The 140,801-nt window shown below is 40.2% G+C and overlaps 11 protein-coding genes across 18 annotated transcripts in view; 6 read left to right on the top strand and 5 right to left on the bottom strand.

The window, feature by feature from the left end:
- Positions 1-33, top strand: part of plekhg7 (pleckstrin homology domain containing, family G (with RhoGef domain) member 7) — a 14,119-nt gene extending 14,086 nt beyond the window's left edge. For all 3 annotated transcript variants that reach the window (XM_080867199.1, XM_080867200.1, XM_080867201.1), the window contains exon 17: positions 1-33. This exon is cut by the window's left edge and continues 389 nt beyond it. The gene's annotated coding sequence lies outside the window, so the exon portion shown is untranslated.
- A 1,196-nt stretch (positions 34-1,229) lies between these two features.
- eea1 (early endosome antigen 1) lies at positions 1,230-19,035 on the bottom strand. Its single transcript, XM_080876650.1, has 29 exons — positions 18,893-19,035; positions 15,854-15,931; positions 15,617-15,729; positions 15,449-15,503; positions 15,297-15,362; positions 15,159-15,189; positions 14,980-15,084; positions 14,655-14,776; positions 13,058-13,213; positions 12,024-12,140; positions 10,532-10,870; positions 9,962-10,111; positions 9,482-9,601; positions 9,000-9,203; positions 8,622-8,822; positions 8,367-8,480; positions 7,994-8,149; positions 7,740-7,879; positions 7,316-7,646; positions 7,141-7,242; positions 6,859-7,053; positions 6,515-6,697; positions 6,189-6,374; positions 5,983-6,114; positions 5,568-5,753; positions 5,243-5,481; positions 4,065-4,185; positions 3,850-3,948; positions 1,230-3,760 (listed from the first exon to the last, which is right to left on the bottom strand). The coding sequence occupies exons 1-29, from the start codon at positions 18,914-18,916 to the stop codon at positions 3,638-3,640; spliced, it is 4,188 nt and encodes a 1,395-aa protein (XP_080732776.1). The 5' UTR covers positions 18,917-19,035; the 3' UTR covers positions 1,230-3,637.
- A 132-nt stretch (positions 19,036-19,167) lies between these two features.
- Positions 19,168-32,434, bottom strand: nudt4a (nudix (nucleoside diphosphate linked moiety X)-type motif 4a). Its single transcript, XM_080874931.1, has 5 exons — positions 32,065-32,434; positions 28,379-28,489; positions 26,444-26,488; positions 26,101-26,188; positions 19,168-20,837 (listed from the first exon to the last, which is right to left on the bottom strand). The coding sequence occupies exons 1-5, from the start codon at positions 32,161-32,163 to the stop codon at positions 20,611-20,613; spliced, it is 570 nt and encodes a 189-aa protein (XP_080731057.1). The 5' UTR covers positions 32,164-32,434; the 3' UTR covers positions 19,168-20,610.
- Positions 32,435-35,210: 2,776 nt separating this feature from the next.
- Positions 35,211-42,039, bottom strand: ube2na (ubiquitin-conjugating enzyme E2Na). Its single transcript, XM_080875234.1, has 4 exons — positions 41,919-42,039; positions 37,410-37,656; positions 37,069-37,209; positions 35,211-36,508 (listed from the first exon to the last, which is right to left on the bottom strand). Exons 1-4 carry the CDS (start codon positions 41,946-41,948, stop codon positions 36,462-36,464), a joined length of 465 nt encoding a protein of 154 aa, XP_080731360.1. The 5' UTR covers positions 41,949-42,039; the 3' UTR covers positions 35,211-36,461.
- A 3,059-nt stretch (positions 42,040-45,098) lies between these two features.
- On the top strand, positions 45,099-47,535 carry c1qtnf13 (C1q and TNF related 13; the record flags this gene model as incomplete). Its single annotated transcript, XM_080869511.1, has 2 exons — positions 45,099-45,129; positions 46,308-47,535. 2 exons carry the CDS (start codon positions 45,099-45,101, stop codon positions 47,360-47,362), a joined length of 1,086 nt encoding a protein of 361 aa, XP_080725637.1. The 3' UTR covers positions 47,363-47,535.
- Positions 47,536-48,451: 916 nt separating this feature from the next.
- nr1h4 (nuclear receptor subfamily 1, group H, member 4) lies at positions 48,452-60,973 on the bottom strand. Of its 2 annotated transcripts, XM_080874896.1 has the most exons (10): positions 60,858-60,973; positions 59,979-60,159; positions 57,095-57,472; positions 53,817-53,957; positions 52,071-52,213; positions 51,869-51,967; positions 51,519-51,618; positions 51,221-51,367; positions 49,452-49,565; positions 48,452-49,332 (listed from the first exon to the last, which is right to left on the bottom strand). In XM_080874896.1, the coding sequence occupies exons 2-10, from the start codon at positions 60,073-60,075 to the stop codon at positions 49,094-49,096; spliced, it is 1,458 nt and encodes a 485-aa protein (XP_080731022.1). In that variant the 5' UTR covers positions 60,076-60,159; positions 60,858-60,973; the 3' UTR covers positions 48,452-49,093. The 2 variants fall into 2 exon arrangements, with proteins under 2 accessions (XP_080731022.1, XP_080731023.1); XM_080874897.1 differs by lacking the exons at positions 59,979-60,159; positions 60,858-60,973 and adding an exon at positions 58,555-58,771.
- A 2,714-nt stretch (positions 60,974-63,687) lies between these two features.
- Positions 63,688-74,810, bottom strand: slc17a8 (solute carrier family 17 member 8). The gene is made up of 12 exons (XM_080874889.1): positions 74,358-74,810; positions 72,298-72,553; positions 71,824-71,942; positions 70,255-70,369; positions 69,215-69,302; positions 68,471-68,557; positions 67,285-67,427; positions 66,910-67,059; positions 66,679-66,811; positions 65,771-65,881; positions 65,206-65,333; positions 63,688-64,851 (listed from the first exon to the last, which is right to left on the bottom strand). The coding sequence occupies exons 1-12, from the start codon at positions 74,453-74,455 to the stop codon at positions 64,522-64,524; spliced, it is 1,758 nt and encodes a 585-aa protein (XP_080731015.1). The 5' UTR covers positions 74,456-74,810; the 3' UTR covers positions 63,688-64,521.
- A 5,039-nt stretch (positions 74,811-79,849) lies between these two features.
- bmal2 (basic helix-loop-helix ARNT like 2) lies at positions 79,850-98,086 on the top strand. 2 transcript variants are annotated; one of them, XM_080876550.1, is made up of 17 exons: positions 79,850-80,158; positions 88,499-88,628; positions 88,723-88,776; positions 89,895-89,936; positions 90,099-90,256; positions 90,575-90,654; positions 91,072-91,164; positions 92,410-92,527; positions 92,599-92,748; positions 92,857-93,100; positions 93,518-93,624; positions 94,667-94,817; positions 94,925-94,995; positions 95,111-95,222; positions 95,351-95,441; positions 95,935-96,034; positions 96,157-98,086. In XM_080876550.1, exons 1-17 carry the CDS (start codon positions 80,101-80,103, stop codon positions 96,312-96,314), a joined length of 1,917 nt encoding a protein of 638 aa, XP_080732676.1. In that variant the 5' UTR covers positions 79,850-80,100; the 3' UTR covers positions 96,315-98,086. The 2 variants fall into 2 exon arrangements, with proteins under 2 accessions (XP_080732676.1, XP_080732677.1); XM_080876551.1 differs by lacking the exons at positions 88,499-88,628; positions 88,723-88,776.
- Positions 98,087-98,231: 145 nt separating this feature from the next.
- LOC308393077 (guanylyl cyclase inhibitory protein) lies at positions 98,232-105,077 on the top strand. 3 transcript variants are annotated; one of them, XM_080876553.1, is made up of 5 exons: positions 98,232-99,763; positions 100,935-101,067; positions 102,832-102,981; positions 103,069-103,174; positions 103,697-105,077. In XM_080876553.1, exons 1-5 carry the CDS (start codon positions 99,693-99,695, stop codon positions 103,837-103,839), a joined length of 603 nt encoding a protein of 200 aa, XP_080732679.1. In that variant the 5' UTR covers positions 98,232-99,692; the 3' UTR covers positions 103,840-105,077. The 3 variants fall into 3 exon arrangements, with proteins under 3 accessions (XP_080732679.1, XP_080732678.1, XP_080732680.1); XM_080876552.1 differs by having other exon boundaries at positions 102,832-103,174; XM_080876554.1 differs by lacking the exon at positions 100,935-101,067 and having other exon boundaries at positions 99,657-99,763; positions 102,832-103,174.
- Positions 105,078-105,245: 168 nt separating this feature from the next.
- ppfibp1b (PPFIA binding protein 1b) lies at positions 105,246-130,446 on the top strand. 2 transcript variants are annotated; one of them, XM_080876548.1, is made up of 27 exons: positions 105,246-105,396; positions 111,249-111,330; positions 112,711-112,916; positions 113,782-113,871; positions 114,780-114,893; positions 115,234-115,365; positions 116,093-116,185; positions 120,135-120,252; positions 120,351-120,395; positions 121,800-121,861; positions 122,282-122,366; positions 122,643-122,782; positions 123,219-123,316; positions 124,141-124,201; positions 124,420-124,594; positions 125,008-125,040; positions 125,599-125,740; positions 125,819-125,950; positions 126,146-126,296; positions 126,425-126,536; positions 126,657-126,745; positions 127,894-128,016; positions 128,123-128,248; positions 128,335-128,523; positions 129,094-129,258; positions 129,352-129,417; positions 129,501-130,446. In XM_080876548.1, the coding sequence occupies exons 2-27, from the start codon at positions 111,267-111,269 to the stop codon at positions 129,582-129,584; spliced, it is 2,895 nt and encodes a 964-aa protein (XP_080732674.1). In that variant the 5' UTR covers positions 105,246-105,396; positions 111,249-111,266; the 3' UTR covers positions 129,585-130,446. The 2 variants fall into 2 exon arrangements, with proteins under 2 accessions (XP_080732674.1, XP_080732675.1); XM_080876549.1 differs by lacking the exon at positions 125,008-125,040.
- Positions 130,447-131,752: 1,306 nt separating this feature from the next.
- Positions 131,753-135,298, top strand: endouc (endonuclease, polyU-specific C). The gene is given in 9 exon segments (XM_080876555.1): positions 131,753-131,888; positions 132,015-132,071; positions 132,168-132,267; positions 133,646-133,757; positions 133,848-134,011; positions 134,015-134,049; positions 134,680-134,815; positions 134,818-134,832; positions 134,910-135,298. Coding segments are annotated over 9 exon segments (894 nt in total). The 5' UTR covers positions 131,753-131,877; the 3' UTR covers positions 135,174-135,298.
- Positions 135,299-140,801: the final 5,503 nt, after the last annotated feature.

Here is a 140,801-nt window from a genome sequence, read left to right as displayed (position 1 = left end):
AAAGTCTTCAGCCACCCCTAATTATTTAATATTTTAAAAATAGGATATAGGTGCATTCTAAAGAGCTTGAAAGTTTAGTATGACCACTGCAGCTTGATCTCTTAGGCACGCTTTTTGTAACTTCTTACAGTCCTTCAGGAACAGTTCTCCAGGCTTCTTGAAAGACATTCAAGGCTCTTCTTTTGATGTTTCTCACTTTTGTTTCATTTTCTGTGCAGACGATCCCACACTGCTTTAGTAATGTTGAGGTCCAGGTTTGTTTTTATATCCAGGTATGGTTTTACTGCACTGACAGTATGTATCATTGTCATGCTGAAAAATGAAGCCGTTGCCAATTAGATGCTTTCCAGGTGTTATTGCATAGCAGATGGTGGTGATGGTATTTTCCTGCATTTATAATACATGTACGATTAATTCTGACAAGATCTCAGACACCACTGGCTGAAATGCAGCCTCCACCGTGGTTTACAGATGGCTGTGGACCTTCACTGCCGCTCCTCTCTCCTGAGCTCCTTTCAAATTGTCATCAATACGTATAAACTAAAAGAAAATTTGGATTCAAGACCCATTACCACTCATTTTCTATCTGTTTGCCTTCCTTAATAATGGCTTCTTGACAGCCACCCTTCACCAGTGCCAGATCCAGTATTTGCTGGATTTTCCATCTGTTCTTCTTTTGTCATCCACTCATCTTTTTAAGGACATACTGCACAGCATCCAAGATATGCCAAGTTCCAAGTAGTCTGCTAGCTGTAGATACTACACTGGTTCAGCCCTTTTTATGGTTGAATGATTCATAGCACACTCTTAAGTTCCTTAACAAAAAAAAAATTGTCTGAATTGTCAGGTTCAAGGATAGGACTGAAAATTAGGAAAACTTTGAAAGACCTCCAGAAAGCCTGGAAGAGGAAGAATATTAATTATATTAGCAAAATATAAAGAAATGAGGGGTGGTTTCAGACTTTCTGTATTTTATCACAGCATGGATTCGATATTTGAGACAGCATGGAAGAACATCCAGAATTCATTTAAAAAACTACTTGATTAATCAGTGTAGTGGGAAATGTTCACTGAATGAACATCGGGTTCAGATGTGATTTGCTCTTTCAGTCATTTGCTGTTTGTTGGTGCTGTGTGCATTTCTCAAACTTCAGCGCTTTTAGAGGCTTCGAGAATCATTCCTGCAAAGCGACAAAAACATGACACGGTAAGATACAAACATACTGCAGGTTTTATTTTACGTTTGCCATGACAATTAGAAAAATCATCTGGTGCATGTGAACATAAATCACTTCCCTCATCCAGCTTCAGTGAGCCAAAGTCACGTCGACGCTGCTAAAGGCGAGCGGTGACGTGCAGGATGTTTGCGTGAAAACACACTTTCACAACCGCCAAATATGATGACTAAACAATGGAGAAACGTGTGAGCCACAGGCCAGTAAAGTCATCATGCATGATAAGTGAGAGCAACACAAAGCAAGCCACAATTCAGTGTCTTCACGTTTGTGGTGCCGTTTGGTAAAAATGAGTAAGACGCCGATGAATCCACACAGTTTCACCGTTATCATGTTTCTACACCCACGAGTGTTATATAGATTTTATTTTTCTCTTTCATTACAAACATTTACAAAGATGACAGCCTTAGTATTAATGAGCAGTTGAGTACAGCGGTGCTAGAAATGCCGAAGCCTGTATAAAGTCGGTGGTCCTATGTTTGTAGCTGAGCTCTCATACGAACAAGCCCAGAATACGATAAGGTGCAAATCATCTCTGTAGAGTTTCGGGTCTGTACACTATAATAGATCAGTCACAAAATCCCTCATCGAATGCAGGCAGAGATACAACATTTGTGATGTCTATCATTTAGAAATAGTGCTTTTCCTGGGCCAATCTGAGGTAGACATAACAAAACCACTGAAGCAAAAAGACTGGTGTTTTTGAAAGATGGCAACTGAGACAGACATTCTTTTGTAATGAGCATACAAGCATAAGAGCTAACGTAGTAAGTCTGAAGCAAGCTGCTTGTTACATCGTGACCTTCTCCAGTCTACTGACAACTGCACAAAAGATCTTACCAGGAGCGATCAACAATTATAAATTAAACAAAGCAGGAATCAACTTTGACATTGTCCTCAGCAGCAGACACGTTGGACAGAGAGCCGTCAGCAACCGCTGCTCCTGAAAGCAGCACCGAAGCCCCCAAGAGCAACATGCCGGAGAGAAGCTGAGATTCTGAGCAGCCGACATTCATACAGTGCATTTCAGCATACACAGCAGGCCTAACACTAAAATACACACTCTGTTACAGCAACTTCACACACACACACGCGCCTCCACAGTTATTGCTTGAAAGCAGAACACGCATACAAAAACACACAACTCCAGCCAGTAGGTCAGTGCTGCTGAGTGGAGACAAGCAGCAAGGAACAAAAAAAAGTTAACATGCAGGCACCTTTAAGTCTGCAGAAAGCACCACGATTTGAAGAAAATAACACGTTAAGAGTAATGTGGCACAGGACACAACAAAACAAAAACACGACTTCACGTAAAAAAAAAAGCCTCTCAGATTGCCACATATGCCGTTTTCAAGATAAAAATATGCAACCCCGTGACTTAAAAATGACGACACGTCGAAAAATACTGATAAATGAAACAAAGTCAGGGCTTAGACCTCGGCTGTATTCCTGCTGCACACATTCTTTGGTCATGAATACATTAAATCCAACAGACTCACAAACGCTCTGCCGCACAAAGGAAACGCGCAGTAACTGATCCGAAGGTCTGTACAGAAACACGCTGGTGCACGAGTCTTTTGACGGAGGGTTTTTCAGATTTTTAAGATTAAAAATCCCTAGAAGGATGTTTAATCATTTCCACTGCGCAGTGTTGCAGACAACTTTTTTTTTATAGATTGCTGAAATCCTGAACCCAACAGGGTTTCACAGCCTCGTTTTGCCAGCAACTAAGTGTGTGCGTGTTTTTTTTTACACTTTGAGAGGTGACGTATAAAAAAATGCAAGATCGCTTAAGTTTTTAAGAGTTTTCTTGCAACAAAATTAGAACTCACATATCTTTGTGATGGGCCTGCTGCAGAGCTTTGTAGCGATAAAAAGCAAATACTCGTTAACTGCATTTACCTTTGCAGGGCAGATTACAACATCACTTTTACAATACTCACTTTTGCAGTGTCTTAACAAATATGATGCCAAACATTTCACAACGTATGCCTTATAACTTACTAGTGGGATACGAACTTAAAAGAAATGGTAGGTGTTTTGATTTTCACTGTCTCCGCTCTCTGGCAGTCCACAGGAGTAGCAAAGGCACAAAAACAGATACAGACAATCCCAACCAGTCCTACCCCGACCCATCGCACGGCTCCGGTGTTTCCTCAGCAAAAATCCTTTCCTCGTTACCCTCCACACCAGAGTCAGAGGTCACATTCAGGTGGGAGTCTTTGCACAGCGTCTGTCCTTTATAGTGCACATTAAAAATGACAAAGACATGCCTTCTTCTGCCCATTGGAATAGAAAGGGTAGGGTAGGGATGAAGGGAAGGGTAGGGTAGGGATGGGGGGAGGTAGGAGTGGGCGGGTAAGTAGGGTTAAAGAAATGAGAGGGGGGAAAACAAAAGAAAATCAGCCTTGGAGCTCCTCGAAGCATGTCTCACACACGCGTACTGGCTTTTTAGAGGATGGAGTGAGGGCGTTCCTTGACGAACACTCGGCACAGAAGATGTTTCCACAATGTCTGCAGTGGTGCTGGACATTCAGAGAGAAGAAGAGAGGCTCAGGGTAAGGAACGACTCAAACGTGCTCTCTTATGGGTTAAAAACAAAAATAATACCCACCTTCCTGACTGTGACGGTGAAGCCTTTCCCACAGGCCATGCAGTTCTGCACTTCATGATCCTCAGCCCACTTTCTGGTCAGACTCTGTGACTGTTTGATCTAAAAGGATCAACAGAAGCTGGCACAATCAGACGTCGTCTAACTTTATCGCTATGATAAAGAGCCTCCTTTTTCATCATCTCATTATTTTAGAATTTCTGAGTTTTGGTGCTGACCTGAAGCGACTGGTTCTCTCTGCCGAGCTCCTGCATGGCAGCCGTCGTGTCATCCAGTTTCCTCCTTAGCTCCACCACTTTGGCCTGGAGCTTCTCGATCTCACCTTCACCCTTCACGCACCTGAAACACAACCGTAGAGTGACGTCATCTTATTTAATGGTTTAAGCTTCAAAATGCATTTCCTAAATGGGTAAGATGATTTCATTTGTTAGGAGGTGTGACAGTTTTTTATAACTACATCATCACATGAATATAAAACGCTTTTAAACATCATTTAAAGTTTTCTACTATAAGCTAAGTTTAGCATTCAGTTCCTGATGGGCCCAATTACATGTTTTCATTTGTAAGGCATGACTGAAGCTCGTGATGGTCACATCCACAGCCACGCAGCTGATCTGCTACCTGTCTGCTGCTCCAGCCTGTGGGTGGCTTGGGAGTGGAAATGGTTTAAGTGCAGAGACCAACCAAATCGAATTAACCATCTGCTGTGACGCCATGAGAAGGATTGTTTTTTTATTTACACTTTTTCTTAAAATAGCCTATTTTCATGGTTATGTTTCTTGGATATTATCTGCATCTTTTTGGGGGCATAATAAAACCTGCATTTTAGAAAGTGTGCCTGTGCCTGTACATCCTTGGTTGTTTGGCTCCTGACAGCTACTGAATTTTACTTGGAAATGAGGCGTATCAGCTTTTCATAGTGTGGAGTTTTATTCAGTCCAGCTCAACAATCTTTCTGTTGTTATAACTGCATTTTCACCCTGAAACTGATCTGTAGGCAATTTAACAAAGACAAGCTCTCGGTGTATTAAAAAAAAAAACATTATAGAAAGTGGATATATTTCGACTTGCACCTGCTGGCTGATATTTATTTTGTTCATTATTTTTTTCCTTTTAGAGAATTTCCCACTTATTTTTGATTTGCTGTGCATAAAAAAAACATTGAGCCAATTTAAACTTATGGAGTTTAAAGAGTTTATAAAGCACTGAGGATGGTAACATATACAGTATTATTTCTTTTTTCTTGGAACTGAATATATGACCAATAAAATACTGTGAATGGTTCTAAAAGCAGTGAATTTTCAAGGCGGTCAAGGATATTTCATACCTTTTCAGGGTTTATAGCATCTCTGCTAAGCAAAGTGTCAAAGGTCAAAGAGAAGTAATATCAATTCACCTTTCCAAAAGAGCCCGTCGCTCGTCCTGGTTGTTCTGCACGGTGGCCTCCAGCACAGCGATTTCTCCTCTCAGCTCATCCGTCTGTTTCTCGAGTTCGCCGACTCTCCGCTGGCTGCCCTGCCATTCCCTCTTCAACGTGGCCACGTTTTCATTCAGGGCTGTCACCTGCAAACCCATCTTAGCTTCTGCCTCCTCCCCACGTTTCACCTGCTCTTGCCATCTCTTCTTCTCTGCTGCCTTTTGATGGAAGAATTGACCGTGTCAGAGAAAGGAATAAGAAGGGAAGCGCCTAATACTGTATTTCTTGGGATTTGGGAGCCTACCAGCTGATCCTGAGCGTCCCTGATTTGAGCTAGGAGCTGCTCCTCCCTCTCACTCCTGCCGTCCTTGGTGGTCTGGTGCTCCTTCTGCTCCTGCTTGAGAGCACCCTGTGCTGCCTCCACCTGAGCCTGCAGCTCAAGTTTCTGCTGGATCAACAGCTGTTTGGCTTCCTGCAATTCGCCGAGCTCCTGAGAAGACACAGTTATGGGCATCGAATTGGTCAAGTTTCAGTGACAAAAGAAGCAATAACTCATCTGTGATCTCTTCACAGCTATGATGTCAAATTGCTGGCTAGAATGCTGCCTTGCGGCATATCCCTGACACACCAACATGAGAAATATCAGTATGAGATATATCAATATCTAATATCTTAAATCTTAAGACAAACACTGCTGCTTGTTAAGCAGCGTGACTGACCTTCTCGCTCTTCTCTGTTAGCGTTTTTAACTCTGAAGTCAGCCTGCTGTTGTTCTTCTCCAGGACACTCTTTGCTTTGTTCAGCTCCTCCACATTGCTCTTCTCCTTGTCCAGCTCCTCCTTAACTTGACCCTGAATCAGTTGGCACGGTTTAGATTAAATGAATTGATAACTGTGAACATTTAGGTGTTAATAGTTTCCCAGACCTTTTGCTTCTGCAACTCCTTCAGGGTTTGCTCCTTCTGTTGGAGCTTCTCGTCCCGTTTGGCAAGCTCCTGCTCCAGCGAGCTACGGGCTGATTTCAAGTCCTGGATCTGGGACTCTAAGCCTGACTGATGGGTTTGATTAGCAGCCAGCTCCTCCTGAGCCACGCTCAGTTTCTGCTCAGACGCCTGCACACAGAAGAAGTTTGAAAGTCACTTAGAATCACTCACTGCAAAATCCGTGAGTATAATTTAATACATTTCAATCTGAGACTGAGAATCACCTGAAGCTGCACTATAACAGCCTCGTCTCGCTTGCATTAATGTACCTTGAGATCCTGACGGAGGGCAGAAACCTCAGAGTCTTTTCCGTACACGTCAGACTGAAGCTTACTGATGTTTTCCTTGCTTTGCTCCAAGGCCTTCTGCAGCTCTGCTGTCCGGCTCTTCTCGGAGGTCAGCTCCTGGCCGAGCCCTGACACCTGTGCCCTCAGCTTATTTTCTTCTTGTGCCTGGAGATAACAGTTAAAGTAACAGACTGTGATGGATTGTCCACTGTTACAAAGCTCAACTCATTGAGAATGACTTGTTTCAGTATAGAAACACTGACCACAATGTTAATGAGGAGATGTACAACGCTTGTCTCTTTTCTTAGTTTAAAGACAGTACTTACTTTCTTGACACCAGCTTCCTTTAGCTCTGTCACTTGGCCATTCAGTTTCTTAATCTCTTCTTCCAAAGATCCCTGGGTCATCTTCAGTTGCGTCCGCAGTTTTTCCAGCTCGTTCTCCTTTTCCCTCAGTGTCTCCCGAGTCTTTGTGTGCTGCTGTTCTAATGAGGTCAGCTGCACTTTCAGCTGCTTCTCTGACTGACAGTTTCAGAAACAACAGATGTTTATGTGTTGGATTTTAAAGTCTATAACATTTGATATTGCATTTTCTTTTTAGACGCTTACCTCTCTCATCTGCTCCAGCTGTTCTTTGGATTCCTTCATTGCCTTTGTGATGGACTCATTATTTTTCAGAAGCTCCTGTCTTGCTTTTTCATTAGACTTATCCTGGGGAGAGATGGAATCATGTGAGTAATTGTTTCCTAGAATTTCTCACAGGCTGCAGATTAACCAAACCTACCTTCTCCTCTATAGCTGATTTATGGTTCTTCCTCTCAGTGTCCAGTTGACTCTGACTCTCTTTCAGTGCCTTGTTAGCCTTTCCGAGACTCTCCTGAGTAGCTGCAAGCTCCTTTTGTTGAGCCTTTTTTCCCTCTTGGGCCTTTTGTAACTCTGCTGCCAGACTCTGAGCTTTTTTATCCAGCTCTGCATGCTGAGACTTTCCCTCCTGGGTCACCTTTTCCAGGTTTGCCTTCAAAGTAGCAATCCCCTGCTCGGATTGTGCTAGCTTCTGTTGGACATCACTCAAGGTACCTGCCTTTTTCTTTAATTCCTCCTGCAGACTTGTAGCACTTGGCAGAGGAAAGACAGGAGGTTATTCAATAAAACACAGAAAAATCAGTAAAATACAGTTACTCTGAAAACTAAAAAGCACAATCTCTCACCCTGCTTTCTCAGTCTCCAGCGAGCGTTGTAGCTCCTTGGCTTTCTTTTTAACTTCCGAACTTTCCTTCTGCAGCTGCTGCAGTTCCTGCTGCGCCTGATCCCGTGCAGCCTGCATCTCCCCTACCTGTGACTCCAATTTCTATTAGAATAAAAAACCACGTTAACTTATAAAAGCAATACATGGATGCACTTTCTAGGTGTTACATCATTCAGATCAAAAATAAATCTCTTAAACCGAGAACTCAACGCAGACCTTGCCGAGTCCCTCCAGCTGCTCTATCCGCTGCTCTGAGGCCAGTAGCTTGTCTTTGCATTCCTTCAGACTGCTTTCTAGTTGTGTGCACTGCTCTTGTCTCTCTTTGAGCCTTTGGCCATGATCCTCCAGGTTCTTCTGAACCTTATTCAGCTCCTAAAAGGGACAGCAAGGCAGAGTGAAGGACAGCAGCAATAAAAAGTTGAGCAGAGGTGGAACAGACAAAAAAAAAGAAGCACAAAGTCAAATGAAACTGTGAAAACTGTGTTTCACTGTTTCGGTCTTCAAAGGAAAGAAATATGACACATTACAAAGGAAGCAGTGGGGCGCTTTAGCCAAATTTTAACACCAGTGGTACAGAGAGGAAGCTAACCTGCTGCTTGTCCTGTAGTGCATGTTGGGCAGACTCCAGGCTGTTCTCGAGGTTTGCTTTCTGTGCAGCCTTAGCTGCCTCTGCAGAGAGCAACAACTCTGTCTTTGCCTTCAGCTGCAGAAAAACAATCTGTTATTCTCACTATTTAAACTAAAGACACAACGTAGTGTGCTTGGATCAGTTAAGCAGCACGTGTGCAACACACCTATATCAATATCAACACATTACAGTCAGACACGTTTATCAGAGGCTTACCTGAGTATCCAACTGGGCCACTTTCTCCTTGCTCTCCGTGAGCTGGGTGGTGAGTTCAGTGACTGAAGTCTCCAGGGTATGAGCTCGGTCCTGGGCCGAGCGGAGCAGAGTCTTCTGCTCCTGGACCTGCTTGTGTAGATTATCTTGTGCTTGCTTGTTGCTCTCTGATTGGTTCTTGAGCTTGTCTGTCAACTGCGTTACCTTTAAATCCCACACATGAAAAAAAGTTATAAACTCGGGGAATGACTAAGAGCTCAATGCTGGTCTTTCTATATGATGCAATGTTTTTTTTCCTTCTATACAACAGTAAAGGACATGAGGTGAGGCAATCTAGAAGAGTGTGTGTGTGTGTGTGTGTGTGTGTGTGTGTGTGCCCACTTGTTCTTGTAGTGCATGGTTTTTCTCTTTAAGCTGGTTAAGGACAGCTGTCTCTCCTTCCCCGGCCTGGATTTTGGCACACAGGTCCTCTCTCTCAGCTTCCAGCTGGCTCACTGTGTCTTTACTCTTCTGAAGCAGAGCTTCCAGGTTCTGTATCTTCTGGTCTTTATCTCCGATTTGACGCAACACCTGCTCCAGGTCATTCTAAATGACAAGACAAACAAGACTTTTGATATTTCGTTCATTTTTTTAAAACTGTAAATCCTTTATTTCATTGGGGTTGTGATGTGATACACATGGAAAAATGTTGACTTGAGCTGAATCTTTCCGTAAATAAAATCTTATTCCATCATGATGAAATTAAATGTGATTTCAGTTAAATACTCAAATTAATAAATCTTAAACACAGCTGTCTTTTTATGCTTTGTGCTTACTGACGATATAATAAATGTCTGAGGTGAGAGGTTACAGAGGAGCCTTACCTGCGCCTCGCGGAGTTTGCCGTTGGTGTTTTGCTGCAGTGCCTGCAGCTCCTGGTGCTGCTGCTTGGCTTTCTCCAGCTGGTGCTGCAGGTCTGTGCTCTTACTGGCACTCTCCTTCAACTGAGGCAAAAACAAATGAGCATCATTACTAACTTTATTGCTTTCACACTGTTTTTTGCCTATACACCTAACATCAGGTAAATTTGTTAACCATTTGTTAACCAATCCTCTAAATTATACACCACCTTTCTAACTCTTTCATCAAGATTTGTGTGTGGGCTTTTTTCTTTTGTTTTTTGGGGGGGTATTTTGTCCTGTCCATCACTGATTCCTTCCTGAATTTTAGTCAAATAAACAAATCAAAAGTATATTTGACTTATTTTTCAGTGCACAAAACTCTATCTGCAGATATTCTGATGTTCGCTCTTTCCAATTCCCAATTTCCCTACAAGAATCATTAAAGCTCCAGCAGATGCCCACCTGTTCCTCTGCACGGGAGAGTTTGAGCTGCAGGTCGGCTGCTTGTTGCTCGCGGTCCTTGAGTTTCTCCCCCGACAGCTGCCTCTGTTCTTTCAATCGACCTTGCACCTCACCCAGCTGCCTCTCTGCCTCCAACAGTTTGGCATGCAGCTAGAAAAGCGCAGAGACGATAGTAAAGAGTAAAGTAGATAACAAAGGATGACAAAGTCCAAGAGCAAGAAATACCAGATATTTAGATGTGGAAAATCAACTCTACTGTGTTCGTTTTTTTATTCATGTTTTTTGCTGCACTTTAAACCAATATTATGGTTTAAGTCTGTTTTTTTCACCCTCCCAGCCAAAATATTTGACACGATATTATGTGTGTAACTGAAATGTAAGTAGCAAATTATATTCAGTGTATTTTTTTATACTAATTTGCAACAACGTTCATCTAAAAGCACTTCATGTTTTGAAGAGACGTTTTAGACAATGTATGCAAAAGCACATTTTCAAGAGCCTCTGATGTTTTCTTCTCCAACTCTTTCTAACAACAGAAGCATTTGTGACTTCTTTGCCTGCCTGACTCACCTGACTGATCTCAGTCTGCTGCTGAGCACCTTGGCTTTCCTTTTCTTCCCGCTGCTGTTCCAGCTGTTTCCTCTCAACCTTTAACTCTGCATGCTTCACCTCTAGCTCTGTAATCTCACTCTTCAACTTTGCCACCTCCTCAGCCCTCTCTGAGACCTCCATCTGGGCTTTGTGCAGGGACGCCTCAGCCCCTGTGGCCCGAGCCTGCAGCTCTTGCACTTCTAATTCCCTTTCCCTCAGGCTTTCTTGGACTTCCTTCTTGGAAGCTTTCTCAGCCCCTAGATGCTCCTCCAGATCTTGATACTCCTTCTCCTTGCGTGCAAGCTTTTCAGACAGGCTCTGCAAGTATAACAGAAGACAACATCAGTCAGTTATGCGATCTATGCCAAGACATTTGGCCTTTATGGTGGTGAAGTTTTTCCATAAATTGAACAAAACTTGTGAATGACAAAACAAGAGCAAGCAAAAATGACTGCCTTGTGTTACTTCTTGGCAGTGAGCAGGGTCTTATTGAAAAAGACTGATAATGTTACAGCCGCTAATTAAGTCACAGCGGAACATGAACCATTTGTCTTTTCTAAATTAAAACCGTTAGCGTGATAGGAGTTGCACCACGTCATGAACACACCCCGCCCCGCACGACCTCATGTGCTACGAGCAATGGAAAAGAACAGTGGCCTGTTATAATAAAGTGAGGTATGCCATTTCTAGAGGATGGTTTACAACACAGAGCTGCACAGCACTTGCTCCGGCTGCAAACTTGGCAACAGGGCGACAAAGAAAAATAATGTTGTTAATAGTGAAGCATGCTGCTAACTAGGAAGAGTGACAGGGGATCTGGATTTCACAGACATCCAAGAACCCTCGTTAGATTTTTGACCCCCACTCTGCATTTATGCATTTCCTTCCTTCTCCGTGTTTTTGCTTTTCTCCTCTTGCTCCCCACTTCCTGTCTCTCACCATCTGCTCAACCTTTTTTTTGCCCCTTTTTATTCTCATGAGACAAATATCTGTATCAGGTCTCGGGTGTCCTGTTGTTAGGAGAAGCACAGGGCAGTGGCAACGTGCTGGAGATCCACTTCTCTAATCCCCTTCTTACCAGAAGGCTGGAGGACTGCTGTTGAGAATTTAATCTCTGGCTACGTTTCCCCAGTTCCCGTTGCAGCAGTGCTGTTACCTGTGACTGCATTTCACCCCTGCAGTGCAGCGCTGGTTTAATTATAGTGCCGCGTGTAAGTTTTGCCAACATATCTGGGTTGTCAAAGACAGTTGGTGACAGCAGGGTATTGTGATGAGACCTGATGCTGAGCAACAGAGGAAGGTTTACAGCAGCTGCTGAGACTCAGTAATGTTACTGTGGGAAAAAGTAAATCCTACACATTCTTGCAGTGCAACAGATGTAAAAGTAGACACGTTTGCACCTGTGCTTATTCGTCCAGAATAGCTACAACAGCTGTAGCTGTTTGGTTCTGGTGTGGTGAGCGTGTGTTACCTGACTTTGCTGCTGCAAGTTATTCAAATTGCTCTGCAACTCATGAATCTGTTGCGTGTAGACGGCTGCTTCCTGAGGACCCTTCTCCAGCTCTGCCTTCAGTTGGGATATGGTCATCTGCAGTCCAGTAAAAAGGACACGTTAGACTCTTTTTCAAAGACAAATGTATATTGACGAAACAGACGCAGCACTGTAAAGGACTGGCATAAAATAAAACACAGACTAGTAATGAACAGGCTTCACTTCCACAAAAGCTAATAAGTAAATAAAATAAATTCACAGACTAATAAAAGTAAAGAAACCTCAGACAAAAACGAAACAAAGCTCCAAAGAAATGAAACTAAATTTGGGGGCCAACTTGTTTACCTCCAGTTTACGAATCTTGAGTATTGTGAGTGTTGCGGAGGGGTGCAGTGTGTGAGAAGCAGAAGGAAGAAAGGGAAAAAGACAGAGGGACAAAAGTGAGTCACGAAACAACAGCAAGCAGCAGCACAGAGCTGCTGAGCTGAGAGAATAAAAATCTGAATATTTCACACAAACATGTGTTTAATATACTAAAACGACAGCGAGTTGGAGACAGCTGGCAAATTCCTAACAGCGCTCCTCGTCAACTATATCTGACAGCTATTATATAATTAAAACCCAGACCTCTAAATATTCTCAAAATCTGCTTTTTTCAGTGTGTAAAAAAATATGAGTAGGTCTTTAAGATCATTTGCAGAAGGAGAGGTTCAGGGCCCGCGGCTGCCTGATAGAGCTCTAAAGATAGTCCTCTCCTTCTGGGAGAAAAATGCAGGAAATAGGGCTGAATTATTCACCATGCATTAATTAAAGGCTGAATTAGGCACAAAGCCCAAAGAACATCTGAACTTTTTCAGAACTTATTACAAAACTGTTTCTTGTCTTTGGTGAACTGTGAAAAGTAAGTCAAATTAAACTTTTTCAAATATTTACACAGACAATGAAAACAATCGTTTTTATGTGACTGTGACAGTCAAGAGCGTCAAACACAACAGGTGTTTCGGCGTTCTAACCTCTGAGGTAGTGTAATTAGCCTGCAGTTGCTCATAATGGTTTTTGAGGCGCTCTGACTCTTCCTCCCTCTCACGGGTCATGTTGTCCATCAGTGTTTGCACCTGGACCAGCTCCTTCTGCAGGACCTCGACATCCTCAACGCCCGGTCGCTGCAGCTAGGGGGCAGAGAAAAAAAACACTATGTTTTAAAAAAAAGAAAAAAGGACCGGGTCACAACAAGTCCAGCAAGAGACAAAAGCTATGTGAAATTCACCAGGCGTGCACACTTTAAAATGCTTTTGAACAGCACCAGTACGATGTTCTGACTTCAGTAAATCCAAGAGTCTACAGCTCAGTGGTTTTAGGATTAAATTTACTGTTAGTTCCATTAGTGGATAGCTGATTTTAAATTGTCAATATGTGACTGAAGTGCAGCCATACATGCACATGCCATACCACTGTGCCCACCATGTTTGAGAGCAATTGTTTGCTTCACATCGTGACCTGTATCGCCCATCTCCAAACTTTTCTCTTCCCATCATTCAGTTTTCATCAGGCCGAAGATTTGTTTGGATTTTTTTAAGAGCAGTCTACTCCGGTCTTCCTGGTCCTGAGCGTAACCAGTGGTTTGCACCTTGTTGTAAACATTCTGCGTTTATACTCCTGAAGGCATCACTTGATTGTAGACTCTGACAATGATACTCCTACCTCCTCGAGAATGTTTTGACTTGGTTAGATGTTGCCAAGTTTTGGTTTTTTTTAAACTAAGAATGAATTTGCGATCATCAGCTTTAGCTATCTTCTGTGGTCTTTCAGGCACTTTGAGCTGGCTAGTGTGTTTCTTCTTTTCTTCTTAAGAATGTACCAGATTGTTGATTTGGTCACTTTTAAAAGTTTTACTCTCGCTCTAATGTTTTTATCTGGGTTTTTAAACCTAATTATAGCCTCCCTCACTTGCGCCAAAATCTCTATGGACCTGATATTGAGAGTTCGAATGAAAAGCTATCAAAGCTAAGATCAATGCCTGAAATCAACTCGAGATTCTTTACTTGCTTAGTTTGTCGTGGAATAATCAGAGAACCATGAAGCTGGTTATCAATTTTCCAATTGTTCTGATCTTATGAAAATGGGGGAATATGAATAAAAATGGCCGTCATTGCTAAACAGGTAATGCAAATTTTTCATTAAGCCCTTTAAATTAAAGCTGTAAGTCTCACTTATATCACATATTGATAGTTTGATTTAAAATCCAACGAGATGATGTAGAGACGCAAAAAAAAGGACCTAGCTGCATTTTTGGGTGAAGCTTCCATAAACCAGTTGGAACAGTTAACACCTGTTCAGGCCGGACGGCACAGGAATATGAGCATAATTGTACGTTTGAACCACACGACTCTATTGCTGAGGCCAGTTCACTTTTTTTGGTGATAAAAGTTTTTTAAGATTCCATTTTTCTCAACATGTCTTTGACAAATGTGTGGACAGGGCCTGTGTTGATCCTTCAGGAACACAGCTCAGAGTCAAACTGAAATCACTGTGGAGGTCAAACTCTAAAGAAAACATTTACTCGAGAGAACAGAATAAATAACAAAAGACACTTGGAGCGTGTTCTTGTACCAGCTCTGTTTGGAGTCGCTCGTTCTCCTCCTTCGCTTCCTGCAGTTGTTCGTTCAACTTGGCTAATCTCTGGTCAGCAGCCTCCCTGAGGCTTTTCTCCTCATCGTAACGGGACTTCAAATCTGTTGGATTCAGTGATGGAAAAAATGGGAAAAAAAAGAAAAAATTTAATCAGATTTATCCCAGAAAATACTCATTCCTTGAGGCTGGGTTGAAAAACGAAAAAATTCTGAATAAGGTCAAATGGATTTGTAAAAGGAAAATAAATAAATGATGATGCAGACCCACAGACACAGGCCTCCCAGTTGTCCGGCCGAACACTAACCTACTATCTCTGTGGCCAGCTGGGCAGCCTTCTGCTCAAACAGGTCTTTCATCTGTTTGATGTTGAACTTCTCTGTCTCAGCTTCATTCAGCTTCCTTTCAAGTACTGAAAAACAGCATGACATATTAGCGACTGATGATCTGCTGTGTAGTTACACGTGCACTTTAAGGGTCCCCTACCTGAATCATCCGCGCTCATCTGCCCATCGTTCTGCGGATGTGAGCGAATGAGAGAAACACTGCATTAGCATCATGTTTTATATTCACAAAGTCACCTCTTCATTAAAACATGTTTTTTTTTTATCTTGAAGCATTTACCTGCTTCAGGTGTCCTTGGACTTTGTCTAACTCCTTTTTTAGCTCACCAGAGAACCATCTTTCCTCCTAACCATGAAAAACACACTCATAAATCAAGTTTGCAGAATCATTTACACCGCTCGCTAACAGGTACAGTTTAAACGCAGCGATACCTTGAGAGAAGTGTGCAGGTCCTGGACCTCCTGCCGCAGCATTGTGAGGTCTTCCCTAAAAGAGAAAAAAAATACCATGTTGATTAAAAAAAACAAACACTAAATTAAACACTGCCACAAACGTACTGAGGTCAGTCTCTATGCTTTGATCAGAAACGCTAATCTCACCTAGTGGGGGCCACGTGAGCAGGGAGGTCTCCGGTATCATGGAACAGCTCATAGTGCTTGAACAGCTCCTCTGCAGAGTTGTGAGACTTCATGCACTGAGGACAGATGAAGCCCTGCACACAGAAGTATGCCATTAATGAAAACTGCTTCAGTTAAAAAAAACATAAAAACAGCAAAAACTAAAAGAAAAAACAAAAGTAGAAGTTCTCAGTTAAAAGCAAAGTGCATCCACATTACCTCAGATGTCTGATCGTGGTTAAGGTCGGTGCTGGGCTGCTCTGACTCTGCATTCTGAGACCCTCCCTTCCCGGGAGTCTGGTGAACAGAAAATAAGACTTTTATGTTGAAGCTCAATACCTCAACGCGACAAAATTAAAAGTCCATAACTTATAACATTGTGATCTATTGAAATCACATTGTTATAAGCATTAACAACACCATTTGTTTTAAGATTTAAAATATAACTGAGATGACTCGTGTTTCTCTTCATCTGTAATATTTATAGTAGTTAATAATCTCTGGCAAAGGCACATATCTGTCTATGTAAAGTCTGACATATTAAAGAACCTAAAGTCACATTTACCCATACATTCATTCAGTAAGTTCTTCTATGCACTTCTAAGCGAATTATCTTCATCAGTTCCACAGCCAAGCTAACATTCATGTCTTCTGAGTGTAGGAGGAACATGCAAACTCCACATAGGAAGGTCCCAGCCAACCAGGAGATTCAAACCCTGAATTTTCTTACTGTGTAACAGTGCTTACCAGTGCATAACCTGACCATGTGGAACTAAAACACCCTACAGAGCCTGGATCTAGGATTGTGTTAAGGCACAGATCTGGAGCTTCGACACTTCTTCAAGGGAAGATTTTTAGAACGCCAAGAGTCATTCTAGCCCTAACTGCTAAGGCCAAACTAAGCTATCGGGCACCTGGGCTTCATGATAAAGAGGCAAGGCAGAGGCCTTTCTAGCAAGAGACACATGAAAGCTGCCTGGAGTTACGAAAAGAAAGGACCTCGACTGTGAGAAACAACATCCACTAACCAAGCAGGAACTATTTGATCTCAATGCTAAGTGTCATGTCAGGAGCACACTTTGTAATCTGGCTAGGAAATATTTTTAAAATTTCCCCAAGACTGACTTTCCTTGTACAGTTCCTATCAGTGCTTCCAGCATTTCACATATATGACGCTGTGGTGCTAGTGTGGCTATGCTTCGGTCACAGATTCAGTTTTAAAAGCAGCAATGATTTACCTAGACTATCTGCCTTTCCTGTGTTATTGCATATCAATAACTATTTAACATATGTGTTTACAAATTTTCTGTGACTTCATGAAATGTGCAAGGCTTTAGCCCACTGGCCTGAAAAACAAACACATTAGCTAGATGTTCCGCAGGTTTTCCATTCACAAAAAGGATTTATTGGTGCAGGTGACATGAATGAAAGAGGTCAAAATTAGTGTTTGTGCAAGTTGGGCATTCAGCAAAGACTGACCTAAGTTTGTTTAAAGGCTGACTTAAGGGTTGGGTTGCATTACGGAGCAACCTTTAACCCTAGTTCAACAAATAGTGTGTGTGTGTGTGTGTGTGTGTGTGTGTGTGTGTGTGTGTGTGTGTGTGTGTGTGTGTGTGTGTGTGTGTGTTATGTAATATTACTAGCCTCAAAAATAAATATACATACATTAAAAATATACAAAACTGTATTATACTACAGGCCTTCTTCAATAATAGCAACTGCATTACCAGTGGGATTATTATTGTACATTGTTTTGAAATGGACTGGAAATGCAATATTTGTCATCTTTTAAACTGCTGTTAAAACCTGTTGAAATCCCTTTAAGGTCAAGGGTGGTGTTGCAACTGTGATATGGCAAAGGTATAAAATGAACTGCAATCAGTATCTTGTGGCCTGATAAGTATTTGAACCTATCAAATTACCTGAGTGTCTAATCACTCTGTAAATAAGGTGGTTCAAAAGCAACTTCTCTTATATAAAAAGGGGTGAGATGTGAGCTGTCTTCTCTAAACAGAGCATGTCTCCCTTTAGTCCTATTAACCCATAATAATAGCCAAAAGGTGGTGACGGTTACAAAGCTGCTACTTCTTATTTTGGCTGCTCCCTTTAGGACTTGCCATAGGGGATCATCTACCTTCATCTTACCCTATCCATACTATCCCCTCTGTTGCACCAACCCCCTGCATGTATTCAACATATCCAAACTATATCAGCCTTTCCTCTCTAACTTTGTCTCCAAACCACTCAACCTGGCCTTTTTGTCAGTCCCACTGTCTCTTATTACCATCTTATAATAGGACTTTTCAGTCTTCCTGCCATGCTTCTGTCTCAAATCAGCCCTGACACTTATCTAGACCTCTCTGTTCACGATCTCCAGGTATGTTTAACCTCTTCTGCCTTCACAATTTCCCGTCCTTGCAGCTTCGCTGTTAATAATTACAAGGCTACAGATAATGTGTAAAAACACAGAACAAAACAGTACTAAGCGCTTTAAAAATGTACCGACCTAAATAAAAACGGAATGGGTATTGTGATCTAACTAATGTATACAAACTAACGCGAGGAGCGATGCCTTGTGGTAAATGTAGTCTTCTAAGAAGCTAGCCAAGTAGCTGACCTCTGCTCTTTACTCTCACAATTAACTTTAAAGACAAGCAGCCAGTTTAATTAACCCTGCCAGCATGAACAGTTTTGTGTTTACTTGGTTAAAACGCGTGTTTCTACGTTGTGGTGAGCCAGATGACAACACTTCCCAACACTAGTAGGTAGCTAACGTCACTGTTAGCATGTGACGAGAAGACGATGAATTAACCTACCTACTCCTGTAACATAGCTAGCTAACGGAAAGTACGAATAGAAACTGTGTCAATGACTAAATATATCAGATTTTAAAGCTCTCCCATAATGGAATAACCCTTAAGAGGTATAAAATTTAAGTATATTATAATCCACAGACTAGTTTCATTCCTGTCCACTTTAGCATGCTCGTTTTATCCAAGTTAGCATTTAATGGTTAGCTGTGTCAGCCCAACGCAAGGAGCGCTCGATGTATTCACTCCGACCTGCAGGAACTTTTTCAGCCTACCAGTTCTCACTAGCTAAACGTAAACCCGCCCATCAGCGATACGTTTTGTATCAAAACATTCGTCTCCACCACGAAACCAGACATAGACAGGCCTGTGTCTTCTGAGGAAAACATCTCCAGTTGCCTAAACAAAAATCGATCCCGATGATTGCTTTGTCCCCCGGATAGCTTACCATTTGCAGTATCCGTCTGAGCATAGCCTCGATTGTGTTTTGTCCCGTCAAGAAATCCTGACAGTTTTCAAAATGCCAAGTTTACGTCTGTGAACGGCGAACACCTGACCGGACTCAGGGAACAGCAGCGACGGATGGGCGGGTCATGGAGAGGATGGCTCAGCACCAGGAGGATACACAACCTGGTGATATTCAGGATTACATACAAGAGCCGTCGTGCTCTGCAGCACTCAATAAAAATCTGTCACAATAGTAATTATCTTTAAACGGTGTTTATTTAAATATTTTGCACACAATAGAATATCCCAGTCACACATGGACAATGAGGAAAGATGTTAGATGGGCTTTCCTGCCAATGGTAGCCTAGGAAGTTGAATTATGACCATATTTGAGCTTTTTTCCCCTAGGTGTTAAAGGACTTCCATGCACAATACAACGCTTTGAAGCAAGCACCATCAAAAAATAATCACATAAAGAAACGGATTTCCACGATCCACAGTTTATTTCTCCAAAAATAAACGACTCTCAGTTTGATTTTTAACTGTGCACGTTTGGGGGTTTGCTTCAGTTTTTTTCCTTCTTTGCATACTTAATTTTCCATTTCTATGCTTTGTGCTTGTGGTTGGACTGTACCATTGCCACCAGGGGGAGTAGTCTACAGCCTGGTATTAATGGTATAGTCCAAACACTAAGACTAACAATAAATAAAAACAATAATATTAACTTGTGAAGAAACTGGATTAAAGTTTAAAGCAAAGCATCAAATAGAATCAGGCGACCATAATTCCTGTCATACTTTTCGGTCCATGTTTCCCAGCGGAACATAAATTCAGTCACTGTGCACCCTCTGTCGTAAAAGCAAACCCACATTTTTCTTAATGTCCTATGGAGCCCAGCTTCCAAAAACTGGGTTGTTTTGACAGCATGTATAAGGCTTGATTTGTTCTGTTCATTTACTTTGTGTTTATGAAGGCACTTAATGGGAGACTTTGTGCAGCATTTGTCAGACTCTTCTAAGGCATCTCTGCAGATACACTATATAAAACATTTGCTATAATGCACTAGATTATAGTTTTTCTGAGGATGTGTGCCATTTCATGTTTGATTCAGTTCACTATATAGAAGTTTTTCTCTAATTTACTCAGTTTTCACTCACATTGACAGCATTCAAATATATACACACATGATTTAAGGCTTGTTCAGTGTCACTAGTGCTTAGAGATGATACTGTGTGCACTGAGGAAGTAATAACAATGCTGTCCACGCTTGCTGCAGACTTTACCTCATCTCTTTTAGCAGAATTCCTTACAAACTTCCCAAGGTAGCAGTTTGTAAAGTCCATCCATAGACTTGCAGCTACTCTTTTTCAAACATCTTGCACATTGTTTGGCACTGAGTCACTGTGGGAATAAGGCTTCCTCCAGGAGCCAACACTTCCCCATACCGCCTCCAGGAAATCACCAGCACACAGTGTGTGCCGCCAGTCAAATATACAACATCTAAGACTAAACAGGCCTTTATATTGCATAATCAGTGCACTGCAGTCTGCCTAAAGTTGAAAAGGAAATGCTTTACAGGAATTAAAAAAAAAATAATACATTAAAAAAAGTCTTAAATACATTTGAAAAACTTTTTCAGTGTCTCTTCAAATCAGTCTCAAGAAGTTCAGCTGAAAATTCATTTCCTCTCAGAAGACCTGCTCCCTGCCATTATGGCTCCTATCTGCTGACTAGGTCTGAGCAGTGTGTGGAGCAAACAACATAGTGGGGTGCGTCATCATCTGTCATGTGGGAGCTCAGGCCATTGCCGTTAGCTGGGCCACACATGGGAGTGCAGGTGGGATTACAGGTGCCCTTAAGTCTGTGTAGGTACTCTGCATGGACAGGCTTGTGGCTCTGCAGCACCCTTATGGCTTCATCGACCTTGAACCACTTCCTCTTCCTTCCTGTGAAGAGATTCAAGTAAAGTTGAATTGTTTGCATGTGGCTCACACAATCAGTGTTGTGCTTAATGACACTTCAATACAATGTGTGGGAAATTGTTTTAAGTCCGTAACACGTCCATCCTGATAGATGCATAACTGCTAATATGATATTGATAAATATTCGTAAAAGATCACAATAAGGTCTTGATTAAGGTAATCTAAACAAGGAACAAGAAACAAAACATTTCTCAGCATATGATTACAACATTTCAGATATTAGGTCACAGGAAACCATAAGCTCGTCCATCCCTTCTGCTCATTTCTCAGTTGGCACATCCTCGATTCCTTTCCTCATCTCCTTGCATCTTGGTCCCTCCCATCAGAAATGTGATCACAGGAGGAGAGGAAGAAAGATGAGGAGAGAGATGAGGCAACAGGCTGTTAGCAAAATGACACATCTTTGTTTCACAACTGTCATTTTAAGGCAGTTGATATCATGTTATGATCTTGGTGAGCTATATACTTTTAAAAAATATTAAAGAACACTCTGAAAACACATCAGAGAAAAAAAAAAAATCATTATCAACGTACAGAGGGCTCAATTCAAGACACCCCCACATCAAAGTGAAAAGATTCTACAGCATGCTAGTCTATTTTCCCGAAATGTCACTGCAGCACCTCAAAATAGAACTCCGTAATTTGTATGGCCCCCACATGCTTGTATGCATGCCTGATAATGTGTGCACAACAGATGGTGTCCAGGGGGATCTTCTCACAAGTTGGACCAGCACATCACTGAGCTCCTGCACAGTCTGAGATGCAACCTGGCAGCATCGGATGGACCGAAACATAATGTCCCACAAGTGTTCGAGTGGATTTAGGTCAGACAAGCATGGGGCCCAGTAACATGTATCAGTTCCTTCGTCCACCAGGAACTGCCTGCATACTCTTACTATTACACCATGAGGAACCCTGACCCGCTGCACCAGCATTGGGTTTGACAATGAATATAATCCCGATATCTAATGGTCAGGGTGCTGTTGCCTATCCCATAGAGCTCTGTGTGTCCCTCCATGGATAAGCCTCTCCACACTTTCACTAACCCACCACTAAATCAATCATGTTAAACAATGTTAAAGGTAGCATAACGCTCTCCACAGCTTCTGCAGACCTGGTGGACCAGCCAATTCTTGTAAATGCCAGTTGGGCTCCACAATGGCAGGCAGTGAGCGCAGGGTCCACTAGACAATGTTGAAGTCTGTTTCTGATTGTTTAGTCAAAGGTATTTACACCAGTCACCTGCTGGAAGTCAGGTAAAGCTCCATCCTGTTCATAAAGGAACAGATACTGGTCCTGCTGATGGGATCTCCCTCTAGGAGATTTGGACTACATGGGAAACTTCTGTAGAGTCCGAGTCCAGGCATCACCGCATGCTGCCGGTAGTGATACTGACCCTAGCCAATGGAGGGAAAGAATGTGGATCATTCCTGTTTTGTTAGTTGTCTCATTGTTGCCCCTCTAGTTTACCTCTAGTTATTAATTTCAATAACACCAAAGCAGCAGAGTGGCTGTAGCTCAGGAGGTAGAGCACCTACTGATCGGAAGGTTGGTGGTTCGATCCCTGGCTCCTCCAAGTCTGCATGCCAAGTATCCTTGGGCAAGATACTAACCTCAAGTTGCTCTCCGATGCATCCATCGAAGTGTGAATGTAGTTAGAAAGCACTAAGTATAGAGAAAGTGCTTGTGAGAATGGATGTGTATGGGTGAATGTGGCATGTTGTATAGAGCGCTTTGAAGAATCCATTTACTTAACTGACCAGATCAATACCCCAGAAGTTTAACTGGTAGCAGGTAAAAACTCTTCAGAGAAAGATACACAATGATACACCGGTGAATCCTAGATAATTGCTCCTCAGACAAACCTCCTCTCTTCCGTGTCCTTCAAATGCATTTAAGCAACTAAAACATTTCTTAGGGCAATACAGTGAAAATAACTTGCACAGTGGAGAAGATGAGGTGCAAATCAGAAAGAAAAAAAAAAGATAAAAGGCCCATAATGAAGCTCTTGATTTGAGCACTATGGGTCGTACACAGGAAATAAGCGTAACAAACAAATCCAAAAAAGGCACAAGGCAGAAAACAGGAAAGGGCAAAGTATCCAACATACAAACAAGGCAGAGTTAGCAGGAACTAGCTGTGGCAAAGATTAAGGAAAGGAGTGTGCGTACTGCAAAGACTCAGTGTTTAGATGATTAGGGTCAGGTAGTGCTCAAAATGCATGAGATTGAAAATGAAGGAGACTCAGACTGGACCCAGTCCATAGGTGCAAACATAGAAATATAATAGTATTTTTAAACTTAGCAAAGACTTCTTGAACAAATTTTGGATACTAATATCCACAAAGCAAACCACACTGTGTGTTAATTGTATTTAAAATGCTCCAAAGGGCATGCCACCATTAAGCAAACATTGTATAATTTGTCACAGAGAGCCTGAATAAGCGCTGAGTGAGACTGCTGAATGAAAGGATGACAAAAGGATCATTTTATTCACCACACACAAAAATAAACTGTGCATGTCATGGCACCAGTGGGTGTCGGTGTGGACATGGGCATACTTCAGACAGCCCTAAACCCTAAAAAAAGTATCTTCCATAAAAATGATCTGTCCAGCAAAGCGACAGCTGGAAGTTATTTATACTTTATTCAAACTCATCTCCTCCCATTCAATTCCAGCACTTTGCTAAAGGGATTTGCCATGCTCTGTGATAACTGGAGCCTGGTGTGATAATGAGGAGGAGGATGCCTTCACTTCATGTTGGCACCCTGAAGAGTGCCACCACTACCAGCATTTAAGGAGGCGAGGGAGTCAATTCAACCTGTAGTAGTAAACCCTGTCTGTTCAGTCGCAACCCTCGTGTAGGGCAAAAGAGGACAAGTAAGGGGGGCTGCTGTGGTCAGTGATGATAACTGGAAAACAGCTGGGCACAGCAAACACTCCTCCCCCTTATGAACAGGCTGAACTCTTACTTCTGTGGGTGAAGGGAGTAAACGGCCACAACCACATTTTCCAGTCCAGTTAGAAATAGTTTACAAGTTACTCAATCCCGGGAAAGGGTATTCCATTTAAAATATCAGACAGTGAAAACATCCATGAAAACATATCTAAACATGTACATCCACCTTATATGCGTTACAGTTTAGAAAAACATTCTATGTTAACTTAAAGTCAACATAGATATTGGCGACGTGTAACGAACCGCTTGCTATATTAGAGATCTCCATTCGAGCATACTTAATGTCTGACCTACATGTAATCACAACATACACCCACCAGCAACTTTATCAGTCACACCAGGCTAGTACCAGGCTGGACCCCCTTTGTCTTCAGAACTGCCTAAACCCTTTGTGGCATTGATTCAAACGATGCTCAGTTGGTATCAAGGGGTAAACGTGATGAGGAAATAGCTCCCACACATTTACACCACCAGCAGCAGCTTGAACTGCTGACACAAGGTAGAATGGATCAGTGCTTTCAAGGCGTTCATGTCAAATTTTGACCCTGCTGCCCGCAGAAATTAAGACTCATCAGACCAGATGTTTTTCCAATCTCATGTTGTCTACTTTTGGTGAACCTGAGTGAATTGTAGCCTTTTCTGTTCTTAGCTGACTGGCTGAGTGCCACTTTTTAGCTGTAAAGTCTAGAGATGGCTGTGTGGAACAATCCCAGCAGATCAGCAGCTTCTGAAATACTCAGATCCACCTGACACCAACAACCACGATACATTCAAAAAAAAAAATCACGTTAGCTCCCTATTCTGATGCTCGGTTTGAACTTCAGCAGGTCATCCTGACCATGCCCACGTGCCTAAATGCACTTGGTTGCTGCCATCTGATTGGTTGATTAGATGAGCATTAATGAGCAGTTGAACAGGTATGCTAATATAAATCAATTTAAACCAGTTTATTTACAATTCAGGCTGAATTTGTGAAAAAATAAAAATAAAATCTACAGCTAAATGAAGTGTTGAACTGCACTGCGGAAAGTTATGAGCACAGTTGCATGTCATTTTATTTTGACAATCAGCCAACACAGGATGAAGGAAGAGGCAAAAAGACAATACAGCCATTGTGAAAGACATAATCTGGGAAACTGCTACTCAGTTCATGAATCTGTTATTCATGTTTTCCATAAAACAGACACATGGGCAGACATGTTCAATTGTCCAATTGTTCTGTTAAGAATTTTAGATCAGGGGTGTCAAACCTACTGCCCGGGAGCCAGAATCGGCCGGGTAAGGATTTCAATCCAGCCCACTTGATGGTTTTGGAAAATGTGAAGGATGGCTTCAACTGTGGACTATTATCTGCTTTACTTTATTTCCTACTGAAAAAGACCTGCTCCCATGCCATTCATATTACACCAAAGTAAAAGATAATTAATCGAAAAGTACCTGTTTTTATCTACAATAGAAATTTCTGTTTTGTTTTTTTACAATGGGTCCACAGTAACAGAAACATTTCTTCATCTCAGTTCTTTCTAAACGACAAACTTTTGAAATTGCACTTCTTTTTTAGTATTAAGACATCTGAGGGATTTAATGTGTAGTTAAACTTCCTTAAGTGGATTGGAAGTAGGGGTTTCAGTCTTCCGCCCCATTCCAGATCAAAGCTGTATGTGGCCCTCGGTGTAAAATGAGTTTGCCATCCCTGATTTAGATCAAATGAATCAGTGGAGCTGTTACACATTCCTCGTTGTGTTTTGTTCCTCTTCATTCTGCTTATGGAGTCATCTTATGTGTGCCACCTTCAAAGGCAGTAGATTATCTGAAGACTAATGCTATGTATGAGTTTATAATCCCTTTCACATTTATGCGAATCAAAATGTGTAACCTAAGCACTTAGTTGAGGCATGTTTAATGTGAGCAAGTGATTCTGGTAAAAAAAAAAAAAAAAAAAAAAAAAAAAAAAAAAAAAAAAACCTTGCCAATGCATGATCTTAAGCCAAGATCTTGAACTAAGAGACTGAAAGCCCTGAAACTCAACCCTGAAACAGAACATGTAATGCAAAAAGTTGCTAAAACCTTTTGCTTGCTTTTGTTTTTTTGTTTTTTTTAATAAACCACAGGATCTCAAAAAACATGCATATGAGGGATGCCCGTAAAAAGGAGAACACAAAAAAACCCCTCAAAAATCTTGTTACCACAGGAATATTTTTCACTCTTTTCCCCTTGGCTGCTAGAATAAGATACTATAATAAGACAAAGAGGGACACAGAGGCATACCAATGTTCACAGAGTCTTCCCAGTCTTCCAGCATCTCCGTCACCACGAGGGTGTAGACATAAGTCCTGTGCTTTCTGTCTTGATTGTGCTGCAAAGGTTTACATGAAGAGAAAATGAATTTATGTTTTTCTGACAAACCACCAACGCAGTGCGTGCAAAGCCTTCATTAAAAAAGGCAAAAACTGTGATTAGCCGTACCATTTCTTTTATAGAAACTCCATGAACTAAACAAGTTGATTGTCTGACCACAGACATACAAAAACGCTAGGTGCGGCAGTAGGATGATTTTATACAGCACTATGTATCGCGACATGATTACAAATTACAATTTTTCATAACATACCTCGAATATCCCAAGCAGTCTGCCGAGCTTTCCCTTTACACCAGCCTGCACACATAAATCAGAGTCATTATTAAAAGTGATTGTCCACAAGTCATAATCTAAAATATTCAGGTGAAACTGTCCTTTCAACACACTGTGCAGCGAGATCACTTGGATTCGCGTCATATATGATCCCAGGTAGACATAAACATAGTCTAAATGACAGAAACACGAGACAGGGGGCTTAGCTCAAGTATAGTACACAGTTAGGACACAGCTATCATTTACAGTATCAAACCATAACAGACATCCCGGTCATTGCTGTAATGTCTTCCAGACTTATTTAAAAAAGCACACTAAAATGCACACAACGGCCTACAAGGCTTTACAAATTTATGCACAAATAAAAATTAACAAATGAGGCTCAATCCGCTTTGAATCGCCTTTATCCTGATCTGCGTCAGCTCCGTGAGGCGCAGGATGTGGGCAACTGGAACCCCTTCCTAAATGTCACTGCCATACTTCAAAGCTGTCAGCACACTGCTATCCATGTCAGAAGCTCACAGCTCACTTTGCTGTGAACAATCTGGCCAGCCAACAGCAGCCTCCTTTCTTAAACCACAGCATGATAAGCTGGCTATCCATGCATCCTTGCCACATATTTCTACTTCTGTTCTGGATTTTTGGCTGGTAGAACAACAGGAGCGACTTGTACTGTGAACAGCGATGACACTTCTGACAAAGATTTACTGATTTCACTTTCAGTTTAATGTGTCTGTCCTTTGAGCCCATGATGCATACATTGCAATCAGAATATATGATACTGAGATGGAAATTAGCCCCCCAGTGTTCAAAGTCATGAAATGTCATGATTTTTTTTATTTATCTTCCACTTAAATAATGAGATAATTCCTTGGAAAACCAATAAACATTATCAGCTGACAACTGATAAAATTCCCTATACTTATTACTTTTTAACACTATGGTAACTTTGTGTCACTTCCAGTATTAATGGAGCCAAAAATGGTTACTAATCTCAAGGAAACTTCAGAATGCTGCTTTTTATATTGTGCTCTGCATGAAAAATAACACTGTCTCCGTGAGAGGTGATTATGGAAAAGTCTGGAGCCACCTCTCATTTCTTTACATTTTGATTCCCAAGTACTAAAAAGTGGTTTTGACCAATAGTTCTCCAGGCTTTATTCAAAGGATTCTTTGTTTGTTTGTTTGGACATTAGTTGCTTTTTTAATCATTTTAAGTCAGCTTCTTGTACCTCATAATTTTCATATGAAAGTTTTTGGTTTGTTAAGGCAAACCTGTGAATAATTCAAGCATAGAAAAGGCAAATAGCAGGCAACTTAGCAAAGATCCCATTTTTAATTGTATCTTTAGCCACTTCGTGTCCTTTTGCAAAAACAAAATCATTTGTATGCATTTCTTTAGTTTATGAAAAATGATAGCACAGCTTGAAAAATACAAAACAGCCTTTTTTACACCTAAAAAATGTATCTACAGCAGTTAGTGGCAATCTGTTTAACATGGTAGATTCACCATGTAATACATGACATGAAAATGAACCCAAACATACTGCCAGTGCAGTAAAATCATACCTGGATATGAAAACAAACAATGAAATTCCATCAGTCATGGATTTGCCCCCTCAGAGCCCGGACTTCAACATTATTAAAGCAGTGTAAGATCATCTTGACAGAGAACGGTATGAACGGCAGTCAACATCCAAGATGAGCTTTAAATGTCCTTCAACAAAAACACGTATTCCCACATACGTTTCAATAAGTCACTGCACCTATTTCCTATTTTCATTGCAAAATATAAAGAAATGGGGTGTCGTTCATCACTTTGCGCAGTACTGTATAGATCCTAGGCTTTAACCAACAATGCATGCAAACAATAGAAACGTCTTTATGGGTTTAATTAATGAACAATCAATTCACCTCTTCATACACCTCCCTGACAGCAGCTCCACAGGGCTCCTCATCAGGCTCCATTCCCCCTCCTGGCACGATCCACTGGTCTGGATGGCGACTGCTGCTCACCAACAGCACCTGCCAAGGAGAGAGAGCCCTCCGTCAGGCCTCTGCTACTGAGGTTGGGGTGCAAAAAGCACAGCAACAGCATGCCCGAGTTCAGCGTCCGTCAGCACGGACGCGGTGGCCAAACGAACTGCTCGTCATTCAGCAGACGCATGTCGAACATCTCGCATATCATTCCAGTCATTCACTTCATTTACTTAATGCAACATGAGCGCTGTGCGAATGATGCTGCTCTGCGTGTCACAGTCTTTGGCACATAATTTAAATAGACGAATGAGAACAACTAATGTAATGATTCATGTATCGGCCTGTTTTTAGATGTCAGTGGATTTAATGAAAAATAATTCATAATCTGGAATCTATTAACAGTACGGCCAGCTTTAGCGTTTTGAGTAGTACCAACATCAAATGTTATATTTAATCCCACTGCGTTTGAAGAAGTACAAATCAACGTTCTAACCCAAAGAAATATCCTAAAGCTGCACACTATTTTTAACTGCCGTCCAGCCAATGCAGTTTGATGTTTTGATGACGAAGTTACTTGACCTTAAACCCAATCCGGCATCACTGACCCACATTGAGTTCATGTAGGACTGCCTTCTGAAACCTTAACACTGGGCAACCAACTCACTCTCCAGTCAGGCTAACACTCACCTGTGTTAAAAACGCCAGTCGAATAAACCCTTTCCACATTAAACACAGCTGTCACAGCAGAGGTTTCCCTTCTGTAAGATCTTTCTGCTCACTCTCCAAAATGGAAGCAACTTTGTGAAGCGCCTAATGGTAACATCTTCATATCATCAAAGCTGATCTCTTTGGGTAATAAATGCTTAATGTCATTTATCACCCAATATATATGGGTGATATATACCCAGTGTATATGAGTGTAACACTTTCTCACTCTGCTCCTTTATTTACAAACTCTCTAGAAACCATGTGATTTATTTTTAACAGTGCAACTCTGTCCATATCTATGAGTGAATAAAATACTAAGTTATTAAGGTAAAAGTCACTTCAATGTCCAAGTTCATACTCTTCCACAGCAGACACATCTCTCTACGCATTTACTCTGCTCAGTGAGCTAATTTATTTAGCCATGGCATTGCCAAAATCTTAGTTAAAATCAAATGTATGTGTTTACTCCACATCATGGCTTCTACTTTCTATGGCTACTCACATTAAGCCACAAAGAGGAAGGCCAATTATTTTAGCTGGTTTTGTATTCCAGGTGACACATCTCATCTTAAACGAATCCGCGCAGGGTCCAGGGGACTGTAGAAACACCGCAAGTTGCCTCAGTGACACAAATCCACACAACGTACACATGCATGCGCAATTTCACACAAACGGCATGTGAAGCACGTAGGCACTTGTACAGACACAGCTACTTGCACACAGACAACAGGCTTTCCAAAAACCACCAGATCAGCAGTTACCTCTCTGTATCAAAACAAAGAGCTTAGGAGAGGAGGTTAATGACCCCGACAGGCACCAAACACGATCGGGGGAAAGTGAGGAAGCATTTGAAGTGGGCAGAACCCCGACATCTTTACAGTCTGATCCCAGTCCGGCCAAACTCTACGGGCTGAACGATGTGTTAATGCCTTTCAAAAGAAGCTAAATTTAAAAGGCAACCTTTGTCTCAGTAAATGCCTTAATTAAGGATTCACTGCTTGTAAAATACTTACATTGGTGTCTAAAAATAACAATTTATCAGCAAATAATAATAAGAATACATTTTATCTATAGGCACCTTTTCAAGTAGGAAGCAGAAACTTAAAATTAATGTGATTAAAGGGAAACCAGTGAAACTGTTGAAAGACAGGAGTGATATGTTCTGTGGAAAGGGTTCAGGTAATGACAAGAGGAGCAGTATTTTGGACCAGCTGAACTCTAGAGGGAAGCCTGTGTGGATACGATTACAATAATCAATACCAGATGCAACCGGTCAAAATAAAAACTTTGACAGACCTTCAGAAAGCCTGGAGAACTTTTTCTCAAGACAAGGCAGGCTTTGTGGAATATAATATAAGGAAATCAGTTACGGATCAAGACTTTTCCACAGAAATGTGTGGTTACATAGCTGTGGACATGTAAAAATAAGTAAATGAATAAATATATGACGTATCAATATGTTGTGAAACCATACATCAGGTGCCACTGAGTGGGGGTGGGGGGATGTCCCCGGACAGATAACTGGTGCATCTCCCCACTGTACCTCTATCCAATAAAAATGTATATACAAATTTCAATTTAAAAGTCAACTCCATTCTGATAAGTGATAAGCTGCTTCTGCTCAGCTCTGCTGTTTCACTAAAGCGATGGTTGGGGCTTTAAGTCAGTCACTTAAAACAGATTATTATGGATTTCCAACTCTTGTTTGGTTTTTATATGTACCCATTTTCAGTTATCTCAACTATAAAAGCAGGAAACTAACTAGGCATATAATTCTTTTCTTTCTCTCTTTGCCAGCCATATTTTTCAAGTAACCTATATTTGAAAACAGCAAAATAAAACTGGAAATTCTGTAGTGTGCCACCCCAATATTTTTGGTGACCTCCATACGGCTACCCCTATGAAAAAATTCTGGAGGCGCCCCTGGTAGGGGCCCAGGCACAAGGAGCAGGAAAGGAAATCTGTCAGGGAGTAGCAAGTGGCTGTACCTTGTTTCTATAAATTGCAACTCATGGGTCACTTGGAGTTTAGCACACTGTAACAGCCACTCAGCCCCCTACTCATCATATCACATGTGGCCCAGAGTTAGTCTGCGTCACTAGGCAGACACATTTAGACCCAGCACAAAACAACGGTAATATTAACAAACTTAAAAGTTTCTTATCCAAACTGGCGCATCACTGAATAATAATTTGTGTTTCAGTCAATGTCTGTGCTTGTTATATGACATACATCACTACGTACACGTGCTGTATACTTACACATTTCCACGAATGACAAAATAATAGGCGACTGATTACACGTAACACGTTAAAACCTCATATTCAGCTCTCTAATTTAAAGACAAACATTTCTTTCACGTGAGTAAAATGGCTGAGAACATTTGCTTTATGGTTGCGTCATCATTTGAATCAAAAAGTAGAACCAACTGGCCTCAGGAGTAGCAGGTATCTCAGCAAAATTAGATTTAGTAAAACCGCATCAGCTGATGTGTTGGAAAACAAACTCTGCACTACTTTATTTATGACAGGAGGTGTTTATGGGCCCATAGCTGTGAAATATATGCAGAGACTGCTCTGCGTTAGAGATAACTGGGACGATTTTATGAGTAATCTGGATGTCCTTCTTGGCAAGAACGTGAAAAACGATGATCTCCTGTTGAGTGCCAGCTGCAGCCACACACCCTGTAACAGGTCAAATATTTGCCCCCCTCCAACCTTCACCTCTGCCCAGCACCTCAATTAAAGACGAGCCACGTGAACGCGCTCCCCACACACTGAAAGTCAGCCAGACGCGCGATAAAGCAGGCTGCTGTACTGTCAGGCACAGCGGTTAATTTGGGACTGTGTCAAAAATAGAGCGTGTTAATAAAAGCCCTCTCCTCCTACAAATGGTTTAACTTCACAGCTTACCTCGTCCTCTGTTTCGTTTTTGAAACACAGACACGCCGCTCTCCTCTTGAACCCTTCGACGTCGTACGTCCTGGTCTGGTTGGGCTTAAACTTCATCATATAGAGGCCTTTTTTTCCGGAGGCAGGGAAGTGTTGGGAAATCGGGCTTCAACCAGTCGCTGATTAAAGTGCTTTCAGTAATATCCAACAATATCGCAGCTTGGCTTCTTCAGACACTTCCAGACAAACCATGCAGCTGGTCCATTCATTCCTGCGCTCCGAGCGCGCGTCAGGCTGCATCTGGTGTTGTGCTCTGCTGCTTTAGTGCCGCTGTCAACACGCAGACTGGCTCACATCAAGCTGTGGTGGCTGAGCTGCGACCAGCTGACCTGAGAGCTGCGCAGCCCGTCAGTCCCCACCTTACATCCGTGTTTATCACTGCGACGCACAGGCCGAACAGAAACGAGTCTCCTTTATGGAAGAGAAAAGGTGACTGAGCTGCGAGATGGAGTTGCTGTTAAAACTCTCCAAATCCAGCCAGGATGGACTTGAAGAGCGTGTTAATGCCCACGATAATAAGTGCACTGACTCATTTTTAATGCAGAAAACCGAACAGATCCAAACATTTCATGTCACAAATAACACAGAAAAGGTCAATTATTTTTTAAAGGCTTAATGGCACACAGATGATTTTATTCATTGTGATTTATTTATTTATTGCACGAGCACGTGAGTAAAACGCTTACCTGTTGCGTCTTGATTCTTGAGATAGTCAAATTTTCCCTTTAAACGAACAAAACTAAAAAATGCAGGCTTGCGTAAAACTTTCAAAGCTTGGGGTGCCCTCTAGTGGAAGTAGGCAGTCCTTATTTACCTGTATTCACTTGAGGAAGCAATGTGTTTAAAAAAAAAAGAGGAAAAAAAAAGGTTGGGGTGTTTGTATTATTAGTGACTGTCCAAATCAGAACCAATGATAACTGGCAGCCGTTTCTGTTTGAAAGCGCTTAAGCTAAACAAATAGTCTTGATTATTATGAATGAGCCTAACATACATCCAAAGTTGCACTGACTCACACAAGGATTAAAAGGGTTTGTGAAAAGTTAAGAACTGAACCATGTTTTGCAAACACAGGTATTAAAAATCAGGAGTACAGTGTGGCAGCTGAAGTTTTCCAGGTCAGATGAAACAACTCGCAATACAGAGATCCAAGCCACATCCATGTGGCAAGTGGCAATCACTGAAGATTTTAGGCACCATGATTTTCTGTAGTTTGAAATTACTGCTTTTAACCCTGACTGGAATTCTGAATAATGCCAGTAACAGCTATAAGAACGTCATGAATTTGATTTTGTGTGGACTAAACTAGCAAATAAATGTTAATATTAAGATCTTCTTGTAGTGAACTTGAGTAGCAGGGTTTCTGCATGGTTTTAAAAATCAATAATAATGCATTTTAAGGTCTTATTGTGCAATATATTTTGCCACAACTGCAAGATGAGCATACAATTCCTTCTGATTTTCTTTGGACATTGGCTGCTATGTAACTCCTTTTCAGTCCAGTTCTTGTACCTGGCCACTTTCAGAAGAATGTTTTTGTTTCTTGAGCCACATAACACTAAGCGATCATTATTCAAGCATTTTAAGATTTAGGGAAAAAAAATCCAGCAAAGACCTGAAATAGAACTGGACAGATCCAATTTGACTTTTCGTTGATCCATTAATGTTCACTGAAATGGTCTTAGTGGAGAGGTGGCTGTCAACAAATCTTTAAGGAAGAGAAAGAGGGAGAAAAGGCTGAGGCATCCCAAATTACACAGGACCGTAAAGCAGTGGCAACAGGTTTGACGGAGGGATGAATCCTAATGTGAAATTTTGGGTTCAAACTGTCTTCAGAGGTGGTGATGAGAGAGGTACAACAGTGCTTACAGCTTTCTGCAAAACACGACAGAGGTTCTGTCATGGTTTGGGGCTCCATTTCAGTTTAGTGGTGTTCAGGATCTTGTCAAAATGATGGAATCGTGAATGCAGATTTTTATCCATGCAATACCATCTGGAAAGATCTGCCATGATTGTCAGGAGCTTCATTTTTGCCATGACAATGATCCAAAACATACTGCCAATACATTAAAAGCATACATGACAAAAAAAACCTACATTGAACATCTTCAGTCACGGTTTGGTTTGCCAGACTTCAACATTACTGCGTGGAATCATCTTAACAGAGACAAGAACAAAAAACAACCAGCATTCAAAGCAAAGCTCTGCGTGTCCTTTAAGAAGCCTGGAGAACTATTCCTGAAGACTACTTAAAGAAAATACAAGAAAGGTTCCTGAGAGAGTTCAGGCTGTGTTGAAGAATAAAGGTGGTCAGATCAAATATTCAGTCGAGCTTTTTAGAATTGTACAAACTCAGTTTTTGCCTTATGTACTGTATTTACATGTACGTTTGCATTATCCAATAAATTTCCCACTTTCCTAGCAAACTAAAAAGAAATGAGAGAAGGCCCAAGACATTTGCCCAGTACTGTAGAGTACTGAAAAAAAGATTGCCATCATGCATTGAAAGCAGTTCCAATACTAAGTATTATCTGGTAAGTATGAATGCCATTCTAGTGACAAATATCTAATACCAGCTCAAAAAAAAACAAAAAAGTGGTGGCTGATAAAACTCGCTCTTAAGTTTGCAATTTTTCATTTCACTTGGATTCCAGTTACCTTTTTTGTCGTATAAATATTTAACATCCCAAAGTGTTACTATGGTTCCAGTCCTTTTATTACAGATTGGAAGAAGTATAAAAACACCCTGGATTGTTTTTGTTGACCTAAGAAGTACGCAACATGCCGCTAAAGATAATGAAAGGCTGCATTTTGCAGATATATAAAGCAGTTACTGTCTTTGTGTTAGTCAGCACATTGCTGGTATGCCTGCCTCCATTTGTGTTTGCACATTTCTATAAATCACTGCATTGTTTTTCCATTTTCCTAAAATGTAAAGAGGAAGTTGGGTCTATAATCTGTCTCTCCCCGTTTGCCCTGTAATGGCTTTTCGCCTTATGATAGATATATAGGGTTAGACTCCACCCCCGTCCCCCTTGAACGGTGAACTGTCCGTAACTGTGTGTGTACAAATTACAAACCAACTTGGACACAATGTACCACATGTCCTATTAAGAATCACAGTCAGGTATTTATTAATCAACAGAATTTATTTACAGAACATAAAAGTTTGTAGTTGGACTGTTTCATATCATTCTGAGAGCAGGAAAACATTTCACCTTCAGATTAACAAAGAATGAATTTACACAAAGTGAAATGAATACAGACTTTACAGCCAAAGCCCAGTCACAACAGTCAAGAGTCAAAGCCTTCATTGTACTTTTGGTGTGATCTCCTCCACAATGCAGCATCTCTTCTCACACACCAATCACAACACCCCAGTTCCCGCTTTCATCAACTGACTGTTCAAATGTAACCGCACTGCTTTTTGAAATAAATGCCAGTGAGAGCAGGTAAACCACAGAGTTTTGCAGAATTAAACTGATGACGTAAGGGGCCGAAAAGCAAGAGCAGTTAGTATGCTAACAGCAAGAAAAGATTCACATGTAAAAGACAAGATATGGTAACAACACATACTGTATGTGCTAAAACTAAAGAAAGGTCCACAATGTCCACTGAACCCACCACACACACTCTCATGCCATCCACAAAAGTACTGTACATCCAAGTCCACACTGAGAGTGGCTGGAAAAGTTAATGTGACAGTGGCAGGCTCAGTTTGGTTCTCAGTCATCTCAGTTTATATTTAACAAATCCAGATTGACTCGAAGAAGCAGCACAGCGATGATTGTTTATGCGTCCTACTGGGCAAACCTACACAGGACTAAACCTTCTCCAGGCGAGCGCCTACAAAAACAGTGGGCTAGTAGAGTTAGCTGCTTTTAATGAACAGCAACACGATAAAACAAAGTTAAAAGAAACATAAAAAGCATATCATGTTATCCACATCTAAGCCAGTCTCTAACTCAGCTTATTCCCCTGCTCCAAAATTGTGCCCCCTCCCCCCTGAAAAAAAAAAAAAAAAAAAAAAAAACGTGTGATGCAAGACACCTTTTCCCCTCAGTGGACAAAGAAAGCTAGATGAGTAGATCTAAAACCTCTGCCCATGCATTTGAATAGTAGTGAGTCAGGACAAAGACAGCTCGTAATTTCTAGTGTGCATTTAAATCACCAAATGTCAGCAGTATATATATATATTTTGTGTGTGTACTTTTAGTGTGTATACATATATAAGAAAATCTGACATGTATATACACTAAAAGATGGTGTCCTTTAAATGCAAATAAAGCAGGAGGTGGTCTTGGCAGCACATGAGTTGTGTTCATACAATTTGCTTCCACTTCTGTCTCCAAGAGGCTGCTTTACACTTCATTTTTGTTTCCAGCATAAAGCCTGGTCCATGTCTTGGCTGCAAAGTAAAATAAAAAATACATCAATTTTAAAGGAAAACATAACTTAAAAGAAAAATATTCCATATTAATTGTGTGTGATATAAGTGACTTGTTTATATACAGAGATGAAGTGGCACGATTATGGGTAATGCTCCTGCATTATCATCATCATGCCATAATTTTAGTCAAGGATCAACATCACAACTGCCCAATCACATTGTTGTGATGTCATAACATTGCAATGTGGGGAGGGGGGAAAGAAAAAAAAAAGGTCACAGCTTATATAAAACTCTTTGATAACGAATGGTAAGCATTTCAAGTGTTCTCTTTAATAATCTTTAATTTCGAGACTATAATAACTTTATTATCAAATCAGGATTGCTGTTACCTAAATTTGGTTAGTCATGGTGGTTTGCCTGTGATAGTTTTTAAAAAGCATTTGCTAACTTCTTCATAACTGCAATGTTGATTGTGGACCAAGATTATCATAACAACGTAGGAGCATCAAACTGGCTAACAACATCATGAATAATGAGGTAAATCTTATCTTTACACCACGCCAGATCATGGCTCTCACCGGTTTCTATGGCTTCAGCTTCACTGCTCTTCCACTTCTCTGCAACATCATTTGCTAGGGGATCGTCAGGGTTGGGTGCACTTAGTAAAGCCTGGATTGAGAGCAGCACTGTACGAATCTGCAGAGCTGGTGACCATTTATCTATTAAAAAATAAAAATAAAAACAAAGACAAGTGTAGTCAAATAAAAAAATGCATACAGGCAAAACACATGAAAAGTGACCAATGATCCTGTTTAGGAAGAGACTTTTAATAAGAGACAATATATTCTTTGTCTCTGATATGATGGTGAAAGGCATGATTAATATTCTCATAGATTTTTAAGCTACAATACTGGCTTACCTTTCAAAATGTCAAGACATATTCTTCCCAACTTGTCAACGTTTGGATGATAAATTTTGGTCATAAAACGTACTTTAGGAGCTGCCATGGGATATTCCTCTGGTAAAAAGAGTTCAAGTCTAAATGTGCCTCCTTCGAAAGGTGAGTCCTGAGGTCCAGCGATGACCACGTGAAAGTAGCGGGCATTGGCTTCATCTGGCTCTGCCTTGATGCCTGGGACAGGCTCTGCAAGCAAGCGCTGAGTTTCCTGGAAAAATAAAGAAAGCGGAAACAAAGGAAGGAGAAGGAATTAGATAAATTAGAATACCAAGTCCATAAAGGTCATTTTGGGGAACTGCTTTTGAATGTTGTATTAAAGACATCTGATAATACCGGGCAATCACAGGTATGATGGTTTCAGATAATATGGTTCCAGATTTGTGCCAACAGGAAATTTTCTAAAAACCTAAATATAACATAAAATAAGACGTTACACATTCCTTACATGGTCTGGCCAGTAGAGTGACTGGAAGTCCATTTATTGTGCTTCTACAGTCTGCAGCATTTGTAGCTGAATAAAGGCAATGTGCAGTCTTCATATACAGGTGCAAAGTAGTTTATAAAATACATCACTGGAAGTCGATAATAGTAATATATATTTCAATATTCTTAAGAATAAGTGACACTAATAATTTATCTTTTCATATCAGCTGATATATTGATTCTGGGTCATTAACGGCGTTTCCGGTGATATCTCGTAGAGCTACACCAATAAATGCATCTAATTAGCAAAAGAATAGTAAACTTTAAAAAGTTTTGCTGATATTCATAGATCATAAATCAGGATGTGTTTAGTTGTTGCAGTGAGAAATAAATCCCCCTGTCCTCTCCTGTTATCCACTGTGGGTGCAGAGCTGCACCATACGCAGCCCTGCAGTTTCTAAACACATCCAAAAGAAGGTTGAAGGCAACAGATATCCTTAAAGCATGAAATCTTTCCAAAGATCTTCACAAAAAACCCAGACATGTGAGAAACAGTGCAATAATGGGCGCTGTGTGTTTTATGCACTTGAGTTAAAGTGTTTCATGGTGATCACAATCAGGGTCCTTAAACATCAGAGAGCCTAAATCTCCATCAGAGATAATGACTATCACAGCAGTGGTGTTCAACTTTCTGTGTTAGGTCAGACTGCTTTAGTCTATGCATACTTGCATAAAAGATGTTGTCTGGCACATTATTTCATTTTTCTTCCATATAAAACTGAACAATCAAGTCCTGCTCAAATTTCTAATCTGTGTTCTATTTACAGCAGTGTAAAACAAACTTGGCCACAGGTTAGAAATAAGTATCAAAACATTCACGCATTTTCTGCTTCACCAAGTGAAAACAAATTCTTGTGACAATGAAACGCACAGTTTACAATGGGTTTTCCTTGGTTGGCACATGGCCATTCATCAGTGGAATTTGATCAGTGGTCAGTGGTTGTTGATCAATGGCCATGAGAATTTGCATAATTAAGATTAAGGAACTGACCTCCCAGCCCATTGTTCCTTCAGTGGGCTGGTTTCAGTCATTATGCAAATGTACTGTTTATAAGATTGGCGAAACCTGCAGTCAGCTGAGACTGAAGAAGTCACTTGGATGAGTGACGAAACGTTTCTCCCACAAAACGCTACGTCCAGATGAACAGAATCAACTTTTTGGAGGGGGACCCTTTAGCTATTACTTAAAGTAATTTAATGTTCTTTTCTGTATGACTTCATTCATCAGTCTCTCACATTATTTTAGAGGAATTCTGGCCCACTCTTCTTTAATACATTGCTTCAGTTCATTGGGGTTTCCAGACTTTCACTTATCCACAGCTCTCTTAAAATCCCACCACAGCATTTCAGTCAGGCTAAGGTCTGGACTTTGACTTTATGTTTTTTCCTCAAACATTCTGCTGTAGATTTGCTGCTGTGATCATTGGCCTGTTGCATGACCTAATTTTCACCAAGCTTTTACTTTTGAACAGATGGCCTCATATTTGACTCTAGAATACATTGATATACAGAGGAGTGCATGGTACACTCAATGACAGCAAGGTACCCAAGTCCTGTGGCTTCAAAACAAGGCAAAATCATCACCCTACCACCACTGTGCTTGACATTTGGCATGAGGTGTTTGTGCTGATATGTTGTGTTCACTTAGGTCTCCTCTGTCCAAAGGATCCCCCAACCCACAAGTCTTAGTCAAAAAAAAAGGGGAGGGGGGGGGGGCAATTTAACAGCTCCTAACAAAGCACTCTGCAAAATGTGCAAGAAAACTGTTCTTACAGAAGGTGTAAACAGGCTCCAAAAGATAAGATACCAGCAGCTCGTGATGTGTGACCCCTACTTAAATGACACAACCAAACACAGCTGAAGCACTCAATATGACAGGAAGCGCAAATGCAAATTTGCGATCTGATTGCATAATACGAAGGCACGTTTTTAAGCAGCTGGTTAGCAAGCTCAACACAAAATACATCTCAATTTCCTTGAGTTATCATGATTTATCTTTAAAGGTTTGGCTTACATGCAACTTTGCAAACCTAAGTGGCGCTGCCTTGTTCTTTTTAGGAGGAGACTTTCTCCTGGAAACACTTTCAAACAACACATACTAGTTCAATCTCTTTCTAACTGTGTTTTAAAGAACTTTAAAATTCCAACAGCGGCCTGCAGAGTTGGAGATTTAGCTCTTGGGTTTTTTTTGCAGTTTCTTTGAGCATTGCACAATCCGAACTTGAGGGAAATTTGCTGGGATGCCCACTCCTGTGAGATTGTGCCTAAATGCCCCAAAGTGGCAAAACCTGCCAATCAATTAATCATGTGCATTTGATTAGCAGCACCTGGCTGCTATCTGCATTCTTGATTCCCAATGAAGCAGTAAGGATAAACTTGGTTTTCACAGGACTCAAGTATTTACTGTTGAATAAGTTGAACAAAACTGTTTCGTTATTTTCTCAGTTTTAAAAATGATAGTCTCTTCTTTTGCTGTTTGAAATGCACAACTGACTCCAACAAAACAAACTTTACAGTATTCAAAATATAATTGAATAAATGTTCCAACAACCACCACACTCGTCTTTTACACTCGTTTCCTCCATGCAACTGCGAGTGAGATTCCTGAAATGTTTCAGATAACCCACAGACAAAACCATGCAGTGAAAACACAGACAGTAGAGGGGCTCCCAGTCCCAGTCACACGCTCTCAGGGCTCAAGGGCTCGTCCCATCAAGTACTGTTCCCAGCCCTTCCACCTTTTCCCACCAAGTCTGTGCTGTGGCCTGCTTCCTCACACACCTGGACACTACATGTGTCCAGGTGTAGTGTCCAGCATAGATAAAGGCTGGAACCCACCAAATCAATTGTACTGTATTGGTTTTAACATTCACTCAATTATTTTTGCACACATTTCTGTATAATAAGGTAACGAACGTGGATAGTCAACCACAAAAAGTCCCCTTTTTATTGATGTGTGTGCTAATAAAAAGCTTGTGTCTGCAACAACAGATCTAGAAGGAAACAAAAGTGAGGAATCAACTACATTTGGAAAGCTTGGTTGAGAAAATGCACACTCAGGAAAACACAGAAAAATGGGAAAATGACACATTACCCTGCTAAGAAGGCAAACGAGTGAAAATGTATTTTAATCATTGAACGGTGACCCTAAACGTAACATAACAAATACAACAAGCAGTCACACTCGTTCTAAAAACATGGACCCCTCGCCCAAAAAAAAAATCGTCAGGTTGAGTGTAACGCAGGTGTGGATTTTTGATTTGGGGTGGCGTACAGAAAAGGAAACTCTAAAGGCCTTAAATATGTCAACTTAACAACAGTTTTACAAATCATTAAGCTCGTTAAGTAAATTAGCAAGTCATAATGTTATCATTAACAGAAAGTCATTCGCCTTGTTGAAGTAACCACAGTGGGAGCGATTTCATTCATCCAATTTGTGCAGTTTTTAAAACACGTTTTAATTACCTTACTAACCTTTAACTCCCAATGGTTGCCAAAAATAAAAATAAATAACGAAAAAAATAAATAAAACGGGTGTGTGATTTTAAGTTATTGCAGTATACAGTAAAGGCACGAGGCTTGCAGTGTCGGGCTTTATTAAAATACAAGCAATGCTAAACAACTAGCCGGCGTTAGCATTTTTAGCTAGCCAGCCTTTCTGACAGCACTACAAGCAACTTGAGAACACCAGAAAAATATATTTAGACAAGTATATTTAGAAAAGGTAAGGACTTTTATCCGCCATCGTTACAGCACGGTGGTGTATTTTTAACCCGCCGTGTCTCGGCGTATGTGGGTGCAGAAACGAAGCGGAAGTTACTTTAACAAACAACCCGTTAGCCAGCGAGATGCTAATGTTAGCACACAAAACTGCTCGCCGGGCGCACCACCAGAGCGTTTAGGAGTTTGTGGCTGTGATTGTGGCATTTTTGCCGTTACTACGAAAGGCATGCTGTTGCTTGAGGCCTGATTTTTTTTTCTTTTTACCTTAATGATCCTGCGGGGCAGTCCTGCCATCTTGTCTTAAATGCGGGCTTTTTAGCTCTCAGTGCCTTCTTTCTGTCGTTGGCATTGACAGCAAACACACGTCTTCCGGGTTCTCTGCGTCACGGTGATAGTGAATGGAGGGACGTGAACGTGACTTACACAGCAGCTGCTTGTCTAACACACTCACGATGCAAACATGTTTCTCGAATGGTTAAAAAATATTATTCCAAGTAAAGGTAACGTCTTCTTAAGGTAAGCCCTAATGGAAAACAATAAATATGGGTAACGTGGACTGGCCTGTACGTTTAATTTTTAATAGCATAACATGAAAAAAAAAGAAGAAGCGAACAGTTACTGGCAAGTTTAAAAAAAATTCAACTAAGAAAAAACAGATTTATGAGATTTATGTGACATGAGTGATATTTATAGTGATATATATTTATGCATCCAAAATTGAGCTTGACCAATATCTGCAGTGGCTCATATGGACAAGCCAAATGGCTTCCAGAGAAAAGTTTTATGTTCAGACAAAATAAACAATTAGCTATTTGGCCACAATGACACAAGGTAATGCCTTTAAGCTGAAGGAGACTGTACTAACTATCTAGCATGGTGGTAGCACCATTTCCTAAGGCTGTTCCGCTGTCATTAGTTCTGGTACATTGCACAAAATAGATGTGATAATAAAAAGGGGGGATTAACTTCAAATTCTTCAGTGATTCTTGACAGTGATCTGATATCCACATCAAAAGCGGTTTTGGAATGGATAACGCATACTAACATTAAACTTCTCAAATGGCCATCCCAAATCCCCAAACTTAATCCTACTTAAAAATTTGTGGGCTGCATTTAAAAGCTGTGTCCATTCAAGGAAACCAACCAATTTAAACGAACTCTACCAATTCTGCCAAGAAGAGTGTTCAGATATTCATCCAGTTCCATCCAGTAAATGTTGCACCAACATTTATCAGAATCAGAATCAGAATACTTTATTAATCCCGAAGGAAATTAGGGTTACAGCAGGCAGCACGCTAATAGCGCATGCGCACTTACAAAGGAACCTTCTGACCAACTTTACACAAACATCACATTGGGGAGACATGTCAGAAAGGTAGGCTGATAGGAAAAAAACAACGAAAATACATAACATGAGGTAAGAGGAGGAGAAAAAAAACTCCACTCAGACTGAGCTCCTAGTGGGAGAACAGTTTGATAACAGAAAAAACACCTCAGCACAAAAAGCACATGACTATCAATACACCATAGAAACACAAGACAAGCAACAGGGGCGGGTAAAGGGTAAGAGAGAGCCGGTGTAGACAGCGCATCCGGTCCTGCAGCATGTCTGCACTGGTTCAGTCGACTGCCATCTTCCCTGGTAGGGCACAAGCATCGAAGCCGTTTGGAAAGGGAGGGGGGATCAGTGTGTGCATATCAGTGTATGTGTGTGTGTGTGTGTGTGTGTCCAGAGTTCAGCTGAGACGGTGTCCTTCGCCCCGCCAGGCTAAGTAAACAGTCTTCCAGCCAACCCAGGTGGCCTTGCATGGAATGGGGGGAACAGTCTAAACACAGTCGTTATCAGGGTGTTTTGTTCAGCTCCAGCCTTGAGACCGCAGCTGGCGCCGAAGGGGTCTCCGCATGAAGTGATGGTGGTTTTTACTTTAGTGCAAACAACTCATATGAATTTCAGAGCTGTTCTAACAGTCCAACACTGGTCTCTCAATCTCCCGTTGGAGAGCCGCGAGCTTTCTATGATGTTATCCAAACTTACGTTCCGTGATGTTGTCGTTCTTTTTGCTTAAAGAGCAGGTTCTGAGAACTCACGACCGCAGTGCACTTCCCAAGATGTGATCCAATTTGCGCTCAAAGGTGTTATTCAAGATAGCCCCTCCAGATGTAATCCAGTTTTTCACTCAGAGGTCTTGTTCTGAGTATTCACGGCAGCCGTGCATTCTCCAAGATCTTATCCGTGCTGCACTCAATGAGCCCATTTTGAGAAACTCACGCCTCGTCCCATCATTTCAATCCCAGCGGGCAGCCTTGTGGGGGTTTGAACAGCCGGTTCCGCTTCCTTAATTCTTCGATAAGCCAGGGCCAAGCCAGCTCCGATCAGCAAGAACCCTGTTATCATGGCATTTAACCCAGTATCACTGCGCTTGTATGCATATGTTTTCTACTTTGTACACCTAACATACAGTGCAATAGTATAGCATCAACTTAATTTCATAAGAGGAGTAGAGATTAAAGCTGTTAATATATATAAAAGTATATCCATCCATCCATTCACTTCCGCTTATCCTTTTCAGGGTCGCAGGGGGCGCTGGAGCCTATCCCAGCTGTCATAGGGCGAGAGGCGGGGTACACCCTGGACAGGTCGCCAGTCTGTCGCAGGGCCAACACACAGGGACAGACAACCATTCGCACTCACATTCACTCGCACCTTCACACCAATTTGGATTATCCAATTAACCTATCTCCACAAGCTGCATGTCTTTGGACGGTTGACATCTTACTTTGACCCAGAAATCAGTTCGGGCTAATAAAAATGAGAAATAAAAATTACTTTATCAAACTCATAAACAATAATCATCATGTAATAAAGTGAGCAGTGACCAACTGCCTTGTTATCAGCACCACAGTTCAAAAGTCAGCATGCATGTTCATATTGGAGGGGACAGAAGCAGATTAGTGCGTGTGTCTCAAGAAGGAAGTCACCTGGATTTTCAAATGTATACCATGTGCATCTACTAGGAGGCTGAGGGGTAGCACTGGCAGCATCAGTATTTTTTGCACTGCAGAAGCTGTAGTAGAATAGTTACTATTAAAATCAACATGGCTGTTTTTTTGTCATTTGGCAACACCTTTTTTTCTACATGTGCTTCCCAGCTGTGCTTGTTCCTGAAGCAGAAGTTGTTCAGAGGTTACCACAGTGCCTGATGTTGTCTTTCCCAGTGTTAGACAACTCAGCGCATTTCTTAGACTGAACATCTCCAAGGTCCAATAAACCTGCAGAGTCCTGTTGAATTTTGGGATATTTTTTGTCTCATGGATGAATAAGAAGAATATATTGGAGGGGGTTTGGAGCTCCTCCTCCTCCTCTCATATCCGAATGGACAAAAGCTTTTCCCCTTTGGGTGTCAGGCCTATAATGTGGACATTAGCAGTGCAACAACTTTCACCATGCGGTTTCTGCCCCATTGTAGCTCCACAGGTGCGTTTTTATGTCTCTTATGGATAGATTACGTTTTAATGCAAGCACTGTGTTTGAATGAGTGTGAGTTCTTTTTTTTATTATGCCGTTTGTCATAAATGTATTTCTGTGACTTAGTTTATGTATTTTGTATGTATTTACACTCTGTGTTACTGCTATATAAATGTAAGTACTTACTTTAAATAATGCAACAAATGCAAGATTGTTTTAAATGGTTAAAATTAGGTTTTGAAAACTTAATTTCAACTAGATAGCAAGAGTTTTTGGATTTGGTTAAGACAGCTCGTGCTCAGAGTTACATATTTAACTATCATCAGACAGATCTGACCTTGTAGTATTTAAAATGTATTTTTTATGCATGTACGTACACAGTATTAGATTTTGTGAAGGATTAGAAATTTTAGGATCATAAATTTCTGTCTGTGTAGGTTTGTGCTCACAAATGTGTGTGACGGTAAAATTTAATAAGTTATGCTTGTAAAAAACATTTTTTTTATATTCATGATAATATGGTAATAATAATAGCTGATTTATGTCAACCTGTGCACTTATAAAATGACGTTTCCTAAATTGTTTTGCTCTCATATCTTTTAGCATTTTGTTCTGCTTCACCTCCACAGCCATTTGAAATTTTCCATTGTTCAAGACACAGAGGAACAGATGAACCAGCACCTAATGCAGCCCTTCCGTCAGTGCACAGAGAGAACAGACAATACCAGCCATATTACAGGGGCTGCTGCTCACACCGAGGGCTTAATTCAAGTAGAAAGATTTATGTTAACAGAGAGCAGCCATACTTCCCAGGCCTAAATGAAGTGTACTTCACTTTGCTGCCAGCCTTTTGGTTTTAAGTGACCTTTAAAGCTTTACCTGATGGATATAGATATGTGCTGTGAGCAGTTCAGTTAAACACTAATTTTTAGTCTAGGTATCTTAGAGAAGCACTCATAGAGCCCTTAGAAAACTTAAAGAAAGTGATTTGGATTTAAAATGTAACCAAAATTTATAATAATATGTAATATGAAGCTATAACTTGGTTAGCATGATATCTTAAAGGTGAAATTTGTTGGTTCCCTCCAACAGAAACAATATATACACCACAGGTATATACGTACCTGTGCTTTGAGTGACTGATATCTCATTATGTAATTTCACAGGTATTTCTGTCTTGTTTTCAGATCAGTGGAGCACACACTGCTACGTGCTATGTTTGTTCCTCCTCATCAACTGCTTTGGAGCAGCTTCTCCCCTTTATGCTCCTCCCGCGCCAACAGGTCTCCTCTCTGCTTTCTCTGCCACGCAAACCAGTAGCGTGGTGGGAGGCAAGCAGAAGGCAGTGACCTTCAACAGGCTCGTGGTCAACATCGGACGGGATTTCAATCCAGACACTGGCCACTTCCGCTGTCGCATCCCCGGGGCTTACTATTTCTCCTTCTCTGTGGGGAAATTTCCCAAAAAAATGCTTTCTGTCATCCTGGTGAAGAACGGAGAGGAGGTGCAGGCTATAGCTTATGACGACTTCCGCAAGAAAGGGAGAAAAGTTCAGAGCCAAAGTCTTATGATCGGTTTGAAGAAAATGGACATAGTGTGGTTGCGCTTGCAGCCTAGCCCCCAGTATGCTTTGTACAGCAACGCTGGGCCTTACATCACCTTCTCAGGTTACCTGGTCTATCCTGATGCCATGGCAACCAGCTACATCAGCAACCACTTGTCTACACCTGCTCTACCCTACCCAAACTGTCCACCTCAGGTCAGAGGCCAGAGAGAGCAGCCGCGGTCTGCCTTCTCAGTAGCACGGACATCAACCCTCATGGGTCACAGCAGCTGGACACAAGAAAAGCCACCAATCACCTTTGATGTAGAATATGTCAACATAGGGGGCCATTTCAACAAAACCTCTGGCCGCTTCACCTGCCACTTCCCAGGGGTCTACTTCTTCGCCTTCACTGTGGGGAAACACCCTCGTAGGGCTGTTTCAGTGAAGCTGATGACCGGGAAGGGTGAGGTGCAGGCGATGGTGTTTGATGATGACACATCAAAGAGAAGGGAAATGCAGAGTCAGAGTTTGTTGCTGTCTCTCAGCAGGGGCGACAGCGTGTGGCTGTACAGTCAACAGGATGAGCGCTTTGCTGTTTACAGCAACCAGGGCAGGTACACCACGTTCTCAGGCTTCATGGTTTATCCAGATACAGAAACACCTGCCACCAGCCAGGAGGACAGAGGTCACCTATAAATGTCTTAAGGTTGTAGCTGTTTTTTGTTCCCAGCCTGCAGTTTATCTCCACGTCAATGAGTCAGGTAGAATATTTAAACTGTGGTCAGCATAGTTTAACAGATTCCTCTCTCTCTTTCTTTTTGTAACATTTTGTTTGTTTTTATTAAACAGTGTTATTCCAAAAGGTAACATTTGTTGCCACCAGATGGTGCTATGATACAGCTAAGTGCAATGTTCTCTTAGAAAATCTGTGATACAGTTTGGGTTTAGGTGCACAGATACAACTATCTGAGAATTTTCATTTTAAAAAAGTGAACATTGCATGACAAAAAAAAACGTTGTAAATGATGTAAAGTTTATTCGAATTTATGTACTACAAAATGTAGACTTAGAGTTGCACCATGTTAAAGTTATTTAACTTTTATTTGTAGAAAGATCTGATTAAATGATTTGTGTGCATTTTGGGAAAATGATAAATAAATTTCCTTAAATGAGTTTTACATATGTTCTTTTTTTTTCTTCTAAATCAAACAAATGCTGGTTTGTGGATGAAAATAAACCTAAGATAAACCTAGAGATTAGACACGGGGCGATATTGGCTCAAGAGTTGGCATTTCGTCTTGTAATCGGAAGGTTGCCGGTTCGAGACCCGGCTCCGACAGTTTCCATCGTCGTGTCCTTCACCAAGACACTTGTGGTGGTGGTCAGAGGGCCCAGTGGCACCAGTGTCCGGCAGCCTCGCCTCTGTCATTGTGCCCCAGGGCAGCTGTGGCTACAATGTAGCTTGCCATCACCAGTGTGTGGATGACTGAATGTAGTGTATAGTGCTTTTGGGTCCTTAGGGATTAAGCCCTATACAAATACAGGCCATTTACCATTTAATTAAGGATTTTTATAACATATTATAACACGGGACTCAACATCTGATAAATCTCTTTCCAAACATGAATCCCTAAATGTTGCCATTTCTACTTAAGCTCTTAAAGCTTCTAATTCACAGCACCATTACCACCAGAAAGAGAAAAAGAGCCAAACATTTATCTTAAATAATCTTTATTGGCAATTAGAAAATTGGTTAAAACATGCAAAAAAAAAAAAAATCCCTCAGTCACGGCCCTCTAATTGAGACGCCTTTGTTTGGCCAGATGGCTACCTACAGGCATAAATAAGGAATAAAAAGTCAATGTTTCTGGAAGATGTAAAAGTGAAAGATTATACAAATATGATCAAGCAGAAAAGGTGACAATGTTTTGTTTTTTTTTGGTTTTGCTTACTCTTTATTGAATAACTGCATCCCAGATGTTGTGACTAACTATTATAAAAACTATTTCCAGGTAAACCCTTTTTTTCTTGAAAATATTTATTCAGGCAGATCGTAGGATTCACCCATTATCACACTTAATCTAAGCCTTCCACTTCTTAGGAGCACACCGTGGCTTTCCAGTGTTTGTACTTGTTTGACTAATCAAAGTTTTGCATGATATACACAGTAAAAAAAAAAAAAGGTTGGCCAAATCACAATATTTGAACAGGAGCCTCTTTGTCTGTGAATGGTTAAAAATAATAGAGTAATCCATGAGAAAGGCACAAGCAGCACTCTAAACCAATCACTACATGACTAATGCCAATGTCATGGCTTCACAACAGAGGCTGGGAAAGGACTGTATGTTTGAGCTATGATGTTGTCTTGTAAGTTAATGTCCACATTATCACCCCTGTGTTACTCCCTTCTTCTCTCGTCCTGGCCCGTCACTGCACATCCCAGATCTCACAGAGCAGCGGGGTAAATTTGTGGTCATCCGTTCTCCAGGATGTGAGCATCTCCGCGTGGAAGTGGTTGAGCGTTCTCAGCTCTGTCAGACGGCCCAGGAGACGAGCGAAGTACTGCGGCTCCTGCGGATGCTGCAGGGCGCACAGCTTCCTCAGCACATCCAGCATGGGCTCCTGAAGTCTCTCAACAGCCTGCTGATCTTTGACATAAGGCCGATCTGGAGAGGAATAGAGTGGATAGTGATCATCATCTTCACAGAAATCAAAATTTGAATCAAATATTACTTTAGGAAACAATGCCGTCAATGCCGTTAACACTATTTTTGGGGGGGCTCACCTGGTGTCAGGATGGTTACGGCAGTAAGGAGAGCTTGTTCCTCCTGTGCCATGTGGAGGTCGCTGATGCTTTTGTAAAAGTTGAACATGGGTGTAATGAAGTCTTGTGATATACCTGCAGAAAAAGAAAGCAACATATTTTTTTCTAATAAAATAGAAAGTTTTATATATAAAGTCAGTGAATAGTAAATAAACAAGTCCTCAAAGTAAGAAGCCATCTCTTAAGCTTTGGTTTAATTACTTAGAGTAATTCAATTTCTGTTGTTGTTGTTCATGTTGTGGAAGAGCCAATAAACATGTTTATACTGACTGGAAGTGCTCTAAACACAGTAAACTGACCTTCCCAAATTAATAATAAAAAGTCTTTGATCTGCAGCTCTATGCAGACAATGTTAGTCTGTGCACTAACTTGATGGATAATAAAGGATTGTCGATGCTGCTGAAAGCTGGCGAGGTTTTATAGTTTTAAGATGCACAGAGACGGCCTGTTTTATGTAACAGCCTGTACTTTGACCAGGATAATCTATAACGTTGTATTATACTATTCATTTTATTTATTTAAAAGATGCTGTAAAGTTTTTCATGTAAAATACATTCAGTTTTAAGCTTTTACAGCTAATATGATCAAAGACTGGAGTCTCTCAAAGTTAAATCAAAATCACATATACAGGGTCTGAGGTGGATGTGCTCTGCTGCATTGTGGTGAGAAGAGTGGGGAGGAGGTGGATGAAGGTGTGAGAGAAGCGAGGCAAAGGAGAGAGCGAAGAAAGAGTTTTTTATGAGTGAATTGTATTCAGTATGTGAAGCCATCAGAAATTACGACACAATTATTTGCAGTTAATCATAGATCTTATCCTTATCCTAGCCCTGTGTCAGATTGGTGACCTGTCCACAGTGTGCCCCGCCTCTTGCCCTATGGTAGCTGGGATAGGCTCCAGCCTATATGAATAAACATATTTCATATACATATTTCAAACTACTCTCTATATTATTTAAAAGTTTTTGTTTAGTATGCTCTTGCACGTTGGCAGCATTTCCTGATATTAAAGCTCTTCAGCTAGCAGAGGGTGCCTGTCTGCTCGGGCACATTATCGAGCTTTCAGAAATGCCAGCGGGGCTCAGAGGGAGAGAAGTGGACAATAGCACTTCTGATGTTTTGATAAGAAACAATGGCCTCCTCAGACAGCTTTGACCACTTATTCTCCCAGACTGGCCTTTACTGTGAATATCTCTTATAGGCACTATTCACACCACAGCAGCACTGAGGGACCCAGTGATGCACACACACGCCTGCCATCACCGCTGCTGTCTGTCTAACTGTCCAACCTGGTTGACATAATGACACCCCACATTAATATAAATGATTTTTTCTTTTAAAGGAGACAACACAGGGGACGTGAGCAAAAATCTATAGGTTTGGATTAAAACAGCAGAAGAAACTCATGCGCTGTAATAAATCAATCCCAGAAAAGCCCCTCTCCTTTAATCTGCAAGCATGGATGCACATGTAGCGCCGAACGGAGTGAAACAATAGCCAGTGAAGGTGTGTGCTCATGCGTAATCTATACCCAGCCAGAGATCAACAGGTCAGCATACGTAACCGACACAGATCAAATATTAATCAAGGACCTGAAAGACTTAGCTGCTTGGCTGCAGAAGACCAAGACTGCTGAAGGTCATGAAGCAAGAGCTGCACACATAAAAACCTGCATCTGCTATAACTGCTGAATATCTGCACCGACACATTTATAGGTGCTGCTGTAGACTCACCACTCTTCCGTATCCTCTCCTCTAAAAGTTGTGCGTATCCAGTGGGCATCTTTTTGCTGAAAACCTGAGCTGAGCGCAGATATGTGGCTTCCACAGCTGAACCCTTCAGCAGAGCAATCTGATCTTCGTGATCCAGAGACAGAAACCCTATGACAGTCATAACACTTGTCATTACAACAGGCAAAATACTGTGTTTTTACTTTACGTACTCTCCCAGCATCTGTCATGCCTCTGTCCATGACCTTAAGATAACACTGCAGTGTGCTCCACAGGATTGGTAAAAAGAAAAAAGAATTACCTGGAATACTTTTTGTAAACTCCACCAAAACTTGAACTTGACTTGTTGCCACTTCTGTCAGTAGAAGAAAGTTTTCATCTGCGCTGTACTGTTCTTGTAGCTTGAGGAAAAAACAGCGGGAAAAACAGATCAGAGGGAAGAGGGAGCAAACAGCAAAAACTCCACAAAGCAAACGAATAAAACAGTCTCGGCGGCATGTAGTCATGCAAACATTATTTCACCCAACAAGCTGGTGCTGCTTGTCTGATGTCTGTGCATACAGGTTTTATTTTCTTAGCTGCATTCCCAGCAGCCAGTTTTTATCAGCACTGTTCGCCTGGTTATTTAATATCAATATTTCTGTTTCGTACCAGCTTTTTAGCAAAATCTTGAGGAATCTGATGTTTGTTATAAGCATCCACGATGAGTTTCATGAGTGCCTGCTGCTCTTTGGTGAGTTCAACTTTTTCCTGGATTTAAAGAGAAAATCAAAAACAGCCCATCATTGACGTCTTCTGTGCCTGTTTGAGAGCATCAGCGAGCTCTGAGGACATCTGCAGATGTTGAGGTTACCTTTGACAGTCTGGTGGTGGAGGTGACCTGCTTGTTGTCGACATTCTCTGGCCCCTCCGTCTCATCCCCAGTCGACTGTCCTGGGGAGGCCTTGGTGTTCTTCCGCAGCCTTTTAGATTTACACTGGATCTCTGTCAGCAGGCCTGTCAGTAGCGACGAAGGATTCACTTTGCGTGTTAAATACCTTGCAGGTTTTTAATGCAGCGGCAGTGCTGAATGTTTATTTTCATCTATGATGGCTTTGGTCAAACTAATTACTATCTATGTGCAACAAGCAGGCAGATTACTGCAACTCTTGCTGTTTACTATTTTAACATCACATCATAATGTGAACTGCACTCTACTAAATGTGATTCCTTTTCTACCTTATTCCTTCCCCAAAACACTGCAACTGCCTCTACTTTAGATTTCTCTGATCAATTGCATAATAAGTTTACACTTAAGATAGTGCTGAGAAGAGAAGCGTTCTCAGTAACCATCTGTCTTCTCACATTTTGATCAAAAATCTAACTCACTAGTCTCTTGTTGAGGCAGCAGATAGAGAGTCGTGAATGACTTTCACCCTGCATTATTCATCACATCTTCTCTGTACTATTTATGAGCAACAGGAGTCCAGCCTCTCATTCTTCTCTTTTCAGCTGACAGCTCTATAATAGACCCCAATAATCCTCCAATACCCAGTTTCAGAAAAGTGGGTGCTCCTATTTACAGATTTTGCCTTCAGTTTGAGGTAAGCTCAGCATTTGAAACTATAGAGACAACTGAGAAACATCAACTTAAGGCAAAAATCACTTTAGCAAATGTGTCATGTTCTTATTTTTTTAATGCAGCTTAAACAGATAAACAGATGTTTGTACTGTGTGATATGTACTGACATGTAATCCCCCATTAAAATCCAACAGCCCATGTCAGAATGGAAAATGTACACTTATATTTAGCAGTCTCTCTTAATCATAATAAGTAGATGTTACTGTGGGAACACGTTAACGCTCTTTAACCCTCCTGCCATCCTTTAAAAAACTCACACCCATCACCCTAGGGACCATTCTCAGCCACGCCATAAAAAGACCATATATCCATATTTTATTCCACTTTAAATTAGCCAACCTTGTAAAACTACTTCTCCCTGAAATATTCATGTAAAGTTTTAATTATATTTTCGTTGTTTTAACCCTTCAAATCCCAGTGTTATTACATGAGCTCCCTGTGTTATAAGCCCCAAAAACCAAAAAACGAAACTAAATATTTCCACAAAAAACCAGTTGAAGTAATATGTGATTGTCATTATAAGTAGGCCTTTAGATGGACCAAAGATTGGCACCAACATACATTTTGACCTGCCATTATTTTTTTTGCATTTTTTTTGCAATTTAAAAATTAAAACTTCAAGGCCCTGAGTCTTCATTGACATCCAAGAAAAGAAGAAAAAATAAAATCATATGATGATAATTTGGGGTTGAAAAATAGCGTTTATAATGGAAGTCAATGGGCAGAAAATGGTCCCCAGGGTGATGGGTGTGGGGATTTCTGCTGCTCAGCCATTTTAGGCTGATTTAAGGAATTCACACTGGAATATTAACATTGACAGGTAAAAACTATCCTGTGGCAAGTTTGGTTATATTCCACTGAACACAGTGGAAATGGCAGCCATTTAACACATAGCAGTGGCACAAAAAGGTCCCAAGAAGGCAGGAGGGTTAAAAAAATAATCCCTGTTTCAGCATCCTCGAATGCAGCGATACTCACATTCTGCCAGCATGCCCATCTCCTTGCACTTTCTCAGCCGGCACTCCTGGCATTTCCGGCGCATGTACATGTCCATCTCACAGTTTCCGCCACTCTTGCATTTGTACACAGCGTTTTTGGTGATGCTCCGTCTGAAGAATCCTGAACGTGGTAAAAATAAAAATGTATTAACAACAAGGGACGCCGATATGTTATGATCTTTAATGCGCACATGAGTGTTTGCCAGTTAATCACTGGATTTTTAGGGAATTTGACACAACGTTCCTAAACCCCCAACCTCACCCTGAAAGGTCGTGGTGGATCAATGCACCTGTCTAAGCCTGGTTGTGCTGGAGAGCTTTTTTTTTCCTGTTAAAAAGGAAGTTTTTCCTTCCTACTGTCACCAAGTGCTTGCTCATAGGGCGTCATGTAATTGTTGGGGTTTTTTTTTAATATCGTTATCATCATTGTAATATAAAGCTCCTTGAGGTGATGGATGTTGTAAATTTGCACTATATCAGTTGAACTGAATGTTCAGAATCTACCTTTATACTACATAAGCCTAAAAAAGAGCTGATTAAACAATTATCATTCCTTAAAGTTATTTTTGTGTTATCTTAATCCTTTACAGTGTCATTTAGACTGTGAACATTTAGCAACTCACGGAAAGAAAGGAAAGGCTAGATAAAGGCAACTAAGAGCTATTAGAAATCTTGGAAGCTCGTTTAAATTACAGGAGAAAAAAATCATCCATGACTGAAAATTTCAGGTAATTATCTCATAACTTAGAGTTTGTTCAGAATTTTGACATACCTAACTCAGATTCTTGATTAACCCAACAAGTTCTGACTGGCATTTTTTTTCCACTGGCAGAAACAAAGCTTCCATAATCTGCATCGATAAATTGTGTGAGTTATTAATCTCTGGCTCTCTTCCACAGTGCGTCTTTTGTCCTGTCTCCCTCCCCTTATCCCCAACCAGTCTTGTCAGATGGCTGTCCCTCGCTGAGCTTGGTTCTCCCGGAAGTTTCTTACTGTTAAAAGGAAAATTTTCCTTCCCACTGTCACCAAGCTCTTGCTCAGAGGAGGTCTTCTGATTGTCAGAGTTTTCTCTGTATTGCAATTTAAAGCACTTTGTTGTTGTAGTGATTTGGCGCTATACAAGTAGAACGCAACTGAACTGAGATGAACTGAAGTGAATGGAGAGACGAATGCTGTGGCGTTTGTTACTCTGACTGGCAAAAATGAAAAAAATAAAAGTTATGTTACAGCTTCTGTATCAGGTCGTGACATAAGTTATGTTATTTTAAACATAAATGTCAATGTCATAATGTGTGTGTCATTACTTTTGCTTATGCTGAATACTTTTGTTTTGTTTTTTTGTGGTATTGGTACTTAGAAAGTAAATAAAGGATCAGCTCCAGATTCCAGCTTTCTATAAATGATAGTGTTACTATACTCGGAAAAAACTCGAGTTACTGCTTCACTAACTGTTCTAATTTAGTTGTATATTGAACCCAACTGGGTTTAATCCAAACACCACACTAATAAGTTATACCCGGAGTACTGACATGCACTCACACACACTCACACACACGCTCAGAATAACCGTGGAACAGTTAGCAGACATTCTGACATCATTAAGCACAATGGCATGCAGTAGAGTAACTGAGCTCAGGTTGCTCGTGCATTGTACAGCCGAAAGCTGAGAAGGAACCCAATCTGGTGGCAGTACCAGGTAGACCTGAGCCTATTCTCAGTCAAATGGCAGGACAGGTCAGCAGCCACACTCCTGGCATTGTCCCACTTCACAGTGTGGAATTACACTTATATCGTTTCACCCTGTTGTTTGGCAGGATCCACACCAAATCAACAGCGTCATAAAGACATGGTGACAGCAGAGTGGTGGCCTTCAGCAGTTCATCCCCAAGTTAATGATTTGTAAAAGGGACAAAAAGAGTTGTAAAGTCCTTGCTCTTACTGTAAGATTGCCTAATTTGATTGTTTTTTGTTACCTTAAAATCAGCTTCAAACCCTTCAGTGTATGATTGCGTAGTTAACCTCCTGTCCCTATGGATGTACGAAATAAATGGTATTTTGTTCTCAGTGTACAGCAGCTGTAAAGGATAACAGATTTAAAAAACAGTTTTTACAGGAACTGAGTAAGGTATCAGGTCCAGCATTGGAGCCGCTTACACAGGCATTTCAAACTGTTGAAGACATCTGGAATTAACAAGATTGTAAAAGCATGTTTTCTCTTCTCCATTTGTTTGAACTGTAGATTTAAACACATCGTCATCATGGTTAGACCCCTTAAAGTCAACAGCTAAACACAATAACATGATGTTGGAATTTGGGGCAAATGTCATTCAGCTCGTTATTATGCAGTTGCATCCTAGACACAGTCAGTCTTAGATGAAAACATTGTAAAAGATTTTTTTAAAGTGGAGATATTCTTGTTCGTGTTGCTGTTCTTATGTTTGACACCCCTGCACTAAAGCATTGTGAAGCCACTGCAGAAGTACCTTTACTTCTTTCTAATGGCTAGCAGGGGCAACTCCTCCAGGTACAATAAGAAACATGACTGTATTGAAAAGCTGGTAATTTTATCATTAGTTTATGGTCTCAATTTCAATAGAAGATTAATCAACCACAATATGCTTTAGGATAAGCCAACCTTTTCATTACCAGGTCGCTCCCATATGAGTATGCAGATTCCATCAGTTCCCACCCCTTACTCATGACATCCAGTTTGAGTCACCGAGGCCATGACATTGAAATTGCTCTGCTTGGGCCTTTGTAACAGGACATCGCGGACCAACGCCTCTGTCAGTGCGACCCAGGGTGGCTGTGGCTACAATGTAGCTTGCCATCACCAGTGTGTGAATGTGTGATTGGATGGGTGGATGACTGGATGTGTAAAGCGCTTTGGGGTCCTTGGGGACTAGTAAAGCCCTATACAAATACAGGCCATTTACCATTTTACCATTTACCAACTGATGATGTCACCCTGGTTACGTATTATTTTTTAGGATGTCTGTGCTTTCACTAAAGTAAAGGATTTTATTGCTTTATTCTCCACTGTATTCAACCCTGTTTTTATTCTATCAAAGTTTTTCATTTCCCACGAGGCCCACCCATGTCATCCTTGATAAGTCACCACATTTAGAAAATCCCTAAATTGCTAGTGTCTTTCAGCTCCACCAATTGCTCTTATCATTACACTGTAAAGAAGACAGGCTATTTAGAGTAACAGTTACAGTTAAGGATCACACTGCTGTTTCCTGTTCTACGTCTCACCTTTACATCCCTCACAAGTGAGAGCATTATAGTGGTATCCAGAGGCCTTGTCTCCACATACAACACACAGTTCCTCCCCTTTAACCCTTCCAGCTTGTGACAGGTGCCGGCTTCTCTTGCACACAGCCGGCACAACAGAGGAGCCCTCCTCCATCTCCGCCTCATAGCTGCCCTCGAGGGGTCCTTTCCTCAGTTCATATATCCCTGTGTGTGAATACCATTCGTCTCCATTATACTGTGGGTAGTAGTTCTGAGTGGAATAGTATGGAGTGGAAGACACTGTTGGCTCCATGAATTGATACTGCATGCTGGGATAGCTGGTGAAGGGTAAGATGTCAGGATCCTGCAGGAGAGGGCTGCCTTGATCTGTGAGGATATCTAAGAGAAGAAGAGAAATGACATGTGGCTTCATCTTAGTCAAATGTAATCAGAGACGCAGTACAGTTGTTGCAGTTTTAATATGAACAAGTTACTTGAATAATAAAGTTCCTTGAAAAGCTAAAGTGTCAAAGTGTTAAAATATTAAAAGAAAAGCTTTGCAACGGTTGACTCCTGCCTTTAAACTAGCTTTACTAAAGGCATGGTAAAAAAAAATTCCAACCATAGAGAATTAGTAGACTCTTACATGACAGTAACACCGGGACGACCAACAGATTACATGACAAAAGATAAGCACAGACACGGAGGACAATCAGGGGACGTGAACAGATTGAGATAATCAGCCAGGAGAGGGAAGTAGAAGCAGACACATGATACAAGAGGCAACTATTGTAAAAAAAAAAAAATACAATACAATAAAACAGGAAGTAGGAACAACACCTAAGGAGAGAAACACAGACACATAAGGCCATTTACCATAAATAAATTTGACACAGAGGAACTGGCACGGGAGAGTAAACAGAAAATACTGAGGCAACAACGTAACTAAATAAGTTAGGGAGCGGATGAAGAACTGAAGGCTCAAAATACAAAAGTATATACATCAAGATAAAGCTACAAGCTAAAATCCAAGAAAAGAATATCAAATAAACCGTCGTATAGAAATCCAAAAATCAAAACTCTGCTTCCAAGAATTGTAAACCGTGACGGTTAAACAAAGTTGAAGGTTTAACTACTTTCTTATAACTATAAACTATAAACCCATAAATGATTAACAACCTGCTTACACGGAGGACATTGTGGCCTTTAGAATTAGATTTAACAGCACAACAAACAAAATTACACATTTGCAAGTGATATCCAGTCGAAGAATGTTAACAGGATCGTACTTTTGGTTCATTATTACATACTGATGAATTTTATAACCTTCATATGCAACTTATCAGGGATGACTATTGACAAGACAACACAATGCAATCATCTCTTGACTAAAGTGACTGTGAAATGTTAAATTTTGCTTTTAAAGCCATCAGACCACCTAATACTAGCAGAATATCAGTATAGTATAATGTAACACTGACCTCTTGAAGACTTAGTCTGGACCATGGCCATTTCCGTGAGCCCAAACACACAGATTATTTGAAACTTTGCTCTCTGATCCACACTGTCCAGCTGTGCTCTGTTCAAGTCTATCTTTCCTTTTATTAACCAAAACAGTCATCTTCAATTTCTTCCTTTCGATCGGCGTGCTTTTCCCAAAAGATCTGAGTACAGTACCTACTGTAGCAACTTGGCACTTGCTTGAGTAATCCCAGAAAGAGCAAAGGTTGTCACAGCTACTTATTAACCACATAGTCACATTTCTTCACACTGCAAGTAGCCAGCTGATATCAGAAGTCATTTCCAGATGTGGACACAGGTACAAGCTGATTGCTACTGTTCAGTGAGCTTGAATTTGTGGACAGGTCAGATGGTCATGCAATTGTTCGGAGGAATTTGAGCATCCATAAATGCTTTACAGGTGCTGGATGAGAGTCACCTATTGTTAGTTGATATTTTCATTCAAAATTAAGATCTGATTTCTAAAGTAGGCGATAGCAGATGTGCAGAGTGTACTTTTTACTTTAAAAAATAATTTCGTTCAGCTTGTTAGTGGAAGATTGGCGTTCTGCTGCCACTCACTCAGAGTTGTTACAGACCCTTAGTCACTGGCAGATAACTGACTATTGTGACAGAAAAATGCCACAAAGTAGCCTCAAACTATTAAACGTATCTGTTTGTTTACAGGTCACTGTGAATTAGTAATAAATCATCAATAAATTATATCTTTGCAAATGGTCTAATATTCAGTTCTTGCTGAAACCCTGACTAGTGGCTGAGAGCTTCGCTTTGGTTAAATCAGTTCACTGATACTCATGGTTGTGTTTGTACTGTCTGCGCTCATGGCTCCTTCATCTGTACATAAAAACCTGTACAGAAACTTCTGTTCTAAAAATGTGCTAAAGAGTAGGGTGAAGGTTAAGGCTAAGACTGGGTTTTTATGGTGAATGCATGACTCATCTATTAATGTGTATTTATTCCAACGTTGTCTTTACTAGAACTTAGCTTGAGTGATATCCTACTATTTCTCTTGTTACTTAGCACTAATTAGCAGGGATCCCCGTCTTTGAACTGCACTCAATGATTCTGTCAATGCAGCCTGCCAATTAATCTTTCTACTGTTAGAACTGGAATTCAGCACTGCCCTCCTCTCATACAAACTTGATCACTTGTAGCTCCTAAAATCAAACCTGCAACAATTTCAAGCTTCAAAATAGTTCACAGACCCATGCATGGGTGATGCCAGGGTGGCTACAACCATCTTTTATATATGGTTTCTTGTTTTATTGTTCTAAACACTAGTACAAGTTAAATGCAGCGATGATTTCCCCATGCTTGTACTGATTATAATTGCAAAGAATGTTGTCACTTGCTCAGTTTTGATTTTGTCTTTCTGTAAACTTACCATAAAAGTGGGAACTCTCTAAGATGGAGAATTCATCGTTGGGTGGGAGCTGCAGTGGTCCCACCACATTGATGTCGGGGCCCATCCACTCATTCATTCAGGAGCGTTGTCTGTCACCGCCTCAGAAAACACAGGTTGGACTGGGCTGGAAAGCAGTCACACGCTTTGAATTTGGGGAGCTCTGTAACAAGCATGAAAAAGTGATTTGTCAACCGAGATGAAGCAACGCAAGTCCCTTAGACGTCTGCGCCCCGCTGGAATTAAAAATCATCTTGGGAGTCTCCACATCATTGCACCTGACAGGTCTCTCCCACGCTGGGAAGAGATGTTCGGTACTTCCCTACAGAGAGGTGGAGGATGAAGGTCAGATGACCAGACTGCCGCAGGAAGACCAAGTCATGGAAAGAGGTCTGTTCTTTCTTTCTGTTATTGCCTGTCCCGTTACAGATTCATGTAAGACTGTGTCATTAGTATGACAAGATCATTGTCTCTGTTAATTTGATTTCACTGAACATATATGGAGGCCTCACCTGTTAGCAAACAGCACTGCTTATTAAATCTTATATTAAAATCTGGACAGCTGAGGAGATTGAAAGCATCGCGTACAATATCTTAATACCAGTTCTCAAATGTGTCAGAGGGCTTTCTGCTGCTAGGGACAAAATATGTTCCCATGTGAGACATGACTTTTATAGACCTCACCAGCCACATTTTTAATTAACTAGGTGTAATTTCCCTTGAGTCTAAAGCTACCCACAAGAATTCAGAAACCTGCTGCCCACACTTCAACCAAATCTTCAAACAATGCCACACCACAGCCTTAATAATAAGTCACCAGTAAATTAGAAATATGTTCGTTCTCAATCTCACAATTCTTACCTTCTCTTTGGCAGCTGAGGTTGAGTTCCTTCTTGCTGAATTTTTCCTTCCTGTGACTTTTTCTTTTCTTTTTCTTTTTTTGGTTTGGGAGGGGGGAATATCCACGCTGTGAGCTACAACTCCATCAATACTTTCTAATGAACATTAAGCTGCTGGTGCCTGGACATCATTGAGACCATGTGTGACTAAGTTGGGGTCAGGGAGAAATGGAGGGTGGTTATTAATTAACCCTCCTCCCTATCCAAGCCAAATCCCTCTTTATCTGAATAAGACAACAGGCTACCGCATGAATTCCCACCCACATACACAAACATCACACACATGGAGCCATATCCAGTCATTAGCATGACACAAAAACTGGTATGAGTGGGAGCCCGCCGAGTATAAGCCATGTCTGTTAAAATCATCTAACAGTTCACTTGTAATAATGAAAGCCGGGGAGAGCTGTGGATTTTGAGCGATATGTTTGTTTTCCTTTACAATATTTTCATGAGTGCAAAAAAAATTGAGGTATAATGGAAAGCTTCTGAAAGCAAATGTGTGGCAATAGCTCCTATCTGTCCTTGAACTGATTCTACCCATTTTATCATGTCATTGGAGTATGCAGTACCAGTCTACACCAGATTTGTTTGTTCTGGCACTCCGCAGACCCCAGGGTACCTGCCCTATTGTCTGTGTACATTCTAAGACGAGCATGCACACTGGAAAATGTTCTTCTCTTTATAATTCTTAGTTTTCGCCAAAACAAGTTTAATCATTGATGGGTTGTTGCTCCATCCAAAGAGGCCCTTCTGAGTCAACAGACAGTCTCTTTGAAATAAACAGAACCTTTGCCATTGGCTGCTGACTGTTTGTGGACTATCTGCTCTGTGTTTAAGAGCATGTGAAGAATGAGCCAGCAGCTATGACTGTAAATGGCTGGAAACAACTCCACTAAACATAAGTTGCATATGTCTGTAATATTCAGAGCTCTCATAAGTATGGGCAATGTTACTTTAAAATGATTAAAGTTTATAATATGCCAACAGATATTAGGCTTTGTCATTCCTTATGGTGTTTTGTTCTTTATTCCAGATGGACTGTGTCATTATGGCTGGCATGCAATAATGTAACAGAGGCACACCTTGGTGTCATACGTGACATAACAGGCCGCATATTCACCAGCGCTTTGGATTCCTGTACAGCTGACCAGCAACAAAGTCCACAGTCCTTGAAATGTCTTATCACCATGTGAAAGGTAATAATCATTGGACTTTTTGAAGGCAAATCACACATAGCATTAATTAAGTCTTATAAAAGAGGGAATAGCTCGTACAAGAGAGGCTAACATGCTGGCAATGAACATCCTGTCCAGCAATTATGTTTGGGGGTGTAAATAAAGCAAGCGGAGAGATAAGACAAAGGATGTTTACAGTGAGATGGAACGCAGACCCATCTTAGGGATACTCAAAAATGTCTCATTTGAGCAAGCTGACATAAACGAGCACCATAAGGAACAGCATATTCTGTCAAAAAATGAGAATCAAAATACAGAGACAGCACACTTTGCTAATGATAATAATTAAAGAATAATTAGTCAAGGAGCTGGGTAGACACAAATTGAACTAAACCTAACGATATAGAGTTAACATGAAGTTAAAAGAGGCGAAAATATGTTTGGGTATTATCTACTATCAGCACTTCCAAGTAGTCTGTTGACTTTGGTGATTACATCACTTTCCCTCGAGTGCCACTACCAGTTGTGTTGTGATTAAAATGTAAAATATTTTTAGTTTCAAGTCCCTCTCTGGTTAATTTGTGATTCATTACATTTTTAAAGTGTTTTAGGTTTTAGTAAAAAGAAAAAACAAACAAACAAACAATGTTAAAATGCCTAGATTTATTAAAAACAAACATACTGACAGTATGCTTTGTTTTGTTTTAATTTAATCTGAAATTAAACTTCAGCAAATTCAAGTAGCTAAATTTGATTCCTTGTCTGTGTTTGCAGTGTTATTGTGTTTTAATGCAATTATCTGAGAAAGGGAAAGACTTTCCATGACATCAAGTGACTAAGGGTAGAAAAACAGCTGGCATTTCCAGGCAAGCAATTGAAACTGCCTTCATTCTTATAACTATCTTATCATAATGATGAATATTGTTGATTTACCTACTATATTTAGCACCTTGGAATGTCTGTTGTTGTGAGTTGACACTATATAAATTGGACTAAATTTAACTGAATTAAATTGACCTGATAGTAAATAAATTAGAGAGTTACCTAGGGAACCTGGAATGACTGCCAGCTTCCAGCGTGTACGAAAGGTTAGCTTGTAGTAATTAGCAGGTACCACTACAGCTAGGTAGCATTAACTGTTAACTTAGCTCTCCACCCTTTTGTGTAAACACATACTTCTGGTTTTGTCACAGCCAAGCTAAAGGTTTGAAAAGTTGTCTACAGGCCAATGGGTGATCTCATATTAGCTATGCCCATTTCTTTTTATATATACAATGCACTGTCAACATTTAGCTAGCTTGGCTAATCATCCTTATAGACTGTATTACCAGTATGTTGGCTAGGTTGTTCAACATTTTTATGTTTAGCATGAATGCATGCAAGTATCATGAAATGTTAAAGAAATTCATGCTATTTTTGCATATACAGTAATCTCAACACTGAATAGAAATGTAGTTTATTGCATGTCAGGTCTGTTTGTGTGTGAATGACGTGTATTCTCTCAAACAATAAGATAATCATTTACTATACAAAACAGGGTTTTTCGTTCTCTTTTAGGAGTAATAATGACGAACAGCAAGTGCAAATTTTCCATATAGTTTTAGGATTAAAGTGAATTCTTACTGCACATTGTTAGAAACAAACTTGGGTCTCCATTTATCAAACACTGAGAAACTGCAAAATGCCAAAACATCAGAAGAACAAAGTCACGAAACTGAACTCACCACCTATTTTGTCCCATTATGAGCTCAGAGCTTCATAAATAATGAAGCTGATATATTAGTGCATCACAAACAGATGGTGAACTAAGACTGTTTCAGACAAAGAGAGCGAGTAAAGCGGTGACACGGTGCAGTCATTCAGCAACAGCAAATACATACAAGCAACAAAAACAGTGAGACTCGGTACATTAACTATGATCTTCTGTCAAACCCATCGATACATTCTGGCAGTGCACCTCTTTTCGCATTGCATAGCTGACACAAAACCCTTCACATATCAAAGTAAACTACATAAGCTGAGTCATGGTTTGCACAGATGGATTTGCAAGGAAAGGATCGGGACAGGGTGCAGGAGGGATAGAAGCTGATATGTGTATTTAATGTTCCTTTAACACAGCACTAGTTGAGCCATTGGTTTTGATCTGTGGTTTCTATGGTTTACTAAGCTTATTACTTTATAATACATGTCATGACAGAGTCACTTTATCAGCAGATATTTATTGATGGTTCATTTTGTGTCAGCTGGTTTGAGATTTAAAAATCTAAAAAGTTTTAGTTTAGCAGTTTGCAAATTTCTTTTTAAATGAATCTTCATATATCACAGTTGAATGGATGTGCTGACCAAGGATGAAAAAAAAGAGGATGGTGTCTTGAGGTACATATGATGCTGCTGCTTCTGACACAGATCAGTTTTGTAAAATTTAAGTCCTTTGTCCCTCGTGCCGTCTCACTGGTACCGCTCCTGGTAGTCCCCGTTCTCATAATGCTCCTCCTCCTCTTGCATGGTAACTCCTCTCTTCTTTTTCCAGCCCTGTTTTCGACCGGACGAATTGTCTGTTGTTCCGTAAGTCTTTTTGGGAGCCACCATGTTCTCGCAAGTGAGCTCTGACTCCTCAGCCAGCTCGTCCTCATCAATAATGCCACATTTATCCTCACTTGTGCTCTCAGGGTTGGCCCATTCCTGCTGCTCTCCTGAAGCGAAGATAGCGTAAAAGATGACCCCTGAGTAATGCACCATGGCTGCAATAATAAAGACATTCTGCCACTCCAGACGAGTCTGTAGGGAGATGAAGAGAGTCAATGAATTTTCTGTCAGAGGAAGAATTACTGATATTTCACTGATGTACCACTGAGGTAATGCTGTAAATCAGCTCCCTTACTCATGGCACTGAAAGTCCTACAGTTGCAATGTGTATAATAAATTTAACATTGCCATAAATTTTTAACATCCTTTGATAGGTGCAAGATTACATACAGCAATTCAATGAGCCACAAAACACTCATTCCTCATATCATTTATATACGAAATGGGAAGAAACATGTCAGTGCGTCTTGTAATGTTCTGTGTATATATTTTAGAATAGGGGACAAAGAAAAACAAAAACTATATTGTTATAGGAGGGAAAAATACCTTGTGTTTAGTCATAGCGCCAACAATTAGCGGGCACACCATTCCAGACAGCGTTCCCACCCCATTGGAAATACCCATCAGGATGCTGGCGTAGCGAGGAGCAATATCCAGATGATTGACATTGAAACCTGACAAGACAGTGCACACAGTGTAAACATACTTATAACACAAATTTTCATTTTTACGGCATTTGAATACTTTGTGTGCCTAAACCTCCTTCAGACTCACATTATTGGTCAAAAAACACAAATCTTTAGAGCTTTATTTTGACCCCAGCCATAAATCTCTAAGGTTTATCGTGCATGCTTGTTTTGTTTTACTGCTATGAAATTGACCATATCTGTTAACAGATATGATCACAAGGTAAAAACAATACCAGCTTTCCTGCTGTGGCTGGTAAAGATGTAATAACTTTTTGAAAGGTCTTTCAGAATCTAGAAAAAGCAATATAAAACACAAGACAAATAAAGATCTGCAACATCCTGCACACCTTTGTGCACCTTTATCATTTATGCAGTCAAGCTCAAAGTCTTAAATTAAAAGCAAAACACTAAACGTCAAATACCTGAGATGGCAAATCCACTAAAGCCTACAGCCAACACAAGGAAGGAGATGGCGACACCTCGAGTGTGAGAAAACCCGACCACCAACAGTAGCGTAGCCTCCATACCGAACCCTGTGAGAAAAAGTTCTTTATTAATTAATCACATTATGTACTAGACAACACCAGGTCTTTGTAAGAAATGTATCCCCAGCTTCCCAACCTACTGACCTAATGGAAAAAATGGGAATGCTAGAGGGAATGCCAGTGACACCATTCAAGTAGATATACTGGAAAACATAGAAACATGTTCGGCATACGGTGGTCTAAAGGGTATGTTAGTTGCTTTCCTAAATCAAAATGAAAGGAACTAGTAATTAAATGATTTTTCATACTATTTTTTTTCCAGTAATTTACTCACATTGTTGCAGTGTTATAGGCTAACAATTTTAAAAGTTGGATCAGTCCTGGATCTAGCGTGCACAATGTTTTATTTGTAATATAAATATTTTATATTAATATTATTCACAGTGCTTAACAAGACCACCATACGTGTTTTATACGTGTTGGCTTTTTTGCCCCTGAAAAAAACCTAAACAATAATACATTTTTAAGCAATGTTTTGTTTTGTTTTTAAATGCCAGCAAATATGGTGCAAATTAAAAGTCATGTATGAAAATTTATTTTTAAACAAATATGTTTAAATATTTGTTTAAATTCACTTTTTTTCTTTTTCTTTTTCTTTAAAGTGAATTTTCTGGCATTTTCAAAAAAATATTTCAGGCTTTACAAGGTTCAAAAATGTAGGAATGACCAAACAGTAAATCATTACAGAAAATGACTTTCTTCTATGTTATTTTTGTGTTTAGTACAAAATGCCAAAATCTGATCGTTGGGATTAACAGAAAAACGATGTGTTTACACTGATGTACCTCCACAGTTCATGAGTTTCCTCACGTTAGTGGTAGACATGATTTTGTTGCTGCGTAAGAAGTCAGCCAGCTGTCCTCCAATAGGAACAACAATTGTCATCACCATGTGGGGGACAGCAGACAGGATCCCCACCTGTACGTAATTAAGGTTAGAATATTTTGAACCTAAGAAATATTGAATGGATCTTTGTGGACATTTTCTGTAACTGTGGTTGTTATTGTAAGGCCAACCTTGCTGATGGGGAATCCAAATACTTCCTCAAAATACGCTGGCTGGCTGATGAGAAGCAGGTAGAAGGTCCAGCTCCGGCAGAAGTTGGCCACAATGATCGCATAGACAGGCATGGAGGTGAAAAAGCGACGCCACGGAGTTTTGAATTTCTATAACCGGAGATAAGGAGTCAGTGTGTACTGCATATAGACGGTCAGCTCACTAAATTTTTGGACACTGATACAGCTTTTGTAGTTTCTCCTCTGTGCACCACCACGTTGGATTTTAAATCAAACAAGATGTGATCAAAATTCAGAGTTTCAGCTTTAATTAATAGGGTTCAGCCATTCTGTTGTGTGTGGATGTGTGTGTCAGTATAGATGCAGTAGACACACCTCGGTTACACTCAGTTTGTGCATTGTTTCACCGATGGTGGACTCTATGTACGTCCTCTCTTCGTCTGTGATTGTAGGATGGTCAGCAGGACTTCCATAAGCTAGCAGGAGCCACACCGTGTACCATAATATCCCAAAAACACCTTTTCACAAAACAACAGTGGCAACAGGTGAATTCACGCATTCGTACACATGTACCCTTAGAGAAGCTTATCTTGGCAGTCAAAGACTTTGTAAAGTATGAAAGAGTAGCTTGAGGGCAGGACAGATTAATTACTCCAAGTCCAGACCTCATTTGGACCACAAGAATTTCTCATTATTAAAAAATGAAACAAGTGTGAGACATACAGCCCAGACAGGAAAATGTTAATTTACATCAATAAATCATGAGATGGTATCACATCAGAACCAGAGTAGCTCTTTTATTAAAACACGTTTGCCAAAGTGTGAATTTAATGTGAGTGCTAATCATTCCAATCAAACTCAAAAGCAGAGCAGATAAGGCTTATTGTGCAATGCATAAAAACGCCAGAGAACAGCGTGACAGTCGAGGATGTTTAAAGCCACTTTTCGTGACATTAAGTTGTGCTTTCAACATTTCATTTACAGTCTATCCAGCCATTCATTTAATTCATATAGACCTAATAATGTCTAACTAACAGCATATTACTATTGTCACACCTTTCATCTGCTCTAATAATCTACCTATGAATATTGGTAACCATTTAATAATGAAGACTTTCTCATTTTCATTTGAGTTTGCAGTGAATCATGTTCATACATTAACATTAATTAATAGATTTTTAGATTTTAGATTCTGTTCGATATAAAGTAACAATCTGGCAGCTCCAAAGTCTGATTTTTACAACTTTTAGAAAGGGTGAGCAGTTCTTTCAGATCACTGCTGATTGCTTTCCTCCTTGGCGTTGTGTGAAAACACACACCTGAATGCTCCAGACCAGCACAGTGCCAAAGCATCAGTTAATCGAGCGCTGGCAGCTACTTACCCACTGATTAGTTTTTTGTTTTTCACACACCGTTTCTGTAGTGCTACATGATGGGGTTTTTATGTGTAAAAACCTTAAACCTTAGAACTGACAGAGGAGGTACTTTCTTTTTCTTCAAGCATTTCTGAAGCATTTCTTATTTTTTACTTACTCTTACATTGATCAAACATCAGCCTTACCATAAACATAGAAGACCGAAGACCAGCCGACGTACTGAACGAGCACTCCGGCTAAAGGCATGGCAATCACTGCTCCTGCATAGGATCCTGGGAACAATGGATGTCAGATGTCATTGCCAGTGTATTATCATTCCAGCTGTGATATTCAAATATGATGTTTGATGTTGATTCTTGCACATTTTTTCCCTTACGCAATCTTAAACAAGGCCTAACCTAAATCGTTATGTTGCTGCAATGACTCTAACACAACAAAACTACCCTGCACAGTGAAGATGTGTCAACAAAAACATCAAAGAAACACATTAGTTTCATTGAATAAATGCTGTCAAAATCAGTCATTAACACTGCCATTACAGAGAGGGTGTTTTAGTGCATTTTCTATTATCTGACAGATTCATGAACGCTGTTGTTTTGAATAGAGCCAGGAGCGTGAGAGTGCTTTTGGACAGTGAGCAAGGTGACACTTCATTTAGGTGAATAGAGGGAGAAGCTCCTTCAGATTACGCAGATGAGCTGTGCTCATTTGCAGACAATGTCAAGAGTGTTTTGATGCATGGGTTGTCATGGTACCAATTTAAAGTGCAACATGGTGATTTAATTTCAGCAGACACAACAAGGGGACCGGATCTGCGAAACAAAAAAATGAGCTCTCTCACGTCCATTTGCTGGCCGATTGTGTGACACGTGTAGCACAAATAGAATCCGCAGACAATTTTCACAAGAAGAATCACAGGCATCACCCACCACAGAATGAAGTTGTTGCCAGTCGACTTCGTTCAAGAGGAGGCGCCCATTTGGACCACATCCCATGACATGCTGGGTAGGTAACACCCTAGCAGGGACATGGTGTGGGAGTTGGGAAAGATCAAAGACTGATAAGGTGGAAATGCTTCAGAGCAATAGTTTGACATTTTGGGTAACATTCTCTGTTTTCTTGCAGTGAGTTTGATCATTTCATTGATAATCTTCTTTAAATATGTACGGTAAATAAAAAGCCAGAAACTGGTTAAATGCTTAGTGTAATTCCTCTAAAGATGACAGATGATAGATTTTAACTTGGGTTAGTGCAAAAACCAAGAGTATTAGGGTCGTTGAAGTAATACTTTGGGGTTATTTTTTCTCAGAATTTTTACTTTTGTCCGATAACTGTGATAAAAGTCAGATTTCTGACGTTTTTTGCAAAAAAAAGGTCATAAGTTATTTTCTTTTTTTACCCCATTGGCTCAAATCTTCTTCTGTATACAACAGAAAGCTCCACAGTTGAAAATAAACCCAAGGTAGAAAACTCTACCCACACACTCACATATGAAAAGCTCACAGTTGTCATTTAGTCGTTTAACTGGACCTCTCAATTCTATTTTTGTGTTGGTGCCAGTTGGAGCATTTCTAACTGAGTCATTTGGAGTGCATTTTGCTAACATAGCCAAAAAGTCCAGATGTTAAATTACAGCATTTAATGTAATTTTACTGAGCACCGTATATCTATGTGATATACCCATTAGAGCCTATGGCTAGACCAATGCTCCCCTATTTTGCTAGTGGTTGCTTATGGTTGCACCCCCCCAATTTAAACATGCCTACTTCTAGTGCCAGCAACGCGAGATAGTTCAGCCTCAATGCTGACGAATAAAAATGCAAAGAGTCTGCACCTCACATAAGCATCTGGTACATTTTGTTTTCCCCATACCAAAACAGGCAAGCTGCGACAAAACAAATATTCAGATTTTTACAAATGTCAAACTACTCATTGTTTTCCCTCACATTTGGTCCCCCCCTCTTCTTACCTCCACTAAGCCCTGAAGGATGCGAACAAACATGACGCAGCCGTAGTGCGTTCTGGCTGCAGATGGGATGAACATATTGAGCAGTGATGTCAGGAAAATGGCAGCTCCGAACACCCTGCAGAAAAACTGGAATGTCATCATTTTGTACCATTGGTGAAAAGGAGTAAGTCTGGATAACTTAATCTTCATAATAATCAAACACACTTTCCAGGAATTGTACTTTTTCGATACAACCAGCAAAGCTTTGGATAAGTTTAAAATAAAGATGTGAAGCAGAGAATGAGCCAGGTTGCTTGGAAAATCAGTTTAAAATGAGAAATACATTTCACAGACAAGTTTCCAAACTTTAACCCTGTATTTTCATACAGTCTGTTTTTAATATATAAGAGAAAACCGTGGATCCAATTAAGGTCCACAAGGTCTGTGAAGCATAAAAACAAAACAAAGACTTGCAACCCAGTGTTTGCAAAGCTGCTGCAGATGCCTGATATTGGCAGGCAGTATGTCTCCACACTAACTGGCGGTCAAAGCATCTCAGTCGGCTTTATAATGAGACATATCTCGCACCTCTGTCTTTCACTGCCTCAGATAAAGACATCCCATTCAATCCACAAGTTTCTGCTTTATCGCCACAGTGCCGCTTATAGCTCCCCCTCTCTTTTCTCCTTCGCCCCCCCTTCTCTGTTTCCAAAACAGTGTGTAAGTGACACTTGTAATATTCCAGCGGCTGGTGTTTCAGAAAGAAATCAGAGGCAGGATCTTTCATTATTAACTCTGTCAGTGGCGTGTCCTCTTTTCCTGTGAAGCTTTTATTACAGGACTGCTATCTGCTCCATCAACACCGCTCACCACACCGTACAGCGTTAACCCTTTATCCACACGGACTGAGGAGGATCCTGAATAAAAATACTGGATTTTTGGGATTTTTTCTTTGTGATCCTGTCTTAAAGGGGACCTGTTATGCTCACTTGGAATTCTATATTTTTATTCTTGGACTCTTCTAGCATAATTTTGTATGATTTGTGATTGTTTACAATAATACGTATTTACTTTATCGGCCTGGGGCAGTTCCTAAGTGCATCCAGTCTATTAAATAAGCTGTTTTATTTCGCTTACTCGTCACTTAAAGCCACATTTCTTCTGATTGGCTGTCCTTCATAAACAGCAGTGCACCTGAGAGGACTGTATTAGGCACATCCTCTGTCCCTGACATCATAGAGTGCCAAACAATAGAAAAACAACCTAAAAAGGAGCATTTAGAGCAGTCTAAGTAGTTTTTCATTCAAAAGGATTTCTTCTATACACAATAAAGGTATAATAAATACCTTTAACAATTAGGGCTGCAGCAAGTTCATCTTCATTATAAACAGCATAGTTTTTCCCCATAATGCACTGTGGTCAACAACCCAAAGTTATTTTTGGTACTCTTTAATTCACAAGTGCTCCAAAGTAGTATAATGAAACTGCTTGTTCTCTAAAATGACCAAAAGTGTAAAATCGAGTAATGATGTGAAGCAGGGACTGCAATGTTGCTGTGAAACTAGAGACTAGTCATGAAGTGTATTCGACCTGTTGGCGGACAGCTTGTTGGAGATGAAACCACCGGGGATTTGAGTGACGATGTAGCCCCAGAAGAAGGAGCCGTGGATCAGCCCCACCGTCTCTGGGTCCCAGTTAAACTGAGCTTTCTGCAAAGAGGGGAAAATGCAACAGGGAGGTTTTATAAATTAATCTTTTTATGAAAGACACATCACTATCATTTTCTTAAAATTCAGTGGTGAACTCATAAACAATAATGCACCCGTACTCCATTCAAGAGATAAAGGGTTTTTCTGCGGTCTTGATCAATTTTCAGATATGTTTCAGTTTGGTGCTTTGAATTTTTTTCAATTATTATTGCTTCAGTTCTGAAGCAAGATCTAACAGTGTCTCAAGACACTGGCAATATCACAGACAAGCCCATAAAGGCGTGAATCAAACTGGTAAACAGCAGTTTTGTCAATGTTGTCAGGGGTGGAATGGAGAGATACGGAGATCTTCTACCTGAAGCACCGGGGTCCCATTTATATAGACGGTGTTGTTGTTAACCATCTCCACGATGGCCACACCAAGATTGCATCGAATGCCGAAGGAGATGCAGAAGCCCAGGCCGCTGAGGATGGCGATGATATAACGCTTAGGCAGGCCGCCACAGCTGCAGTCCAGCAGCGGCGCAGGGCGTGGCGTTGATGCCACCGGTCTCCCATCCTCTGTCAGCTCAATATTCCCCTCTTCTTCCACATTAATGCCATCTATTTTCCTGCAGAGCAAAAATCAGTCAGAAGTTGTGTGTTCAAAATATCATCTTCAAAAATATATTTCTTTATCTCCACAGTCTTCTTATAATTTTAGTGTCTCGTGGACTCGACACGATGGGAATCTTTTAAAGTTTAATTTGTTTGAGACGAGATTACACAGAATGCGGCTTTGTGTGTGGACTTTCTTGGTAACTCGTGTGATGACAAAAGTAGATCAGTAACAAAGCCACATCCTGCAGAGGAAAAAGGAGAAGAAAGCCAGCAAACTGCTTTTTTCAAATGCATCCCCTCTGCTTGTTCCGCCACCCAGGATCCACCGTTTCAGTGCCCCCTCCTCTCATCTGCCTGCAGAAGATTTATTATTTAGTGCAGTTCTCCTCCAGCGAGAAACAACCAAGACTGTACGAATGTATGAGGCTGGAGATCTACATGTACTCACAAACTATAGGCCTATTTCACCACTCGCGCAATGCTCTAAGATACATTAAAAAAAATCTTAAAGGATTATATAAATTTATCACAAATAACAATGACAATATTAATTTAGACCTAACAGAACTACAACATGCACTAATAGAGACTGCTGAGTAACTGAATATAAGGAATATGCCATTTGGGTATTTAGAGATTTAGAGAAGTCCGTTGAGATCATTGATAATAAATGACTATTATTTATTAATAAATTTAAATAGATCTATCCTCACTGCTGTCTGTGTTTGTGATTGAGGAGCTACAGTGATGACAGCTGGTGTGTACAGTCACTGAGGAATATCTCAAGGAATAACATTTTTTAAAGTGTTCTAAGTTTTGCCATATTGAAATATAATGAATTAGATGTGTTGTTTGCGACACTGCAAAATTGCATTTGAAGTCCTGAAATGAAAATGTTGCAAAAGCAAAAGGAAGTCATTGTCAGGAAAACATGAAAGTACTCAAAAAATGTCCCCCTGACTCATTCTACTTATAAATATTATATGAGCACGTTATTGTAACCATGCATTTATTTCACAACTGAATTTTGGTGTTGCAGGTGGTTTTGGGTAGAGCTCAATTATATGACCAACTAAAACTAATTCTTATTATCTGTTTTATAATATGGATTAATATGTTCTATATTATTCACCAAACATTACTGCCATATATGGACTTCCACTTTTTAAAATTGTGTGGAGCCTGTCATGTATATCTTTTGTGGTTTTTTGCTTGTTTTGTTTTTTTTAAATTAAGACATTACTGAAACTAATTCAGATGTTTATCTCATTGTCACAGACTTAGATAATTCTGTGTATTGTTGTGTGTATTGTCTAGAAATTTAGAATCTTTTTTTTAAAAAGTGAAGAATGTCCCTTTTCCACAAGTTCATAATATCTGTCACTTTGACACAAGAAAAAAAAGACTTTAAAGGAAATGTATTTAAATTTTCCTAAAATGCCTTTAATCTTCCTTATTCATGAAGATTCCTTCATCATACACAGACACACAGAGTCCTCTGTGAAATATGTATCAGATATGAAATATGCATTAATATCTTAAAATAAAATCTGTGATTACATCATCAACATTGCTTGGGAAGCAAAAGAATAAAATATTTATTTATCGTCAGAATCTGGGGAGAACACGCCGGGCTTAATGTGCTCGCTCACAGTGTTGCATCCCTTTTACTGCAGATGCTTTATTCTTCTTATTTGAGCATTTTCACAAAGTCTCCACAGTTTCTTTATGCATGCAGTGCAGATTGCAGCTTATAAAGCATGCACAGACACTTCATGCCTTCTTCCCACCACTCGCCATTCAAACTCCACTCACCTTTGCAGTTTTCCCAGAGAGTCTCCCACTGTGTTTTTCACCTCTTCCTTCCCTGGTTTAAACACCTGCTCCTTCAACCCTGCTAAACCAAAAGGCATTGTTGTTCTCCGGGGGGTTTTCTCCTCACCTTTTATCCCAAAATAGAGTCTTGATACCTCAAGAGGTACCCTTTGTTCTGAGCAGGGACACAAAAATCCACTAAAAGCTGTTCCTCATTCCTTGAGTTTGTGGCACTGAGGATTGGCTCCACCTTTTAGTGGTACCAGGAGTCCCTCAGAGGTAAGAAGGAGTTTTGGTATGGGATACTAAAGTATTCATCAGTTACCAAAGCACCGTTTGGTCAGAGCATCTGGAACTTGTTTCATCTCTGAGAGATCCATCCAGGACTGACCAGAGAGGCAGGAAGCAAATGAAAGGGTAGAATCCAGTTTTTAGTTTCTAGGCATTGTGGTCTCTTTTTTGTCTGCAGCTGAACTGAATGAGCTGCTTAGATCTCCTCTCCATCTCATAACCTATCCATTCCTGATGAGGAGGGGCAGGTGCAGCTGGTTTTCAAAACCCAGCCCCTCGCTTTTACACATCATCATCTTCAACATCACCTCCCTGTGCCACCCCTTGAAGCTACTTGGGTTCATCTGATAGTAGGCCAGTGGACAAACTATTAAATATGAATGAGCTTGACATGTTGCACTGAGGAGAGACAGGAGTAACTGGACGTGTGTGGTGTAAAGTGGGAGCAGCTGAAACCTAAGACAGAGCCATCGAGGATCAGGTTTTATATCCTGTTCTCTGCCGGTTTTGTGCCTAAATTTAGTAGGAAAGGAAAGGAAATAAGAACTGCTGCAACAAGGCTGGTGCCAGCAACAGTACCATATTTCTAACCCATTGGACACTAATGGGCATTTCTGTGAAATACTTACTGTGTGAGAGTGAATTTTCTTCTTTGCCCGTCATTAAATATGCAGCATTTTAAAAACAAATACATTGAGATTTTAAAATTTAAACAGCAGACTGGTGGGTGTTGGCCTGAACCCAGAGAGTCTGTCATAACTCTTGAAAAGTGACTGAACAGGGTAATTCTGGCACTCGTGCCATTTATTTACTGCATACACAGAGTAAGAGCTCAGCCCCCAGTGAAATTCTTTCAACAAATAATGTTCCTTTTACTAGAAATGTCGCAGCTCCTAGTTTCAGATTTCTTATGTTTTTATTAACATTTTATGATGCAATTTTAGGTTGATTGATGATATAATAATCTTTATTAGTCTCACTACATTTTTTTTGTTACAACTCAATCTAAAGAAATAATAATAATAAAGAAATAAGATATGCATAATAGATGGGGTGACTACAACAGAATATTCCAAACATAATATCTGTAAAAATATCTAAACTCTCAGATTAAACTGGATACTGTAGATTCATCTTGGATGTAAGAAAGAAATTTCTGAATATGAAGGCTTCTCTTCATTTCTAAACAAGTAATTCCTGCCACCTAGTGGCCAGAATGGGGAACTGACGTGAGACAAAAGTAACGTATATGTTTACACCGATGAGTTGAATGTGAGATCAATGTTATACGTAATTTTCTTCAGGGATTGCTGAATTTGCATCCCAATATGCTTATGTTCACATAAAAGGGAAAAAATCTTTTTAGTCCTGCCCCTGCAACACTGAAAAACATCGCAGATTCCCGGAAGCTTGCAACTGATTTTAGTCCAAAGTTGTAAATCTGACAAGTCCATTACTTGTCAGAAACAAACTACTAGTCAGTGGCTGATGATTAAATTCCATTTGTCACATCTGACCTCTTGCAGGCATGCAGCTGGACCTCCTGCAGTTCACTTACTGTCCTGAAATTAGGAAGGATGATGCATTCATTTACCTCCTGTACGGATTCCAGAATCCTGGAAGCACTGTAAAGGTGGTATTTTTTGACTTTTTCAATTTCTTCAGCAAAATTCAGCTGGCACTGCTGAGGGACAAGCTGGAAGGAGCTGGAGTTGATGTTGATGTTACTGCATGAGCAATTGACTACATCATCAAGAGACCACAGTATGTGAGGCTTCCGAATTGTGTGTCTGAAGTGGTGGTATGTAGCACGGGGGATCCTCAGGTGATGGTGCTCTCTTCCTTCCTCTTTACACTCTTTACACTGGACCATGTATGTATAAGTCCACCTAAAGTTCGATGATACAGCCATTGTTGGATTTGTATCTCAGGGTAACAATGTGGAGAACAGGAGGGTCATCACTGAATGACCAAGTACAGTGTTTTGGCAGTAAACTAGTTTTTTTGTTTTTTTGTTTTTTAATTTCCAATATATCTCTAATTGACTTTTCTCCCTGTCCCTTGTGCTGCTCCAACAAGTGAATTCCCACTGAGGGAGTAATAAAGTTTATGTCTACAGCCAGCACAGTGCCAATAAGTAACAAGAAGAACAAGAAGATTGACAATGGAGTGTCATAATTGTATTACTTCACCACTATCTAATCCAAGTCTTTAATCTCAAATTTTATTTCAGTTGTGGATTGTTTTTTGCCATGAACCAACATAAAGCCAATGGACAGGATGTGGTTCAGGATGGTTTACAGTTAAGTGAGAGAAACACCTGAGCCTAGAAGTGACATCTCATTTACTGATGACTCCTCCACACCTGGATCACCTGTCAATATGCTTGGAAATCTTTTGCCATGTCATCATCATTTCAAAGAATAATAAGCAAGCTTCTACCTCAATCTTGTTTTTATGGATTTTAAATGTTTTGACAAATGTGAAGCTAGAGACACCAGCAACCATATTGAAATGTCTTCAGAGGCCAGTGCAGGTGACACAGAGGGAAATGTAAAACTGCTGGCTAAGGATAAACATAATTTCTGTAAAATAATAATTCACATTGGCAGCAATGATACCCAGAGGTCACTAAAATTAATTGAATCGGTGTGTAACTTTGCCAAAAACAATGTCATACTCTGTAGTTTTCTCTGGTCCCCTCCCCAAAACTGACCAGGGGTGACATGTTTAGGCCCATATTCTCCTTAAATTGCTGTCTGAGTGGTGTCCAATAAAATGATGTGGGCTTTATAGATAATTGGGAAACTTTCTGGAGGAAACCTGGTCTTGTTAAGAGACACAGCATCCATCCCACTTTAGATGACGCAGCAGTCATTTCTTAAAATCATGACCAGAGATAAAGGCCCAGGAACTGGACTAATGTCCTCCAGCATGTCCACGTTGCCGCAACAGCAGCGGGCGAGCACCCCCAGATATCCAGACTACCCGGAAGCAGAGTTGTAGACTTACACGCCAGACATGTTTATGTAAATGGAGAGTCCTCCTCAAACATTAAGTCTCATTATGCAGTTCCATAGGGTTCTGTGCTAGGACCAATTCTGCTTGCTTCCCTTAGACAGTATCATTAGAAGGTATAGCATACATTTTCACTGCTAAGTAGATGACACCCAACTGTATCTATGCAGTGGCTGCGCAGGACATGCAGGAGCGACAACCTCCAGCTCGTGCTAAGCAGGTCCTGATGGTGCGCAGACCTGTGGCTGAGATGTGACTAGCTGGGGCTGCAGAGGTCTCACAGCAGGCTCAGAGAATGGATGTCCTTCAGGGGAAACGGGACCCACTGGCTTGGTCTCAGAAGCTGGTGTGGAGGTCGCAGGTGGCTGAATTGGCTCTCCCAAGCCCCTAGCCCCCCTGTATTTATTTGGTATCGGATTGATACCAAAATGAGCAGTGACTGTTTACCTCCTGTTCTTCTCCAAAATCGACCACAATGCAGCCCCAGGCATCGTGTGAACAGTTCTTTGATTGCTTTGCTAATCCAACCAGAGGTAGACCTTTGTCCAAACACCTGCTGTCTCACTGGATTATAGAAGCTTACTCACTGGCATATAGCACCAAGGGTCTTCAGCCAAGACACATAGGGTGTAATATACCATGCTATACGTGTTGTACCTTGTTTCTTTTCTTCAGGGAACCTAAGTTACAGACATATAACTGACATAATAGCTGGCTGTTTCTGATAACGATTGAAGCAAAATTCTCTGGTATTTCATAATCTGCTCCAATCTATATTAATGTAAATTGTGGAGGAAAATGGTTTTTTTGTATATTTAATTGGGGGTGCGGAAACTGTCTCTGCTTGCCTTTCTGTAAAACCACTGGTTTATGCATCATCGCTCCCACTGCAATTTATGGACACATAAAAAAAAAAAATCTATGTAATCATTTGTACACAGTATAGTATTTTGGACGATTTATACACTATTTTTCCCCTTTTTTCCCAATGTTTATCTCTAATTCACTTTCTTTTCCTGTCCCATGTGCTGATGTAACAAGTGAATTTCCCTGATGTGGGAGTAATAATCAAATCAAATCAAATCACTTTTATTGTCACATCACATGTGCAGGTACATTGGTACAGCACATGTGAGTGAAATTCTTGTGTGCGAGCTTCACAAGCAACAGAGTTGTGCAAATACAATAATGTAAACAAGCAAAATACAAGAATGGCTACATCTAAAACTAATAAATATATGTACAATATATAATAGTATATGCATTTCTATTATACATATTATACATAGACCTAATAAAGTCTTAGGTCTATGTTTACAGCCAGAATGGGTCCAATAAATAACAAGAGTATTGATCAATTGATCCAAGTATGTTATATTTTATTTTATTTGTTAATTGTTTTCTGAACTAATGTAAAGACAAAGGAAAGGATGTGGTGGATGTAGCGCAGGAGGTAGAGCAGGTCACTCACTAATCAGAAGGTTGGTCCCTGGCTATCCCAGTCTGCATGCCAGGTATCCTTGTGCAAGATACTAACCCCACATTTATCTCTGATGCACCCATATGAGTGTGAATGCCTAGATAGAAAGATAGAAAGCACTTAAAGCATAGAAGAAAGTGCTTGTGTGAATGGGTAAATGTGGCATGTTGTTTAAAGCACTTTGAATGCAATAATAATAATTATTGTAATAATAAATATGAAGTATTATTAATAAGAGGAACTATCGGGGTAATGGCTAAATCTCATTATCTCATTAAATTAGGTAACTAAACATACTTTAAAACCAACTTTGAGAAAAGTTTGAGATTTTGATATTGTTAGGATCCTCGAGTATTGTCTCAAAAACTTGTTCCTTTTGTTTTTCTGTGTCACTCTGACAGGCATGCACGGCTGCTTTGAGACTTTTGATCTCTTTTGGGGGCTCTATCAGACACTTTATTAATAAGCTTTTCTTTATGCTCATTTTCTATTAAGATTTCTTTTCCGAACCCCCTCCCTTAAACTTGGAATTTTAACTAATTAACTGTCCCAGGATTTGTCAGGATAAATAAGTGCTTTTAATTATTATTTTTATTATTATTTTATTATTATATGGTTATTGGGATAACCAATCAGCCATTTTGACGGGAGGTCGGTGAAGCTACAGCGGTGATTCTGGTTGTGAACCGGTAGGAGGAGACTGTGCTCTGTCTTCCGTGTTTCCCTACTATGTCCTAATTGCACTTCGCTCTAGTACCTTTGTGCACGTTTCGATGCCCTCCCTCTGCTTTTAAATCTTCATTAGCGATAAACAAGCGGGTTTTAGAATATTTTTGCTCGTTTTGTGCCCCCCTCTCGCAGCGTCTTCACTAACAAACACTATCTGGTAGGAGTCGACTGCTTCATCCATGCATTGGAGTCCCGGGCCCCAGCGTACCGGCTCCGGCTCCAGCCATGTCGGCCAGGAATGCAACGGCTACCGGCGGTGACAGAGCGGTAGGCGAACCGGCAGGTAATTCAAACATGTTAAAGCTATTATCACTTTGAATAATAGGGGTGAAATTCAAATGTCTCCGCGGCACTGACATTTAGGAGAAATAGAAAAGAGAAGCGATATTTTTCCGGCAGTTCTTTTGTTGCTCGTTGACTGTAACTTTGCGCTATTCCAAAAACTAGGTCAGTAGATCAGTAGACCAAGCTCGCCCTCTAACGCTATGCCATTTATGTAAGACAACACGACGCTGTTAAGCGATACCACTCTGCGAATTGCGCTAAATATCCGCCTTGCGTGTTTATCAGTTAAGGATAAGGGTTTTTATATGTAAATTGTGTGTTTTAATGCCTGTTAATGCTAACTCGAAAGATTAAACCACGTAAATGTTAGCTTAGCAGCGGCACCGAGGCGAGGCCGGGGCTACACACTCGGCTAAGATGAGTCTGTTAGAGGAGGTGCTGTCATAGCCAAGGACAGATCGTTCTTGCCGATATTTCTGACGCTTATGTTCTGTTTTCTGATGAAAGTGGTGTTTAATCAGCGTCAGTGCTTGCTGCTATTTTGGCCCAACTAAGGTCGGTGCCTCTATCCGTTGACTCAGCTCGGCCATTTGTCTTACATTAGCTTGGATGAAGCAGACATTTCTGTAAGTTCATTTTAATGCTCCGCGGTCTCTTTACACAGTGTAAAATATACTCGGAACCCTTTAGTTAGTTGATTTTAGTACAAACTAAAGACCAGTGCCCATAAAAATAAACATAACTGTATATAGTGTAATTTGGTGAGTCAAAGCCAACATTTGTAAAGAATATCATTCGTAAATGGTAGTTTATAAATTCCGATAATAAGAACTGAAGTCATGTATGTATGTACATACGTGTGTGTGTGTGTATGTATGTATATATATATATATATATATATATATATATATATATATATATATATATATATATATACATACATACATACATACGTGTATATATGTGTATATACATGTATGTAAGTACATACATGTATACATATGTATGTACATACATACATGTATGTATATATGTATGTACATGTATGTATATATGTATGTACATACATGCATGTGTGTATAAATATGTATGTACATACATACATGTGTGTATAAATATGTATGTACATACATACATGTGTGTATATATGTATGTGCAACATGTCATGTGAGCGTAATCTAGGTCAAATAGCATGATCACCTTCAGCTATTGCTTATTGTTATATTCCCTCAAATATGCTTCATTGGGATAAAAATCTTGCATTAAAGAATACACTTAAACACACAATCTTTAATGTTATGGTAAAGTAAGGAATAGTATATAGGAAATGAGTAGTTAGTAAAGCAGCTGGAACCATAAAAGAAAAGGGTGCTCGAGATGATTTAAGAATTGGACACCTTTTTACTATAAATAACACTCTTTCAAATTCATTTTCCATTAAGTGAGGGTCTCATATTCAAAGATTCATACTCTGAAACTAAAGCTATTGATTATATAGTGGTAGAAAGTGTGTGTGTGTAATAAAAGAGATAATAGCCTCCTCTGCTCTGCTGTATTGAAAGCTCCCAGTAACTGAGTACTGCTTGCCACATAACTACTGCCATTTTGAATCCATGACATGCGCAATATAAACAGTTAACTGTCCAGTAAAGGCATAATATCAAATTGAAAACTGCCCATGGGGCCCTTATCCAGCAAGAGTGAGTGAGCTCAAACTGAACTTGTTGCTACTGGCCTAGGTTAAATTTTTGTTCACACTGCTCAATTTGCAATTTGAGACAACTTTTAGGATGTAAACTGTGTTCAGGTTGTAGTAATAATAATGGATTGGATTTATATAGCGCTTTTCAAGGCACCCAAAGCGCTTTACAATACCACTATTCATTCACTCTCACATTCATACACTGGTGGAGGCAGCTACAGTTGTAGCCACAGCTGCCCTGGGTCAGACTGACAGAAGCGAGGCTGCCATATCGCGCCATCGGCCCCTCTGGCCAACACCAGTAGGCAAGTAGGGTAAAGTGTCTTGCCCAAGGACACAACGACCAGGACAGAGAGCCCAGGGATCGAACCGGCAACCTTCCGGTCGCCACGGTCGCCCATAACCAATATTATTTTGTAGTAATACATATACAAAATAATATTGAGCCAATGTGTTTTTTGTTTTTGTTTTTTTACTGTAAATACTTTGCAAAAGGTGGCCTGAAACGCAGCAGTTACATTTATTTACATGTGCCTTTTGCAAATATTTGACACTCATTATCATACTATAATGATTGTAGCTTTGTGTGTGTGTGTGTGTGTGTGTGTGTGTGTGTGTGTGTGTGTGTGTGTGTGTGTGTGTGTGTGTGTATGTGTGTGTGTGTGTGTGTGTGTATGTTACCTATCATCTTCTTCTGGACAAGTGGACCAATGTTGATAAAGCTTTATATCAACATTGCCTAGGTCACTGTGAGTGCCATAATCTATAGTGCGTATACAAATCCCACAATTGTATATATTTTTACATTTAACAGTTCAGTTGAGCACTGAATGGAATGGGATGTCATAGAACCTTAATAATCTGCATTTATTAAGGCTGTTGTGTTTTAAACATGATTTAATGCTTTGTACCTTGCTATATTTAATCTGAACAAGGTGTGTGTCGTCCCCCCCCCAGAAAAAAAAAAGTCAGTGATCATTGCCGACCTCTCTTGGTTTTTATTGCCACTATAAGCACGTTTTAAAGCTCAGTTTTTAAAACCTTACGATGTAACTACTGCCCAGACCATGCAGCAGTATATTAATGACTAACCTTGTATTGTGGATGGATTACACAGGTCTGCAAAAATGATCTCCATTTCCCCCCATCATGTACAGTTTTTTGTTTGTTTGCTGTTGTTCTTTTTTTTTTGGGGGGGGGGGTTGAAAACGTGTTTTTTTTTTTTTTTTTTTTTTCAGTTTAAAAAGGGAAATTGTATGCTTAATTCAACTAAAAATGTGAGTTTTGCAAGAAAACCTGACAAGATGCAGTTTTTAAAATATTTTTCTTGGTTTCAGTGAGTAAAAATCTATAAGACACAATCAAAAAAATCGTATGCAGTTTTTTGGTTGCAGACTTGTGTTATCTCAGTTGTTCTCCTGACTGAAGCTTTGTCCGTTTACAGTATCCTGCCATGCAATTGTAATTCTGTTTGGCAGTCTAATTAGAAGAACACCTTCAAAGTAATCTTATAAATGTAAATGGACTAGTTCTTATATAGCACTTTTTACTCAGCTTGAGCACTCAAAGCACTTTACACAACAGGACTCATTCACCAATTCACAATCTTTCATACAAGCACTTTATTTCTATGGTTTTTCTTTATAAGTGAAACATTTCTACACACTCTGGTGAATGCACTGGAGAGCCACTTGCAGTTCAGTATCTTGCCCAAGGATACTTTGTTATGCAGGGATCTAGCTACTAGCCTTCCAATTAGTAGACCTGGTCTACCGCCTCAACTATAGCCAGTCTAACATTCAACATGAAACATTAGGACTTATAAAGTGCTGTGAAAAAGTGTGTGCCTACTTCCTGATTTCTTAGGCTGATTGCATTTTTAATATTCAACATAGTAGAAAAGTCAAAAAACAGAACAGAACCTTGAACAGAACCTGTCTAACAAAGTGAAGTAGGCTAAAAGATCTCAAAAGCAACAAATCATGCCGGAATCTAAAGAAATGTCTGAGATGCAAAGTTACTGACATCAAGCAGTTTTGCAAGACTTTGGGAGTCCAACAACAGTTTATTCATTTTGTAATTTGGAACATTGGTGAACCGTTCCAGAAGTGGCTGGCCTACGAAAATTACTCCCAAGAGCAAATCGACAACTCATCCAGAGTAGCACCTAAAGAACTGCATAACTCACTCATCTCAGTTAAGGTCAGCGTTCACAATTCAACAATAAAAAAGGGGCTGGGCGAGACTGTGAACAGAAACAAACCTGCCAGTCCGCCTCTTAATCGCTCAAACAAGCAAAGTGAAGGTTTTGGAGTAGTCGTGTCATGCTTTGGCATGTCTTTAAACAGTGTGGAGGATTTTCCTAGCATGAACAATCTGGCTGAATTAAAACGGTTCTGCAAGAAAGAATGGCCCAAAATTCCTGATTGTCAAATGTCTCATTGTCAGTCATCACAGTCGTTTGAATGCAGTTATTGCTGCCAAAGGTGGCACAACCAGTTTTTTGGTTTAGGGAGCAATTTACACAGGGCGAGGTAAGTTTGGATAACTCTTTTTCCATTTTAATAAGTAAAATCATCATTTAAAAACTGCATTTTGACTCTGGGTATTTTTATGTAGCATTAAATTAGTTTGTGGCATATATGCAAAAACAAAAATTAAGAATAGGGAAAATACTTTTATCACAGCATTGCATATAAGCAAGTGTAAATAAGAACGTTTACTAGTCTACATTTAGCATCTTAATAAAAGAAGGCATGAAGGAATATGAGTAGCAATTTATTTTTTATTAAGTGCAATATAGCGCTGACCTGAGAACAGTAAAATAAATTGGCTGAAGAAAACATGCTCATACCATTTACTTTCTTAACCATGTGTTTCTTCAGAATTAAAATCAGGTCTGGACTCACCAATCTTGGTGAAGCTTTTAACAATGCCATTACGTCTGCTCCTGTCTTTTGGGACAACCCATCAAACCAACATGTAAAAGAAAATGTTAAATTCCATACAATATTTTATATTAAAAATAATCAAATATTGGAGATCATCTTCTGCATCAAGAATTGTCCACCATGTTGGATGTGATCGAGTTAGTGGTTGGTAGGGAAGTGTGTATTCACCGACTAGTTGACAGTGGTCCCTGGAGGCTTCTGACAACCACTCTCTAGGTCTGTTTGACTGGTGCTTTTATTTAATCCTATAAGGTCGCCAGGGTCTGTATTAGAGATGGACCGATCCGATATTACGTATCGGTATCGGTCCGATACTGACGTAAATTACTGGATCAGATATCGGATAGAAATAAAAAATGTAATCCGATCCATTAAATATCAAAAAAGCACCTCACAAAACTTGCAACATGCTGTAACTCGGCTCATAACCGTAGCACCTCGGAGCAGTGTGCTCACGTGATAGAGCGGCTGTGTGTATTTGTAGCCTCGCTACCAAACCAGCATTTCATCTCCGAGGAAGTGATCCCAGAGAGAAGTAAATCAAGAGTGTAAGTTCATCTCTGAATGTTTGTAAAGCCTTCCAGCGTTAAGCTTAACAACCGATATATGGAGTGACTGCCTCTTCTCTCTCCTGTTGCTACTTCAATCGTGAAACTGATCAGTGATCAGCTGATCGGCTTTTCTGTCGCGAGTCCGTCTCTCTTCTTTGTTTTTGGCCCACTTTGCACCAGAAAGAGGAAACCAGCGGCTGAACAACAGCAGCACATTTAAGCTTGATAAGCTGTTGTTAGAATTTATTTAATATTACTTTCTAGAGCTATACTACTTTTTCCTTTGGGAAGGTACCATCTGTGCAGTCTGCAATTCTGTTGAAAAAAGATGTTGAATCTATTTAATTATTCTTGAAAAATAATTTATTTCTGTGCATTTTTTTTTTCACACTGCATCAAATTAAAGTTGATTACGTCGATTAAGCATCATGAGGTGGGGGGTGCTTCCCTATTGTTTTTTTGCTGGGAGTTTGCAACCCTATTAGTTGGGTTGCTTAATATTTCTAAGTACTCTTTAAAATACCAGAATGGGAAGGCTTGAGTAGGTTTAAGTTTATTAGATTGATCAGTATTGCTGAACTATGAAATATTTTGGGTGCAGTGTATTTTTTACATACAGGTATAACAGAATAGCTTCAGTGGGGTTTTTTTTTGGTTTTTTAACTTGAGTATGAACTTATACAAAATGCAGCAAGATATTAAAAAAACAGTTTTACTGTTTAACAAACACACTATATCGGATTCATATCGGTATCGGCAGATATCCAAATTTATGATATCGGTATCGGACATAAAAAAGTGGTATCGTGCCATCTCTAGTCTGTAAAAATGATACAAACAGGGACACATCTCAAGTTGTTACTCGGGTATGATTCACAGTTTATGTGCTGTTATTGGGAGTAGCTCAAAATGCCACAGTTTACTAACTAAACTTTATCTGCTGGGCAAATAAAGCAAAATCCAATAATCCTATATTGAAATAAATATCACCTTATTGTTTTATAAGTTTCTTCTCTATGGAACATGTATATCTATGCTTTCCTTTGCACAGTCATCATGCAGTTAACTGCGTGCCTTATAAATGTTTGACCAGAAGTTGGGCCTTATCATTTAAGCTATTGAGCTGGTAATGACTGAAGAATGCAAACTTACTGGGCAGACCCGGGGTGTATGTGTGAGCAGGGTGGAACAGAGTATCCTATGACCTATTTTGATCAGACTGTTTGCCTTTATGTTCCACTCTTGCACATCTGTTCCCATTTCTCTGTTTTTGTTGTTGTTCTATAAATGAAAACACTCAGCATTTAATGTTCAGTGGCAGCTGTTGCAACATTGTTGAAAGTATAACTTAAAGTTAATGAGAAACAAGTCATTTCTCATGTTGTTGCCATTGTGTGAGCACAGGGTGTAGGGTGAGTTGGGTGCAGCAGATGCTCATTCAGGTGTTGAGTGAATGAGCAAATTAATGGGCACGTGACCTTAAGAGAGGGATTGTGGGAGTTGACAGGGGGATGCTTGTATGGCCTGATGTCCATTCAAGTACTCGCCTTCTCTGTAATCCAACAGAATCTGATGAGGAGAGCGGGATTAAAAGTTAAGCTTCAGTCAATCTGTTAACAACTCTTTGGGTCACAGACAGTGTGAAACTGTTAAAACTAGGTGCCATGGATATCAGCCACATTTTGGCTATTTCTTGCCATTGTATCAATTTCTCACACGCGTACAAACTTGAGTGCCTCGGAGGCCATGTGTACATCAGTCATGGCAGCTCATGTTATACCACAATAGATTATACAGTGTAGAGATGTAGAGCTATTAGTTAGTGGTGTCTGAACAGCTCTACTAAAGCAGTTTGTGCATTATAAGTCTCTGTTAGCACACGTTGGCCTCAGTTCAAATACATCCCTGTGGGAGCTATGATCAGGCATTAACAGCATGCTGTTTTCTCTCTGAAGGCTGGTTAATGGCCAAGTCTTTGAGCTGTAGGAACATAATGAGCTGGATTCATTAACATCTGAAGGTTCACCGGCAAATATTATTGGAAACCCACTTCACCTTTAGGGAGATGACCTTACCAATAGGATCCAGTAATATGAAAACTGTGAGGCTTTTTTTTTTTTTTTTTTTTTAAAGCTTCATTTTTGTTATTTTGGGCTAATGTTCAAGGTGCTTGTGTTAATTTCCAGCTCCGTATTTGTATTCCTGCACTTCACTAGAATAGCTTTGCATGATTCACAGTTCAAAATTATTCTCAGACATTTGATGCAGTGACCACCTGAAGCTAGTTTTTTTAGCTCCATTATTCTACTTTAAAGACAACCTTCTGCTGATTCTCTGCCTCTTGTAAATGTAACTTTTGAACAGCAGGTGGGTGGGTCTGGCTCTTTTTTTTTTTTTTGAATATCTGCTTTTACTGGCATAATTTAAAGCCATCAGTAGCAGGGAAAATGGCTGCAATTGAGTGTTTTGCATAGTCTAAAACACGAGCTTTTGGCTTAATAAAAGTGGCTCTAAAAATAAATCCTCTCAAATAAAAATGCAACTTCTTATGTTCGAGATAACAAAGATTACCACAAGTCAAGTTAGAGCAGCTACACTTGAACAACCCTTTTTCTGTGGTGTTGTCCATTGTTGTGGGGGCACCTGGCTAAGTGCATCCTTCAGTTACGACATGACATAGAATTGCTATTTGCATTGTATTCAATAGTAATGTATCATTCATTCACACATTCTTTTAAACTGCCTTTATATTTTGCCCCTGGTTGTCCACTAACCCACTTCCATAGCACTGGGCCTACCTGACAGTTTGAGAACCAGTTATTACGTCCCTATTAAATCACACAATGTATCTGTATGTGTAACTTCTGTATCAAGTATTTAAAATTGTTTTTAAAGCCAGAAGGTAGTATTGATTGATTGATCATACTTTATTCATCCCGAGGGAAATTGAGTTAAGGCTGCCAGCCGTGCCAGCGCCATTGCATATGCATATATTTGGCATCTTTATTATATATTAGCTCAGCATAAACAGGTGGAGCAATCTGTTGCAGTAGTGCATGGTCTCTTATATTGTATTGGAAAATTATATCAATTCCTCATGTTTTATGACCAGGTACACTTCTGTTGCATTTCAGATGATGTGCTGGTTGAGGAAGAACAAAGTACTTCTGTGTCTCTGCCCAGCCTGATGACCCCACCCTCAGCTGCTGGTATGTCCCTGAGCGTGGAGTTAACCCGAAAGCGCAAGGGCAGCGTGGACAACCAGTACGTATGGGACTGCTTGCTTCAGGAAAATCTAAATCTTAAGACCCACACTAATATTTGTTGTTAATACAGGCACCGCTGTTTTTCTTTCTAGGGATTCAAAATGTGTTTCAGTCCCTGATGTAGATATGGAAGATGACCAAAACAGGTACAGTTTAACTGATAAATGACACAATGTGATGCAGAGGAATGCTACATGAAGCTTTAGACCTACTTTTTAGAGATGGTAGTATTTAAACCTCAGTTTCAAGCCTAGAAAATTAGCATTCCCCAACTAGTTGTGAGCATTTGTTGGCAGTCGCTATGAAATTGTGTTGATGAGCCCTGGTCAGTGACCTCTGGTAACCACAGGTCGCTTTGGGAAAAGTGTGTATTCCCCAGCTGGATGGCAAGTGGTTGGCTGTCGCTAGAAGAAATTGGTCTCAAAGAGGTATACCATTCTGTACCAAGGACCTCCTTGTGATTGCTTTGATCGCTTGCAAATTGCTGCAGTCACCAGGACTTTGCATGGAAGACGCTGACTTGTCTGCAAACACTTGCTGACTACTCATTACTCAATACGGTACTGAAAGTGTGAAAATCCAAACTGGAAATGGAGATAGTTTGCCTTCAAAGTTTCAGTACAGATGGGTGGTTGGGTAGTGAGCATTTGCAGTTGACTGTTTTCACTCTTCACTGACCAACAGACTCAAGCAGCCACTCGCCACCTGGTTAGGAAATACTCTGCAGCAATCTGCTAGTGATCAGAGGTTGCCTGGGGGTCACTGGCTGGTTTCTAAGCCTGTGTAACTGAGTTCAAGTTCAAGTTCAACTTTATTGTCACTTCAACCATATACAGTTTAAAAATACACAGTGAGGCGAAACAACGTTCCTCCAGGAACCAAGGTGCTACAAGACAAGTTAGTGCAAAAAAAAAAATAATATATAATATATCTAGTAATAATATTGTGCAAAAGAGCATTTACAGGTTGGTGTGTGCGATGGTTTGGTGGTGTAGGTCAGTGTGTTTGCGCTTTGTGTTGGTTAGTCAGTCCAGTCTCAATGTTTTGAGGTATTTGAGTTAAGCTGAGTGATAATGTTAGTGTATGTGTGTGTGTGCGTGAGGCCTTAGTATGTTACTTGCTGGTGTATTGCTTTTCATGGAATTTGTTGAGAAGAAATTTTCTGAAGTCCTAAAGGATTTTCTTCAGGTGCTAACACCTCTTTATACCTTTTTTGTATGCTTTTAATCAGCATTAAACCATTTCAGATTTGTTTTACTTGCAGGTCAGATGGAGAGGACCAACATGTCAAAGTTAAATGCTTCAGGTAGAGTATGACTTAACTGATAAAACTTTACCAGAAATGTTACAAGATCATGGGAATCTTAAAAGGCCAGCAAGTTTTGCAATATACTGCAAGTCTGTAAAGGCAAAGCAGAAAAGTTGTTTCTATTTTTGTGGCATTATTTCTGAATTCATGTGTCTGCAGGGAGCCACATAGCCAAATTGAGAAGAGGAGACGGGACAAAATGAACAATCTGATTGACAAGCTCTCAGCCATGATCCCCACCTGTAACCCCATGTCTCGTAAGCTGGACAAACTCACTGTGCTTCGAATGGCAGTACAGCACCTCAAGTCTCTCAAAGGTACCAACTCAATGTTTTTTTTGTTTTTTTTTAAATTTGTTCAATTAATCTACTCTGACTCTGTTGTTACTGGTGGTAACTGCCAGTTATTTAGATTATTGGCATTGTGCTGGAGTGTTACTTATATCCCTGAGCTGTGAAAGGCTGATGGGGGATTGTCAACACAATAACTGAAGAAGGATGTTGTCAAGGATTTTCAAATTCATACCATAGGTGCATCGACTAGGAAGCTGAGCAGAACTGGCAGTCGTCGGTATTCTTTTTAATTATCATTATTTTTTATTTGTGTAACTTTGTGTAATATCTGTATATTTTCAGGTTCAGCAAGTTCTTTTTCTGAAGCCAACTATAAACCGTCATTCCTTCCTGATGAGGAGCTCAAACACCTTGTTCTCAAGGTAAATGCAGAAGTGACAAATCTAACAGTTTCTCTGGTATGAAGTGTAACCTGCAAGTCCCTTTGGAGATGTTTTAACCTTTCCTTAAAAAGCAGAACAACACTCTGTAGAGTCCACATATGCTGCAGATTATTATTTTGTTATTTTTTCAAATAACAATGCCAAGCTTCTCATCTTTTTTTTTTTTTTTTTTTTTATTCATGTAATTTTATTATAAAGAAAAGTCTGAACATGGCTCAAAGTTTCTGTCTTTGCAGACACACAACAGTGTAACAAAGTAGTTAAAATGTTGCCAATAAACTACATTACTACTGTAAAAAAAAATATTTTTTTAAATAACAAACTCTTGCTATTTTTTTCTAGAACATTTCATCACTTTGGCTCCCCTTTTCTCCCCTTTGTTTCCTTATCGTGCAGGCTGCAGATGGGTTCCTGTTTGTAGTGGGCTGTGATCGTGGGAAAATAGTTTTTGTCTCAGAGTCTGTCACGAAGATATTAAATTATAGCCGGGTAAAACTTTTACATTTGTTACTGTTTCTGCAGTGTCTTTTGTTATGAAAACCTGGGACACACCAGATGGCTTTTGTTATCTTGTAACTAATGTAAATAGATTTGAATCCACAACCATCAGGTGACTCTGTAGTGAGATGTTTGAGTGCACAGCATTTGTTATGTATTGTAGTACTCAATAGAAATGGAAATGTCATCTAAATCTATCGTTATGTTGGTCCTAATAGTTAGTGCACAATAGTCTGTTGCAGGACAAGTGATTACTGGAAAGATGCCATACACTCACCAGCCACTTCATTGGGTACACCATGCTAGTACCTCAGATGGATCTCTTTGTGCATTTACAACTGACTTAATTCTATATGGCACTGATTCAACAAGGTGCTGGAAACATTCCTCAGAGGTTTTGATCCATATTGATACAACATAATCACACAGTTTTTGCAGCTTTACTGGCTGCATATCCATGATGCCAATCCCCTGTTGGACCATATCCCAGTGGTGCTCTTATTGGATTGAGATCTGGTGATTGTTGAGGCCACTGAGTGAAATTATTGTCATGATTTGAGATTTGTGACACAGTGTTCTCATGTATCCAAGAAAATGTCCCTCACACCATTACAGCACCAGTTGCAGCCTCAGCTGTTGACACAAGGCAGGATGGATCCATGTTTTCACGTTGTTTATGCCAGTTTCTAATCCTATCATCCAAATGTTGCAGGAGAAATAGACTCCTCAGGGCACTGGATATTTTCTCTCTTTCGGACCATAGCTTTGTAAACCATAGAAATGGCAGTTTCTGGTGAGCCCATCTGGCACCAACAACCTTCCAACATTCAGTTTCTTAAATCACCCTTTCTTCCATTGTGATGCTCAGTTTGAACTTCAGCATGCTTTCTTGACCACCTAAATGCATCAAGTTGCTGCTGATTGATTAGCTGATGAGTTTTTAATGACCAATTGAACAGCTGTACTTAACAAAGTGGCTTTTGAGTGTATTCGTGTGCTTGTTGATAGACTATAAAATAATGATCAAAATAACACTATAGTCCTAAGCTGTCATTTAAGCCATCTGTGCTCCACACAGTGTCTGGTGTGCTCCAAGGGTCACAGTTAACCATCAGTGTTTTGGGTTTTTTGGGGGGGGGTTTCATCATAAGGAGTAATTGCCTTAGGTCTTTTTTTTTATATACGCCATAGGAGCCTTGCTTAGGTCAGTTTGATGAGCTGTTTGTTTTCCTCTAGGCGGAGCTGATTGGGCAGAGCCTGTTTGATTACATACACCCAAAGGACATGGGAAAAGTGAAGGAGCAGCTGTCCGCTTCTGAATTATATCCTCGTGAACGGCTAATAGATGCTAAAAGTAAAGCAAATATTCTTGTCTCTGTTTTTGTGTGTAAGAGATTACGGTTAACGTTTCTCTCGTGTCTTTAGCCGGTCTGCAGGTTCAGGCTGACCTTCCAATCGGTGCAGCACGGTTGTGTTCGGGTGCTCGTCGTTCATTCTTCTGTCGCATGAAGTATAACAAAATTTCTATCAAAGTGGAAGAGAAGGAATCCCAGGGAAATGTCTCCAAAAAGAAAGGTGGAGATGTTACACAGCAGGTTTTATTAGGTCTAAATTCAAAAAAAGCTTTTTAATGAGTATGTTAATTGTGTTCTGCTTTTGATTTGTATCTGCATCTGCTTTTAGAGTCGCAGAAGTACTGCACAGTCCACTGTACAGGCTACATGCGCAGCTGGCCGACCAGTCAGCTGGGAGCAGAAGGGGAGGGTGAAGTGGACAAGCAGGAAAGCTCCCACTTCAGCTGTCTAGTGGCGGTGGGACGCGTCCACAACCACTCATCTCCCCAGGTTAATGGAGAAGTCCGAGTTAAACCCACAGAGTTCATCACGCGCTATGCCATGGATGGCAAGTTCACCTTTGTTGATCAAAGGTAAAACTGGGGTTTATTGTCAAAGTGTGGCAGTTGTGGTGATTTTTACTTTTAAAATAACTATTGATTTTCAATCTGGCCTAATGTTTAAAAGTCCCAGAGAGTCCAGCGCACATTATTAATGTACAACTGGTTAGCATTTGTTATAAAGCTAATTGGTTAGCTTATTGGTTTTTTCTTTCCTCATTTGTAGTTCATGTCATAAATAATAGTGTTCATCAACAACTAGCTTGTGTATCTATAGCAACATAAGAAAAGTGGTAGGTAAAACATTCAGTTAACAGATTAAAAATGTTTCTGTTCTTGCTCTGTCTGAAATGTTTATGTTGTATGAATTTTTCCATTTTAAAGGAAATCTTAGTTGATGTAATAGGATATTTGGATCTCTCTTAATTATATTTCAATTTTCTTTGACAGAGCGACGACCATTCTAGGTTATCTTCCCCAAGAATTGCTCGGGACATCGTGCTACGAATACTTCCATCAAGATGACTTACCCCATTTAGCAGACAGACATCGAAAAGGTGCAGTTTTTATTTATGTATGGGTTTTTTTTTCCTCTATTTTGGATATGTTTAAAGCCATTTCCATGTTTAACAAATGGCTTCATTCTTAGGTTTAATATAGGTCAGATAGATACCTAATTAACACAGAACTGCCAGGAATGTGGGTGTTTGTTTGTTTGTTTTATTTTTAACTCCATCCTGCAGAAACTGCAGTAAAATTTTAAGTTTTTTAAATTTACAAATGATTTTAAATCAAAATTATTACAATTAATTAACAAACAAATACTAAGTAGTATATCTCCATTCATCCATTCTCTTCCACTTATCCAATTCATGGTTATGGGGGGAGGGGTGGGGGGGTCAAACACATTATATTAAATTAATTACTGTAAAAGTAAAACTGACAGTTTAGCACACCATCCACACTGCTCCACCTCAGGCTGCAGCGCTTCATCTCCTCAAGCATGAAACCCATTTGACATGGCAGCTCTGCTCTGAATTTCTACTCTAGTTTTTACTCTGTTGTCCATGTGTTCACTCCGACCTGTTGTACCCCAGTATTACATTCCATTGATGCAGAACGCGTCAATCCTTTATGCAACTATATATAAATCCATTTTACAAAATGCCATGAAATTAGCTGATGGTTTTAGTATAAGTCAGGCTTGACCAACTTTAGGCCTCGAGGGCCGGTGCCCTGCAGGTTCTAGATCTCACCCTGGGTCTACACACCTGAATCAGATGATTTGTTCATTACCAGGCCTCTGGAGAAGTTCAAGACATGTTGAAGAGGTAATTTAGCCATTTTAAATGAGCTGTGATGGATCAAGGACACATCTAAAACCTGCAGGACACTGGCCCATGAGGCCTGATTTTGGACACCACTGGTTTAAGTTATCTGATTTTAAAAGCAAGGGGATCAATATGTCCCTGTTGGCGGTTCTAGTGTTAAATGTCTGTATTTTGTGATCACTGATGTACTTTTAGGTTACAGCGTTATCTAAAGATTCTGTTTTCTAGTGTTTCTCTGACTTGTCCTCTTGCTGTTTTTCTTCCACAGTGCTGCGGAGTAAAGAAAAAATAGAGACAAACTGCTACAAATTCAAAACAAAATACGGCTCTTTTGTCACTCTGCAAAGTCAGTGGTTTAGTTTTGTAAATCCGTGGACCAAAGAACTAGAATATATTGTGTCAACTAACACAGTCATCTCGTGAGTATATGGTTCAGTGGATTTGTACATTTGCTTATGTATCTGTGAGTGCGTCTGTATATATGTGTGTTAGTTTGAATTTTTCTCTTTGCTCATCCTATGACCAGATATGATCCCAGTCGAGCAGGTCGGTCAGGAAATAAATCTGAACAGTCGAGCAATCCCAAGGCTTCTGAAGGTCTTTATAAAATTATTCTATCAACACATTATTCGGTTGTAGGGGGCCTTCCCCCCCCCCCCCCCCCCTTTCACTTATTTAACTCTTCTGCTCTGTCTTATTTTTTCCCTGTCAGACTGTAAAAAGTCCCCTCCTATTATACCGGGCATTTCCAGCACACCTGGGACTATGATATATGCCGGAAGCATAGGAACCCAGATTGCCAATGAGCTGCTGGATTTCAACAGGTATGTACTGGATATAATTACTTTAAAAACACACAAGTCCAGCATCGGCATCTATGCTCTGGTTACTTGGTGTTGTTGTAGATGAAGGATACTGCTGTTTTAAGTTGTTCTGTGTGGGTTTCCTTTAGGACGAACTCATCACCTTCCAGTGGTAACGTCAGTCCCTTCAGTCTGCCACAGGACAAGTCCCCACAAATTCACAATCAAATCAGCAACAGCGTGAGTCATGCCGGCTGTTTATCCAATCAATCCAATCAACTTCATGCATCCTTAATGCATGAAGGAGCATTTCCACAGGTCCTTCTTCCCTGCAGCTGTCAGACTGTACAATCAAAACTGCTCCCAACAAACATAGAGGTTTACATCAGCGCTGTAACTTGCACTATTTTATCAACCGATTCACACTATAACCAGGGTTTGCCTCTTATCTGTATTTAATTTTATTTAATTTAATAACGGTACAGTACTCTGTTTTTGGTAACCATTGTCCTTGATGTAAATATGTAAAAACTGTGTATGTTTCAGTTCTGTGTCTTGTGTACTGTTTGTTTGTATATGTGTCTTTCTTGCTGCCGTTACACCCAGATTTCCCCTTGTGGGACAATTAAAGGATTATTCTATTCTATTCTGGCTCACATAAAACATTTTTAGAAGCTGAACTATGTCTAAGATGTGATGTGAGGGTTATAGTGTGCTCCCTTTTGGTCTTCAGGTCCCAAATGGAGAAACATCAGACATGGAAATACCAGGAAAGTCCAGCTCGGAGAGTGAGCCTCAAGGTGCTGCATTCTCAGGAGGAGAGACTCTTATGGGTACTTCCACTCATCGTGTCTATAAACTTTGTTATAATAAACTGAGTCACTTGCTGTATTTATTTCTTCCCTATTGCAACCTGGTAACTTTTCCTTTTTGTTTTCACTCCACCTTACCCCAGGAGAAAATTCCCAGTTGGATTTGGAGAGCGTGGTTGGACCAGGCCTGAATAGCCTCAGCAGTGATGAAGCAGCTATGGCAGTGATCTGGAGCCTTTTGGAGACGGACACAAACTTGGGAGAAGCTGTGGACTTTGAAGAGATGCACTGGTCCTTATAGAATCTGCATTACAGTGTGAAACGGCACGCTGGAAAACACCCGGATCCTCATTTTGATGATGGCAGAAACTGCTTGAAGCTTACTCAAAGGAGCAGCATTCTGTTTTTGTTTTTTGTTTTGTTTTGTTTTGTTTTGTTAAAATTTAATATATTAGTTACTCTTCTCCACATAAGCTGTCTAGTTTTTGGGTGGCTGCTCAAACAGAAGCAGAATCGGCGACATTAAGGGACACCTGCTTTCCCTCTTCAGAAAGAGGATGTGCCTCTTAAACGTTGCAGCTGCCCACCCACTCACCTTGAAACCCTGTTCCTCTCCTCCCTGCTTTCTTAAATCTGCCGTCAGCCTCAGAAAGGTTGAAGAAGCCGTGAACGCACAGAAGAGTGATATGATGTACATTATGATGGCTCTGGATCCTTGCTTCTATTTCTCTCCACCTACATTTAAACAAAGGTTGGGAGTGGTGACGCAAAAAACAATTGCACTGAATTGATTTCTTTTTTCTTTTGTTTTTAAAGTTGTAATTTCATTAGGTACTGTATGCTTGACTAAAATGCAAGAGGACACCCTAAAAAACTGGCCAAGCTTTGCAACCCTTCCCTCAGGATCCAAAACCGTGGGTTTAAAGCTTACCGCGGCAGACCACACTTCCATAACCTCTACTCTCTTTGAGAGTCACCTAAAGACGTGGCGCTCTGAGATTTTCTCTTGTCAGTATCTGAACATTTTTCTCACAAACGGTGTAGTAACCTCTTCTCTTGTATGCTAACATATGTCGCTGTTTATATGTGGGGTCGATATGATATCAAACACCATGTCTTCAGGCCACATGTGTCTTAAAGGGATAGGTTGCATAAAAAGCCTCAGAATTTACTAGTTCCACCTTCAAAAAATTTTAGTTGATGAGCTGCCAGTTTTGATGGCTGGTCATTTATGAGCACTACAGTACAACTTCATGCAAATCAGAAGGGCACTTTAGAAGTGCTGATATTAAGGGTTGGTAGTGATGGCTGAAGAGCGAACCCATTTCACATCTTCTCAGTACGTGTTTGAGACTGATGCGAGTCAGGGAGTTATCAACTTTTAAGATTTTACACACTTCCCTGCATACTGTACAAGTAGTATCAGTACTTGTTCACCTCTGAATCTTTGTTCTTATTGTTGTCTCTATAGTCGTGCAGGTAAGCCATACCTTCTATCGTTTCTTCTTTTTATGCACTGACAGTCTGAGAACATGTTTATGTGCTTGTTATGTGGCACACAGGGTTGAAATGGATATGTTTGTTAAGGGATTGTGCTATGCAGAAGTGTCATTCCAAACTTTTTTTCCCCCCTCCCCTTTATTTCCTCTTGTGTAATAGCCACGTGCATGACTCCTGAGTGTAGAACATTTGCAGAGCTGTGGTGTGACATTTGTGAGAACTTGAATGGTCCACGGAGCAGTATGGATCCCATTGCCATTTACCTCATGTAGAGTTTAGGATTGGCCATGCTTTCAGTTGCACATTCTAGCTTTTTACTAAAGTAATGAAACCTCTGATAGCCATGATTTGATGATCTATTTGTTAGTGATCCACTGCTGAGCGTGGCCATGAGTGGCTCTTAGTTATGGAGTTACCAAAGTGTTGTCGTATGCTAAATTAAAGGGTGTCGGCTTGAGATCCTGGTGAGACCAGATAATGTAGAAATTTACTTTATAGGTCCATTAAAGTAAAGTTATTGCATTTGGCTGTTTTTTTGTTTTTGTTTTTTTTTGTTCTTTGTTTTTATAAGAAATTTAACAACTTGAGTATATACATCCCCTGTTATAAGTTACTTAAAAATAAATCCTCTATGTCTAAACGTTTAGTGATTACACATTCTTTTAACTGAAATCTTTAACTTTAAGGAGATTTTTTTAAATTAAAACATGAACTACTGAAATCCAGCAAAATCATTTGGTTTGTGGCACATGGATTTTTATACCGTGCGTGTGTGTGTGTGTGTGTGTGTGCGTGCGTGCGTGTGAGATATACCAGTTGTCCACATATACCAGTGTTGTCCACTGAGCTTTCGGGGTCAAAAAGGCTGCACGTCTATGTGTTATCTTCACATAATCGTTATAATGAAACGGTGCAGTCTTAAAAAAAAAAAAGTTCCTGTTTGCTTCTTGGGAATACTTTTTTCCCCCTCATTTCTTGAAGGCCACGTCAAGATTTTTCAACAAGAACTCGTATTTCGAGGCTGGAAAAGCTTGTTGTGGATCATGCAGAAAATTGTCTGTTATATCTAATGCTTGAATTTTTAAGGAGCCGGTTGATGGAGCAGCTGAACTCTCAAGAGGACTCCTCCTTACTTGTGTCCGGTCTGAAGTGCCTTTGGACACAAAATGAACCTCTACTGCTTTTTGGAAACGGTCTCCGACGTGGCGCCTCTGCAGACTTTAAAAGGAGGGCTGAAACGTATCACTGAATAAGCTTGATGAAACGTGGCATGCTGTGCACATCAGAGATGAAACTGGAGCTGCACGTAGTTGCATCAGTGCTCTCTTTGTAACCGAACATGTAGAGCTATGAAGCTGTGCCATAGATGCAGACTGGTCCTTTTGAAAGGCAAAAAGTCAGTATTTTTTTTCATCCTGTGTATTGTGGATGTCATTGCATTCTTGTGAACGCCACTTTCCCAGAAAACTAACGCATCAGCTTATGTGGTTTATTAGTGATGAACCTTTTTAAAGAGGTGTATGTTTTGCTTCTGTCTGTTCAGAATAAAATAGTTTTTGTAAGGTAGGGAATGTTTTATTTCATGTCCGTGTCTGTGTGTAGCTGCATGTTGCTTTGGTTTTACTGATTTAATTTTTAAAAACAATTGCATTATTTGAAATGGAAAGCCAAGACTTGAGCGCCAGTTGCTCCACCAGAGGCAGGACCTGAACTCTTGGGGTTATATTTTCCAGGCTATTTGCCAGTTTGCTACTGCCGCTGTCCATACTGGTTTCTGCCACAAGTTTAGTCATGTTCGATATTCAGGCTCCAGACGATGTTGTCTGATGGATTATTGCTGCTATTATCAACATGTCTGGGCCGTCTTCCCAGGTTGTGAATAAATATTAGTTTACTGAAACTTCAGCTGAAACTTTGGTTGATTATTTATTTTTAAATGATTTCTTGGCTCTGATAGAAACACCCTTCAGTCTGCATGGCCCTTGGTGATGTGCACTGTCTTGAGTAATTACATTGTTCTCTTTGTCCCCCCACCTCCCCTCATGTGAGGAGATTAGCTCAGAGTAATTTGTCAGATGTGATAAGGCAGTGCTTGGAGCAACTAAGAAAGCATAGCGTAAGCTGGGATTTCTGCAAAGTAAAGTCAGTGGTGAGTGCGGAGCTGCTTTGTCTTTACAGTATGGGCCAAGCCGCTGTCCGGACTTGTGGAAGAAGCAAGTCATATGTTACAGAGCTGTATGAATGGTTCAGGTAAGCTTTTGAATTTGTCTTAAATTTTTACAGGAAGTTGAAAACAGATGCAGATTTTCTTTAGCCTTAAATTGATTATTACGTTCATGCCCAGAACGGAACAGACATGGCATGGTGGTCCAGTGGTTAGTACTGAAGACTCAAAGCAAGTTGATTCTTTGTTTGAACCTGCTAGCTGGGTGGAGCCTTTCTGTGTGGAGGTTGCATGGTTTCCCTGTTCCTGCGTGGGTTCTTTTTAGGTAATCCAGCTTTCTCTCACAGTCCCAAGATGTCCTTGTTAGGTGAAGTCCTGAAACCAGATTGACCATGGGCGTAAATATAAGCTGAGTGATTGCCTCTGCGTTGCCCTGAGTTAGACTGGGTGACCTGTCCATGTTTTATCCAGCTGCTCAACACAGGGGTGAAAATGAATGAAATTTATAGAACAACTTAAAGAGATTTTTTGTTCAAAACAATCCTTGCACATCTATTATCCTGGACTTCAATTCATTCTCTGACTGAAACAAGCAGTTTTGCCTCCTGAGCCAACTTTGCTTTGATTGGCTGCCCCTCCAAACAACAGGTATAAACAGCAGCTGAATGGGAACTTTTGACCACATTAGGAAATCTGCTCTCACTGACATCATCCAGAGACAAGAGTATTACAAAAATCTGAAATGTAGTTTTTAGAGCAATCTGGCGCTCATTGTAATTACTTGCGCATGTGCTAATTTCATGGTTAAATAATGTTTGAGCATATTTAAAATAAGCATCCATCAGCGCGAGAGTGTACTTGAATTTGGGATCAATACATTTATTTTTACTCTTATTGATTTTAGCATTGTAGGAATTTCCAGTGTATTTAGCCAGATTAGAATTTGTTGTTTTTGCAGGCAAATCTGCAAAACTAACAGCATCAGCAACAAAGTAAAGTATTATCTCCTGTGGACTGATCAGCTTCACTCTGCCATGATGTCATTTGGCCTAATTATCTTGGCACTTGTGCCGCACTCTGTAAATAAGCTTTCAAACACATGTAATCCACACAGGTTGGGGATGGGTTGACCTTAATTCCACTGATTCTCAATTTAAGACACATTTTCTCTCAAATCAGACCCCTCTCTCAAACTCCCCTTGTTTTCCAAATCCTTTGGTGTATTAAAACACAAACTGTTGTTTTTATCTGTGGCAGAAAGTTTGTTATCGAGTGTCCAAGTGGGCTAATCGCTCTTCACGAGTTTCAAAGGCATTTCTGTGATGGAACTGTGGGCAGTGAGTCAGCAGAGTATGCAGAACAGATTTTCCGCACGCTCGACAGCAATGGGGTAAGCATGACTCTATAGAGTAGGTCTATACAGTACAGGAGTCTTGAAAAAGTATTGAGTCACCACTCACTTCTTTATATTTTTGCCTCCATGAAATCCAGAATTGCAAAGTTTTAACCTCCTAAGACCTTAACTCTTTCATGGCATGCATTTTAAATTTCTCTTTGCTATTTGGGCTGATTGGGACCTGATGAATGTAAAAACAGTGAATTATGTGATTTTTTTTTTAACCTAATTTTTGTTTCTAAGAAAAATGAGATCCACATATGAGGACATTGGCTTTAAATTTCAATAGAACAGTGGCAGTATAATATCCCTGTAAGTGGATATCAGGCCCTTGTAGAGCAAAATGTAGTATTCTGGTCTAAAACAACCCAAAATGTGATATCCACATATGTGGACGCCAGGTCCTAGGAGGTTAAAGTAAACCTGAGTAATAATTATCCAGGTCTTCCAAAAAAGTATTCATAGAAAAACACACTTTTTTTTCACTCTTTGTGCCTGAAATATTTTAGAGGAATTATTTTTTTCACTTAACACTGAATCATTCAGGCAATAAAAGGGCACCTAATTCAAGGGATGAACCAGTGTTGTCTTCACATAAGTTTAACGAATAGCCCATTTAAAATTGTATCTGTAGGAAGCCTGGGAGCCAGTCTCAAGAGTACATAATTTGTTCCAATATCTTTGGATTCAAAGAGATTCAAGATTCAAAGCGTTTATTGTCATTTAATCTATGAAAAGTGCCAAAAATTAGATATTTTGACAGGCATAAATTTGTGGTAGTTTTGCTCAGAGATGCATCTGGGCCTTCAGTTGATCCATGTATTAGATTATCATGCTGAAGCTTAACCTCCTAGGACCTGGTGTCCACAAATGTGGACATCACATTTTGGGTTATTTAGACATAAATACTCAATTTTGCTCTACAAGCGCCTGATATCCACTTACGAGGACATTATACTGCTACTGTTCTATCGAAACGAATATCCTCATATGTGGCTCTCATTTTTCTTAGAAACAAAAATTAGGTAAAAAAAAAAAATCTGGTAATTCTTTGTTTTTACATTCATCAGGTCCCAATCAGCCCAAATATCAAAGAGAAACTAAAAGCGCATGCCGTGGAAGAGTTCAGGTCTTTGGAGGTTAAAGAGAAATGGTCTCGTGGAAGGGTGTCTGTGAAGAAACCATTCATATAGAATGGAAACAGGAAGAAAAGGCTGAGGAATGAAAATTACACAAGATCTGGACTGAAAATCAGCTAAAACAGGTCTGGTGGCGAGATGAATCCAAATGTGAAATGTTTAAATGATTGTCAGAATGTAGGGGTCATGTCAGGGGATGGGTACAACAGTGAGTGTGTAGAGCCATTTTCTAAAACGCAATGGAGGCTCTGTAGGGGGCGGCCAGTGGTGGTGGGGATCTTGTCAAAATTGATTAAATTAAGAGTGCAAAAATTACAATCAAATTTTGATCCATCATACAATACCATCTGGAAAGACACTAATTAGCAACAGCTTCGTTTCTCAGCATGATGGTGATCCCAAACACACTGCCAGTGAATTAAAGGCGTATCTGTGAGATCATCTTGACAGAACTGAACAAAAGGCAGCAAACATCCAAAAATCTTTGAATATCCTTCAGAAATAGTTCTCCAGGCATATTGAAGACAACTAAAAGAAAGGACATGCTTTCATAGTCATGCATCACAAAACTGAAACAAAACATTAACTGTGTGGTGCTTTTTTTTTTTTTTTTTTTCAGGATGGGGTGGTTGACTTCAGAGAGTATGTCATGGCCATCAGCATGCTTATTGAAGGTTCAGCTGTTGAGAAACTGCGCTGGTCATTCAAGCTCTATGACAAAGACCGAGACGGAGCCATCACAAAGGAGGAAATGCTGGAGATCATGCAGGTGTACAGGCTCTGTGTCGTGGTGTATAAAACAGAAGATGTGCCAGATGTTGCAGTTCGACTGATGTGCGTTTCTTTGTTCGGACAGGCTGTTTATAAGATGAACGTGGCTGCTGGTTTAACCAAACCGAACCCACTTACAGCTGAAGAATGCACCAGCAGGATATTTGTGAGATTAGATAAAGACAATAACGGTGAGGAAAGGTGGCGACTTTTCCCTCCTTTTTGCGTGTAATCATACTGCAATGTTATTTCTATGTGTATCAAAGTTGATTATATATGTTTCTATAGAAAAGGTAAACAATCCAATTTAAAAAAATAAATAAATCCACCACTAAAATGTGGTTTGTTTTTAAAAGTATCTTTAGTAACAACTTTAAACAATAAAAACATCCTTGAAGCCTAATAAGGCTAATTGAAGACAAAACTGTAGCATGTTTGATGCTGATTAAAAATAACAAAATGCAAATGGATTGCTCAACCCACAAAATAAGTAAGAGGCAAAAATGTTAATCTAAAAGATATGATTTGCTCTTTTCCATTTTGATATAATTAAAGACAACCAATACTCTGGATAATATACAGAGGCATATTTTACTGACGGTGGTTCCCCAAATTTAGCCCCAAAACTTTCCATTCACTAGTATCAACCCTCACAGACAGATTATTAACAGTCAGTCCAGTGGTGTTTGTCTAATCGGTGCCCGTCCTTGCAGCAATCATCAGTCTGGAAGAGTTCATAGAGGGAGCGCTGGATGACAATTGGATCAGAGAGATGCTGGAATGTGACCCGAGCACCGTGAAGGTGGGGAGGCCGCTGAAGAGGGACACCGCTTTGGAAAACCCACAGTTAATTTGAAGTGGTTCACTATTTAGGCACACTGGACCAGCCAGTGTTTGGGCTAAAAATTCAATGAATTAAATTCTATCTTCATCTATTGGATAACTTTGTCGTAGCTGCTTTAGAGTGCTGTAACATTTGGAGCTTATTTTATCAAGCTTCCACAAGCTGAAATGCCGTGTTTGTGTTTTTATGTATTGCTCTGTTCTGGGTTATTAATGTTACTCAAACATACCAGATTTTAGAAAAAGTATGAATTTACATATGTAAATCCATAATGTACACATGACACATGTGAGTGAAAAAAGAAAAAAAAAGAACTGTTATTATAAATTCTGCACTTGTGGACAGATTAACTTGCACAAAGTAATGGACCCTAATAACATTATCAGAATCAGAATCAGAAAGGGTTTTATTGCCAAATGTTGAGCAGGTTTACAACATTAGGAAATTGCTGCGGTGCTTAGTGCAAACATACTGTCATAAACGCTTAAATAGATATAAAAATAAAAATAAGAATAAGAATTAAAAGTGCTAAGTAGATAGATATATACATGAGTGCAGGTGGTGATCAAAGTTAAGAAGCTTTTCTCTGGTGTAAGAATATCCAGAGGAGTGCCCAGACACAGAAGTTATGCACAAAAACAAAACAGAAAGAAGACATCTCCACTAATGAGGCCTCACCAATGGGTATTCATGCTACATCAAAGTAATTGGGTAATAGACTAATAAAAATTAAAGAAAAGTTACTATTTTTTTACTACTACATTATTTATTTATTTTTACAGTAGATATATAGTGTTAAAACGTTTTCTGTGGAAAAAAAACCACCATTTTAAACATGTATTTTTAAAATTACAGGACAGTAAATGACCAATGTGATTTTTAAAAAATGTAATTTTTACACATCTATTTCTTAAAATTTACGCTCGGAGAATCATGCTATTATTATTTTATTTTATTCTATTTTATTTATGTATTTATTTATTTTTTCGTCACTGACGCTTTAACACCACTTGGTGTCGCCTGTACTTCTTTAAAGCTCACTAGCCACAAAAGTAAGGCTTCCAAGAATTTAAGGAATACGTCTCTTCCCCGATCCAGGAAAACATGGGAAATTTCACTTTTGCGTTACTTAGCTCGACGGACCGCTGTGTGTGAAAGCTGCTGTTGGTTGTGACTATTCCTACATCAAGATGACAATAAAAATGTTTGTTTTGTTTTTTTCAAACAGTTTCTGGTTTCTCTGAATCATTTCCCGTACCGGAGATGACTGAATCTCCCGCAGAAAACTCACAGCTCCTATGTTAGGCACGTTACAGTGAACGCACCAGGACTCCCATTTAATTTCCAGGCCAATCCAAGCCTGTAGCAGGGGTGGGATTTTTCAGCCATGACATGCAAAGTTTTTCAGCGACCCTGTCACTTCGACATCATGGCGTAGCGATGTGCACGGACGGCAGGGTCGTACTGGTGGGCACGGAGAAATTCAGAACACAACTTTTGTGGATTTTTCTCAGAAAAAACGAGAAGACGAAACTACGGAAGCGCTGAAATTCTTCGAGAAGAGTTTGGGTACGCGTCCTTCTTGAGGCTACAGCTGTGATTTATTGTTGTAGTCTGCTAAAGTTACCGTTTAGTCCGAACAAGCTGCCGCCGTTGAGGCTCGCGCAGATGCGCGCGCATGTCTCACAAAGCTACCGTTTTATGGTCACTTTTCTAACTTTTTATAACCAGCAGGTCCCCGAGCTGTTAGGTTTTGTCTGGTTAGTGAAATCTGACTCGTGTTAGTGAAATCTGACTCGTTAACACTGTAAGAAACGAATGACGCAAAGTGTCCTAAATACCCGACTGTAGACAAAACGTTAATGTTTCAGCTTTACGTTAAATATGTAACAGAAGCTAACTGGAAGAAGTCTGTTTATGACCTGCCACATATCTAATCTCTGCACTGTGCCATTGTTTTCCATCGCCTGAGGCTGCTCTTACCCTCTTTCCCCCTCTGTGTTTTTATCTGTATCTAAAGTAACATTCATTTGGCTTCATTTGCCTTGCCCTAGGTGCTGAATTAGTGGGATTTAGCTTTAGTAGTGATCGTGAACTGCCCCCGAATGTGAAGTAGACTTTCTGGAGTTCCTCTAAGAGACGTAAAACTTAATCAGTTGTTGTGTTATAGTTTGGCCTTTTTGTTTCTTTAAAAAAGCTCTTGAAAGCAGCACACTTGTCTGGAAACCAGATGTTGCCAACAGTAATTTTGGGTGCTTTTCCTTGAATTCATTGATTTACTAACTTAATCCCCTTTTTAATGCTAATTGAAAGCAGTTTAGGTCTTCGCTCTTTGTTATTCACACACTCCCAGGGGTCACTTTTCAGCATCTTCCTGTCTTCACCGCATTGCAGCCAAAAAAGGAAATGCAAGGAGTTTATATTAAGGAAAATTCCCCAAAAAACAAGCCTACTGTTGTTCGCAGCAGCATAACCAATCTTCTGTATGGCATGTATATTATTCAGTGTTGCATTTCATTGCATGTGCATGAAGATGAAGGACTTCTTAGTCAAGTTAAGACACAAGTTGTGCATTTGTGAGTAATACGAAAAGAATGTGTGATTCCATCCAACACAAATGAACTTCTGCCACGACTGTGCACATACATGCAGGCAGGAAACGCTCTTGGAAGCCCTTCTCACATGAAACACTTTATCTTAAAAACTACATTTCCACCTTTTGGAAGCTGTGTTTACATTGCTACATCACTAATTGCTTGAATACCATTAAGGTTTTTCATGATTTTATTTCCAGCCAGTCTAAAGATGGAGGAAAATTCCCTGTCCACTTTTCAAACCTCTTGCCGGGAGGTATAAAAGTAAAGACAGGCATCCAGGTATTCAGCCATGTTGGAAATAGCTGCAGGTTATTCCTGCAGGTAGCTGATGAATACTCTAAATGTGTCCACACATACACCAAATCCCTGCAGGCACAGGAGTTTACTGCCTATGGCTAAGTAAAGCAACATCAATAAAACCCCACTTTTATTCAGGAAAAACATTGGGAATTTCTTTTGCCTCTTGTGTATGATAAATATCTTAGATACTCTTCTGATTTCTAAATTAAAAGTGAGTTGATTCCTTATTTTGTGCTAAATATACTGTTTTCTGTCTGTGGTAGAAAAGGAGTTTGGCTTTTGTCATAGAAAAACTGTGTAAAGGTGAAGAATGAGTCAAGGCCTGCATGAGTCAAAACATATAAAGTGTTATTATGTGGGCCTACGCTGTCATGTCCACGGAAATTGCCACGTAACTTGGATAAAAACAGACTAAGTAAAACAAACTGTGGTGTGATTTTTGGCCTGGTTTGTCTTTTCTAGTCTTTTCTAACATGACAGCTATTCATCTCAGTACAGACTGCTATCAGTTTTTACAGGCACATGCAACTATCTGTAAAAGAAAATGAGCCAGAGGCTTCTGTTTTGTTGTGTGCTGCCGCTGCATGTGCTGAAGCATAGTTCGCTGGTCACGTGTAACTCAGGAATTAAGATATTCTTTATTTTCTTTCTATACCACGAGTACCGGAGCTCTTAGGGGAGCACCCAGTGAAGTAGGTTTATGTTGCCTAAAGGGACCTGAGCTGCAGGATTTGAAAAGCAATTATAGTGGTCCACTCTCCCTCCTGTATTCATTGTTCTCTGCATGTCTCTGTGAATTACATGGCTGATTTCACCAAGGGGCAAAGCTGCTTTTGCATGTTCTTTCAGTTTACTTTTGAGGCTCTTTTTAGTCTGAAAAGAGTATGCAGGCAGGTGTCAACTGTAGCATTGCAATGCCGTTTTTTTTTTTCCCCCTCCCTCCCAGCCTTTGTGTGCTTATGCAGCTCAGTCAAAACAAACCACTATGATGAACAATAGAGCTCTCTGTTTTGTCTTATGGCTGGTGTAAGTGGTGCTTATAGACAGGCAGACAGAGGGACTCTGTTTGAGAGCGATGCTTGCTCATTGGGAATTTTGAGATGTCTCCTTTGATGGCAGTCTTGGACAGATGCTTAACATGCATCATAAAGGAAAAGTGCCTTATAAATCTAGGTTTATAAGGCTTTGTTACAGTTTGTCATATATAATATGTACCTGTCTCTTTCAAATGTGGAAAATTATGACATTTAATGAACACTTATTTTGTAATTCAAAACAATCACTTGTCCCAGAGCTTTAAAAAAAACAGGACAGACTGTTACCTTGGCTGCTTTCTAGACAACCATCTTATGTTTACACATAACTAAAGCAACATGGAGGCTTCCTGGGACTTGAGGAAAGAGTGCATGTCCCTGTAATTAGGAATTCTTTTTGCTGTGTCCATCCTACATCCAGGATGAAGCTGTGGAAGTGCTCAGAAGGCTGTTTGCACTTATTAGCAGGTTTCAGAGCAGCATGTCTGGTCTTGAGCTGCTGTTTGAAGTATGTTTGCTAAAGGCCATGTGCTAACCCATATTTGCTTTTCTGCTGTGATAGAAAAGCTGACTCAGGCTTTTGAAGGGGATGCCCTGCAGGTCTGGATTCCAGTTTTGTCTCATCATGATCCAAACTCTGTGCTGGCTGCTGTGAAATGCTGAGATATCGCCTCAATAAAAGCCTTCCCTCAATCTGTTTGTAGTTTATGCATTTCAAGCAGTGCTGGCAGGATGTCCTTTTTCTTTTCTCAAGTTGCACAAACCTCACCAATAGCACACATGCCCATAAAACTGTAATGAGCCTGGAATCAAACAGCAGACCAGCAGCCAGGTAAACATTTCCGTATAATAAAATAATTTCATCTATATTTGCTTTAGCCCAGAGAACTTCATAAAAACAAGCTCAAAGAGCGAGCCAAGCTGCTGCAGTACACAAACAGTCAGATTAGACAATAACTTTATTTTTTTATTCATTTTTTTACCACCAGTTTGCAGGTAATTTTTATTGGCTCTTCGCAGAACTCTTTGTAAACTGGCATCAGCTGAATGATAGATGTTCATCAGTCCACTCAATCCTTTGTTGGTTATCATATCCCTGAGATGAGGATTCAAGCGTCAGAAACTGTTAAGGGAGCACTCGGCACTGGCAGTAGATATGGGCAGATGTTGTCCCATTGTTTCCGGTTTCACATCATGATGCTAACAGCATTCACATTATCAGCAGACTCTTAACATCTGAGATTTTACTTTTCTGTTTTTAATGACTAAAATATTGAAAAGCTGTTCTAATTTATTAATTTCTAAACTGCTTTTCTGCCTGCAAAAGCAAAGTGAGTGAAATCCAACTTTGTCAAAGTGTTAATTGAGCAGCTTAACCATGCACTGCTATGAACAGCAGCCGAAACAAAGCTTGCAAGGATGTTAACCAAGGATCCAAAGATGGCTCTGATGTTATAATTGTGTTAACAAGAGAGTGTAATTAAAATAAATGTACATTAGTACCCCTGCACACTACTGTAGCTGATATTATGGCAACTGTTTCTTAGTTATAGCTTCTAAATTATATTGACTTTTGAATTTGTGCTGCTTATTAGCAAACCAAATTCTTATATAAACTAGCATGATTTGTATAATTAATCAATTAGTCAGTTTAGTTTAGATTTTAGCTGACAACCATTCAAAGGTCATCCCTTGCAGGGTTCCTAAAGGGGTTGCAATTGCTTTTTAGGAGTGTCTACACACACAGGCATGAAATATTTATGGATATATGTGCAGAAATATTTGTATACCAGCCCTCGTCCTTCCATGGAAACATTGTAAAATGCTCGAATTCTGCCCTGCCTTTTCTAAATGTCAGGTCTTTTGCAAAATGTGTAGTAAGCAGCTACTGTTGTTACTGAGAGAAGCATTTTTACACACTCAGGATTTTACTGTTGGAATGGTAAATGGTAAATGGCCTGTATTTATATAGCGCTTTTACTAGTCCCTAAGGACCCCAAAGCGCTTTACATATCCAGTCATCCACCCATTCACACACACATTCACACACTGGAAACCACCCAGCACTTTACTGTGGACCAGTGGCATGCTGGGTGCTCATCTCCTCTCAGTCTGCTGTGTGTTGTGTCGAGTCTTGTGTTTTAGTACATGCTTCTTTTACACATAATGGAAACTGTGACCACAGAAATGCTTAAATAACAGTGCTCAGTCTGTGGGTGGTTTCCATAAAGTCTGAAACTGGTGGAACGTCCCAGTGCTGGGCACTCCCAGGATTGAAGGTAGCTGAATAAAGGAAGAGGTGTCAGTGGATGTTTGTGTGCACATGAACATCTCTATTTGCATGCTTAAACATGTACAAATATACAGCAGGGTCTTTCGAACATCAGAGGAGAAAGGGACTGCTGTGTTATTTGGGCAAATCTCCAAGACTGGGACACGAAAATGCATCTTTATTTCAATCCAAACAAAGTTCCCACTGTCCTCTTGATAGGACATTCAGAACACCAGTGTTTTAGATATTGGTTTAATTTAATATTATGTGTGGCATTCATTAGTTTTAGAAAATATACATGAGAACTCTTCAGCACAGAGTTAAACAACAGGAAGTTAAAGAAACTCAACAAATCACCTGATTTTGTTTGTTTTTTGTCTTGTTTTTTTTAAGCTGCCAGAGATGCCTTGCTATCATATAACCATGCAAAAACTGACTTATTTTTATACAGTCAAACCCTACTCAGAATTATGTTGTTTTACCAGCTGTTAAAGACTCGAAACTCATGGCTCAAAGAAACCCAACAGTATTGCAGCTGAATTAATGTTTAATGATACACAAAATTACTTCTTAAAAAAACCAGAGAAGGCCTTGATCCAAGCAGGCAGTGTGTTATCAGATTTAGCCGCCTCCTCATAACACAACGCATGTGTAAAAGTGATTTGGCTGCAGTTTAAAAAAAAAATAAAAAATTTTCATTTATTATTTTTTTTTAAGTTGTGAAAAATGAATGTGGTTAGCTGTGACAGAAACAACTGGCATATCAAAATATGCATAACATCAGATCAAAATTCTTAGCAAAACACAATTTTTATCTTCCAGCACCACAGTGCGCTAAGTTTCTGCCACTTTGCTGCCATCCATAAGTCACAATTTGTAATCATTATCCCAACTGGGTATCTCACAATTTTGATTTGCCTCTGCTAATCAGGAAATTTTATTTTGTTTCGTTTTGTTTTTTGTGGCTTAAACAAGTTTTTAAAAATGTATGCCTGGTTAAAGCTGTAACATTTAAAAAAATCATCCTGTTCAACAGTGAACTGGAAATGCATAACAATAAGTTTCTTTTATGTTCATGAGCAGGCATGTTTGAAAAAATAAAAAAATCTGTAACCTGTAAGTTGAAATGTGAACTGAACTGTAGTTTAAAAAATAGTTTTAAAACATTTACTGTGTTTTGGGGCTAACCCTTTAAACTGGTTTTATTGGTCTTTATAGGTTTGTCAGTGACTGAAGATGATGTCTGATGCCAGCGACATGTTGGCTGCTGCTCTTGAGCAGATGGATGGAATTATAGCAGGTAAACCTTTCCCATTAAAAAGCATCAGCGCAATATTTTACCATGACTTTTAGTACTCGTGAAAGCCTAAAGCAACAAAAGTCTCTGCGGGTCTTCCAGGTTGAGTCAACATTGATAAGCCCTTATCTGGTGTCTTGTTATGGCTTGTTGCACAGCTGACATTCAAGCTGTCATGTGATATCTTGTGCTCTATCTAGCCTTTATTCTTTGCACTTTGAGTCTGTGTAACTCTAAACCAGTGGTTCTTAAACTTTTTCTACCCCTTTTAAAAGCTGGGAAAAGTTAATGCCCCACCCCACGTATTTAACAATAAAAGAATCCAAGTGAAAAAGGTCAATCTGATAGCATCATTAAACTTTTTTTTTTTGGGGGGGGGGTCCTTTTTTATTTATTTATTTATTTTTTTACCTATATAAATCTCATCCAGTCACCTATATGCATTACATTTCTCTCCATATCCCTTCCCCCCGCAGTGGGTCTATGCCCAGATAGTGCGGTGTTATAATTTTTAGAAATGTGATACCTATAGTGTGCACAACTGTATTTCCAAAAGGTGGTGTCACTGTCTAAATTCTGAATAAACACAAATCTCAGGAAGTCATTCATGTTATCACTAATTTAACACAAATGACTTGGCATGACATCATTTGACATGAACTGGTGAAAAGTCGAGAGAAAAAAAAAAGTTCTTTAGTCTGATCAATCAGTATTGATGTGATGGGGTGTATTAGTGCTTGTGACATGGGTAACATGCAATTCTGTAAAGGTGCTATTGATGCTGCAGCTTAATTGTAATGTATTCTGCCATCCAGACAATGTCTTTAAGATCTTTGATTATGTTAGCAAGATTATGCCAAACCAGATTCTACTTTAATTAAAGTAGCAAAGGTCTATAAGGAGGGTCCAGAAAATCTGTCAAAGAGAGCCCAACCTGTTGTAAGGATGGAACATTTGTGACTTTGCCAGCCTTTTGTCCTCATCAGAAGGCTTAAAATGTTGCTAGAAAAAGAGGTGATGCAACACAGTGGTAAACATGCCTGTTCCAACCTTTATGAAATAACTTTTTTTTTTTAAACATACACTTTGACAGTTATTCCGTTTCAGCATTTTTTATAAATTGTGTATTCAGTGTTGGCTTTAAATAATGTGATTACATTTTACACAGCATCCCAACATTTTGGAAAATTATATTGTGCTCTTCAATTACTGTTAGTGCCTGAGCCACAAAATGATTGATGTCCTCTGTAATCTAGCAGATGAGAACTTTTACTCACTAAAGCTTGTCAACAAACATCACATGCAGCATAAGATGACACTGCAGTCTGTCTCTGGACTAATTTTATCCTCATATTTATTCCTGTTGTGATTCTTTTGTCTCAGGTTCCAAAGCTATAGACTACTCCAATGGTTTGTTTGACTGCCAGTCGCCTACGTCACCTTTTATGGGTAGTTTGCGAGCGCTTCACCTTTTGGAAGACCTAAGAAGTGTCCTAGAGTTGATGGACTCGGAGGAAAGGGAGAGTCTACGATGCCAGATCCCCGACTCCACAGCTGACAGCCTTGTTGAGTGGCTCCACGGTCACATGGTAAGACCCTTACTTGTGGATGTTAGAAATATCAGTTGGATTCATGGAAAGAGATAAAGTTTATTAGCAGGTCTTTAGAAATTGAAGCAAACAGACCACTTTTTGCTCTTCTGCCATCCAGAAAAGTGTAGCCTCAGGGTAAACCGTTGTAGCGCTCGTGTTGCATTTTCTGTTTTTGAAATCAGTGCAAGTTGTGTAATCTTGCCAGGTCTCGCTTGGAAATGAGATTTTTAATCTCAATGAGATTTTTTTACTTGGATAAATAAAGGACTAATAATAAAAAAAAATCATGGAAGGAGTTTCTCCTGTGATGGCTGGGCATGAAGTCCTTCAAACAAACTGTAGCACAGCTGGTTTGATTCTGATTGTTGCGTGTGCCAAATTAAAGCTGTATTAATACAGAACAGTGTGGCCAAACAGTCTTGTATCCAAGTCCACAAATGGCTTGTTTGCTAAGCGAAAAAACGCAGAACAATTGTCCTGTTCTGCTGAGTTCCCATGGAATCCAAGATGGATTAGCTGTGTTGGTGTCACAGTTGATGTGCATGCAGCAAGAAACGCACAGACTTCTTGGGAATCAGAGCAGTGACTGGCTGCAGGCCAGTGAGAGTTTTTGTGTAATGCTGTAACCCACTCTGTGTACAGCAGTCTGAATGTGAGCTCTCCATTTCAACCATGTAAGGTTTTATTTGTGCTGGGTGAAGTGGTGTAGCTGCTCAGGCACTTTGATGTGAAGAATTTCAGCTGAGAACATTAGTAGACATCAAAGACTTGAGGTTTTGTCTTTAAAGCGTAGGAATACATTATCATACCCTTGCAAATGGCTCAGTAGAGTTCTTCTAATAATTTATTTTTCTCTCCCCAGTCTAACGGACACATTTCATTGGGTGGAGGTGACCATTACCAGGAGAGGCTTTCACGACTAGAGAGTGATAAGGAGTCTCTTGTGCTTCAGGTACCTGCCTAGCAGTAATTCCATAATTTTACCATCTCCTCCACCGTCTATTTTCTGTAAAACTCCTGTGAAGCTCATCAATGTTACTTGTCCCTCTCATCGACCAGTCAAAAACAAGAAGGGGCAGGACTTGTGTTATCAACACTGTAAACAATGGCGGGGGAGAAATCATTTTTGTAACCTAGCAACATCAAGCATTGAAAGAATGCTTGAAGCTCTAAAAATTAGGTCAGGGGTTTGACACACAAAAAACACTTACTGATAAATATTGTTTTACTTAAGAAAATACTTAAACCAACACAGAGTTAAAAGGTGAAAATGGAGCACAGCCTGACGTCCTTAACAAACTCAATAAATCTGCTGCAGCTCTGAAAACTTCAAGAAACTGTGAATTTCTGAATAATAGTTCACATAATGTTTTATTATTGAATTCATTTTTGTTTGTTGATTTTTAATGAATTTCCCTGGGGTGGCAAATGGTTACTAATGTAATTATTAGTCAGTGTTTGTATAATTTATCCAGCTACGGGTGGACTCTCCAGGATCTGGAAAGGAACTGAAACATTGTAAAACCTAACTGGAGGTTTCAAAGCTTACTTGTGTTTGTGCCCCACATGCAAAAGTTTTATTGCACTTGAACTGTGATCAGATTTGTTTAGTTCTCGCCCTCAATGTTTTTAGGAGCAGGGTATCTGTATATGTTGATTGCATGATTCTACAGCTGCCGCCACCCCTGACGCACTAAGAGAGATTTCTCTTCTGACTTAAAACTCTTAAAAATCTATAATAGTACAAAGAGTGGAACGGATAACTTTGGCTCATCATGTTCTTTAATAACTTGGCCCTTGGTTTGTTTAATATCAGGCTTTGCTGTCCTTTCTAAAATGTGTTACCTTGTGTTCATGCAGGTGAGTGTACTGACAGACCAGGTTGAGGCTCAGGGGGAGAAGATTCGTGATCTGGACTTGTGTTTGGATGAGCACAGGGAGAAGCTCAACGCCACAGAGGAGATGCTGCAACAGGTCTGTGTGTGTTTGTGTGTTTGTCTTACACTCTGAGGACAGGAAGGCTATTCCCAAACCAAAGCCCCCCAGTAGTGAAAGGTGCAAATGGACATATGGTGCAGATGTGTTTGGGTGGTACTGACTCTCAACTGGAAGAGCTGAGTTCACGCCCTCCTGTCAAGTAAACATCTACTGTGTGCACTGCTGTGCTAAGTTTATAAGTGGGTGTAACAGGGGCGTCTTGTTAAAACTGTTAATCATTGAGGTTTTGCAGATGACTTTTTTGTGTCTCCACTTTTACACAATAATGCCTGTACTACCAGTGTTGTTTACACAGATTGTTTGTTTGCTATTACAGGAGCTTCTGTGTAGAAGTGCTCTGGAGACTCAGAAGCTTGAGCTTATGTCTGAAGTGTCCAACCTTAAGCTGAAACTCAACAGTATGAAAAACGAGAGGCTTGACTTTGATGACGGATTTAGGGACAGTGAGGTGAACTAATCCTCTTTGTTTCTGAATGTTTCTTTTCTATCTCACTTAACGCACACAGACACACAGACACACACAGACTCAACAATAATGAAACACTCATTTATTTTGTCTTAAACCTGGGGGAGAGAGGATCCCGTCTTATTATCAGTCTCAAAGTCATTTTTATTTCTTGTTGTTAGTGTTTGCTAAACTAGCCATTGACGGTATACCCACATTATTGTAATATTAATTGGATTTTTTTTTTGTTACTTTATTAGACAAGATTTTTATAAAGATGTTGTCAGTCATTTGTTTACTAGAGATGGGAAGGTCTCTGCTTCCCAGATAGACTGAGCAGAATGTCTGGAAAGCTTTCAAACACGTCATGGTCTTGTTGTAGCAGTGCGGCCATCTCTTCCACCCCGCTGGAACAAAAAGCTGCTGTCTGTGTTCCGCCTCACAGCACATAAATCACTTCTTTTCTACAAGCAGCTTCCTCTCATTTTATCACTGCTGCTGCTTGGAAGCACTGATTTGCTGCTTTCAAATGCATTTGTAGTCACTTTATAGAACTTTGTGCTGATACAAGTCACATTTGCAAGATGGGAGCAGTTAATGAGATGTTAAAATTATTCACTTAAATTTCATTTTGGAATCTTAGAGTTAAAATTTTATCTAGAGGACAAAAATTATCCTTCAGTATTTAAGGTGTGACCTGTTCTTTTTTTTTTTTTTTTTCTTTTGTCAGGATTTGATTCTTGAAATTAATGAGCTGCGGTACAGACTGACTGAACTGGAGACTGAAAAACTACAGTATGAAAAGAAACTTAAATCCACTAAGGTGAGTCATCCCAGAGCACTTTACTGGCTGTTTATGTATCTTAAAGACTAGTTTTACCCTTTTTTTTTTTTTTTTTTTTTAAACAGCCAAAATCCACCATTCTGTTTAAAGTCAATACTTTTTTTTTTTTTTTTTTTTTTTTTTTTTTTTTTTAATAAATAGGACAGGGGGAATGAATGAGAGAGAGAGGGGGAGAGAAAGAAAGAAAACCAAAGGGGAGAAGAGACGGTGAGAAGGGGGGGGAAGAGAGACAAAAAAAAAAAAAAAAAAAAAAAACTCCTGGGTCACCTGTATGGAGAAAAAAAAACAAACAAACAAACAAACAAACAGAGGAGACAGCAAACAACAAAGAGCAACATAATAATAGAGAAAACAAAGCACCATCACAATAAACTAGCTAGTCATAGATATCAGTATTTACTAAGTAATAAACAATATTGTGCAGCACGCAAGATAGACAGCGCACAGTGTGCTTTGAGGCAGCAGCCAAGAAAGCTTTAGTCCGCGTCTGTGAATACCCATGTGTGCATACCTGTGTGGATCAGCATGCTTGCATTCCAAAGGTTTCTCCATGTAATGATCTGCTAGGGAGTGTGGGGGGGCCTCAGCCCCGTCCTCCAGGGTGTGAAGCGGGTATGGAGGAGATCAAAACTCCAGACATCCAGAGGTCCCCAGAACACAAAAGACCATGGAAGACCAACAGAGGGGCAGCCGCGCCACTAAAGTCAATACTTAACGGCTGTTCTTTTGTTCTTTTATGCCCTTTAAAAAATATATAATATCTGTACATCTCTTGTTACCTGGATAAAGTTATTCATGCAACCATTTCAGCTGCTATTTGTATAGTATTATGCTGTAGTCACAGTAGGGAAAGCAGTGGTTTGAGACCACAGCACAGCCAGAATTTTTGCAACTATGCAATGAGCTTGGGATCTTGTTGCCTTGGAAATGGTTCCTTTGCAGATGTGGACGAGGACTGTAATCAGTCACAGTCAGTTGGCATTTGCAGAGCGGCTTTGATGGATCAAAATGGTGATAATACAGTGTCGGTTTTAAATTGAAATGAGGTTGAGTTGGCATTTACAACCCCAATTCCTAAAAAGTTCAGATGCTGTGTAAAATCTGAAGGGGAGGGGGGAAACTGAATGCAATCTATTCATCCATCTATATGTTTTCTTTCGTTTATCCGGGGCTCTGTTACACTATTGGAGCAGCAGCCTAAGCAGAGAAGCCCAGACCTCCCTCTCCCTGGCTAACTCCTCCAGCCTTTTCAGGGAAATACCAAGGTGTTGCCAGGCCAGCTGAGAGATATGTCTCCAGCATGTCCTGCATCTGCCCTGGGACCTCCTCCAGGTGGCGGATGGCTCACCCAGGAGGCGCCCAAGAGAGATCCTAGTAAGATGCCCAAGCCACCTCAACTGGCTCCTTTCAACATGGAGGAGCAGCGGCTCTAATCTAAGTGTCTCCCGGATGGCTGAACTCCTCACCTTATCTCTAAGAAGAGGCCAGCCACTCAGTAAAAGCTAATTTTTCTGCCCCTTGTATCTGCGATCTCGTTCTTTCAGTCACTACCCAAAGCTTGTGACCATAGGTAAATTGAGAGCTTTACATTCATGCTCAGCTCTCTCTTCACCACGATGGACCCGCACAGCATCCGTGTCACTGCACCCAGAGCACCAATCTATCTGTCGATCTCCCACTCAATTCTCTCCTTCCTCGTGAACAAGACCCCGAGATACTTAAACTCCCCCTTTGGGGCAGGAATTCATCCCTGACCCGGAGTGGGCATTCCACCCTTTTCCGCCTGAGGACAATGGCCTCAGATTTGGAAGTGCTGCTTCTCATTCCCACTGCTTCACACTCTGCTCCAAACTGCTCTAGTGTGAGCTGGAGGCCATCATCTGATAAAGCCAGCTTAATCACATCATCTTTGAAAAGCAGAGAGGAGATTCTGAGACCACTGAAGCGAAAAGCTTCTGCCACTTCTACACCTCCTATGGACTTTCTGTCCATAGGAGTTCTGACTTTTTGAAATTGTTTTGTACTTGCAATGTGTTTGTGATTAATCTGCAAAAATTGCAAATCTGTTGACATATGTGGCCAATCTGTTGCTGTCTACGTACACAGAATTTTACATCAAAAAATTTATTTATATTCAGGGTCCAGCCAGAACATCATAAATTTGAAACAGAAATTTCATAGTTCCTCCACAAATGGTGCCACACTGCTGCAGGATGGTGATTCAGCTTCTTCAAAATGACATTGGTGGTCAGCAGCCTTCCTTTTTATGTGGGATATAACCACAATGCAACCATTGACTTGAGTCCTCTATTGCAAAAAGGCTCATCGTAGATGATTTGCACTCACTGGAACAGTGACTCTGATTGATTGCAGTGTAATGGGGTGTTATGAATTAGATGACATATTGACAAACCTTTACCAAATTGTCTGAGAAGGACTGCAGTTATTTGGAGTATAGTTGCCTTCTGCCAGGTAACTGATGCAATTGCTTTGAAGGTGGTCAGTCAGAGGCTGGGGGGTTACTAACCACCATGTTTTTGTTTTTTGTTTGGTTTTTTTCCCCCTCTCTCCTGGTCACAAAGAGTTTGTCACCCTTTTGCTTCTTAATCCAATTCCATTAACAACATCTGAGATTTCTTCATGTTTTTTAGGATTTTTTTTCCTTCTCATTCAGAGATTCTCGTGGCTGTTTGAATGCTGTGAATTTAGGTTTTGGTTGCAAAATGAAACAAGTTCAAATATCAAATGGACCCTTAATTGTTACAACACAGACAAGAAAATTGTTTGTTTTACAGTTTGAAAAGAGAAGTTAACCAAGAACACAAAAAGCTAAACTAAACTAGGTGAAGGCCAGCTGACTATCAGACTGCCACCACCCTTTTATATGCTGAAGTTAGAAAAGGTGAAGGAGTGACTCTGCTTACTAGAATTTTCCAGATGATTGCTTTGGATGTTTTCTATCTTATGCTTCTTGAACTGCATGTAGTAACTGCGTGTTGTTTGGGGGTTTTGTTGTTTGTTGCGGCGCCTACTTTTAATCTGCTTTAGTGGTCATTTTCCTGGAAATTTAGATATTCAACATTTCTTGATCTCTTTTTATCTTCTCTCCTTCCCATTTCTGTTTTCTTCTTCTTTCCGTGGCTTGTCTCTTTACTGCTAGTTACTAATGGCCAAGCTTTCTAGCCTGAAAATCAAAATGGGCCAGATGCAGTATGAGAAACAGAGGAAAGAGCACAAACTCCAGGCGATGAAGGTCGGCTTTTCCCAGGATGACTGTTGTGCTTGCTGTATGATTATGGTTTTTTGACCTCTCCCTTTGGCACCTCTTCTTCTTCTTCTTCTTCTTCTTTTTTAATTTTTGAGGCATAAAACGATTAAATCTGGTTAGATTCTGTTTTCACGCTCAAAAATGTATGTATTTTTGCAAATAATTTACTTAACCACGCATCACTGCATTTTGCTATAATGCATGGTTAAGTCAAGTGCAATCAGAAACACCACTTCCTTAAGTCTGCATTTACTAGGCACCAATTTTAGCAAATGCTAATTTTTAAACCACAAGTATGCTTTAATTCTGGGCTTTTGTTGAGTTGGCAGAGTTCTTCTTTCCTGTCCCTCTCTACAATTGTCCCACTCATTTCCTTTTTTTTTTAATCCACTCTATTATAACATGTACAAGATATATCTCTGTGCTTGACTCCTGCTTTGGTCATTTAAACATGTTGGTGTTTTCTTTTTGGAAATGGCTTGCATATTTAATAATATCCAAACACTTCCAGAGATCAGTGCTTATCACCCTCCTCATACTCGTTACCCTCCTGCAGCCTGTGTGCCATGTCATCCTCTGTGAACCCCTGTATTGTGGTTTGTTTGGACTGGGAGTGGGGGAGGTGGTAAAATCTTCTCACTGTTGTCCCCTGGTGAACAGGAGGAGCTAGCCATACTGAGGCGGCAGCTGGAGGGCAAAGACGGAGAGATGAGGAGACTGCAGGACGAGACGGGCTTCAAGGCCATCGGCTTGAACGGTGCAGAGCCCACAGACAGAGGTGGGGAAACCAGACAGATCACACGCCTCGCTGAAGATCAGCATTCCTGATGTTTATTTGGAGCAAGTTTTTACTTTATAATTTCTTGTCCTGTTTAGTCTCTCATCCAGATGAAACTCTTAGAAAGAGGCTGAAAGAAAAACGTAAGGGGGTTTTTTATGTCTGTGATTTTATTATTGCACTCACCTCCACCCCTATTTGCATGAACGAGCATGAGCCATCTGAACTCTGCTTGTCCATTATAACCAGTTCCAGTGCTAGTACCCGACCACAGCGCGCCACATCTCAACTTTTTTTTTTTAATGGCACGAATCTTGTCACTGATTTTTAATGCCCGGCTACAACAGCAACGAGAACAGTTTGCCTTGTGTTTTTTAGCAGGAATGAAGAATGAACTGTTTGTTGTGACCATTCAGACTGCTTACTCCACCTTCTGACTCATGTCTTCCAACGTTAATCACCTACCTCTCTTCACCAGCAACCTGTGTGTGCGTGTGTGCGCACCCTGCTAACCTGTCCTGCTGTTGTGCTTTTCAGTATCTTTCATGTACAGCTGTCTTAATAAATGTCCACTTTCCCATCAGTTATATATACTATACTCTACATTCATCTGTATAGAACAGTTTCATTTTTCATGCACAGCACACACTCTCCATGATTCTCTATATTGAAGTACAAATTACAAGTGTCCATTTTAAGAATCCTATTGACTAAAGCAAAAACACAAGCTACCTTCATGTCTTGAGCATACCTTTTAAACATTTACAGTGCAGGTGAGGAAAAATAAGCGAGGCCCCCGAGTTTAATAACTAGTCAAACTTTTCTTGGGTAGAAGTAACCTTGAATAAACATTTGTAGCTGTAGACCAGACCAGTGTAATGTTTAACAGGCATGGGTTTTTTTTGACAGTTTATCCTTAGGACTGCTTCTGCTCAGCCAGATTCTCAAAATGTTTCAGTATGAATGAGTTTCTTGAGGTCATTCTGCAGCTTTTCTATTAGGTTCACTCCAGAAGAAGGATTTTCTTTGTAGTCATCCTTGAGTAGATTTATTTCAAAGTTTTGGCCTTTTGTTTCACTGCCAACAATAACAGTTTGAGAGATATAAGCATAATTTGCAGTGTGAACTTAAAAAGAAAAATGAGGAAACTGAACAAGTGGAGGACAAAAAAAGTTCTGTTCATCCATCTGTTTTCTGAAGTATCAGAAATGTTCTAGGTGAAAGGGTGGCTGTGAAGAAAGAAGGGAAACTGGTAGAAAAGGCTGAGGTATGCCAAAATACACAAGCACTGAAAGGGACCGCTAACAGAGTGTGTATCAGTGTGTTGAAAAGTGGAAATGTTTGAGCAAAGGTTAACATGTGAAACACCCGCTCACACCAACACTGTGTGTACGTTTGGTTTCTAAAAAGCAGTGTGGCCGTGATGTTGCTGGACTGACAGCCTGTAATGTTGCATCCTGTATGTTAAATTTTACATATCCTCACATTTTAACACCCTCAGACTTCACACCAGGAACTCTTTCAGTAATCTTTTTCTCCCTCTCTAGATGTGGAAGTCCAGAGGATGAAGAAGGCAGTGGAGTCTTTGATGGCAGCAAATGAAGAAAAGGTACATGTGATCAACTAGGACAGGGGTGTCAAACTCAAATACACAGTGGGCCAAAATTCAAAACTGGAACAAAGTCGCGGGCTAACATTAATATTTATTGAAAAAAAAAAATCTTCCTCCAGATATAAGAATGAATCTTTTCTTACGGACTCAAACAAGTTTTGCTGAAAAACTGAATATGGAACAAGCAAAGCTTAATACTAAACAATATATATATTAGCTGTATAATACCAGTAAGCCAGCTCTAATAGTAATTTGGTATGGCTTCGTGGGCCAAATGTGGGCCAAATTTGGTTTGGCCCACAGAGTTTGACACCTATGAACTAGGATTCACCTTGTATCACATCCCAGCTACCCAAAGCTGCTCCGGGGGGGAAAAACTGACCTCATTTTTCTTTTTCTTTACCTTTTCCTTTGCAGGATCGTAAAATTGAAGAACTGAAACAGTCACTGCTGCGGTACAAGAAAGTTCAAGACATGGTGATGTCCGTGCAGGGAAAGAAAGGTTAGACTCAGACTTACAATCTAAAAATTTAAGTATTTTGACAAATTTACATAAAATTTGATTCACAGGATTTAAAAACTGACATTAATGATGTGCTAAAATAATGCATTTTAAGCTTTAGCTGCCACACAGACCCTTCATCTATCCCTGGGTTGCTTGCCTTTTCCCCTTGTTGTTTGTATAGTCTTGTGTGTGAAAACTTTTGACCTACTTCCTACATCTTGTAAACAGGATCATGTGTTAAATAATTTGATTTTATATTTTGGTCCATTACAGAAACAAAGACAAACGATAATGAGCACATTGAGAGTTCTGGTGATGGATGCACCACAGTCCCAGCTAGCTCTCCGTCTGTGGAGTCAGAAAAACAAGAAGGCACAGATGCTGAACAACTGAGAGGGAAAAGCCCAGATGAGGTTTGTGGAGAGGGAGAGGAGATGCTGCAAAGGGCCACGGGTCGGTCTCAAACTTGGTCGGTGCGTCTCAGTCATGTGGCATGCGGTTGCCTGTTCACCCACTAAGCTAAACTGGCACCCATGGTATCACTATTTAAATAGCAGAGAACATGAGATATTTTTAATTTTACTTTTACTGTTTTTCCTCCCCTGGAGCGACTTCACATATCATTAAACTCTAAAGTGCTCAGTAAAACACTCACTCTCACAAAAACTTCACATTAATTTCACTCCTTTGGAAATGAGTGTTGAAGAGCTGGACAACCAATTAGTTGAATAACATCTTTTGTCAGATCTCTGTATGCAGATTTAGACTGTTCTCAGGGACTCTGTAGAGTTTTTAAGTCACAGTTTTATTGCATTTAAATCTTCTTTTGTCTTTCTGACCCCGACTCAGATGGAAAGCCCCAGTAGACTAAGTGAAGAGCCCTCGCCTTCACCCAGCCCGTCTGATCCAGAGAGAGTGTCAGAATCTGAACCGGCAGATGCAGAAAGGTAAAGATTTTATGTGTTATACATGACTTTGTTTTTATTTTAACAATATTTTTAATTTACAAATTAAAAAACAAATAACCGGAGAACACTAGACACCAAAGAACCAAACAAACAGCAAATCCAAACATGGAAAACCACCAATCCTAGTGGAATCTCTTTCATATTCTTCACTGACAAACACAGTGAAATGGTGCTCATTCTGCCTGCATGTGTCTTGTATTTATATTACAATGCTGTAACTTGCCAGGAATTACATATTTTCACATTAAAATCTCAGAGTATTGGAAGCTCTCACTGCAATTTACGCTATAAATAAAGTGTAAATTTACACTGTAAATTGTGGTAAGAGCAGTGAAGCATGCTGTTTAATGTGCGTATATATTTAAATGATCCGGGGCAGTCCATGTGGCGTTGCACCACGTGTTTGACGTGTCACTGAGTGCTTGTTCTCATCTAATTTCCTGTCACACTCCACTGCAAAATGAACACAATGGAGCATTTAATAAGTATAAGACATGGTATTGTGCATTCAAGGAAGGAGAAAGGAGTGTGATTATTGTTAAGGATTGGTCATCTCCTTAGTATTATTTATTTTATTGTGAATGCATGTTTGCATGCTTGTTAGTACAGAAGTATAAAGACATAACATATTAGGATCGACTAAACCATTCACTTGACAGATGCTGCTGTAGTCCTGACACATGTTTTGTCCATTTCCTGCAGATGGTGTGTCGGGAAGTATCTACGTGTGGTTAATAATGTCCTGTAGACTCGCACTGCTAAGTAAAGTATAATGTTTAAAGTGATTTGCGTTGTGCTTTCAGCAGTCAAGAGAACACAAAGACTGTGACTCAGGATCACCTGGATGGGAGCAAAACTGAGCAGGTATGGGCAGAAATTACGTTGGCTAAAAACTGAAGACTGATTCTGTCTATTGTGATTTTTTTTTTTTTTTCTCCCCCACTAATTTACCTCAAACTGCTTTTTCCAGCCTTACCCATTTTTTTCCTTTCACATTTGAATTGTCTTTCATTTTAGTTTTTCTGGCATTTAGTATATGGAAGTACAGAATCTGTATACAAGCAATGTTTTTGTACTCTCAGAAGACAAGTGAGGAGATCGGTAGCATCAGTGAAAAGCCACCCATAAATCCTTCAGCCACCTTACCTGCCACCGTAGAGGACGATCCCTTTGGCTCGAGAAAGGCTCGGTCGTCTTTTGGAAAAGGTTTCTTCAAGATCCGCGGAGGCAAGAAGACGACCAGTAGTCCAAGCCTTGGTGAGTGCAAACGGAATGATTTGAGATCATGGAGTTAGTGGAAATGTGCTTTGTTCAGCTTTTAACCCACTACATGGTGAGAGTTTCTTCACATTTTTTCTCCCCCCCAAGACACACCCATGGAGTACACTATGGACCAAGACCATAATTTACAGCCCACAGGCTGTGGTCCCAGTTTAATTATGGAACTGTGTTTCTGGGCTGGTGTTTGTCCTTCGTCCTGTCTATGTGCTTTTTATATTTTGTGTGTGTGTGTGTGTGTGTGTGTGTGTGTGTGTGTGTGTGTTGTACACTTGTATATCTGCATCCCATCTCCCCAATCCCATTATTATTATTTCACTCATAATTTCTGGCCTCTTGTTCTTTTCTGTTGGACCCTGTCCTGTGTGTTGTGCTCTTTGTAACACATGAAGACCGCAGCAGGAGTGCGAGTGCGCCTATGCTAGGTACAGTATAGATCACAAGTCACGGTAGAGTTGCACTAGTTGTCCAGAGAAAGCAAACTGCTGAATATTTCTGTCTGCAATTTCTGATCTCATCCATTCACTTCACTGACATCTTTTTTTAGTTTAATAGCTCCAGTACTTTGTCTCTGTTCTTTGTTGCACAAACTTCTGTACCTGTGTATGTTGAGTGTGCTGTAGTGTACGTAGATTTTGCCATGTTCCTGCATGTTTTTGCCTACACTCCTTTGTTTCTTTTAAAGCTTTCCCCGAGCACAAAGCTGTGCTGAGATCCAGATTATTCGATAAAATAATTTAAACGGCTCTCAAAGACCTTCCAACTAAATCTAAAACAAAGTAACAATACTTTTCTCAGGCAGTGAACAGTGTCTGCATGCATGCCATTCTAGAGAGCGTATCGCTTTGCTCACAGTGACCTCTCCGGAGTCCTCATGTGCCTGTCTCAGTGTATTCTGGCTCTTTGCACTGACCCTGTGCAGCAGCTCTGTCTGCCTTATCCTCATGATGCTGATGCTGATCTGCTGGCATTTGTTTGCACAGCTGAAACAGAACGACAGGGTACGGACCATCTCGATCTGGCAGGGCTGCCACAGAGGTCGAATAACAGTGACAGCACACACACGCTCCCCACTACTCCAGAAAGCAGAAAAAAATCCAAAGGAATAAAAAAGCTCTTTGGGAAGTGAGTAGAAAACCTGTAAACATCCTCCCTCTGAGTGTTCTTTTTTTAAGTATTTAACTTTAATGTCTTATTGTTCAGGTTAAAAAGGAGCCAGTCTACCACATTTAACTTGGATGACAATCTACCAGAGGGTGAGTTCAAGCGAGGAGGAGTGCGTGCCACAGCAGGACCCAGACTGGGTTGGTCTCGTGATCTTCAAAGGGTCAACAAGTGAGTCAGTGCATTCAGCATGAATAATGAAAGTCACAATGTGGTTTCCTTGTTTTGAATCTGTGTTGTACAGTGAATGTAGTGTTTGTTTGAATAATAAAGATGTAACAAGTGCATGTACTACAACTGATCTACGTCCACAGGGGCGTGTCTGCATGCCTATTTCATTGTTGACTCTTCTCTTTTCTTGTGTAGTGACGTAGACGCTCCCTTTGCACGCTGGCCGAAGGATCAGGTGTGCGACTGGCTGCAGGAGCAGGGTCTTGGTCTTTATGTAAACATGGCTCGCGCGTGGATCTCCTCTGGACAGACGCTGCTACAGGCCTCGCAGCTGGACCTGGAGAGGGTGCGATGAAGCAGAAGAATTTAATAAGTTTACCAACACTGGAAGAAAAGCAAAGTATTCCTGCCCTCAACTTCCTGTGTAGTAACTGGGGAATGTTGTATGTTTAATCCAAACTTGTGGATGTTTAGGAGCTGGGCATCAAACACCCGCTGCACAGAAAGAAGCTCCAGCTGGCTCTTCAGGCCCTCGGCTCAGAGGAGGAGGACAATAAGGGAAAGCTGGACTACAACTGGGTGACAAGTAAGTACCAGCTGCTAGTTGAAGATATGAGTCGGTTGGTCAGTTTTTTATGTTTGTGATGTTTTACTTGATGTTCTACTCGAGTTAATAATTGATGTAATTCTCTCTGCCTCTTCTCAGGATGGCTGGATGACATCGGCCTGCCTCAGTATAAGACCCAGTTTGATGAGGGAAGAGTGGACGGTCGCATGCTGCACTACATGACTGTGGTGAGTGCCGATAGGAGACATTCACTCCCCTCACAGACCCTGTGGATAAGCTGGGCTGATGACTCTAGTGTCACCTCATGTTAGTGTTACTGCACAGAGCTCCAGTGGTGATGGAAGCCTCACTACAAAGCAAGTTTAATAAACCAGGAATATGTTTTTATTAGGAGGATTAAAGAAGTCTAATTTATTTTACATAGACCCTGAGCACTTACACCAGTGGATGGAGAGGTCAATAGCAACAATACTTCTTTGCATACATACATTTCTTTTCATATCACGTTATGGAAAAAAAGACCAAGAGAATTTCTCTTCCAACTCTTCTGTTTTGCCTCACAGCGGACTAAACCCTCCTTACGTTCACAAACAACAGCTCGTTTCACAACATTTAACAGCCAAATAATTAAAAGCTTGAAAAGGAAAAATGTCCATACAAAATGTAGTCAACTTCTGAAAAGAACAGTGCAGACGCAAACTAAAAATGTTTGGTTTGTGCATTTTCTCACTTGGCCCTCATGGTGCTCCCTCAAGGTAAGTAAGCTTTAATACTCATTCTTAAATGTACCCTCTTCTTATGGCACATTTTTAGTCTCACTCTTGAATCCTGGTGTTGAAAAAAGCGTAATCTTTGCCATTGGTAAGTCAAAAATTCAAGTTAACAACTTCAAATTTCAAGTTAGTTTCTCAATTTTCAGTTATTTTCTCAGAAGTTTGAGGAGCTTCCATAACCTTGGCCTTAAGTAAAGAACATTTACAGCAAATAGCGCCTCAGTGCTCTGGGAAAGGCAGTAAGACCCCCTTTACAGTGTGTTAACTGAACTTCATGGCATCTATTTTAATTATTCTCCCAGAGAACTGATTGGTTGGTATGCTCTGCTCTTAGAAAGCTCTGATCTGTTATTTCAAACAATGTTTCACAGGAACAGGTAAGATGTGCAGCATGAGTTAGCTCTGATGTATCAGTCAGAAGTGACCTGGCATGATAAAAATAAAGTTTCCTCTCTAATCCCAGATTCACCCTCTCAGGTATTTGTATTTCAGCACTGGCTCTCTGATCCTCTTTAAGCTCTGATGTCTTGTGTTTTTAAGGATAACAATCACAGTTTAGTCAATCTTAGAGCAAATCACTGATATTTTTTTTTGTCCAACAGGATGACCTGCTTTCCCTGAAGGTGGGCAGCGTTCTGCATCACCTCAGCATCAAGAGAGCTATTCAAGTCCTCCGACTCAACAACTATGAGCCTAACTGCCTCCGTCGCCGGCCGTCAGACGAGGTGTGCTCGCTTTAACAGCCTGTTCTGCTGCTCGGCCCACTGACTTTACATACTCATAGCTATGTGTGAACACACTGTGCTTGTGGTTTGTACTTTGTGTCTGTAGAACAACATTTCACCGGCAGAGATTTCCCAGTGGACCAACCACAGGGTGATGGAGTGGCTGAGGTCTGTGGATCTCGCTGAATATGCTCCCAACCTGAGAGGCAGCGGCGTCCATGGGGGCCTGATGGTGAGAGAGTTAGTTGCTAATTTCCCAGGAAGAGCAGACGCTGTCCTGGGTTGTGTCCGCTCCTAATACACCAAATTCCCGCTCAGGTTCTGGAGCCACGGTTCAATGTGGAGACGATGGCTTTGCTGCTGAACATCCCCCCCAACAAGACTCTGCTGCGGCGCCACCTTGCCACACATTTCAACCTGCTCATTGGTTCAGAGGCCCAGCAGCTCAAACAGGAGTGTCTCGAAAACCCAGACTACACTTTGCTTACTGCAACCACTAAGGTCAAGGTAAAGCACGAGTTCCCACAGACAGACCGTCCTCTCTTACTACAAGTACTACAATTACTTCTCAGAGTACTTACAAGGAAAATATGTTGGAAATGCTTTTTCCTGTGTATTCTCTTTAAATGGGTAACAAGTTGAGAGATTTGATTTGACAAAGTGATATTAAAGTTTAGTTTCTCATGGAAATTAAATGTGCCTACACATTAATTTAAAGGAATTTTAAGTCACTAAAACTGGCATCAAAACCTTGTAACCATAAAATCATTGCCAGAAAATTCAACATTTTAAGTTTTTGTTTGTTTTGTTTAAATCTTGTGATATCAGTTTGCATATGATTTTTAGTTCGTATCCTTTTTGCTCCATCTGGCATTTTTGTGCAACATATTACTTAAAATTTTATTGTGCAATTTATTCCAGGAGGAAAAATGACACTGATGATGCAGAGGTCTCAAAAACTCACTGATCAAATATGATGACCTTTTTGTGTTTTTTCTAAATCAGAGGTTGGTATGTGTGCGTTCCTGTGCGAATGTATGTAGTACTTACCTGTCCTCTCTCTCTGGTTCACACCAGCCAAAGAAACTATCATTCGGTAATTTTGGCAGTCTGAGGAAGAAAAAGCAGGAAGAGAACGAGGAGTATGTGTGTCCGATGGACGTGGAGATGCCAAAGGGTCGGAGCTTCCAAAAAGGCTTCGAGCTCCAAATCTATGAAGATGACCTCGACCGGCTAGAACAGGTGAGCATATTCTTCAGCATTCATTAATGATTTGCTTAATTTAAAAAAAAAAAAGTCATATTAAATTTGTGCTCTATTGCTTTCTGCTCACAGATGGAGGACTCTGAGGGAACCGTGAGACAGATTGGTGCTTTCTCTGAGGGCATTCAGAATCTGACGGTGAGAACCAGGAACAATTACTCACTGATTATTGTTTCCACGGCTTCTGATAGTAAACTTAATGCTTTTCTCTCATTTACCAGAGCATGCTGAAAGACGACGAACTCTTCAAAGAGATCTCCAATTCTCCGAACCCCAGCGTAACCGACGACGACTCCAACGCATGAGGCTGTCAGCATCAGACCTGATCCTGCTGTGAATGAAACTCTGTGCCAACCCTCTCCACTTGCACACACACGTCTCAACAAAAAAACAAGAATGCTCCCACATTTTCCTCATTTTTAGTGTTACATTCAAAGAAGAGCCAAAAGTATTAGCGTCGTGTCTTTCTAGTTGATTTTTAAATGTTGAAGCCTTCGGTCCAGAGGCCACTTTCACTCCTGAACTTAGTCTTCATTACTCCCGACTGATGTCAGAGGGAACATGTAGGATAACACCACTGTTTGCCTGCCAGCTGGTTTCTGGAGATATTATTTCTGTGTTCTATTCGGGTACCTTCCTGTTTTAACTGAAGTGAAAACCAGCAAAAAATAAAAAACATCTAGAAAATGCCTATATAGATTTAATATATGACTTTTAAATTGCCTTTTGACTGTGGCAATGCTAGAAGAAAGAGTTGGACTAGAAGTGATGTGTTGAGACTGTTTCCATTTTGAAGTTATAAAGAAAAAAACCCTCAAACAGCTGCTATGTTTTCTACACAACTGAACCCTGCTAAAGAAATGAGAACAGTCTTTAAATATTATTCTGTCACTTATACATTTACAAATGTGCATATACAGTATAAAGCAAGAATCTCGCTGCATGTTTTGAAACTGCAACACAGTCATATAAGAACTCATCATTGTTTTTACCAAAAAAGGATTTTTAATGGAAACCTGCAGTTATTTCTGGGGAAATGTTGTGCTGCAAGGAAACGTCTGGTTTTCTCAAAGCGATAATGCCCTCTGCAGCTCTCCACCTTCCCTGAAAAGATGTCCTTTTTGTACACTTATGCAATTAATAAATCAATAAAGTAATTTAAATATGTTTGTTTTCTTTGAAGAAATTAAATCCACACCTGTCACAATGTCAGATTTTTTTCAAGCGTCGGGGACGCAAGAACTCTCTAATGTTGGTCGATAATGTTGACCGATAATTGGAGATGACAAAATGTGCTCTACACAACTCAGAATCAGAAAGGGTTTTATTGCCAAATGTTGAGCAGGTTTACAACATTAGGAAATTGCTGCTCTGTAATCAGGATTTCTGTGTTTTGTTCAACAATTAAATCCTCCACAAAGACTTTTATTTATTGAGCCTCAATTCTATTGTCACAAAGAGACGGAGAATGGTTGTTCCCCTTTAGCACTCGGTTCTGGAGTTTACCCTTTACAGCATCCAGGCCTGACATTAATTGTTTATCGCTGTGAGGTGGCACAGAATCTGAATGCTGCTGAGTTTAGATGTGTGAACTGCTGTGGCGCTAAATGACAGAACACTCACTAAACTTATGAGATGTGTCTTCTGTGTGTAATCGAGAACTCGAAGTCTCGAACTCTCTTTTATTTCTGCTTCTTTTTTTCAGTCTTTCTCAGATTTATTTCTTTTGTCTAGTCTGTCTGGCTCTCCTCTCATTTCTTCCTGTCATGTCTCCACGCGTTCATACATGCACAGTACAGCCTTTCTACAGTTCTGCACAAAAGTCTGTGTTCAGTGGTGAGATGCACCCATCGGCCCCTGCTGACACCTCTGTACTGGTGATATACATCACACCACTACAATGTAACCTACTATAATAATGCTGTTGACATGTGGTCACTCTACAGGACATGCTGACATAGTTAACAAATATGCATGCTCCTGCTCTGAGGTAAACCAGGACAGCTACATTTTTCCATAAAGCTAAATTTAATCTAGGCCGTTAACTTTTAATATTAGCATCTTGGTGAATTTTAAAGCACAGAGGCTTTCATTTCTGAGAAAACATTTTCTGCTGTTTGACAGCTCAGTACACCCCCCTTGTGTTCAAGTCACAGACCACTGCCTTTCCCCAGATTTACATTTCACCTTACATTTGCACAGCCTACTTTACCTACTCATTGAATAATGAGTCTACCCTTCTCTTATCCCCCTTTACACTGAAACAATACATGAAAAACCTTTCACTGAGACTCTGGATAGGACTTTTGTGAAATTGAATCATGTGTGTGATGGTTTATAAGCTAAGTTGTATAAAAAATAAAAATTAAAACCACCTGAAGCTGCATCGCTGTATCACTTCTTTAGTAAAAGTTCATGCAAAACTATAGAGAGAGGCTGTGCCCTGAAACGAGGCGCCATCTGGTGGTTAAAAGTGGGTCTCAGTCTCAGAAAGGCCCCTGCAAGATTGGGTGGAGGCTGGACCTTTAGACAGACAGGCTGTGTGTGAGTCCTCTGCTGCAGTCCAGGCTGAAACAGTGGACACTTTCATTTGGCGTCATGTCTGCGAGGTTTGTATTTTTATTTACTGACTGAAGATTTGTTTGTTTACGTTGTTGCACAGGCAGCTGAATACAGGTCAGAACTTTGCTGCTTTTCCCATGTATAAAATATGTTTTCACATCTGTTATGTGCAGGTTGTTCTGTGGATTTCTGCTCCTTGCAGTGTTCCTCAGTGGACTGAATGGATCAAGGTACAGTGGTATAAACCAAACTCTGCTGATGTTTCCTCTATTTGCGTGTGCATCTGCCAGATGTTTGCATAGCCTGTCTGACACTTTCTATAACAGACCAGCTGTAAACCAGGAGCTCTCCACTATTTTCAATGAGCTGTGGAGTTTGGATGTGAATCGCATGACACCTGTGATAGACTACACGATCTCTATTCAGGTGAGAAATCTTTTCTAGTTTATTTAGCGCCTGCTATGTAGTGATGGGTCGTTCGCGAACGAAATGGCTCTTAGAGCCGGCTCTTTGACGTGAACGACGCGAGCCGGCTCCTTATCGCGAGCCGGCTCCTTATCGCGAGCCGTCACGTGGGGTTTTTTTTTTTCTTTCTCTCAGCCTCTCTCTCGCACTTTTTTTCCGCTTCACTCTGCTCGCGAGCCTTGTGCTTTACGCTGGGCAGAGGGGGGAGGGGCGGTAGTTACACTCAGTAGCACAGGAACAGAGCCAGAGAGAGAGAAAGAGAGGCAGGGACAACAACATTAGAAAGGTATAGTAATCATCCACAACTATTTTCGGTTGCAGATGATAAAGGATTGAGAAAGTTTATTCATGCAGGTCCATATGACAGAGAATATGCATGTTCTTTTAGTTTTCATATTATAATTTATATTTAATTGTGTTGTGGTTTGCAGTGTTTTGTGTTCTTTTCACTTTAAATTTGTGAAAGGAAAAAGCTGAAAATTTAAATAGTTAAAAGTTGAAATGTGAATAGTTGATTTTTGTATTATATGATTTATTTATTACATTTTATGTGGAGTGAATAAATAAAAGTATATTTACGGTGGCCCCTAGAGACAAAGCACATACAAACTTCAAATCACGTACGAACTCTGAAGCATGTACAAACTCCAAAACACGTAAAAACACGTACAAACTCCAAAACACGTAAAAACTCAAAAACACGTACAAACTCCGAAGCACGTAAAAACTCAGAAGCATATAAAAACTCAGAAGCACATAAAAACTCAAAACACGTACAAAAGACAACAGAAGTGCTCCAGGATGCTGGGCGCAGTGTTGAGCCTTTGTTATCTTGTGGCTACACAAGCCAGCAAGTACCAACGACTGGATTTGGTGTGTGGTAATAACAGGTAAATGAACTTTTTTTTAAATTATTTGAATATATATATGAGTGCCTGTGTATAAATACACAAACAATACACACATGCTTTCAATTGTGTAATTTAAGTGATCTAGTAGCTCTGCTTTGGAAGTTCAGTTAATGCTAGAAATGTGTTTTGGAGTTTGTACGTGTTTTGTCTCTAGGGGCCACTGCATATATTTATATATAAACATATATAAATAAAACCACTTGTTTTTACGTTAGTAATTCCTTTTGTGCATAATTTTATATTATTGTTAATAATAAATTAATTAAAGCAACAAAACAACCTGAAGAGCCGGTTCGGAGCCGAAAGAGCCGGCTCTTTTTAGTGAGCCGAACCGAAAGAGCCGGATCTCTAAAAAGAGCCGGAAATCCCATCACTACTGCTATGTCTTGTGTTTGTACAAAGAAGTGTTCTGTGTTTGAATTGCCTAGGGTAGAGCAAGCTTTGTAAGTCAGGGCATCCACACGGTGCAGGATCAAGCCTCGCAGCCGCTCTTCTCCAACGTTAATGAGAGCAAACTGAGAAATATAACCACTTTCTCTAGTAAGTGTGTAGTTGTGAGCACTCTGAGCTTAAACATTCAGATCGTGTTTGCAGTCATCACTGTAATAAATGGGATTTGTGGGCTCACAGGCTTTATGACACTGCTGGACAACTATGAGCGGTCTACTGGCGTGACGGAACAAGTCACCACAGAGGAGCTCACAGAGATGGATCTCTTCTTGGACGCCGTCTTAGAGACAAAAGTCATGAAGGTATGCGTCACAACAAGCTCTGTCGAGCAGAAAGTTTACATTTGAGCACTTCAGTTACTCCATTCTGTTGGAGAAACCTGGTAGTTTCAGTCTGAATGTCTCCTCACAGCAACAAGACAATTGTTTTTGGTATTGCACAACTTTCTATTGTTTCCTACAGTTCATGGTTTTGAGGCTGCAGCTGAACTCTAGAAGGAGTTTTATGTTCTTCCTGTTGCACTGCTGCTCTGCACACATTACTTCAAGACATTACAGAGGCAAAATAACATCTGTGTGCAGCTGTGGAATGTCGCTCTGGCCTCAGCGGTCTCCCAGAAGGGGATCACTGCAGGAATGTGGACATGATGTACTTTTTGTAGGTGGAAGAAACCCCACGCTTTTCAGTGATCTCAGCGGGGGGACATGAGACAAATTCCTCACAATAACCCCTCCAACAGCGGAGATGCTGTGCTTTTCTCTTCAGAAATAGCACAGCATCTCCTCCTCTCCTCTGGGCACACTCAGGTTTGCAACCATGAAGAAGCCAGAAAGGAAATGGAGGAGGATGTCAGATATTAGAGGATTTCTTTTCACAAAGTTTAAATGAGAAATCAAAAAAAAAAGAATCTTTAATAACACAGCTAAAGTGAGATTCTGCAACACTATAATTTAATATGCATTTCTTTGGTAAGAAGTATGTGTGTTTCTGTTCTTAAATTGATCATCACCAGCCTGGACTCCAGTGGATTTGAACATGTGTTTGTTGGCGAGACAAAATCAGGAACAGAAATCATTGGTTTTCACAACTGGGTCCAGTTCTACCTGCAAGAGAAAAACCAACACTTGGACTACAAAGGATATAAAGCCCCAGGGAGCATGATTTGGTAAGAATAACAGTTCACCAGACAGAAGAGATTCATTTCCTTCGCTGGTAACATAAACATTCATGCTTTTGTCACAGCCTGATCAAGATGACCACGTTCTCAACCTCCAGTTCAGCTGGCACGGTGTGGTGAAGCCCGTTGGCAGCGCCTTCATCGGCACCAGCCCCGAGTTTGAGATGGCCGTCTTCCTCATGAACACGGAGAGAAGCACCACAGTTGTAGTCAACATTGACCAGTGTCAGATGGAGCTGGTGGTGATCAGACACGGGCGCTCACTCGGGACGGCGTACCCCAAACTGCTCAGCAGCAACAGCAGACATGTCAGGCAGCACGCGCACTGATGTGATCCATCATTTTATTCACTTCTGATAAAAACTAATCTTTGTTCAGCAATACGTGGCCTCATTGATAAGGAACTGACCTGCCTAATGTACTGCAAAGGACATTTACATGTATTTCAAGATCACTGTGAATAAAATGTTATTTTGGAGTTCAACATTTTTATTTTGCACAGGTTTTTTTTTTTTAGAAAACAAGTCTTTCAAGGCATTTACATTTATTCAATGTAATATATATAGAACATAGAACTGTGGCATGACCCTTGTGGGGACAGTAAAAGCGAACAAAAGCGAGATCCCGCAAGTGATGAAAAGTAAAGAAAATCATGTGTCCTTCCTCCCTGATGAGTCTTCAAAAAAGAAGGTTGTCCTGCTCCTGTCATCCATGCACATACAACCAAGCATAGGACCCACTGAAAACCTGAAATGATTGGATTTTCAAACCAAGCAAAGGTGGTGTTGATACTTTTCACCAGATGTGCACTCATATGGCTGTGGAAGAAAAACCAAGAAATGGCCCCCTTTTGTCTTCTATGGCATGATCATTGTTGGTGTGAACTCGTGGATCATTCACAATAAGAATGCAGTGAACAGAGGTGACAACCAAATGCAGAGGAGGCATTATATGCAGGCTTTGGCACCGGCACTTATCAAACCATTGGCAGAGCAGAGGCTCCCCTCTTCAAATCTGACACGTCAACTCACAGTCCTGATCTGTAGCATGCCCGACATCCCTACCCTTGTCACTCTTGCAGGTAAGGCAGGACCAGCAGTAGAAGAAAGTAGCATTCCCTTAGTGAGGTGTGCTGACTGCCCCGCAGGCTTGGACAGGAAGTGTGTCCATGCCATTATTACCCTGCGTGTACTGACAGCATGTAAGGAATGGGTAAGTAAGAGTGGTCCTAGAATTTGCATGTTATCCTTATTGAGGGCAGTGCTTATGGATAAATATCACAAAGTGGTTATTACCAGGGGAATTCATAGGGTGAAGAAAATATTTTAGTCAATTGATCATTTTCACCCACTCAAAAATGCCATGTTTTGTTTCTCTCTCCTGCAACTGTTCGCATGTAGAACACCAACTTTCCAGTGTCATTATATTTTGTTTAGGAATTTTTTATTCTCATATTCCTAATTTTTCAGTAATTTTGGAGCATTTCTTTAGGGTCCCCCCATGACATTTGTTTTGTTAGACATGTTGAAAATACCACAGTTGAAAACAAAAGAAGACCACTCTAATTTTTTGTCATAATTTGATATATTTCTGATGTTAGTGATGGTGTTACTCTTTATACAGGGAGTGCAGAATTATTAGGCAAGTTGTATTTTTGAGGAATAATTTTATTATTGAACAACAACCATGTTCTCAATGAACCCAAAAAACTCATTAATATCAAAGCTGAATGTTTTTGGAAGTTGTTTTTAGTTTGTGAGGAGAAAGGCAAAGGAACTCAGACTCAAGATATCTTTTACATGTGCACACATGGACGATCCCCCCTCATCCCCCGATCCATCCTGCAGCAACGTGTGCAGGACAGAATGAGACAGAGGAAAGACCGCCCAGGGCTTTCAGAGCTCTCTTTATTTATACTCAAAACAGTTTCCAAGGAAGTAGGAGTGGCATGTATGGAATTGATAATTTTCCTTAAAAGGAGAATATTATATGATTTATTTATTACATTTTATGTGGAGTGAAAAAATAAAAGTATATGTACAGTGGCCCCTACAGACAAAGCACATACAAACTTCAAATCACGTACGAACTCTGAAGCACGTACAAACTCCAAAACACGTAAAAACACGTACAAACTCCAAAACACGTACACCCTTTTTGGCTCCTACCTCAAAGCACACTGTGTTCTGTTGATCTTATGTGCTGCACAATAATGTTTAATATTTAGTATTTACTGTCATATTCCCATATATCATTGTGATGTTGTTTATTATATTACTCTTGTTTTCTTCTGCTTGTTCTCTTTTTTTCTTTCTCAACAGGTGATCCAGGTGATCGATATATGCATTTTTTTTCCTGCCCATTCTGTTGGTTTTTGTTTTTTGCCCTTTTCCCCCGTCCCTCTTCTCAGCTGTTTCTCTTTCCCTCTTTCTTTCTCCCTTTCTTTCCCCCAGTCAAGTCTGTCCCGTATTCAGCAAGTGAAAATAAAATAAACAATAAAAGGAGAAGGAATCCACTGCGATGAAGGAAAAATATGAGAAACTAACTGCAGAGCTCAAAAGCCTCCAGCAAGAGATAGACCAGGACAAGCTCACACTGAGCAACCTCAAGTTTGAAATTCAGGACTTGAAGTTTCAAAGGGAAAAGGACCAGTCAAAACTGGAGCACAAGGATGAGGCTATTCATCAGATATACTTGCAGTTGAATCAATTAAATGAAACTGTGGACCAGATGTGCACTCATATGGCTGTGGAAGAAAAACCAAGAAATGGCCCCTTTGCGTCTTCTATGGCATGATCATTGTTGGTGTGAACTCGTGGATCATTCACAATAAGAATGCAGTGAACAGAGGTGACAACCAAATGCAGAGGAGGCATTATAAGAGGCTCCCTTCTTCAAATCTGACACGTCAACTTACAGTCCTGATCTGTAGCATGCTCAACATCCCTACCCTTGTCACTCTTGCAGGTAAGGCAGGACCAGCAGTAGAAGAAAGTAGCATTCCCTTAGTGAGGTGTGCTGACTGCCCCGCAGGCTTGGACAGGAAGTGTGTCCATGCCATTATTACCCTGCGTGTACTGACAGCATATAAGGAATGGGTAAGTAAGAGTGGTCCTAGAATTTGCATGTTATCCTTATTGAGGGCAGTGCTTATGGATAAATATCACAAAGTGGTGATTACCAGGGGAATTCATAGAGTGAAGAAAATATTTTAGTCAATTGATCATTTTCACCCACTCAAAAATGCCATGTTTTGTTTCTCTCTCCTGCAGCTGTTCGCATGTAGAACACCAACTTTCCAGTGTCATTATGTTTTGTTTAGGAATTTTTTATTCTCATATTCCTAATTTTTCAGTAATTTTGGAGCATTTCTTTAGGGTCCCCCCATGACATTTGTTTTGTTAGACATGTTGAAAATACCACAGTTGAAAACAAAAGAAGACCACTCTAATTTTTTGTCATAATTTGATATATTTCTGATGTTAGTGATGGTGTTACTCTTTATACAGGGAGTGCAGAATTATTAGGCAAGTTGTATTTTTGAGGAATAATTTTATTATTGAACAACAACCATGTTCTCAATGAACCCAAAAAACTCATTAATATCAAAGCTGAATGTTTTTGGAAGTTGTTTTTAGTTTGTGAGGAGAAAGGCAAAGGAACTCAGACTCAAGATATCTTTTACATGTGCACACATGGACGATCCCCCCTCATCCCCCGATCCATCCTGCAGCAACGTGTGCAGGACAGAATGAGACAGAGGAAAGACCGCCCAGGGCTTTCAGAGCTCTCTTTATTTATACTCAAAACAGTTTCCAAGGAAGTAGGAGTGGCATGTATGGAATTGATAATTTTCCTTAAAAGGAGAAACTGTTCGCTTGTCAGCTGAAACAGGAGATAACTTTGTATGTATAGAAATGCAGACATTCTCCATAAAAGGAGAGAAAGAGAGGGGGAGCGCCAGTCTGTCTGTTTAAAACCGGATGTCACCACATTCCTTTTACACATATGGCTTCAATTCCTCTCTCCCTGTGTTGGCTCCAATTCACAACCTCTTCTTCCTTAAATAAAGCTACAACTAAGCATAAAAACAAAATTAAAAATCTTTCATCATTCCCTCCTGTTTGTAGCTGAAATTAAAGAGATACATCCCCCATCACACTGAACACTGGTGCTCCACAGGGGTGTGTACTGAGCCCTCTCCTGTACTCACTCTACACCTACGACTGCACAGCCACTAACAGCTCCAACATCATTGTGAAGTTTGCGGACGACACTACAGTGGTGGGTCTTATCACCAACGGTGATGAGACGGCTTACAGGGAGGAGGTCAGCGCCCTGACCCACTGGTGTCAAGACAACCATCTCACCCTCAACGTCGCAAAGACAAAGGAGTTGATAGTGGACTTCCGGAGGTGCAGAGAAGTACACACCCCCATCACCATCAACGGCGCTGCTGTGGAGAGAGTGAGCAGCTTCCGGTTCCTTGGCGTACACCTGGCTGAGGATCTTACGTGGTCAGTACACACAAACAAAACAGTGAAGAAGGCGCAGCAGCGCCTCTTCTTTCTCAGGAGACTGAAAAGATTCGGCATGAGCCCCCGCATCCTCAGGACCTTCTATCGCTGTGCCATTGAGAGCATCCTCACTGGATGCATCACCACCTGGTATGGCAACAGCACCGCCTACAACTGCAAAGCTCTCCAGCGAGTAGTGCGGTGCTCTGAACGGATAATTGGAGGTGAGCTTCCCTCCCTCCAAGACATCTACAGGAAGCGGTGCCTGAGGAAAGCGGGGAGGATCATCAAGGACTCCAGTCACCCCAGCCATAAACTGTTCAGACTGCTTCCATCAGGAAGGAGGTTCTGCAGCATCCGGTCCCGTACCAGCAGACTGAGAGACAAGCTTTTTCCATCAGGCCATCAGACTGCTGAACACGTCATAGACACCTCAGCTTCACTACTGGAACTTCAACATTATGCACTCCACACTGTATATAAATGCCACTTGTTTTGCACATATTCAACTCTGTATATTTTATATATTTTATTATTATTATTATTATTTTATTTTATTTTTTTACTATTTAATTTGTAAAAATGTGTATACACACACACACACACACACACACGTAGGAAAATATTTAGTATACACATCCAGAAATGCATACACTATTATATATTGTACATATATTTATTAGTTTCAGGTTGGCCATTCTTGTATTTTGCTCGTTTGTGTTGTTGTGTTTGCACATCTCTGTTGCTTGTGGGGCTCGCACACAAGAATTTCACTCGCATGTGCTGTGCCAGTGTGCCTGCACATGTGATGTGACAATAAAAAGTGATTTGATTTGACATCAATGTGTTTCAGACACAGACCCTACATTTTGAGTGCTTTCGGTCTGGTCGTCATAAAATGTGTATCATTCAAACACAATCATTCATTACATTAGTTTCATACTCATCGTCTTTTCCTTCCTCCTCGTCTGGCACAGTGACATATGCAACGAGAGATTAGGATATCATTCTTGATACCATTCCTCTTTCACAGGGGATAATGCATGTAGTAAAGATACAAAACATGATAAGTATTAGGCCAAAAAACATCAAAACCTTAAACATCAATGTTTTCCATGAGCCGCTCATAAACCAATCCCACCAATTGCTTTGTGAATTTGCCCAATCAGTTACCTGTGCCTGTTGGACATTTCTAAGTAATTGTAGAGCATTTGTCATATTATCAGAATGCACATTGTCTGGAATATATGTGCAACAAGTTGTATTGAACAAAACACACAGTCTGCCCTTTTCTGCCAAGATCATGTCCAGGGCAACTCGGTGTTGCATAACAGTCATTCTTATGGCATCAATTTCCTGATTTTGCTCGTTGTTGATGGTGGTCGATGCATTTAAAAACAGCCCAAAACGATAGTCCAATAGTCAGGGGGTCGCTGTGGT

The sequence above is a fragment of the Rhamphochromis sp. 'chilingali' genome (genome assembly GCF_963969265.1).
Source record: "Rhamphochromis sp. 'chilingali' genome assembly, chromosome: 2".
Lineage (NCBI taxonomy): Eukaryota > Metazoa > Chordata > Actinopteri > Cichliformes > Cichlidae > Rhamphochromis > Rhamphochromis sp. 'chilingali'.
The sequence above is the reverse complement of the archived record's forward strand: the minus strand, read 5'-3'. Positions and strand labels throughout refer to the sequence as shown.

Coding starts and splice junctions, on each gene's coding strand:
- ppfibp1b (XM_080876548.1), top strand. CDS start 111,267: ATGATGTCTGATGCCAGCGACATGTTGGCTGCTGCTCTTGAGCAGATG. Junction 125,041..125,598: donor TGCGAGTGCGCCTATGCTAG/GTACAGTATAGA, acceptor TTGTTTGCACAG/CTGAAACAGAACGACAGGGT. Junction 125,951..126,145: donor GATCTTCAAAGGGTCAACAA/GTGAGTCAGTGC, acceptor TTTCTTGTGTAG/TGACGTAGACGCTCCCTTTG.
- nudt4a (XM_080874931.1), bottom strand. CDS start 32,163: ATGATGAAGTTTAAGCCCAACCAGACCAGGACGTACGACGTCGAAGGG. Junction 28,490..32,064: donor AAAACGAAACAGAGGACGAG/GTAAGCTGTGAA, acceptor TCTCCTTGGCAG/GTGCTGTTGGTGAGCAGCAG. Junction 20,838..26,100: donor GGAAGACTCTGTGAACATTG/GTATGCCTCTGT, acceptor ATCTCTTCACAG/GAAGGAAGAGGAAGTGGTTC.
- LOC308393077 (XM_080876552.1), top strand. CDS start 99,693: ATGGGCCAAGCCGCTGTCCGGACTTGTGGAAGAAGCAAGTCATATGTT. Junction 99,764..100,934: donor GAGCTGTATGAATGGTTCAG/GTAAGCTTTTGA, acceptor TATCTGTGGCAG/AAAGTTTGTTATCGAGTGTC. Junction 101,068..102,831: donor GCACGCTCGACAGCAATGGG/GTAAGCATGACT, acceptor TTTTTTTTTCAG/GATGGGGTGGTTGACTTCAG.
- eea1 (XM_080876650.1), bottom strand. CDS start 18,916: ATGCTCAGACGGATACTGCAAATG. Junction 15,730..15,853: donor ACCACGATCAGACATCTGAG/GTAATGTGGATG, acceptor TTCTGTGTGCAG/GGCTTCATCTGTCCTCAGTG. Junction 9,204..9,481: donor GCAAACTCCGCGAGGCGCAG/GTAAGGCTCCTC, acceptor CTTGTCATTTAG/AATGACCTGGAGCAGGTGTT.
- nr1h4 (XM_080874896.1), bottom strand. CDS start 60,075: ATGAATGAGTGGATGGGCCCCGACATCAATGTGGTGGGACCACTGCAG. Junction 51,968..52,070: donor CCACCACCAGACTGTCAAAG/GTAACCTCAACA, acceptor CTTTAAATCCAG/GAAAAAGTTGAACTCACCAA. Junction 51,368..51,518: donor GTTTACAAAAAGTATTCCAG/GTAATTCTTTTT, acceptor TGACTGTCATAG/GGTTTCTGTCTCTGGATCAC.
- ube2na (XM_080875234.1), bottom strand. CDS start 41,948: ATGGCAGGACTGCCCCGCAGGATCATTAAG. Junction 37,657..41,918: donor TGCCCCGCAGGATCATTAAG/GTAAAAAGAAAA, acceptor TTATTTTTCCAG/GAAACTCAGCGCTTGCTTGC. Junction 37,210..37,409: donor ATGTCTTGACATTTTGAAAG/GTAAGCCAGTAT, acceptor ATTTTTTAATAG/ATAAATGGTCACCAGCTCTG.
- slc17a8 (XM_080874889.1), bottom strand. CDS start 74,455: ATGCCTTTTGGTTTAGCAGGGTTGAAGGAGCAGGTGTTTAAACCAGGG. Junction 69,303..70,254: donor TCCTTCAGGGCTTAGTGGAG/GTAAGAAGAGGG, acceptor TGTCCCTGCTAG/GGTGTTACCTACCCAGCATG. Junction 65,334..65,770: donor TAGTGGATTTGCCATCTCAG/GTATTTGACGTT, acceptor CTGTCTTGTCAG/GTTTCAATGTCAATCATCTG.
- bmal2 (XM_080876550.1), top strand. CDS start 80,101: ATGTCGGCCAGGAATGCAACGGCTACCGGCGGTGACAGAGCGGTAGGC. Junction 88,777..89,894: donor ATGGAAGATGACCAAAACAG/GTACAGTTTAAC, acceptor TTTTACTTGCAG/GTCAGATGGAGAGGACCAAC. Junction 95,442..95,934: donor ACAATCAAATCAGCAACAGC/GTGAGTCATGCC, acceptor TTTGGTCTTCAG/GTCCCAAATGGAGAAACATC.